General features: G+C 41.3%; 6 protein-coding genes across 7 annotated transcripts; 4 read left to right on the top strand and 2 right to left on the bottom strand.

Annotated features, from left to right (window-relative positions):
• The first annotated feature begins 3,131 nt into the window (after positions 1-3,131).
• LOC120721012 (aromatase) lies at positions 3,132-6,164 on the top strand. Its single transcript, XM_040011003.1, has 9 exons — positions 3,132-3,361; positions 3,456-3,606; positions 3,720-3,874; positions 3,987-4,151; positions 4,289-4,403; positions 4,480-4,591; positions 4,781-4,943; positions 5,214-5,455; positions 5,718-6,164. The coding sequence occupies exons 1-9, from the start codon at positions 3,205-3,207 to the stop codon at positions 5,976-5,978; spliced, it is 1,521 nt and encodes a 506-aa protein (XP_039866937.1). The 5' UTR covers positions 3,132-3,204; the 3' UTR covers positions 5,979-6,164.
• A 12,079-nt stretch (positions 6,165-18,243) lies between these two features.
• tnfaip8l3 (tumor necrosis factor, alpha-induced protein 8-like 3) lies at positions 18,244-38,313 on the top strand. The gene is made up of 2 exons (XM_040011254.1): positions 18,244-18,586; positions 37,205-38,313. The coding sequence occupies exons 1-2, from the start codon at positions 18,541-18,543 to the stop codon at positions 37,765-37,767; spliced, it is 609 nt and encodes a 202-aa protein (XP_039867188.1). The 5' UTR covers positions 18,244-18,540; the 3' UTR covers positions 37,768-38,313.
• Positions 38,314-47,080: 8,767 nt separating this feature from the next.
• On the top strand, positions 47,081-60,612 carry scg3 (secretogranin III). 2 transcript variants are annotated; one of them, XM_040011250.1, is made up of 12 exons: positions 47,081-47,494; positions 48,464-48,516; positions 48,653-48,695; positions 48,894-49,091; positions 50,220-50,362; positions 50,738-50,887; positions 50,969-51,182; positions 51,542-51,658; positions 54,687-54,770; positions 55,345-55,455; positions 57,429-57,518; positions 59,652-60,612. In XM_040011250.1, the coding sequence occupies exons 1-12, from the start codon at positions 47,389-47,391 to the stop codon at positions 59,768-59,770; spliced, it is 1,428 nt and encodes a 475-aa protein (XP_039867184.1). In that variant the 5' UTR covers positions 47,081-47,388; the 3' UTR covers positions 59,771-60,612. The 2 variants fall into 2 exon arrangements, with proteins under 2 accessions (XP_039867184.1, XP_039867185.1); XM_040011251.1 differs by having other exon boundaries at positions 48,894-49,079; positions 59,652-59,770.
• A 29-nt stretch (positions 60,613-60,641) lies between these two features.
• lysmd2 (LysM, putative peptidoglycan-binding, domain containing 2) lies at positions 60,642-68,204 on the bottom strand. Its single transcript, XM_040011253.1, has 3 exons — positions 67,729-68,204; positions 64,923-65,272; positions 60,642-62,107 (listed from the first exon to the last, which is right to left on the bottom strand). Exons 1-3 carry the CDS (start codon positions 67,972-67,974, stop codon positions 62,056-62,058), a joined length of 648 nt encoding a protein of 215 aa, XP_039867187.1. The 5' UTR covers positions 67,975-68,204; the 3' UTR covers positions 60,642-62,055.
• Positions 68,205-80,310: 12,106 nt separating this feature from the next.
• On the bottom strand, positions 80,311-97,102 carry tmod2 (tropomodulin 2). Its single transcript, XM_040011088.1, has 10 exons — positions 96,974-97,102; positions 91,501-91,720; positions 90,245-90,401; positions 84,722-84,844; positions 84,291-84,365; positions 84,074-84,204; positions 83,890-83,997; positions 83,666-83,809; positions 83,383-83,527; positions 80,311-82,804 (listed from the first exon to the last, which is right to left on the bottom strand). Exons 2-10 carry the CDS (start codon positions 91,624-91,626, stop codon positions 82,773-82,775), a joined length of 1,041 nt encoding a protein of 346 aa, XP_039867022.1. The 5' UTR covers positions 91,627-91,720; positions 96,974-97,102; the 3' UTR covers positions 80,311-82,772.
• A 2,421-nt stretch (positions 97,103-99,523) lies between these two features.
• Positions 99,524-109,292, top strand: leo1 (LEO1 homolog, Paf1/RNA polymerase II complex component). Its single transcript, XM_040011087.1, has 14 exons — positions 99,524-99,639; positions 100,901-101,052; positions 101,352-101,632; positions 101,839-102,047; positions 102,315-102,416; positions 102,526-102,620; positions 102,797-102,945; positions 103,054-103,138; positions 103,232-103,326; positions 103,426-103,560; positions 106,089-106,224; positions 108,409-108,601; positions 108,733-108,830; positions 109,023-109,292. The coding sequence occupies exons 1-14, from the start codon at positions 99,570-99,572 to the stop codon at positions 109,134-109,136; spliced, it is 1,914 nt and encodes a 637-aa protein (XP_039867021.1). The 5' UTR covers positions 99,524-99,569; the 3' UTR covers positions 109,137-109,292.
• The last annotated feature ends 11,260 nt before the right edge of the window (positions 109,293-120,552 follow it).

Here is a 120,552-nt window from a genome sequence, read left to right as displayed (position 1 = left end):
ACCACTATAGCTCCACTGAGTTCTCTCCTTTTTCCCACCTCCTGTATCCTTGAATTTCTCCCCCCGGCTCTCGTCCTTGTCACATCCTCACAGCTTCCATTCACCAGGCGCAACAATGGCCCATTTCCACAGCTTTGATTTAGAACTGAAAAATGACATTTAACTGGAAAGGTGACAATTCAGCAGAAAAGAAATTAAGGCATTTGAAGCTTTTCTCCCTGCAAAAGGTAGCTGGTACAGCCTGCTTTGGCTTAAACAAAGATGTGACTACCTTAATAGTGCTTTAATGAGTAAGTTAATTGGCATCTGTGGTGTTTTAGAGCACTGCTCACTTCATGTAGCTGACCTACATGCTCTTGCAGCCGCGTTAAAGCCCTTTTACACAAACACACACACATGGGTTCAGCATAGGAGGAGGTAGAGGAAGAAATCAACCAAGCAACATAGATTCAAGCCCTGAGCTCACCCTGTAGTGTGTGCACTGTGGTCTGAGGGTGTGGGTCACTGATGGCCAGTGGTTGGACAGCTTGAACTGCTCCAGCCAGACATGTACATATGAGTTTTTATAATAATTTTCTTTTCTTTTCTTTTCTTTTCTTTTCTTTTCTTTTCTTTTCTTTTCTTTTCTTTTCTTTTCTTTTCTTTTCTTTCCAGATATATTTTTTTTGCAAAGGCTTATCAATTATTTCATACTAAATCTATATTTTGACATTCCCACCTGTAGCCTTTTCTCCTTCCTAAGATGCAGCTGCTGGGAAAGCAGCTTTATCTCTGTTCTTCCCAGAGGTCCATGTTCGAATTCGGACTCCTGCCCAAGGACAGACAGATGGCCAGCCTTCCTGAAGACTTCATCCACCCTCCCACTTCTTCCTGCTCAGAAATTTAAAATTTATTAGGACTACTACAGAAATAAAAGTGAGGGATTACTTGTACTGCAGGTAAGTCCTCTCATAGTGTCAACAGAAAAGAATAAAGTGGAGTTCAGCGTGTAATGTCAAACAGTAAAGGCAACACTCTCTGTTGCATGTAGCTTGTAATGTGCAGCGGCGGAGCTGGTTGGGAAGGCAAGTTCAGCTTCACAGTGTTATCATATCTCATGACCAACTCTCCAGTGCTGCTTTAAATGTGAATCATGTGATAAATTCCCCAAGGTTGCTCGGGCAGCACAAAGCTGAGAGTCTGCTTTCTTTCGCTGCCGGTCAAAATCATCAGTCTCTCCTTCTGTTCTGTTAGTTTGAAAGTGAAACTTCACCCTCTTTAACTTCTGAGGTTTTACATCAGGACGTGATTAAAAATATATATATGATTTTAGCAGGCTATTTAAATATAACCTCAGAAGAACAACAACACGTGGTATACTTCAGCACACTCTTTTTTTAAAGCAGTGTTTGAGTTCATTGAGGGTTGAGGACATTTCTCTTTCAGGGAGACTGTTCTAGATGTGCCAGTGATCTTGCAGAGAGAACAGCCTTTCACCTGTGGACAAAACAACTACCCATACCTTTTCAGTCTATTTCTAATTGTACTGTCTTGAACTTTGATGTTTAAGATGCTAGCTGAGGTTTTCAGTTTTTCTGAGCGCTGCACAGTCTGAATTTGCTGGGACGTCCACTCCTGCAATGACTGTGGATGGTGATAAATTATAGGTTGTGTAAATTGTGTGTAACCCTTGTGCAGTATGTAAAGCATTAGAGCTGAAAGAGGGTGTACTTAATTTTTTATGTTTATCTAAATATGTGATGTAATAATATAATCCTACATATAACACATATTCTGACATTTCAAAAACCTTTTCAACAGCTCGTTTCTGAATAACTCCCTAAACATATACTAGTGATAAAGATGCGGTTGACCACAACTCAAAGCCCAGAGACGAGGTTACGCACACTTCTACTTTTTAGGAGAAACAAAGGGGGCTGTCGCCGCTTAATCATGCAGAACAATCTAGGTCTACGCCATCACACAGGGCATCGTTATCGAGGCAGGGGCACAGCACACAGTCAGTCATTTGAAGTGTGCGCATTCTTGGACTGGAGTGTGGGCGGTGAGTTTGCAGGGTTCTTTATGCAGAATGAGCCAAGGAAACAAAGGCAGGCACAAGAGCAGACAGCATGGGTTATGTTGAGGATTTTTAGAATTTATAATGCTCAGCGGAGAACTGAAAGTGGCTAAAAGTCACAGATAATGTCAATATTCACCGAGTTGTTCCATGTTTTTAGTTCACAGACCAGCTTTAATACTGATGACCTCTTTTTTTTCTCCACTTTGTTTTCTGGCGAGGAAAATTCTTCCACCAGTCTCTCCATTAGCTACAGCTATCCACTCTTTCTTCAAACTGTCTGGGGGCTGGAGATGAACAGATCAGTCTAGCTTTACTGTAGTACATAGAGCATATCATCTTCATTTATTCATCTGATAAACAAATAAACAAATACAATATGGTATCTGCATTTAACACTGGTATTATGTGTAACTTATTTCCTGGCTTCACTGGATCTGAGAGCAACGCCAAATAAATTAAAACACAGGAAGCCAGGATTAAATGGATAGCATTTTCCTATTTTTTAGACTTTACTGTAATATGATCACATGTGTGAGTACAATATGAATACATAGCAGCTCTGATTAAAACAAATAGCTCTGATTTTGAATGAAAGTGTATCACCTAAAATCCAAGTCAGCTTTTGAACATAAATCTAGAATCAATGTAATGAAGAATATAATTCAAATGCACTTACATATGTCAATATTAACATTTAATCCATTCCCTTGTCTCGCTTGTTTAGTAAAAACAGATGAAAAATGTGCATTTATTGAAAAGCTGATTTTTAATAGGCAGCTAGAGCAAATAACACTGATGTTCTCAAGTTCTCACAGGCAAAGCAACTTCTTTTAAAGTTTAAAGGAGGTGAAAACCTTCTCATCAACAAAATGCCAAATATGAGCTCACGCCAACATGCAACCGCTGAACTAGGTCCTGTAAACCCAAGGGCACAAGCACAAACCCAATCCCTCAAGGTTGCCACAGTATTGTTTACCTTTTTCCTGCAGTGTTGTGGCTTTTGCATTACCCTGACCTGGCACGTAACCAGCTCAGACCGCCTATAAAAAGGCAGATGTGAGCATTCGGACCCTTCAGGTCTGTGCAGGCTGCTCTACATCATCACCCTTCTCGTGGATCTGATCTCTACTTGTGAACAGGCGATGGGTCCTGTAGGCTTAGACGCCGTGGTGGCAGATCTGTCCGTGACCTCAAATGCCATCCAATCGCATGGAATATCAATGGCAACCAGAACGCTGATACTGCTCGTCTGTCTGCTGTTGGTTGCCTGGAGTCACACGGACAAGAAAATTGCGCCAGGTTGGTTCAGGTTGCTCTAATTAGGAGTTTGTTTGTTTTTACAACAGAATGTTGTGAGAGCTGAAATATATTTACTGCTTTTTTAATACAACAGGTCCTTCTTTCTGTTTGGGTTTGGGCCCACTTCTGTCATATCTGAGATTTATCTGGACTGGCATAGGCACAGCCAGCAACTACTACAATAACAAGTATGGAGACATTGTTAGAGTCTGGATCAACGGAGAAGAGACGCTCATACTAAGCAGGTTAGTTGCATTCAATCTGTCAGTGCTGATGCTACCAAACAAGCCAGTCAAGAAGTATAATGAAAAGCTGCAGTGTATTTTTTGCTATTGTTTTTTTTGTTTTTTTAAACCAGAGCTTCAGCAGTGCACCATGTGCTGAAGAACGGAAACTACAATTCACGTTTTGGGAGCATGCAGGGACTCAGCTGCATCGGCATGAACGAGAGAGGCATCATATTCAACAACAACGTAACTCTGTGGAAAAAGATACGCACCTATTTTGCTAAAGGTAAAACTGGAACTCTTTCATGAACTTCAAAACAAAGTCAGCTATTCAAATGTGATTTTTAAACAGCAAATATTTGTCTAAACTAAATCATAAAACCATCTCATGTTGTCAGCTCTGTCAGGCCCAAATTTGCAGCAGACGGTGGATGTTTGCGTCTCTTCCACAAAGGCTCACCTGGACCACCTGGACACCCTGGGACTCGTTGATGTCCTCAGTTTGATGCGCTGCACCGTGGTGGACATCTCTAACAGACTCTTCCTGGGCGTACCTCTCAATGGTGAATAGGATGCATGAATATGTTACTTGCGTTATCATGCAAGCTGTACATAAAGAATTTCTTGTCTCCAGAAGTGGATCAAAAAGATATGGGAACGATTTTAGCATGCTAATATATTTATGTTACCTTGCATCCAGAGAAAGAGCTGCTGCTGAAGATTCTAAAGTATTTTCACACATGGCAGGATGTGCTTATCAAACCTGACATCTACTTCAAGTTCGGCTGGATTCACCACAGGCACAAGACAGCAGCGTGAGTCGCTCAGTCTCATACATAAGCCCACCTTTAGTTTCATCTTTTTAAATATGTGTTATCTGTTATCTCACAGCCAGGAGTTACACGATGCCATTAAACATCTTGTAGATCAAAAGAGGAAAAATATGGAGCAGGCAGATAAGCTGGACGACATCAACTTCACGGCAGAGCTCATATTTGCACAAGTCAGTCTACGAAGTATTCTCCTTCTGCAAATATACTTTCATTTAAAGTCAAACCTTTCACTTGTGGTACTTGTGTTTTTTCATTTTCAAGCCGTCTCAGCAGTTCCTCTTTGCATGTGAAATGCTGGATTTCTTTTCCGCCTACCAAGTAAGGTCAGACAGCATATTTGCATTCAACTGTGTTTTCAGAACCACGGCGAGCTGTCTGCTGACGATGTGACGCAGTGCGTGCTGGAGATGGTGATCGCAGCTCCGGACACTCTGTCCCTCAGTGTCTTCTTCATGCTTCTGCTCCTCAAACAAAACCCGCACGTGGAGCTGCAGCTGCTACAGGAGATAGACGCTGTTGTGGGTAAGTGGCTGCAGCAGTTAAGAAAAAATGCAATTATAACTGATTTGCTGCACATCAAAGATACATTTTGACACTTGGCACTGTTTCACTCTACACTGACAGCTCTTACTATTACGCTTACACACCCCATTTAAAAGAATAAGTCCAACTATTTCACCAAAACCACAAAACCTGGCCACAATAACCTTCATTAACTCAGGAGTATTGCATTTCACTGCATTTGCTCCAGGCTGAAAAACTTGAATTCACAACAGTCTGTTGCTGCTACAGGTGAGAGACAGCTTCAGAACCAGGATCTTCACAAGCTGCAGGTGCTTGAGAGCTTCATCAATGAATCCTTGCGCTTCCACCCAGTGGTGGAATGCACCATGCGTCGAGCCCTGTCTGATGACATCATAGAAGGCTACAGGATACCGAAGGGCACAAACATCATTCTGAACACAGGCCGAATGCACCGCACCGAGTTTTTCCTCAAAGGCAATCAATTTAATCTGGAAAACTTTGAAAAAAATGTGAGTAGTGCTTTCATTGCTTTACTTTTTCTCCTGGTTAGAAAGAGGTGGAACTTGGTCGAAAAAGATGATGTCACACTTATTCGTTCTTGTCTGGCACTTGTTCCAGTTGCACCAGTCAGCAATTAGAAACACATCAATCAGAATCTTTCAGTCCAGCCTGATGAAGCCACACCCACACAGATCATCTGAGCTTCGTGTTCTTGAAAATACATCTTTCCTTTTACTTTTTTTCTCATCGGTCCTCTTGTTCTGCCTCCAGGTTCCTCGGCGCTACTTTCAGCCGTTCGGTTCAGGCCCTCGCTCGTGCATTGGCAAGCACATCGCCATGCTGATGATGAAATCCATTTTGGTGACACTGCTGTCTCAGTACTCTGTTTGTACTCACGAGGGCCCGACCCTGGACTGCCTCGCACAAACCAACAACCTTTCCCAGCAGCCTGTAGAGGCTGAACATCTCCACATGAGGTTCTTACCCAGGCAGAGAAGCAGCTGTCAAACCCTCCAAGACCCGAACCTTTAGCTGTACCTGTACTTTTGTATACTTAATTTGTATAATCTTATAACGACACAAAGCTAGCCTTTATATTTTGATATACGCAAAGATTGTATTTGTACTCAAACTGTATGCATGGTGTGAAATGTACATTTAAACCTGCTAACACTGAAATAAATGTAGATTATTGTGTCACAAATGTGTGTTGTCGTCTCATCATTTTGTCTGCATGTCATACATATTTAGTTCACAGTTTTTTGTTTTTGTATTTTTTTTATTTGACCCCACATTTTTCTCATTCTCCTTTTTTAAATATCTTGCACCTCAATTGAACTAATCACACGATTAATAATTTATTAAATGTGGTATAAATGTGCGTTTGTCATTTAAGAACACAGAAAATGAATAAAGGAGAATTTCAAATTTGTCCTTTTATTACAAAAAAACAAAAGCAAAAGCAAAGTCCAATGGAAGCAAAGGGGAATGTAAATACAAGTTATTACACAGAGAATAAGTAGAAGAAAGCGATGCATTCTCAGTCTACTCCAACTCTGAGAAGTAAGTTCATTTAAATTTTTATTGCACATGAAAAAAAAGCGAGAGAAAACCAGGCATTTTCCCAGAGTTCCTCTACACCCACACACTTTAATTCCAAACAATGACACAACAGCTAACTCCCCTACTGTTCTGTGCAAAAGTCTTCAACGAGTCTTTATTTCTTTAAAAATTATTTCTTCCAAAAAGCCAAATTTTTTGTAATTTTTAAAGTGCTCTTGAGGAATAGTTTTCCAGACCTTCTGAAAGTCTTTGAATGCTTTTCTTTGGACACTTCTTTTTCACTCATTGTTCTCTTTTCTTTTGTGAATCTCTGAAAAATGCCAACGATAATACAGTTTGACAGGCATGAAATAGTATTTTTGCACCAACAAGGTGATTCCCAAAGAGCTATAAGGAAAAGACTTGTAATATTTCAGCACGCTGTGTCAGGCTTGAAAAAAAAAAAAAACTATATACAGCAGATAAACAGTATCAGGAAGTCATGTCGTTACAAACAGTGCCATTTTATAATCCACAGACAACCAATGCAAGTCTGATAACACCAAAGTAACCAGATCTCTTTTGTCTAATTGCAAAACAAGCAAGAGATGATTCACTTACTCCAGTAAACGGTGCATTATGGTGCTTTTCAATAGATCTAACATGTGTGACTTTAAGATCTATAAGGCATCGTTAGTCTCGAGATTGTTCTGAGTGGGTGATAAAACTGCCCTTCGACAGCCACAGGAAGAAAAAAAAAGGCATCTCTTGTTGCAATTATGTAACACTAACATTGGTCAGGAGAGGGCGCAGTAACACCTAATACAGTGATTTGATCTTTATCTTCAGCGTCTAGTCTTTTCATTATGTTCAGTTGCTCTGCCTTTGGGCAAAAGTGTCTAATACATTTCATACTGAGATGCTTCAGCTTGTATTGCTTTGCTAGAAGCAATCAACAAACACGCTGAACAATCACTGTTCAATGTTTGAAAGAAAAAGGGCTGAGAAAGAAACTGTGTTCAAACAGGCAGTGTGTGCAGAGTTTCAGCTGCGCAGTGCAGTTTCTGCATGTCGACAGTCAGCTGTGTGTCAGTGATACAAGAGAGTGACACGATCAAAATAAGAGTATCTGTCTCAGCTTGACTGATGCGACCGCTTGGGGCCTTATGGTGCTGATCACAGTGAGATGGGAGGGTATTAAAGGAAGGGTAGCACGCACACAGCTGCTTGGTAGGCTAATCAGTACCTGCAACAAATCATTTCGGCACCTCTGCAAGAAGCAAAGTCACTGTCTGTGTGACTGTGTGTGTGTTTGTTACTGTAGAGAGACTGTGTCTTTCTCTCTGTAATATTGTTTTCACTGCGCGTGTGTGTGTGTGTGTGTGTGTGTGCATCACAGATCACAGGCTGTTCCTTGCAGGTGTCGTGGGATATAGCAAATGAATCATAATAGTCTCATCAACCCCAATCTCATTTCTGCCCTCGATCAGGATGGAAAACATTTTACATGCAGCCCAGACAGATCTTTATGAGATCTTGCAAATTTGCGAGGAAAAAATGTTTCGTCATAATAATCTCCATGACATCTGTGAGCTTAATAACATTAAGAAGAGCTAGAGAGAATTAAGTTATTAAGATGGATGTAAATGAGTGAATACTGACAAACATCAAGCTAAAAATACACTGAAGCTGCTGTTCTTGAGGTTTTTTCATATGCAACCTGCTGCTCATCTGTCAATTTTTTTTCACAGTTCAAAAACCCTTAAGGCGAGCCGTGTTTATCTATCTTAGATTTATGTTAAAAGAGAACAAAGCCTGAACAGACAGATTATCGAGCAGCATGCAACAATTTAAATTATAATTTAAAATAAAGATCTGTATACATTCAATTTCCAGCAGCTTTTGACAAATGTGTTAACAGCCAGTGTAAAGTAGCCTCAGGGGTGTAATGGTGTTTTAATTATCACATCCTCATGCACGGGCCTAGTTGAGTCATTGTACATCACCATCAGCAGGAACTGCAAAAACTTTTTTTATAGTACTGATAACTTTTAGAGAAATCCCCCCTCATTTTTTTTTCTTTAAGAAGTTATTAGAACTTTTATTTATAGGGTCTATTTTTTACTTCCTTCTTAAGGGTAGCTAGTCTTTAGAAATGAGAATTAGCTCTAAATTCATTCTCATTATACTTGCTTCCTTTAAGTGCCATCTTTGAGAAATACCATATTGCTTATCACTATTATGCAGATGATATCCAGCTCTATTTTGAGCTAAACGACGATCTTGCTCTGTCTCTGAATAGCCTCCGAGAATGCATGTCTGAGGCCAAGAAGTGGTTGTTGTCGAATTCTCTTATCCTTAATGAGAAGAAAACCGAGATTATGATTTTTGGTAGTAACGCCCTTCGTGCCAAACTCCGGGATGCCTTTGGTTTTCTTAGTTGTTCTCTCTCTGATACTGTCAGGAATCTGGGTGTCTTATTTGACAGCTCCTTTTCACTTGACAAACAAGTGTCTGCGGTTGTCAGATCTAGTTTTTACCAGCTTCGTCTTATCTCTAAGGCTAGGCGCTATATCCCGCATAAAGATCTCGAAAAGCTCATCCACGCCTTTGTAACGTCGAGGCTAGACTACTGTAATTCACTTTATTGTGGTCTCCACTCTTCCCTTTTACAGAGATTACAGACAGTTCAGAATGCTGCAGCACGCATTCTAACTAAAACCAGCAAGTTTGCCCACATTACTCCTGTCCTTGCCGATCTGCACTGGTTGCCTGTCAAATATCGTATTCAATTTAAAATTTTGTTGTTTACTTTTAAAATTACTAACAACACTGCACCCAGCTACCTTAAGGACCTTTTAAACCCTTATGCTCCTGCTAGGGCTTTAAGGTCATCGTCACAGTTACTGCTGGCTCAGCCCAGATCTCGACTTAAGACTAGAGGTGATCGATCGTTTGCTCTTGTCGCACCTGTGCTGTGGAACAATCTCCCGATTGGCATCCGGGCATCTGATTCTATTCATTCTTTTAAATCTCAGCTTAAAACATATCTTTTTAAACTTGCCTTCTCCACCTTTTAATTGCTGGTTTGTTTGTTTGTTTGTTTGGTTGCTGTGACCTATTGACCTCTTGTATTAATTCCCTCTTATCTTTCTATTGGTGTCTTTTATTATGGTGGTACAGCTTTTATCTTGCTATTACCATGTGCTGTAGTCATTCTTATTGGTAGCTTTTATCTATGAACATAACTCGTCATTTTTATTTATCCGTTATCAATGTTTGAACCTTTTATTGTTTTATGTAAAGCACTTTGGTATGCCCAAGGCTTTTAAATGTGCTCTATAAATAAAGATTGTTGTTGTTGTTGTAAAAAACTAAACAAAACAATAATTAAAGAAATCAGCTACTCTGTGTGTCAAAGGAAATGCAACGTGACTCTAAGTCATCAAAGTAAAATATCAAAAAACTGCAATAGCATGATCTTTGACATCTACACCCATCATAGCAGTGGAGCAGCTCAAGTAGGGTTACAGGAAAGTAAAAGTCAACAACCAAAGCAGATCTATGTTGTTATGGTTTTCTGGCTACTGTACTGGTGATGCTACAATCACAGTAGGAAAAACAGTGGTTGGAGACGACGACACGCCCAAAACTAACAGCGTGCTCTGAACTTGGGTTCTCGCTGCCTTTGAAATGTTACTTCAAAGGCGTGGACCCGGCCTGTCTCCACTCACTGTAAGTTGCTGTCAAAGCAACTGCAAAGAAACAGAGTCAGTCTGCTATAAGTTTGCATTTGGATGGGGTCAGGCTGGCAACTATGTGCAATCTGTAATAAAATGGTGATTCACTGTGATAAATCAGGGAAAATCACAAATCTGTTTCCTTTGATCGCAAATCTATTGCTGCGTATATACAAAAACACTGATATTAAACAGAAATTTGCTGCAGCCAGAACCTCGTAGATCTGAAAAAGATCAGAAATAGTGACGGTGTTGCTGCAGGACAGCAATTTTATACAGGAATATAAGCAGAATATGAGCAACCAACAGCGGAGTCAAGTTCTCTATTGCAGAGAGACACACTGTAGACATGTTACACTCATCAGCACACAGATTAACTATGATGTGTTGGCAATCTGTCTGCATTTATAAATTAGATGGCAATTATTTGCAAACCTTCACCAATCTGTCTGAGAGTGACTGCAGTCAGAGCAGGATTGTTCCACCAGGCAGCTTGTGCAATCCCCTTGTAATAGAAAGTGGTCGTCCAGAGGCCGAACAACTACCACAACTACTTGCTATTGGTCACTGAATGTGAAAAAATTCAGTGCAAACACCAGGGAACCTCTGCTTTTTCCTAGTCACAAAGAGGTTACTCAAGTGTGCTGAGCCATAATGATTCATTCATAAGTTTTTGGTGGCTTTTATTAGCACTAGACACTGTAGTCTATCAAACCTTTGCAGCTCCTAAGGTACTTACTGTAGTATACCAATGGCACAGTCTAAAATCTCCTTTTAAATTCAATGAACCTGAAATCATGATGTCCCCCATCTTGTTGGCTTGCTTGTAGTTGTTGCTATTCCAGCTACAGATGGGCTATGTCATGTTACTGACTGTGGAAGTATAATCTGAAAAAAGCACTAAGGGTGGAGCCAGTGAGTCCCCAAAACACTTTGGTTTGACAGGCCAGATGGGACAGAGATACAGAGATATATACTTCATGAATCCTTCATAGAAGTCTACACTACAACCCTTTGACACCAGAGATGAGCTTCCCAGAGACAAAGTCTAATTTATATATTTCTTAACAATTTAAATAAAGTTAGCTGATGAAAACCTCAGGGGGTGGTGGTGAGCAAACTCTTGGCCGATGGTGCTCCTAGAAAGGAATTCAACTGAATACATCACAGTTCCAAATGAATCATGCATCACTGAAGAGTCATCATCTCCAGACGTTGTCTATTCCAACACCAGACTTCTTAGCAATAACCAGAAATCTACAGCTAATAGCCAGAGATACTTGACTGTGAACCAAAGTGGCAGGCTGATCACACAAACAAACCAACTCTGCCATCTCTTAAGCAACAGTAAGCCCTGGAAAAAAAACCTAATGTGTACCATGAGTGTGGTTGCACGGTAACTATTAAGGCAATAATAGGAGAAAGTAATAAGAGAAAATGTGGCCCCAAAGCAGATGCCTGTTATACCACGCATCTGCTATATCAGTTTGTGATGGCTGTGTGTGTGTGTGTGTGTGTGTGTGTGTGTGTGTGTGTGTGTGTGTGTGTCCGTATGAGAAATATTTTTCAAGAAGAATTGAAAAATACTTGTGGTTTCAGATTGTGTCAGCACTGTCTGCTTGAAGCACAAAGATGATCCACAGTAATGTGTTTTGAGATTTTACACTTTGTAACTTTTTTGTGATTTCATTTAGGATGAAATCAGAGCACTTAAATGAAAACATGCATATCGCAAATCCACCACACTGGACTGTATTACACTTGGGCTAACTGTAATCTGATGTTCTTTCGCTTTAGGAAGTCCATGTTTCTTCATTTGTGGTTTTCATTTGTCACATGAGGTACATTTTCCATACCCATCTATTTATTTTAATTCTTCCATGACAGGTTTACAGAGGCAGACAGCCAGACAGCTTTAAAATAACTCTGACGCAACAGCCTAGCACCAACTTGAGACTGTCCTGCCTCGAGCTCTGATTGACCATCTGATTGATTACATATTATTTACTGCCAAGAAACGCACACACACACACACACATTATGTCTTGCTAAAATTTTCAAATGCCAGTGGCCATATTGTCTCTCCGTTTCAGTCCCCTGCTGGATTCATGTTTCATTAAAAGAGAGCCATGGTTGCCATGGAAACATCTACCAGAAAGGGTAAACTGGCAATGTACTCGTGTCTCTACATTGTCAGAATTCTGTCAATATGAACGGTACCTCCTACAGTCAGTTATGACACTGTTTAACATGATGCTCGGAGTAATTTGCCCTCGTGAGTGTTTCTCAGCCTTGCTGACACTGTGCTCATATGAGCAGTGTATTTCGGGCCTTTTGATAGTCACAGGAAAATTTGTGCAAAAGAGGATATGCAGTGCGACTCTCTTTGAAACAGGAGAGACTCTCTCTCGTCAGACTGGTCTGTCTGAAGAAGCCCAGACTGGGAGGCTTTCTGCCAGTAGAGGCACTGGATCAAAGGCAGACTCTCACTTCATGGCCTTTTCATGGAAGCCCATTTTGCAAAGTCAGCCCATTTGTTTCCCATTGAACATCAGAAGAGAGTGGTGGCACTCATCATTGAGGGAAGCTTTTCACCCTCTTCTTCTTCCTATTATTATTTTTGTATTCACCCCTCCCTTTCCTGCTTACTTTCTAAATAAGCCTGGAGATTTCAGAGTTCTGCAAAGTATGGCACCACAGCACGGTCTGTGTTAGCTCACTCGACAAAACCTAAAGCCCCAGTCAGAGATAAAGGATATCACGACGCTGGTTATCATCTCTCTTTGTTAAATCTGGCTTCAGGCTCTGAAAATGCTAATAGAAAAAGGGGAGTTTCACAGGTCATATGACTCTTCTTCTACACAAAATGATCCCCATGAGTGACGCTTACTTCAGAGATCTTATCAGATGATGATGATGATGATTAAAATTCAATATCTATATATAAGAACATAAGAAGTGCAACGCTGCAGAAAATCATTAATCTTGGTATTTATCACGCAGAGCAGTAAAACGATCATATTAATTCAAGTTAATGATTTAAAGCTGAATGCGCTCTCTGTTCTGCTGTTTATATGTCTCATTAAAAGTTACTGTCCCACAGCCTAAAGGAAACTTGGAAATATCTTCAGTTTGTTTGCAGAAAAAAGATCACAGTACACGTTCTGTGTTCTGGTGTAAAATATTTGAATCACCGTTTATACATTTTTCGCATGACCACAGTGCATTTATGTGGCAATGCAAGACAGTTTGTGCTTCATGCAGTGGTTTTTAGTAAGGTATGGCTAAACATTTACACATATGAATTTCCCCGGCAGACAATCTATAATGCACTTAAAGGAATTAATCAAAATGCGGTGATCCAGGCAATTTTGAGCGGAAACTCAAAACACAGCCTGCTCCAGAGTAGGTTATGTGTTCAGCAAGTTACCATGGTGATTTATCCAGGTAAAAAGAGAGACGGTTTTGTGATACAGGAAACTGACTTTAAAGGCTTTCACACACAAAGCACGATGCAAAAAAATGACATGAAATTCACATTTTTCCGGATGCAGACACTTAACGTATGTAAATACTTGACGCATTGCATTTTTGTGCAACATTCATCCTCAAAAAGAAAATTGTAAACAAAATTGTCGACACCAAGCCACGATAAGCTGGTGTTTCCAAACAAGAAGAAAGGGAGGAAACTGAGATTTCATGGTTTGATCCCACAGTTGAAGCTGTATCGCATCTGCTTTCATTCATATTTCAGGATGTCAGTGGGGCAGTTTGAGTGTTTGCTGGCAGAGTTGGAAATGCATCTGAGGAGTCAGGAAAATAATTTCAGACCCAGAGCAGTGTCTAGCTCTGTGTCTGGGGAAAAGCAGTGTTATTTTACTATTTACTTTTTGAGCTACATTGCACTTGTTGCCAAATACATTGGTCTGGTTGGTCAGATCTGTTTATTTGGAACTGAAAAATTGAGCTTAGATTGAAAAAATATTTGTCTGGCGAAATTATGCAGTCAGAGTGAACGGCTGAATTAAGAACAGGTGAGTCTGAAAAACATTTTAAAAGCATGAAATATTCACTAAGCCATTCATCTGGCTTTGTAGTACACCTCTGGTACCACTCATCTTTTATGTTAGCTTGGTTGGGTTTAGCTGCACAACGGCAGAATACAAAAATTTCAAAAACATTTTCATTGCCAAGCTTAACATTTTAGCATTTGTTGAATCTATGACCATGCACCTAATAGAATTTGTGGTACACTGAAGAAGACAAGTTAAAATGCATAATCAACAACTAATGTCATAACATGTAACAATGCCTGATCAAAATTCACTACTGTAAGCTAGCTTGCTAACATTGGTGTTGACCAGTGTTGGCACTGGTGCAAGAAAACTGGAAGGTTGATGGTATGAGGGGGCATTTAGCTCATGTCACACTTGTGTTTTATAAAAAGAAATACTGTGACAGAGAGGTGTACATCCTTAGCATCACTGTGTCCGTAAAACAAAGGTTGGCATAGCATGCAAAAAGCTAGCCAAAAAAAAGACTGAGCTAACCAGACACCAAGCAATGCACAGTCAAAAACATCCTATAATTCCGGTGTTTGTTATCTTAATCTGAATGTCTGCACATATCAGTTTCGGATTTATAAAATGATTCAAATTTACATTTAACATTTACATTTAAAGCATATTTGAAATAGTTTAAAAGCAGCAAAATGGAATAAAAACTGCAGGCTAGAAAACATATTCTCTAATATTCATATTCTGTCATCACAAAATTTTTAAAAAGTACAATTAGCTTGAACTGCTTATTACAGCAGTGTGTTTTTATCAAAACCAAACTGTGTGATTTCATTTTAATTATAGTTGTAAGAGTATGTCAGCTGCCTGTTTGGACAGGAATGGATCCCCAAGGCCGACACATAGCACCAACGCTGCCGTTACCATCAGCCCTCATTACACTAATAGTGTAAGTACAGAAGAATTAAGTTGTATCGCCAAGATTTCAACAATAAAATCTGTATAACTGTAGGGTCTTTACCTTACAATATAAAGCGCCTTTTGCCATTATTGTTGTGATTTGGTGCTGTATAAGTAAAACTGAATTAACAAAACCTTGCTTTAAATCTCAGAGCTTTACAGTACAGCTATTCTATTTGTTAAAACTTACCAAAATTACCTCTACTACTTTAAAAAATTAGACACTTTTGCACAGTTTTTACTGGAAATTTTGGATTAAGGTCTGCTTTTTTCCACACTCACAAGTCACAGGCTGGATAAACTTGCACTGTTTTGTTTCCTACAGGCAACTATAATTTTAGATATATGGATTACTTTGTTAGCTCTGTAAACAAAGTATCTTATCTACATACTATTAGAAGGTCCAAAAGCCCATTTAGTTTGTTTTTCCTGAAAATAAATTTGAATACTAACTTAGTAATGACGTGCATTTAAAATCGTTGCTAGAGTGCATTATCTCATATCAGTGGTTCGTTTGTCCTGTCCAAAGAAACTCAGATGAATTTATAGCAGCGTATAGTTATAATACTAAAATACCTAATAACTAGATGGCCCCACATTACCAAGATCAAATGTGTGCCAAAGCTGATGAGGTATTCAACATTCCTGAAGCTTAACCAGTGCACACATGCAAAGTCCAGAGAGACAGACCTGTGCTCCAGACTGATCTTTAATTTTTATGTTTTGGTTTCTTGTAAAAGCCAGTTCACTCCTGTAAGCAAGCAATGATAGTGCAGACTCTCTGTTATGCTTTTCAGTCTCAGGGCATGAGAATTGTATGTTTCTATTCACGCTCACACAGCCTACACAGACACTCTCCATTTCACATCGGGTCAAAGGAGTACATAGCTTCAAAGTAGTTCAGCTTGTTGTTGTTACCGGCATTATCTTTTTTCACTGGAATATTGCACAAGAGAGTTGCAATTGCTCTCACACACACACACAAATTCAAATGCACACAGGGTCAGAGATAATTGAGCCCTTGGCTTTGGAAAGACAGGCTTAATGCCATCTGGTGCCCAGAGTTCATGCTGAGAAACCGTGAGCTCCACACCTGGGAAACGCTAATGCCTGCAACTGTTGTCGGACCACCAACTGCACACCCACCTGCCTCCACACCAACCGCTTTAACTCATTTCACAAAAATTCATTCAAACATGAGGCCCACATTTTACACATTTAACATCAGTGGTCTGTCGGGTTTAGAGACACTTTGTTATCACGTGTATCTCAGATGAGGATTGTCTTTAGACGACTGTTTTATTTCCCGTTTTCAGCTGTGGAAAAAAAGAGTAAGATTAAGTAGTGGGAGGAAGTCATATCAAAACCAGCCCTGATGCTTTAAGAGAGAGAAAGTGCTGTAGTTTCCACTGCATCATTACCAAAAGAAGAATAAGAAAATAAAATAGAAAAAAAGACTTATTTTACAGTTAGGTACAGTAGGACATATGATTTTGTGTTTCCACCAAAATGCTCTAGATTCAGGGTACTAACACCACTTTCATGTTCAAGAGGGCCAGTTCAGTGACTTGGATTACCTTAGGCAGCACCTAGCATCTAGTTAGCAGCCTAGCTAGCACCCACAGGTCCCTAAATGTGGCCACAAACTTAACACAGCATAACTTTAAACTTTTAACCTATTTGATTTTTTCCTACCAGCCTGTGAACATGTTATCTCTGTGGTTAAGGTGGACATTGAAATATGGAAATCTACAGGGACTGACGTTTGGTGCCAACCTCCACTGGAAAAACGTCAATTTTCTGTACTTTGTGTTGGCATCCTATTTCAGCTCCACATGTTACAGAGCGGTGTACATCCTGGACAGGTTGCAGTCCATCACAGCAGTGACATTATATCACATGAGGACGGAGAGTGAACCAGTACAGAAACAAATCCACTGTCTTAAACACATTTCCAGAGATGATTTGTGGGACACCATGAAACCACAACAGTATGCCAAATTCCACTTTGTGGGTTGAAACTGCACAGAGTGCTGACATTTTACTTTTCTTTCAGTTTACTACAGGTTTGAAGCGTCCACCAGCTTTGCAAGCGTACAGCGAATGCTACTTTATAAAGATGGTATAACTATAAACTATTTTCAAGAAAGTTTACTTAAGTTTCTCGATCGAGTTCTTGTCTTTCAGCCTTCCACCGTCTATCTGAAGACAAATATGTGATCTGCTCTTCAAGTGTTATATTGCTGGAATGTTCATGCATTTCAAAGCAGGGAGCACTCTTTAGTGTGTTGCTCAAGGACACACCACAATCAGAACTTCAGAAATAGAGATCAGGAAGTTAAGATGAAAAAAATAAAAAGACAGATAAGGGCAATATGAAAAGAAAGCTGTGAATCCGATTTCTGTCAGAGTGCTTTCAAAAATAACAAGAGCATTGGGGAAAAAAAGCTCTCTGCAGCAAATTGAAAACCAAATAAATTACAGTAAGGAAAGGCGGCAAATAATATTATTCTTTTGATAATGATGGTGAAGTGATTGACACTGAAGTGTGAATCATTGTGGGATCCACAGAAAAATCAGCTTTCCTATTGCACAGAAATGATCCACAACTTTTCATGTCTAATGAGTCATTACCTGGTCTGTGACAGTCACAAACCAAAGCCAGTTTAGTTTTGTTGTTGTTTTTTACAACAGCCAGTAACAAGAGGTCATGGGATTTTTACTGCTGGAGATGAATTTCAAGTCGCCGTGAATGAGTCTCTCCCATTGCTCTGCTAAAACACAGGCAGCACTCTTACCCAGAGACAGAGAGAGGGAGGGAGAGAGGAAGAGCGAAAGAGGAAGAGACGGCACTTACAGCATACAGAAAGAGGTAGAGAAAGAGTTTGAGTGGAGAGAGCGTGAAGAGGCTGAGTGTGACAGCACCGAATGAGAGAAGGAAGAGGAGGAGGAGGGACCGAGCGGCAGGGAAAGGGTGGGAGACGCTGAGAGGGGGACGGACTCAGCGAGTGAGGGGAGGGAGCACCAGAGGAGGGGAAAGTAGATGAGAGGGAGAAGTAAAGAGGGAAACTGAGGGAGTCAGGAGAAGAGAGGAGACTAAAAGGAAAGGAGCGCAAAAAAAAGGAGGACAGATCAGCAAATAAGCCTAGTAGCATTCCTCTCACAGCTGCAGTGATCCAGGCTGGGAGGGGAACTTTAGCTCACTGGGAGAAATAATAAAAACCAACCAAGAATTTGTATATATTTTCTCTGAGCTAAGAAACCAGAAGCTACTGTAAAAAAGGAAAGGGAGCAAGAAGAGAGCTTCTGCAGCCTCCGAGTGTCCTGCAGGGAAAGATGGATTCAGATTCTGGAGAGCAGAGTGACGGAGACCTCTCTCCAGGTAAGGCCTCAAGACTCTTACAGGTCACCACAGCACTGGTTTCTGGCATGCCCTGCTAACTAGACTTTAAGCAGACCAATCCAGGAGGTCTACAAGCTCTTTCTTCCTTTGTGTTCCAGTAAATTTTCAGCATTTTCCAGCCTTTCTTTACTCTCAACTAAACACATTTAGTGCATCTCAATCCTCTCTGAACCATTTCTCTCATGCGCTCAGTCTGTTTCTAGCGATCAACAGCTTGCCTGTAAATCTGAACCCTTCTTTAGTGCACCCAAATGTAAGAATCGAGTACAGTATTTAAAGCTTTCAAAGATGTGTGACAGGCAAGCAGCCGTGAGCTCGAATGCATGTACAGTGATGCTGGTGGCTGGCAGAGGCTCCCTGAGTGCGTGGAGGAAAGCCGGCTCAGTCACCACCAGGAACAGGCAAGCTCCGACACGTGCAGCCAGTTTGTTCATCAACACGTCCAGCTACAGAGCGAGCCGGAGAGACCACAGACTCCCCGGACGCTGAAATCAGCTCCTTTTCCTCGTGAAGCTCGCTGCTGTTTGCTGGAAGTTAGAAGGAAAAAAAAAGATTTATGGTGTCAAAGTACAGGGCAAAGATTTATTGCACAGATGAGAGTTATACATTAAACACACAGGTAGAGGCACAAATGCTCCTTAAAGTGAACTCGCTTATTGGAGATTTCACAGCATCGCATGCACGTGGGCGACTGATTCTGTGGGAGAAAGGAGGGAGATGAAGCATCCTTGTGGAGATATGTTTGAGTTTAGACAGATTGAAATGTGTCTCCAGGAGGGGTTTCTTTGTTTCACAGCAGTGTCAGAATACAGGAACAGTCAAATAGCAGCGAATAAAAGTAAAACTCACGCTGATGCTTGAACTGACTTTATTGCTCTCCTATCGTGGTTTCCTAAAACTAGTACTACTAGTAGATCTGCTTTAGGTGTTGGAGGGTTTTATCGTTTAATGTTAGATAACGTTGATGGCGTGGGTGTTTGCAGTTTTATTTGAAGTCACAGAGCTCCGTGTGCCTTAATGATGCTCTGCTGAACTCTGGCCATCTGCCTGTCCATCTGGACCATTGTCTGTCTGTCCTCTCATCCATTTGCAAGTGGAGAGGAACCTCAGTGTGAGGGTTAGAGGACTTTATACATATAATGAGAAAGTGATGACATATTCATGTCATCTGCTGACTTCCATAAAAGTTTTTCATATGAAGCGATGCTTTGTGCGTCACAGTTAAGCCAAACCGTAAAGGAAGAGGCTTTATTTCTGTCACTTTGATGTGAAGTGGTCTACAGTGTTTTCCAGAGACTCCAGATAAAGCATCCTTCAGCATAACATAACCAGGTCTTTGTTATGTCATAGTAATAAAATCATATAGATTTATCGACCGGACACCAAAAAAACAAAACGTTGTTGCACATGTTGAATCTCCAGGGTGATGCGAGAGCTATATTTTTCCAAAGTCAAGAGAAAAGAAGAGCCTGACTCACACTCATAATGCATCGTGCTTTGTTGCTGTGCTGCAGTGCCTACTCTACCGTGGAAAAATCTGGTTTGGCTCACTTGATAAGGTCAGTGAAAGCTGAGATAACGTATTTGGGAAAACAGGAGTCTTTTGTAACTCTGTTGTACACAAACAAAACCCTTTTCCTTGGATATGTCAGTGAGGGATGTGTGATAAATCTACGCTTTACACATACACATGCATATTTTCAGCAGTGTAAATAGCGAGGTATTATGTTTCAGCTGGCCTTGACCTTTCAACCATCTCCTGTGCCCTTGGGCAGTTAATGGTTGAACTTTTTTTTTCCCAAGAGAGTGATGTTCTAAATTTCTGTGCTGCATTAATTTTACCTCAACGTGCCCTTTCCATGAGCAATTAGTGATAGTTTATTTTCTTCAGTGCCTCTCTGGGCTAACCCAAGAGAACTAGCCTGACATGACCTTGGCACAGGTCATGTCAGGATTGTGCATTCAAGTAATATCTGTGTGTGTTTCTAACATGCAAACTCATAAATAAAACCACATAAAGATAATATCATGACTGAACTATGAGTAGCTTTCTAGTAGTTTGAGCCATGGAAACACTGTTGGAAGGTGGCTGCTAGTAAACAGATAGACAGATAAGTTTGTTACTACCCCCAGGAGAGAGATGTTTGGTCACCTATCTATAAATCAAACTCAAAATAGTGGCCTTGTGATCCCATGTGTTTTGTGTTTTATATTTATGCCAGGAACAAGAAAATAGTGTACAGGAAGGAGAAAGGTGAGGAAAGCCTGCTAGTTAATTTAGGCAGCAGGACTCACCACAAACAGCACATGGTGAAGGTGTAGCTACCAGGGCTGTGTGTGCCTTTGCACACTGCTTACCCGAAAACGACGCTGCTGCTCCTGCTGCTTGGTGCCACCACAGTCACCGCTGCTGTCAGCATTTTAAAGAAACACCTCCACCTCAGCACCCACCTGTAGGTCCTTAGCTTTCCAAAGGCAGTAAAGCAGAAAACTACTCCAGCTGGAGGGGGGTGTAGCACACGCTACAATATGTAATTGACTGTAGCTGACTTAGATTTGGCTACGTCATTATATATCATCACTCTATGGAAGGTTAGCTGTGAAAAGGTGCTGTTTCTCTTTGTATTAGCTACTTACGCACAATATAATAGCATTCCTCAGCTTTCTTAATGATTCACTTTCCAATGTTGCACATTATCAGATGGGTTAGCCTAAGTTAGCAAAATTTAGAAAGCCTTAAATGATATTTGATATTTTACTTATAAGTGAAAAAATGCTTTAGACCTGCTGCTTAATGCTTTTACCATTCTTCCCAGTGATGGCGCCTCACGTCTTGAGCCTGAATCCCATTTTGTCTCCTTAAAGACTCAGTTTTTCCACCCCGATAAACTTGTATGTTTTTTAACCCGTACGTAGGGCATCCCACCTCAGCTTTTCGGCTCTTTTTTGCCAACTACATCTATAAATCTATGATTTCTGTGGGCTTAAATAATAATCTGTCTCCATGTTTTCTTATGGGAAGCAAGAAGATTTATGCAGCACATTTTTTGCGTTTACTCATAACACACTCCATGTGATAATTTATGGAAATATTTTAAATAAATAGGCTTAAACTTTTTTTTTTTCATTAAAAAAGTAAAAGTTTCACACTATTTAAAGTGTCGCAAAAACATTCTCGAAGATTTTCAGGACGCTTACATGAAGCAAATTTAAATAAGTTCTGCTGGGGAAGATATTTTCTAACATGGGAGAGTTAGGACAGAGCTTCATTACAAAAACTAATATTGTGCTTCATTGTGTTTTTCTGGCTTTGCTACAGCGTTCTGCACACAGAGCACACAGAGCTGTGCTGCAACGACTCTGAAAAAAGGCCATAAAAAACCCAGCTCAAACAGAAAGGATCATATTTTCTTACCCATAATCATCCAGTCATGCGCTGAGCATGCCTCTGACCATACCAATATCCACAAACTGATTCACCCAGTCATCCTGTCCCTCCTTTCTGTGGTGGAGCGGGGATGACCACACCTAATTATGAGTCAAAGCAAAGCTGACTGTCAGTACACCTGTTCTCCTGTGTATGTTGCACAATAGGTGCAAAATAGAGGCTAGAAATTTCACTAAACTGTAATGCTTCAGGGCTTTCAGACACTCCTGTTTTCCACTTCGAATTATTTTTTTATATATCACTATATTATATTAAATTACATTACTGTGGCATTATGTTTAGCTATTAACCACGTTCTGTTTTTGGATGATTTATCCTGGTGATGTGATTCTCTCTAACACCATAACTCCATCAGCCCTGTATAGATCTATTTCCAGACATTTGTGTTTACCTTCAAATTCACAGGAAAAGCAGACTTGTTGAAAAGGGGAGCTTTTTGGCTGTTGTAACAACAGCTGTGATATCCATAGGGGCGTGAGGGCCGTTTCTGTGCTCCTATTAAAAACACAAAACTGCAGATGCTGTCTGATGACACAACTGAAATGCGATCTTGGGCCAGTAGATTATCCCCACCATTCATTCACATGTTTGCACATCAACAAACCTGCTTTATTTTCTCTGTTAACCGCCACTATTCCAAGCTTCTACAAACACTTGAGCTATCTCCGACACATCAGAGCAGACCAGATGCACTCGGCAATGAGAGAAAGGCTTCTGCCTCATGATTGCCATGTTGGCAGACTGGCCACATGCTTTGCACATGTGAGCCAGCCCTGGATACACTGCAACACTCCCAAAGATACGCACAGGCATACTGAAAAAAAAAGCCTGCGCTCTTCTCGCTCATATCCTTGGTCTCCCAGCACATGCATCCCTAAACTCTGCATTTAATCTGGCCCACAGATGGAGAGTGCTCACTGCACTACACCCAGCCCTCTGTACACACGCACATACACACAAACACCCACACTCAAGACACCAGGAGCTGGTTCTGGAAAATTGTAACACGAACTGAGAGAAAAAAAAACACAGGAGCGAAGCCGTAAGTGGAAAAGACGACTCAGGAGAAAATAGTTTTTCCTACAACTGAAGCAAAAGACAAAAAAAAAAAAAACCTTTGGTCACTATCTGTGTGTGAGTGCACTTCCTCTGTATGCACATGCATGCATGCATGCACTGACACAATAATACCGTGGCATTTCACGGTGTTTGGAGGACATTTGGAAAGAGGATTGTCTCCCCACGGCTGAGCCATTACTGAAACACGGAGTCAGACCGCAGAGGCACTCTGACAGACATTCTGGTCAAAGGCCTCATAGACACACATTCATAAGGAGGAGATGGCTGTGGTTTCACAGGAGGGCCATTCGAAGCAAAGCAAACAGTCAGTAGTGGCGCCTGAAGTGAGAGACGATCTCTTTGGGGAGAGCAGTATGCATTAAATGAAGGCTGGACTGGTGTTTGAGAACCACTGAGCCTGTGCAGATGCCGCCTCTGTGAAGGAGTGTGTGTTGGTTTATTTTCTCACTCGTGTTGACCTAAAATCACAATCTCTGATAGAAAGTGTTCTTTAGCTTTACTTTGTGGTTACAAGAGTTTTCTACATTAGTTCCAATAGAACATGATGTCTGGGATTTTCTGACAAAAAAACTAACAAAAAAACCCAAAACTTAACATGCAGATGGTAAAAAGCTAAATACACTTTTCCTCTCTCTCCCACTCCAAAAAAAAAAAAAAAAAAAGATAGAAAACAATGTGGAGTGGGAGGCAATTACACACACAGCTTTTCACACTTAACTCTAGGAGAACTGAACAAACTGTGCTGATTATAGCATTATAGAGTTGTGGTAGGGAAAAGCACCCATGTTCATCATATTTCATAACAGTTTAGCAGTGTGTCATGTTGATCCTGCTTTCAGAAAACCTTTAAAAACTATTTCTAGTGAGATAGGAGACAGCCGCGCAGACAGAAGTAGCCCTGGCAGCTATGTTGTGGGCGTAGACATTTCATGAGCCTTAATGGTAGATAAAACTTTACTCTGTGTTATCCCTGGAGGCTGGGATTCGAATTAACTCATGGAATGATTCGGTTTAGGCTCGTAATAAGGAGTCGAAAGAAAAATGCAGTCAATAAAAGTCAGTTAGAAACATACGAATGTGAGAAAGAGAGGGAGCGTTGTGAGTCTGCGTGAACCACAGTTATTTCCTGGTCATTAGTTAGTGGTGTGTTGGCAGCCAGGACGGCAGAGGCCCTTTGGCTTCACACTAACGCGCGTCGTGCGCAGAGAGGGAGGGCCCGCAAGGTCAAAGCTCAAAGCATATGCAGTTTCATCACTTCAATCAAAGCAGGAGCAATCTGAAAACTTGATCTTAATATTCTTTGCTTGACTATTTATGACTCTGTAATAGTTTATTATTATTGATGCTTTATTTCATCTGTCCTCTGGCTGTCCTGGCAGTAGAATGTGTGTGAATATTAGATAGAAAGAGCATTAAAAAAAAATCCCCCCTGCGAAGGAGTGTTAATGGGTCAATGAGACAAGTTGTGTAAAGTGCTTTGAGTGCTCAGATAGAGTAGAAAAGCGCTACATAAGAACCAGTCCATTTACAAATTGTCTGAGTCAGTGTTCACAGCATGTCGAGCTGGTCATGTTTAAATCTTGGGCTTGCATTCGCTAAAGGCCGCTAATTGAAGTGCACAGCATACATCACAATTTTCCAAATTACAAACATCCCTGCGAGGTGACAAAATCAGTGAGGTCATCACATTTTACCAGCAAGTACAGGAAAAGCCTGTGAATAGAAGGATAATGGAGGCCTAGCAGAATTATGTAGTGTTTTTTTAATGGAAGAGAGAATAGCTGGGAGGGGGGGCTTCAGCACTGTATAAAGGCAGTGACAGACTGAGCTCCTCTGTGAGTGATTCGAAGCTCCTCATTTTTATTTTATTTTTTTTACGTGAACTCAAAGGGAGTAAACTAGTAAACAAACCAGGAGGCCAAAGTTCTGGGAAGGGGGGAATTTGGGTGGGCTGTCATGGTCTGGATGATTTTGCATGCGAGTATCTGTGTGTGCGCGCATCTTCTCGAGCACCCGTGTGTCCCTTTGTGAACGATGCCACGGCATGCTGAGACTTGGCCGAGGTCTATGAGAGGAGCGACTCACCCAGGGCCGGAAAACGCTTACTTCCTCGACACTGTAGATGCGCTGAGAAATGGAGAGAGGAGCAGATGAGAAAGACACAAGAGCTTCGTGTGTGTGTGTGTGTATGAGACAAAGACACTGCAGCCAGTGCTTAACACAGCTGTACATGGTAGAAGGTGGAAAAGAGAATGAGAGGGGGAGAGGTGTTGTTTCTTTTTTTGTTTAGCTTTTTTTGGTGTTGTGCGCGGCTATGTCTGACGTTAAGGGATTTTGACAGGAGTTAGGCAGTCAAACTGTGGACATATGATCTCACCTCTTTTTCTTCAACACCCCCACCTCCTCCTCCGTCCTTGCTTCCATCACTCCTCCACACTCCTTTATTTAAGTGACCTGACACATCTGCAGACGGTATAGATTGCTGCGACAGTCTATTTGTTTTTATTTTCTTCTTTCATCCGCAATAATTCAGAGCATTTCTCAAGCAAAGATAGTCAATTTTTCTCTCTTTTTACGACCATCTTTAGCTTAGACTGAAAGGCGTGAAAGGTGCATTCCTCTTTTTCTTGCCCTTTGATTCTGTAAAAGGCATAACTTCTTTATTTTAGACGGAAAATGGGAAACTGGGTAACAGAGAGGCTGAATACATCATACTCCCCTGTATTTTATTAGGCCTCAGCCCCACAGTCTATCATTATAGTTAACGCACAAGCCCGCACACACACATTTGTAGCCAGCTGTCGCTGTCAGATTATTCGGTGCACAGAAGCAAATTTGTCATTTCGTTGCGTAGAAATGTGGAGTCTTTTTCTCCATTCAGTCAACATCATCATAATGAGATTTGTCAGCTGGTGATGGTGGCAGAGTACTTTTCCACAGAGGCTCCCAGAGAAGGGAAGTGGAGAGGGGAGACAGCCTGCAGTTCCCATACCCAGCTAGCCAGATACCCAGTTCACTGTGGTCTGGTGCTTTACTGCAGTTAAACAATGGCACAAACATGGAAACCGTAGCTGGTGGAGAAATTTGCTTTGCAGCAGAGGAAAGGTCAAATGGTCGCAATCTCACAGGACCCCGCAGTCCACGCTGGGTCCTAACAGGATGTCTTGGATGCCACTTCTGATCCTCAGCGGACCAGGAGCTCCTTTGGTCTTCATAACAAGGAGTGACTGTGATGAAAGCCAAGGGCAGAGTAGAAGGTGGGGGTCAAATAGCTGCTATCTCTCACCCTCCCTCTTTTCCGCCACCCGTTTTTTTTTGTTTTTTTTTTGTGACAGGACATCAAGCGGCGCATTAATCAATCAGACATCTTCTGCAAATGCTTCATTTCGCCCAATCTCTTTGGTTCAGCTCTACAGGGACGTGGCCATTAAAACTAAGAGACAGAGAGAGACAAAGAAAGAGATGAAGAATGGAGCATTAAATAAGGCTGCGCGGCTGCCAAAGGCAATCTGTTCTTGTGTCCCTCATGAATCAGAGAGCCCTCCTAAGTGCTTTTCCCTGGACCCTTCATCACAGTGGACATTTAAACCAGTCTCAGGATAAACACACTTATAGTCTCAAACTCTGTTGCAAGCCTCTTCATTACAGCTACATTAACATCAGTCCACCCCCCCCCCCCCCCCCCCCTTTATTTAGAAATGGCCTTTAAAGCTTTTCCTGGTTGATATTCATCCATTATGCTGTGAGCAACGCTGAGTGAAACCATTTCTGAATAACGCACAGAGGACTCCTAACTTCAGAGGCCAATTAGCTTCTATTTTCCAGCTTCATTAAGAGCGTTTTTATGCCTCGTTTCTTTTTTTTTCATTCCACAATTTCCTTTGACTTAAAACTATTTGATTGCAAAGCCACCAAAGAAAAAGTCTGAGAATGGTTTATTTTTAAGCTCCTCAGAGCACAAAATAATTTGATAATGACCTCACCGATCTTATAGTTTCTGTATGCTCTGAAACAAACTATTGATCCAACCTGCTGTTCAGCCACACTGAAGGAAAAACGTGGAGTTTTTTTTTCTTTTTCTGTAGCTGTACAACTGAATATACAAAATGCTTTGGAGCACACACACTAAAAATATAATAATCATGCACATATGCAGCGTGACGTCAGCTGATTTTTCTTTTCTAACATAAATATATCACAAAGCAGCTGTGATTCAGCGGTTTCTGATTATTGATTATTTTCCTGCAGCACTTGAAATGTGATGAAATGAGATTCCTATTTCATCTCCCCACCCTTCCACACATATATTATATATATATATGTTAAGCCTGAGGCAGCAAGATCCCTTCCAATACAGAAGCCAGCACAGATCAGTGATAACAGACATGATATTTATTAGGTCAGAATTAGCATGACAAACATTAGCTTGCATGGAGGTGGGTCGGCAAAGAGGCTTGCAGGGGCAGAAGCAACTGTGTGAGCAGGCTAAAGCCAGTTTTTATAAAGTGCACCCCACGTGTTATCTGTTGAGCCATCAGATGAGCTGTTATGAGTCGCTGTACGGGGATACCAGGCTGAGCTTGATTCCATGACCTGCCTCGGCTAATGCTAAATGCTCAGATACTGGCTCACACTCATATGCTGTTATCTGCACTGAGAATATATGCTGATCGTCAAGTTGAGTCAAAATCAATCCATCAAAGGAAAGCACATAATAAGTGTGCCGTGGCATCAGACCATATATTTTTACTTTTGTTAATACAGGCTGACTGAATATATACTTTTTCTTTACACTTAACTGAAAATGCTTATCAGAAATCACACACTGCAGGCTATATTTATTAATATTGCAGGCTCGGTGAAAACAGTCACAGGATCAGTTTGTTTGCTTTCTTAGTCAGTTCTCCAATTTGTGATGTTTCCATCACATGCACTGACCTTTATCTCACTAGTACTCGTGTGTAACCTTTGTGGTGATGCAGTCACTTTTGTGCCTCGTATTATCCATAGCATCCATAAAAAGCGGAGACACGTAACATCTGCACAAAGCATTAACAAAGAGCAGCTTTTCATTTGTCTTGTTTGTCATATTTTTGCACAATGTTAGCAGTATTAAAAGCCTCGGGGGCATAAATCCGGACATATGTTTTGCCATTACGCTCATTAAAGCGTGAGCTGTAACCTACAGCATACCCTTCAGTTTCAGCCACACACACTACATTTATACTTTAAGCTCCATAACCCTACTTTGCACAAATGAAAGTCATTAAAGTATTAAAGCTGAGTTATTTATTAACCCTAAACTTCTGAATGCCACTCTACATCCTGAGCAGCTGTTAAAGGCACAGTGACCGACCTCTTTCAGCACCAGACTGCCCTTTGGAAACTGGCTCAGAGTCAGATTTTACATGTCATGAATAATGCACATCATTGTGCTTCACTCCACTGAATCGCACTGTTTTTCTCTCTGTGCAGAAATCATAGCTTTCTCAAGTTTTATCAGATGAGAAACAAACACATACATTGCAACAGACAGAGTGTGCAGGGGCGCTATGTTTGAGTCATCTTCTGAGGAGCGTTGTGGGAGTCCAAAAAACGCCTATGCAGAGACTTTTGCAGGTCCAGGGCGAGTGGAGGAGGAACATGAAATGACAAAAATTGGTTCCCATTCGACAACTCCTTCCTTATGTACAAAGGCATCGTGATGTGTCTTTATGCAGCCGTTATCTACACGGCAGTATATTAGTGCAACAGCGAGTCTGACAAACAGCAGCTCAACAAGTCAGAAGCCTCGAGACTGACAGTGGAAAATAAATATGTCCCTCCTCCAGCTCCTCTGTCGAGGTACCAGCTGGCACAGTCCACCGGCCTCTTGGGCTCGCTTAACATCAACCCTGTAGGCTATTAAAACCCCCTTTAAGATCACTGAATGACCCACTCCTTTGTTTTCCTAAAGCCTTGTAAATGCAGCCAGAGAGAGTCTCACTGCAAATCCTTATTGGGAACCAAAAGCAAACGAAAAGGCCAAGGCAAAAGAAGTGGAAGTCAAGCTGCCACCCTTGTTTACTTCTGCTGCGTGAGGAGCGTTCTCCCTGACATTTTCCTGGTATTGATACATCGTTGGTGCCTTTTTTGTGCTCCGAAATGGCATCGCTGATGGATGGCAGACTTTATTACCGAAGGCTTTCCCCAGATATTTTACAGCAGAAAGAAATGATGTAAATTTTTCCAGTGAAATTCATTTTATTTATGTGCATTTGTCACATAAATAGAAAATAGAAATCATATACAGCTACTATATATCATATATATGAATCATCATATATAGCACAGTAATGTGCAATTGGTCTTATAATGTGTCCAGGGAGCATATGAGTCGTTTAGATGTGGTAGCTAGGAATGTGTGTGTCAGTCTCTTTCCATCTAGCTGTAAAGCTATCATCACCCCAGTTAATTAGTGGTCAAAGTTGGTCTGCACATATACATCTTTTAGTTGTTACATTCCATTCCATTTTTATTTGTTGGCATTCAGAGTGCAGTCTATCAAATTTGGGCTTTTTTCCCCTTCTCAGTATTTTATATATGCTACGTAAACCCATTCTGTAGACAGTTTTTGTGATATTGGTCATAAAAAAATGCATCCACATTTTCATTCATCACATGTATCTTACTCCTGAAATCCAGACATCTTCCTATATCCTTTCTCAGATATTGGTTGATCCGATTACGTTTGGCACCATATGCCACTGATATTGCTTTGCTATTTGATTAACTTTGAATCTCACTGAACAGGCTTGATCTTTCCTGCAGGCACATATTTGAAGAGGAAAGTTTGAACACTTAGATTCTGCACAGTAACTCAGTTTCTCTGTGATTCTCATCATCCTTAAAAGGAGGCATCTAAATCCATAAAATACATCATCGTGTCATCCGTGCAAGGGCTAATTCTATGATCCCTGTTCCTTACAGCTACTCCCCTCAGCTCCCCGTCCTGGCAGATAGCTTGGGCCAGTGGTTTGATATAAATAGGACTAACAAAACATTCCCATCTCCTTCCCGTTTGTAACACATATCTCTGATAAGGAGCCACTTACCTTTACCTTTGCAATATGATCCTGATACATTGCTTTGATGCAACATTATATATTCAGTAAAACCAGATGTTTTATATAAAAAGAATCTCAATTAATTCTGACACTGGTCAGTAGCTGTCTTATAAAAAAAAGTCATATAAAGTAAAATATGACTTTGTGCAACTCCTGCAGAAGTCCATTTTTATATAACACAGGAGGCAAAAGGGTATTTACACTGTACTTCTGTTCTCCTTATAAAAGAAAATACCTGAAAAGGAAAATGTCTGGAAAATTATTGCACTTGCAGAGTGCCAAGAATGTCCTGGAAACCACTCATTTCAAAGAGGCATACAATACATAGCTGCTGGTGAATAGAAAATTGGTTGCAGATGGAAAGTCACCGTATACCAGGAGGTTTTTGGTGATGCTGTGAACAGGCAACAAGGAAGCTTTGCAGAGCTAAACTGTGTTTTTGTTTGCTTTGGACCTTTTTTGCATCTCAGAGCTAGGTTGTGTGTCAATAGTATTTACTGTTTGCAACAGGTGCTATACACACATTTATATAGTGCTTTTCCAGTGTTACTTACATACATACATATATATATATACATACACACACACACACACACACACACATACAGGACTTTATTCTATGTGATCTAATTGAAATTCATCTATTTCTCTGAACGTTTTTCATTCCTCTTCTTTTGCTTTTTTGTTGTCACATGTTCATCATATGCTGATATCCATCTTCACTGGAAATAATTTGTATGCTCACCCGTGTCTGTTGCATAAACACTAAGTCATGTGCTGTTAGTGTATCAGTGGCTAGCTGGCTTTAAAAAAGAAAAAAAAAACCTGCACCTGTGCTGAGAATGTGACCTGGTTTGTTGTCGTTAGTAACCGGGGATGCGCTTATCAAGTATTATGTTTCCTTGTGTGAGCGGGTCTGTGTGCCTGTATCACTCACGTTGTGGGTACATTACAGAGCCCTGCCTGCCTTTTAAGCACAAAAAGCAAGTACTCCGTGCATCAGTTATCGCAGTTTAGACCAAAGACGAAGTTAATGTTGGGGTTAGAAAAATAGTTTAGTAAGGCTAAGACCCCAAGGAAATGATTTTAGGTCATTATAATGTTTTTGGAAGAGGAAATAGAATTATTGTGTGTGTGTGAGTGTGCATGTAGTCACCTGACAGGATCAAGATCCTGAGTATTCAGGAACTCTGAATGTTTCAGACTAATAACACTCTAATGGCTGCACCAAATGACTCATAGCTCTCTGAAAACAGTCCAGACAATATAAAAAAAGCAAAACTACTAAGACAGCTCCACTTAGGAAGCCTTTTTTTAGAACAACCTCTTTCCCTTTAGGTCAGTTACATCTTCGATTATGTCTGTAAACAGGAAGTATTTCTTCAGATTGTCATGAAGCTTTTTTTCCTGGTCAAAGGACAGACACAAAATATACACGTACTGTATCCAGACTCACACAGAGCCGCCTCATATTTGTGTGTTCCACACTTCCGGATGTAAAGTGCCTCCAGTGTTGACTCGGTAAAGGCCAGCCAGCTATTGTCAGTCTTAGTTGCTGGCTCTGCTAATGGCTCATTCTTCTGATTAGTCTGGAACAAGACCAACACAAGCCTTTTTCATCCCCACCGCCTCACAGCTGGGTGTGCTACAGAAAATGTCCAGATTAGCAAATCTTGCATCCAGTGTTGAGCTTTAGCACGTTACACAAATAGAAGCAGCTCACTTTTCATCCAAAGAAAACATATATTTTCTTGGATTGTCAGCATTCAATGAGCAGTGATTCCCTTTAAAGTGGGACAGTTTAAAGAATGCAACAGCTGAAACAAAGTTGACTGCACATTTTTATAAGAATGCACTGTTCAGTATTAACCATCCTTTCACTATTGCTGACTCATTCCTAGTCTGTATAATGTCTGCTTATTATATCCTCACGCTGGAGCAGCATCTCAATCCATCACTCCAGCCTCCTTCATTTAAAAAGCTTCAGGGTCAGTATGGAGAGGAGGACTAACTCATGCTCATTATATATGGACATATCTGTTCACTAGACCCAGTGGCTCCATAGTGTGGTGGTTTAAACATGTGCTTAACAAGCAAAAGATTGCCCACTTGGTCCTGAGAGGATACACAGATCCCTTAGGTGTTGCACCAGGAAGGCGATCTGTCATAAAAATCTGCAGAATTAAATATTACAGCGCTACCTGCTGCAGTCACCTCTTCCTCGGACTGCCCGAAAGCAGCTAGCTGTTTGCAAGAGCCATGACATTTGCCCTTTTCAGGTTGTGAAACATAAGGCTACAGCTTCACTTCACACAGGGACCGTTAAACTGACAAATAAATATTTTTCCATCTCGGTTGCTTGATGTAAGTGTCTCTGGCTGCAATCAAAATAATTTCGTCCAGATGGATCTTTTTTTTTTTTTCACTCCAACACCTTGAGCAGGGCAGGTTTGGCCGGTCTCCATGATCCACAGTGGATGTATGTTCTGATGCAGTGCAGCTGAAACTGTTGACTCAGGCCTCTGAAAACACCAGGCGGAACAAAGAGAGACTGTCTAGTCAACAGCCGTGGCCAGAGAGCAGCAAGCACCTTACTAATCCTGATGTTAAAAGTAAACTTCACCAGCTCCCAAAACATGCTTATGTAACCCCTCTGATGGGCTTCTGCGACTGGCCCCGCGTTAGCGGTTTAGCTCCGCTCCCTGTTTGTGTTCAGCAGCAAATTCAGAGCAACCGCTTTGCTTAGTGAAAACTTTTACAGCAGAGAGTGATGCAAAGGAAATAATGAGCAGGTAGGAGAAGAAGTGCCAGTGCTGGAGAAAGTTAGCATGCAGTGTTTTTTTCTGGCCATGTCTCCTCTGACAGCTTGCACTATTCCTTAACTTATTCTGACACTGTGGTTCATGCATGTCACTCAGCACAGCCTCTGGGTGACAGGCTGTAAGTGTGTGTGTGTGTGTGTGAGAGAGAGAGAGAGAGAGAGAGAGGGAGAGAGAGAGAGAGAGAGGGAGAGAGAGAGAGAGAAGGAAAGCTTGGACTTCTCACTGTCTTCTTGTTCACTCCCATAATGATCCACCCTCACTTACTCTCTATGTGCTAAAATCTCCGGTCAGTATCTGAACCACCCACCTCCTTTACCAGCACTCTGACTCACACCTCAAGCGGCCTCATGTCCAGTCTTCTCAGTAATTTCCCCCCGCCCCTTCCACCACACTCCTTCATTTTTGCTTACATTCTTCATCACTCTGGGATGCGCAAACAGACTTGAGACAGGGGTCAAGGCGAGTGAGTCGATAGCCACCTGCTGTTGCTCAAAAAAGAGGCTCCAGGCTGCGTGTTGAGGAGTGGCAGGAGAATAATTAGTCTGCTTTTAGCTCTGCAGAGAAAAAAAAGAAAAGAAAAAAGAAAGTGAGAAAGTGTCCAGTCAATTCCAGCTCAATAAATCTTTTGGCATAATCACAGCAGATGTTTTTTTTTATTCTTGTTTGCATCTTTTTTTAAATTTAATTTAGAAATGGAGTCACTCGCACATACTGGTGGGATCCAAATCCAAGTCGCCCGCACTGCCATCGGTCTGACAAGGCCGGCTTTATGGAGCAAGCTGTCACCTTTATCAGTGTGCCAGGGTTTCAGAAATCTATCCAGTTGGGTTTCTGAATATCAGAGGCTCGCTGGAATAAAGAGCTGCTTCAGAGGAACAGGAAATGACTGTGACAAAGAGAGTCTGTTGATGAGAGGCACAGACACAGATCTGCCTAATCACAACCAGTCATATGTATATTATGGTGTGACTATTCAAATATCATGGAAACTATCGTGCAGCTGCTCAAATGTTTGTGTCCATGATACTCAGTTATTTCCTAGTTGGTTTCTTGGAAGTCTTTTAAGTGGGTTGTTTATGAAGTTGTTGGAGTTCTATTGTCGCTTGTCTGTGGCCTCTATGGTAAAGAGAGGGTAGATGGCCATCTTTAATAAATGGAAAATGTAGCAGCCCTTTTTTTTTGACAAGCAAATGTTTAGTAATTTTGCTCTGTACACACAGTGTGGTCCCACCACAAGCAAGGAAAACAACATACAGTACATTTATCAGTAGGAAAAGCTGTGAAACTTGTGAAAGCACAGTGAAAAGTCAAAAAATTTAATGTCCTGCTTTACAGGCCCATCCAACTGGTCTGATTGGAGTCCTCGCCTCTTCTGGCCCCCAGGCCTTATGTTTGACACCCCTGCTTTAACACCCATAAAGGAAAGCAGCTGTGATTTTTATGATAAGTGATTTTTTTAGGCTTGGTTTTACTCTCACCACACTCCTCTTTAGTTATAGTTTCAATACTGTAGTCCATCTTAGGTTAAAAGCTTAGGTAAACCTGCTGTTAGCTGTGCAGCACCAAACAGCAGGCAAACATACTGGAAAGCAACGTGGAGCATTTAGCTGCTAACAAGCCATGTGTTTCCCCGAGCAAATGGTAGGAAGCAAACGGCAATATTAAATTTGCTAAATTGCCAGAAACCAATCTTGACGTTGTCCCACAAACAACTGTTAGTTTACCAGCACCTCCATACTGTCAGGTTTATGTGGGGATAATTCATCAAAGCTATGTTCACAGCTTATTTATGCCACGCCAAACTGGACAAAAAAAGAAAAGAAAATCAGGACATATAAATCCATCATGAAATATTGCACGCTTCCAAAATCTGAAAGAGTAGGATATATGCCATGCGACTCACTTCCTCGGAAACCACAAGTGAAACGAGTGTTTTCATAGTAATTACAGTCAGGATGACACACTTATCCCTGTTCCCAGTAAAAATCTGCCTTCGTGCTGAACTGAACTCATAGAAATACCAGAAATATTGACACCTCGTGATTTAAATAGCACTGGGAACTTCTGTGTCCTCATGCTCACCCACCACACGTTTGTCAAATGCACAATAGGTCTCGCCCCCGCTCTTCTGAGGCTCTACAAAGAAGAGGTGAAAAGAGACATCAGATTTTTTTTTTTTTTAATGCGATGGGGGAAAGGACTGTTGACAAAGACATCTGCTGTTAAATGTCATGGTGGGCTAATTATATATACATGAAATGTCATTTAGCTGCAGACCAACACAGGAAATGTCACTTCTGTACATTCACATGAAATGCCACTGATTAGGTTTTCCCAATTGTTGCCCACCCCACCCCCACTTCCCCCAAATTCAAACACCTCCTTTGTATTGAAATAACAAACAACCGGATGATGTGACAATGCTGTGAATTCTAAACAGTCACATACAGGAGCTGTGTGCTTAAATAAAATTATAATGACAACTAAGCAGGTGTTCCTCTTCGAATATGGGCTCATCTGTTGCTCTGCGCTAAGCCCACTGGGCAATGGCACACTCATCCTCACTTTTTTTACCCTCTCTCTCCCACTCTGGACGTAGATGTGGAGGAGGGAGCGATTGACAACGTGCCCAGGGAACAGGGGGTGGGGTGGGGGGTAGTGAAGCCTCTTTGCTTGGCTTTAATCATAATAGGAGTTATCTGGTGTGTAATTTGAAGCTGGGTGGCACCTAAATAAAACCCCTTTCCATCCTCCCACTCCTCACATTCACACACAGACACGTGTTTGGCTGCTCGCATTGCTTCATGAGGACACAAGGAGCCTTTGATGTTCGCTCTGAGATAAACTGTGGCTGCAACGGGACGCAGACTAACAAATGTGATCAATCTGGACTTGTAAAAGGAAAGTGTGTGAAAAGGAATCTTATCTATCTTCAGCTGTTTGAAGTTTTCCAGGGAAGACAGTCATTCCTCCCATAGCCAGCCCGCTAAACCACTGCCAGCTCCAGGAAAGCCGCCGCCCTGCTGTAGAATGTAGATGCATCTCAATTTATCCCTCGTTCACTTCTTCAGACTGTCGTCTGTACCTTTTTTTTGCCCTTGAAACAAAATACAATCTTGTTTAGAAAAACAAAAACAAAAAACAGAGTCGTATATCTGAATAGACTGATTTATTCGACTTGACCTTTCATCCCAAGAGGAACTTTCAGCATTGCCATGTCATCATATCTACTCACATAAAACTGTTGCCAGTTTTCTTGTAACAAAAAAAGGAAAAATAAAACCTACGAAATTTCTGCAGTGTCATGTCATGAAACGAGCAACTTGCAAAAGCCCGCTCGTCCAGATGGATTTCAGCTGTTATGTACATGTAAGCATGTAAGAGTGTGTAAACAATGACTAATGTGTGCATCATTTATTTCTTTTATTTCTCTTTCATCTCCCACCTTCCCACCTGGTCATGGCAGATGACTCCCCCTCCCTTAGCCTAGTTCTCCTGGAGGTTTCTTCCTGTCAAAAGGGAGTTTTTCCTTCCCACTGTCGCACACTGCATCTTCATAAGAGGTCTTTTGATTTTCAGAATATTGATGTGTTGTGTTAAGGAATAAACATATATTCTTAGTGCTTATTTGCTGATTATATTGTTTTATGTATTTTAATAAGAGAGGACCAACTTTGAGTGTAAACTAGGCTGACAGGAAACTGCATTTGCAGAGGTGCAGACAGAAAGTGAAACTAAGCAGAGTGTTCGAAACTTAGAGTGTGTGACGTGCTGCAGAAGTATATAAACAACCATGCGGCTATTGCTGCTTTCAGACCCGAGCTTGTGTGTTCGTGTAAAATAAAGATAATTTTTTGAGTTAGACCACTTTGAGCCTTGAGTTTTTCTTGGCCGCCAAAAGAATACAAAGAACTGAATTTAATAGCTGTTATCCTATATTCTAAAGAGCTTTGAGTCGACTCTTGTTGTGATTTTGCGCAACAAATATTTCTCACCTCTGAAAGGTGCAGCACACATTAAAGTTTTTAACTCATTTGTAAACCTTCTTATTTTGGATTGGTCATCACGAAGTGCAATATATGCTGCAGATTAAACTCACATGTCTTTTCTTTTCTTCTCCTTTTCGTTTCTCTTCCTTCAGGGCAGGAGAGCTTCAACTCCCGTTCCCTGGCTCTGCAGGCCCAGAAGAAGATCCTGAGTAAGATGGCCACCATGGTGGTGGCTAACATGCTGACAGATGATACCAGCAGTGAGATCTTGGACGAGCTCTACAAGGCGAGTCGGGAGTTCACCAAGAGCAAGAAGGAGGCCCACAAGATCATCAAGGACGTCATCAAGATTGCTCTGAAGATTGGCATCTTATACCGTAACCACCAGTTCAGCCCGGATGAGCTGGACACAGTGGAGCGCTTCAAGAAGAAGATGAATCAGGCGGCCATGACGGCGGTGTCGTTCTACGAGGTGGAGTACACCTTTGACCGGAATATTCTGTCAGAGCTTCTGCTAGAGTGCAGGGACCTGCTTCACGCCTTGGTCGAGCAGCACCTGACCGCACGTTCACATGCCCGCATCGATCACGTTTTCAACCATTTTGCCCACGGGGAGTTCCTGGCCGAGCTGTACGGAGACGGAGAGGAGTACAGACTCTCTCTGAGGAAGATCTGCAATGGCATCAACAAACTGCTGGACGAAGGAACGCTTTAACCTCTTGCACTTGACCCCTTTCACCTCAAGCTCTTTCTCCCTTTGCTCCTTTGTATGTCCTTTTCACTTGACTGCCACATCCTCTTATTGCTCTCGTCTTCCTGTTTCTTCTGCACAGATTTCCACGGAGGTTGTTGTAACATCCTGCTGTTATGATTCAATGAGGGATTTTTTTTTTTTTGGACTGTCTTTACACTCAGTGGAATCCTTTCTGCACGCTAAGACAGCCTGTTTCACATTGTATGCATTTTACATCCTCTTTGTGTGCAAAAGTGTACTGTACCAATGGCCAAAAAAAAAACTTGCAGTAGGTATATTTGGATATGGAAGATAATCAGTTGTAGTAATCAGTCTTTCTATGTGTGGTTGCATGTGTGCGTGTATGAGAGGATGGCTGCGTGTGCTTGTATGGGATCCGCTTGAATAACGTTGTGTAGTGTTTGTACATAAGACCAATAATGACCTGGTATGTATTATGTATCTGTGTCAATCTTCTCAACAAGGGTGTAACACGTGTCCTTTATTAAAGATTTCTTTAAATCATTATTTTGCATTTTTTCCTGACAACAAAAGCTCCACGTGGGCTGGGAAAGCTTTTAGGAAACAAGAGTTTGTTCCCTCGTGTTGGCAGTCATAACGCTAATTTTCTCCCGTGACTCACGTCGTAGTCAACTGAAAAAGGAAAACAATGATTTGCTTAATTGCTAACCAGTTACTCTCTTTTAAACTAGAATAGCTTTTTTAAGGGGAAGTATATGGGGGGACTTTCTTGTCCATTTGACCCAGATGCATGCCAGACATAAATCTGCACATGTTTTGAAATGTCCAGAGAATTCAGTGATTTGTTATTTCTGGTTCATTAGCTGCCCTCTGCCTCTGTTCTGCTCCCCAGGCCAGGAAAACATATTACTGGTGGTTTGGTGTGACTCCAGCAGCGTAACTCTGGCAGCCAGTAGAGAAGAAGTCCAGTTTTATGTCTGTGTTCTCTTACAGAAAACACAGAACAAGGAGACCACCCACCCAATGTTCACCCGTCTGCACTCACTCTCAGTCAGATCCAGACTTCGAAATACTCATGCAGCTATTGTTACTGGATACTTAATTTCATGTCATTCACCATAAACTTCCATTACATCTATAAATCTTTGTTCTTCTAATTCCCGACCATTGCACAAAACCTCCAGCTGTTTCCAGATTCTTAAATCAAACAGTCTGGATATGAGACCGGGAAATAAAAGTGGACGCATAATTTATAATGTTGACTAGTTTGAATTAAAGAACTGCTACAGGAAAAAAAAAAAGACCGCACACACGTACGCGCACGTGCGCCTCTCCTCTACTTTTTTGTGGATTTCCTTCCATTGGCTCATAGAGGCCGATTTATAATAATCAGTCATCTCATGTAACTCTCTGTAACAGATTTTCGTTTTAATTCTCAAAATATCTAACTTGTCCTTTAACCTAATTCAAACTTTATCTTAAACTTTAAGTAGATCCTGTGGTCAAGACGGACCCGGCTGTAACTGGGTCAGTCTTGACTTTTGACTGACTTTCGGCCTCTTGTGTGGGTTAAGCTTTAAAAACATTGAATCTGACATTTCCCAGAATGCCACCAAAATGGTCTTTTCTTTGAACCCGAACCGCCTCCAATGAATTCATATAAACATCTAGCAAAAATGAAGTTTCTAATGCAGTCCCCAAACCCAGGGCAAAAAAAAAAAAAAAACCCTTGTAAAGTCATTTCTCAGACTTTGATAAAAACCTTCCAGAACCACAGACATACTACTAACTGCCTCAGAAGAGCACTTGTGTTAAATTATCTAATATGCAGAAGAACAGTAAATGTAAGCAAAACCTCAAAACTAATGAGATATTCTCTCGTTAGAAGGTTAGAAGTTCAAGAAGGACACACATACACAAAACAGAGGAGAAAACACAGAAAGCTCGGTGATGTAAAACGCCCTGCGGCTTAATGAACTTCCTGAGCGCCGTCTTCAAAGGATCAGAGGGTGAAGAAGAAGTCAGCAGCATTATGTCTTGTCAGCTGGTTATAAAGAGACCCCACAGCTGATAATTCCACTGGAAATTCACATTTTCGATCTCCACTGAAAAACATATGACCCTTCAAAATGTTTATGAGGAACGCGTACAGCACATGCAGTGACATTTCACCCACAATTACCTTCCATTAGCAGAGATTGCTTCAGGTTTTCGGTGCCTTTTTCTGTCCGCTCTTGTCGGTCCTCCCCAGCACTCCTGTGGATGGAAGGAAAGCGTAGACCTCTAGTGGTGAAATAACTTCTTACACATGTTAGTACTTTTGCTAAATGCGAGGGCTGCCAGTTACAAAAAGCAGTGCAGCTAATCATCTGTCAAAGCTTTTACTCAAATGGGACAAAGAAATCCCTATTTACACATGTCACAGATGGGAAAGGGAATTAAAAAATTATATTTGAGACATGCAACCAGTTGTTTGTCCCACATAACCACGGGGGGGGGTCTCTTAAAAATAAAAAAAAGAAAGACAGAAAGACAGAAAGAAAAGATAAATGAAGTGTTTCCCTGGCAGTCTGTCTGAAGGAGGCTGTAAATAGATGACATATCAAAAGCAGTGCCTCCGTGGATTGGATTGAGCTGAACTGACTTTGAAGTCTCAACAGTTTCCCCCTGGGTCTTACATGAGCAGAGACTTCATGTCTTTCCATCTATTTTGTTCTCCAGAGAATGCCTCTGTTCAGGCCCTCACAAAAGAGAGTCAGATGGCATTTGCAAACAGAGGAAAAAGACAAATAAATACCAGGTCAGCTTGCTCCTCAGCACCTCTTCTCCCCAAACACAGGCTCAAACAACGATGTCAGATCCGGCCTCTAGGCACAAACGTGCAACGCCAACTACTGGCTTTCTTAGAAATGCATTAATAAACAGCACGTTGAACGTACTCAAGAGGAATCTTTGATTCAAACCACAGACGGTTTAAAGGATGAATATTGCATGGGCTATAAGGCCTTTTGAGGCCCTGATAAACTGCGTCACATGATTTTACTTCTGTCAGAGTAGTTGGCTCAAGGATGCATTAGCAGCTAAACATTTGTGCCTGTAGTCCCAAGGCGAGGAGACGAAATTCTCAGAAAACTCTTTGAATTACGATGTTTTCTGAGAATTTCCCCACAGTGTTGAGAAATATAACAGTTATTTAAAACACATAGCTCATAACAACAAAAGGTGGGAAAACTATCAGGAGCAGAGAAGAGAACTAATAAGACCTTCACTCTTCATACGAAGTGGAGAAAATAGTGGATGACGTGCAGTTGGTGAGACCGTCAAAATAATGGTTTTGATGAATTTCTGCAGAGAGGCGCTCACATCTCCCTCACCCAGTGCAATAACACTGCAACGCTAAAAATGGAAGCGATCGCAGCAGTAAGATATTTGGCAATCGGAAAAATATCCTGTGGACTTTCTCATGAGCGGAGTGATTACACAACCAAATACATACCCTTTAACAGTCTCACATTGTCACGCACTTCACTCTACTTCCGCTGGAAGTGCACGCCTTGCACGCTTATAAAAAGAGGTATGTCATGCACCCAGGTCAGAGATGTGATATTTGTTTTTGTTTTGGGTCATTTTTACTTTGAACCTGTGTTTATTATTTCATGTTCCGTTTGGTTTTCAGTGTGTTTATTGTTTTCCATTTGATTTTCATGTTCCTTACTATCTTGAGACGTCAGTTCTTTGTTTCAGTTCCTGTTTGTTTCCGTTAGTTTTCTGGTTGGTGTTTGTTTTTTCCTGACCTTCTGTCAATGTCTTTCTGTGTCAAGGTTATGTATGTTAGGGTCTTGCCTCTAGTAGGAGCTTTGCTAGTTTTGCTAGTTTTAACTTTATCTGCCTTGCTGTCCTTGTGATTAGTTTAAGCTGTTTCTTGTTAATCAGGGGTTTCCAGTTTCCTACCTTTGTCACTATGTGTGTTAACCTCCCCCTAGTGTGTTCTCTGTTTCTCTTGAAGTGTTTGAATTTATTGTTTGTGTTGTTGTTTTGGACTTTGGAATATTAACTAATAAAAGGTCAGCCTATCAGTGAGTCTTGCACTTGACTCCTGCAACTTGCTACACCCTGCTACAGCCTATCAGCAAACTTCCTCAGCGTAGCTGGTGTGACTTGAATGCAGAACTATTTTCCACATTGATATCAAAGTACTACGTTTTTGAAGTATAGGACAAGACAGTAGCAGTGCCATGTGCTTTGAAGGACCACCGCACAAGATTAATGCTCCATCAGCCAGTCACAAATGTTAGGGAGAAATCCTCAGTTGTGTTCGTCAGCATAATAGGATGTTTCAGCCTTTTGGCCCATTACATGCTGATCAGACCTTGGTTTGTATCCCTGAAATCTCGGGGTCCTGCTGGGGTCTTTACTCCTCATCCACATCAGTTATCTACAGCACCCACCAGACACCAGAGATTTCCCCAGTTAGTTGTGCCTCCAGGTAAACCTGTCATGAGGGACGCTCATGTTGGAGGCAGTGAGGATGTCTCTAAGTGTAGCTGGGGTTGAACACAAGGGGCATGCGAAGCTACCAACATTACAACTGCACAGTAAAAAAAATGTAATCATAATCAATAGCATGTAAATAGATAACTGTGTTGGTAACCCCGAGCTTTCCTTTTTTAACCAAACAGCTGAAAGAATGAATGTGTCACAGGAGTTTCAGACCCTTTCTAGTTCAATGTTTCTCTGAGAATCACTTGTAAGTGAGGACTTCTTACTAGATTTATATTTTGGCTGTTTAAAAAACTCCCCGTGATTTTCCTCAGAATGTTTGTGAGCCGTGGTGGACTCGATCCACAGGACCCAAGAAGAAAGACACTCCGACTCTGTCACATTAGCGTTCATACATTTTAACCATTGTTTGTGGGTCCAAGATGTTGAGTGCAGTCCTGAATTGGGGGTAGGCCACATTGGAACTCACCTTAAACTTCTTTGCTATTTTAAATATTTATTAGACAGCAATATTTGGATCATAAAGTTATACTCCAAATTTAAAAACAAGGAAAATATTTCATTTTTAAACACTGATTTAAAAAATTGCATGATTTTAGGACTTTGCTACAGGTAATTCAGCAGAGGTTAGTTACTGGTTAGTTGAGATTAGTCACTGATCACAGTTTATAAGACCTGTAAGGCTTTCAGTGAACGACAAAACCATACTTTATATTTTCATAATGAAAAAATCAAAGTGAAAAGCTCATTTCAGGCTCATATGTTTCATAGCTCTGTTTAGCATGAATGGCAAAAAATAACATGAGTTGTGTTTTATTCAACAAACACACGATGGCAGCATATTCACTATACATCACTGAAGTAATGCAGTAAAAAGCTTTTGTATATACTTTTTATAATCATATGCGTTGTTCAAAACCAGAATCAGAATAAATGGTAAATGTCCTGTATTTAAGTCCATAGGGACTTTTTACTTAGTCCCTATGGACCCCAAAGCGCTTTACACTACATTCAGTCATCCACCCATTCACACACACATTCACACACTGGTGATGGCAGCTACATTGTAGCCACAGCTGCCCTGGGGCGCACTGACAGAGGATGCTTACAGCTGCTCCAAGAACATAAGATAGCAGAGAGTAATAAAATGTTCAACTATACTTGCATTGAGTCATCTTTACCAGTTGTACTCTAATTGTACATTTGGAGCTGAGTCAAGTACAGTTTCATTTTTTCCTTCTCTTCTTGGAATAATACGTCAGAAATATGGACATAGATATTTTTCCTACTAAATATTTTCCATAAATGGTTGAAAATATTTTGCATCACAAAATAAAATTTCTAATAAAAGTATTCAATCACTTTCTGTTTTGTCACAAAATCCCAATCAGTTTTTTTTCCCACATACAATTCACTTGTGCTTGTTGTATTTAAGCTTCTCCAACACAATTTGCATATTTTCACAGGTTTCTTTTAATTGGACAGAATGACCAGCTGGCACAGACTGACACTGTGATTTAAGGCTGGCTTTTGACCTGTCAGCCTCCACTCATCTGCATCATGCTCACAACTCACCGACCACAAAAGAACCTCAGCTATAGACAGAGACATCGTCCATTTCAAATAATGGAATTAAATCTTTCTAACGATGCCTCTAAAAACAAACTTCAGAGTCTTCATTACTAGATCGATGGAGACAAAAGATCTTCAGATCTTCAGGTCTCAGAGCTGATGGCAAGTTAGCAGAATTGGCAGTCATCAATGTGGTTCTGGTGTCTCACTACCAAAATAAGCAGAGTATACCTTTTTTTTTTTTTTAATAAAATCTGTCACTGTCCCTGTTTTTTGTGAAGCATCCACAAATACAGCAGAAAACATCTGGATCATGTGTACAATTGTCTTTTGTTCAAAAAACGTGCAAAATGAATAGTATTTCTGAATCAGTAACGAGTGCTGGGTTTCAGAATAGTTATGGGTTATGGGATTAAGGACGGTGGGTGTAATAAGAGCTACCACACACAAGGTGTCACTAGTGTACTACTTTTTTTGTCCATGCCAATTAACAGATAAAAGGATAAAAGGGTTTGTTGGGGTAAATCAAATATGGGGGATTGTAGAAAAAATTGACAAAGAAATAGCTGTTGTTACTTTCTTTTGCAGTTATGAGCAAAATAAAGTGATTGTTGTACATCCTCAATCTCTTCTTTTCATTGCTTAGATGATTAAATCATATTGACGGGGGGGGGGGGGGGGGGTCTGTTAGAGTGTAGCATACTGTATAATCTGGTGTTGGCAGCGCTCCTGTTCACAGACTGCTGAGGCAGCCAGAGGACAGGAAGTGCAGTCGTCCCACAGCAGGTGGCAAACATCCTATTTTGTACCGCAATGAGCACCGTGATGTAGCAGGGTCAGTGCTACAGCTTTAAAGCATCTGCACTGTGATGAATAAAAGTGATAAGAAAAACTAATAAGATGCCCTCAAATAGAAGACAGAGAACTAGAACTCACATTAAACTGCAATACAGTATAACAGCTGTGCTGCACAGGTTAATGGAGCACATCTTTGTTAGTCTCTGTAACTCTGTTTTTTCACCCAGCCCATACAATTCTATTCAGAAGTCTTGAGACACTCCTCAGTTTTTCATTATTTGCTTTTGTCAAGTGGTTAATATAGCAAATAGTTCTGTGGGCTTTCTAAAGGTCGTTCAAAGTTCTTCTTTGGACATTGGTTGCTTTGTTACTCATTTTCAGTCCGGTCCTTGTACCTGATCATTTTTTGTTTGGTTCCTTGGACTATTAGCTGAAAACTTGGCATTTCTCAATATAGTGTGCAGCGTGTCCTTGAACATTTTCAGTAAATTGGACAAGTGGAGGACAGAAGAGGAAGCAGCACACCGACATTTACAGTAATCAGTACCTGAAAGTCATGTCTTTAAGAGGAAAAGAAAGACCTGAAAAATACCCGAGAGATGCTTCATTTGATTCATCTACTATTTGCTAAAGCCTTGTCACAAATGATCTCTGTGGAAGGACAACAGGGAACAGACTCTTTTTTAACAATGATCCCAAACAAAGTGTCAATGCAGTAAAAGCATATCTTGATAAAAACACACAGTCACGAATTGGCCTCCCCAGAGCCCAGCCCTGAACATACAGTGTGGGATCATCCTGACAGATAACAGAACAAAAGGTACACACATCCAAAGAAGAGCTTTGAATGTCCTTCAAGTAGCCTGGAGAACTATTCCTGAAGACTACTTGAAGACATGACAAATAAACTTGTCTAAGACTTGTCTTCACAGTGTGTTGAAGAAAAAAGGTGGTCAAATGCTGACTTTTAAGCTTTTTTGAAGACTTGTACAAACTCTCAAATGCTGTAGTTCAATGTATGATTACATGTTTTAATAAACTATGACACCTATTACCTATTTTCCAAGAAAATTATAAAAACATATGTCTTTGCACAGTACAGTACATACTGTTTACTGTTAAAAATATTCCTCTCAGTTTAAGCCTAAGAAAATTAAATATTTTATGAACACAAACTAGATATTATGTTTACCTTTTGATAATGTTGGCAATAAATGAACACCTGCTTTTCCCAACAAACCAATATGTGAGAGGGAAAAAAAGAATATTGACCTATACCACATCATGTTGTATTTTTTTATATATAATTCAACGAAAAGCAAACAATTTTAACAACAGACAAACACATAAACCAGTAGCACCAAATATTAACAAGGAAGAGATCTCATAGGTTCCCTCCTAATGTCCTGTGAGGGGAGAAAGGCAGCTGTTTGCCAACCTAAAGAATAATATTGAAGCTTGTCAAACCAACAAACATGAATGATGTGACATGAAGAAAAATTGTCCAATTATTGACCGGGATGCACTTTAAGCTAAAGCCGGAGGATTAGCAGTGACAGGCCACATCATCCAGCTCATATGCTCCTAATGACTGTCTGGTTGCATCCACAGCCCGCTGCTTTCACACTGTGACATGTGAAATATGAGTGCGCTGCACACCGACAGCTTTCAGGATGGCATCTGATTTTTGGATGAACCATTTGAACTATTAAGTGCAAAACGAATGAAGTTTATCTCCTGCACTCATTTTTTTTCGCAAGAACTTTAAAATCCAAGTATTTCATTTTGTTATACCACTTCAAACCACCTGCTGGTTCCTTCATGAAACAAGCCTAAATCTAATTAGTGGCCAAAGGACAGCGGTCATAAAACGAGCCTGATGTGTGTGTGCACCCTTTGTTTATGTGCTCAAATGCCGTTTTAATAGCGGTTGCTATTGACAAGAAGAAGATCTACAACCATGACGCAGGTTGTGGATGACGCACGGAGTGGGCGGGGTCACCCCCCCCCCCCCCCTGCTCATGTGCTGCAAAAAAAATCATACTCAGCTTTACGGCTTTGCTTCGTCTTCTCTTCAGTTTTATGTGTTATCAATTAATTATCTGATCCTACATAAATATTCTTTACTTTCAGCGCAGTCTCGCGTGTTTTAGATGATTTTTCCCCACTAAAAGCGTCACTGCATGGTTGATGATCATAAACTCATCAAATATCCACACAGCAGAATCTTAACCTGTTCCCACGTTTTGCAGCAGTGTGTGTGAAACTATCGTCCTTGCTTCCACGCATTATTAATGGAGAACTTATAGGATATATAGGTGGACTTCACGTGCACATCAACACTTTTTACAGTGTTTAACTCCTCTTCCTCCCTCCCTCTCTCTCCCCCTCCTCCTCCTAAGTAAAGGCAGAAGGGGGCAGGTCTTGTTGTAGTGGGCTCTTTTACTGCCGTAGCAGGTGATGCTGTAGCTCACACGGGGCTTGGAGAGCCTCCCTGCTTATCTGGTTATAATTACAGAGACCGTGACCTGTTTTCAGCACCGCGGCTCGTCAACAGCTCCAGTGGAGAGACTTGACCAGCCCCAACCCCGCCCGGTACGTCAGGCAGAAGCGGGTTCCTCAGGGCGGCAGTTTCAGCACCATCGGCCGGCCGAAGCGCAGCGGAGCTGTCCACACATTCAGCACTTTTGTTGGGGAGGAGGAAACCGGACAGCAGGGACACCGAGGAGGGATAGACAAGTTATTATCACCATGGCGTCAAAACACGTTGGCCTTTTCGTCCTTTTCCAGCTTCTTGCCCTGAATGTAGTGAGCCAGACATCTGCCTTCCCCACACCTACACCAGCCTCAGCGGACGGTGAGTTGAAATCAATCGTGGAATTCTCTTCTCAGTCTGCGGGCTGGTGGAGCAGTGATTGCTTAGGGGATTTTATAAAATGCCACAAAGTAGTCCACAATGGAAGTCTTTATTTAAGCACATGGTTGTTGAAATGTTAAAAAAAAATAAATCCTACTAAGTTGATATTTCTGTGGGTTTTATACGTTTTAGAGCTCCAGGTTAAATTTAGTTTTAAATCTGTTGATTCATAAATCATAACAGCACAATAATGAGTATATAAATAAATAAAAAGCGGACTCCCTAAAGTTAAGGTCCAGCTCGGCAGTGCCTGACCGGTGGTGTTTTTAAAGGCGCCTGGCTCTAGGCCGCTTGTGGTCTATTTTCGCTGCATTTTAATCTTTTGTTTGATAATCCGATTAAGCTGTGCTTGTGCGGTGGCGAGTTAGGAGAGCAGGGACGCATGAAGGCTACGCATTTATTCAATAAAGTTAGTTTTTTTTAAATGAGACACGTTTAACTATCTTACTGGTTGTACTGATTGTTAGTTATCTATTGGTTTGTATTTTATTTTTAATTTTTTTCGTGTTGACCCCTGTACTGGGTGACTTTTCACTGTTCTGAGGAGACCTTTAAAAGGTCAAGAAGCCTTTTGTAACACAGTGACCTGTCCTTTGTTTTTCACCTTTTTTTCTCTTGTTACAGTTTTTTGGCTCTGAGATGAGCCTCATGGACAGCCAGGCTGCTTATTTGTAATATAGGACAAAGGGAGTATAACAAAATCTATGTGGGATTATAATTTAAGAATAGGATGAGCATCACTATAATATTAAATATATCTATTTTCTATACTGTTCATTTGAGCCTCCTGTACAAGTATTTCACAGCATTGATTTTATATTAACATTTCAAATCTGGCTCTGTTTGTCAGTAATAAAGTCTGGACAATCCAGCTGTTTAGTAACTGCATGCATTTTTTTCCTGGCACAGATAAAACTGTGTACAATAGACAGCTGACAGAAGAAAGACCTCTGCAAGAGCAGGTAAGCTCCTTTCTCCTCCAATATCCGGACAAATGAGCTTTATGGCCACTTGGCAAATAACCGGGGTATTAACCCGGCAAACATTATTAATCAGAGCTTATATCCTGAGTGGAAATTATTTTTTGAATTTCCTCAGATCGCAGAGGCGGACAGCGTGAAGGCTGCAGTACAGTCAGCTGGTAAGGGGAAACCTTATTGCCAATCAATTAATGACTTTATTTCCGCCTGCCGAGTGGAATCATGTTGCAGCACTTCCAGTAAAACAGAATTCATCCGTACTGAGAAGAAAAACTGCTGCAGCCACAGTAATGTAAGATGAGTTCATCTTTAGCGCTCACTTTTCTTTACCCCCCTTTTTTGTTTCCTCTGCCCGACAGAGTCAGAGCAGAACCACGATGACTTCACCATGCTCAAGTCGCTGGCTGAAGGCCCGAAATCAAAGGAGACCACCGAGGTGCCTGCCAAGAAGAAGGACGATCAGTACATTCCCGACGAGTCAGATTCCACCAAGAGCCGACGTCTCGCTGAGGACTATGACTCCACCAAGAACGGGATGGACTACGGCAAGTACCAGGGTACACGCTGTCATGATTTCATGCACTGTAACTTTGGCCCCTTTGCTACAGGCAGGCTTCACGCTGCGTGCTTCTGTCCTTTCGCTGGCAGGACAACGGGCAGGCGTTTTAAGGAAGAGCAGGCAGGATAAACACATGAGTGTGTGATGGGGATGAGCAGAGACAAGAGTCAGAGAGAGAACATGTGAATGCATGAAAGATTATCCTCTCCCTGACTGCGTTTGTGAACGCTGATGTTCAGCTACAGTGCTGGCTTCTTCTTTAATCTCTTCACAGGAAGCTGTGTGAACACATAGCCTGGCATGGTTGAATATTAGTGCGGTATCTCATCTCTGTCCCATGTAAATAATGCCTTTGTCATTGCTCTGGCTTTGACTTAAGACGTGATGTAAAATGCATTCATCCCCAGTTGCTGTCATTGCTCTTTTAATATTTGTAAATTTAGCCAAAACACATTTCTCAACATTTATATTTGGGGGGTTTTTTCTCTCTCACTGGACTTTATCAGATGTGCACACGTTTGGCTGCATGTAATTTTATCATCAGCATATGAGCTGTCTCTGAGGTGAGGTGACTCTGACACAAACCACTGAGCGCCGTCCTTTATTGATTTGTGCATAAAGTCCAACAATGACAAGTGGCTATATTTGGCAAGTGTGGTCTAGATTTCATTTCTCATTTTGCAGCGTGAAGCAAAAATAGGTTCCTGGTGTTTGAAGGCTAAATGCATCAGCGATGATTCAGTCAGGCCAGTGCAGGTACAAGCATCCTGTCGATGCTTATTTTTATTGTCTTTGGACTTTGAGAAGCAGCAGAGGATGTTATGTAAGAGAACAAGCTGTAAAAATTGCACATTTCGTGCTCAGTAATAGAGGCAGAGATATGGTGAATGTGAGGAGAGGGAAAACAACTTTTTACTAGCAAATCTAATAAAAGAGAGACTTGTTTCCGGGTCCAGGTTTGACATTTTATTGTGAAAATGAAAAAAGAAAAAGAGAAAAGTTGAATCAAAGTAAAGAAGTGAAGAAAGAAAAGGATCTTTAGTCGATGTAGTGCACACATTAAAGGAGCTAAAAAAGTGTCTCGAGAAAGCTACCAAACGATAACACGAGTGTCCTCTCCTTTCAGACGACCCAGAAAGCTTCCGCCAAATCGACGGCACCCCGCTGACGGCTGATGCCATTGTTCAGAAGATTGCGAATAAGATCTACGAGGAAGACGACAGGGGAGTGTTCGACAGGATCGTCTCCAAACTGCTCAAACTGGGGCTGGTAAGTTGTAAGCTTCCATCATTCAGTTCAGCACAGCACGCCGCATGGCATTTTCTCAGCGGGAGCCCTCTCTCTCTCTCTCTCTCTGTGCGCTCGCTGCTTCCTCATGGGTTAAGATTTAGAGACGTGTGAATTGTTCTGTGTTTGCACCATTTTGGCTGTGAATTGCTTTTTTTTGTTTGTTTGTTTGTTTGTTTGCTTTTTGCCAGTCAATAAAAACTTTTTCAGTCCTCCCTGAGACGGAGAGCTCAGTGATAGTGATCAATACGTGATATATGGAGTTTTATCACCAGTCCACCAGTATCTATCTTACAGTCCATTTCTTACTGCACACAATCATTCTCAGCCTGCCTCTTTCACTTTGCTGTCTTATAGATCACCGAAAATCAGGCAGATACTCTGGAGTACAAGGTGGCAGAGGCTCTCCAGGATCTCATCACCAAAAACGCCAAAAACAACGAGATTGAGGACGTTGACCAAGAAGCTAGAGGTGCTCAGGATGATGAGGATTCTGACACAAATGCGGTAAAACCTCCAAAAAAACGGTGAATGTAATGATAATAAGAATAAGGATGACAACAATAACAAAAAACAACACCCTTTCAGGACACATGGGAGCCACCCAGGAGGCGCTACGAGGAGGATGAGGATGAGGAGGATGATGAGATTGAAGACGAGGTGGACAGAGATGCGGAAGAAGATGGGGACAACGTCTGGGACAGGGATGCTGACGACGGCAATGAGGTGAGCCCTGAAGATGGGCTCCAGGACCTGCAGTACTTCCCAAACTTCTACCGTCTGCTTAAAAGTCTCAACTCAGGTACAAAAACAAATATGTCCACAAAGTCTCTGTGATGCGTTAGACCACACCCAAAAATATCTTTGTTACACTCATTTCCACCCCAAGATAGCAGTTCTTCAGATCGAGAACAGGGTTAGATTGTTAATCTTGGTGATGTTGTTTTCAGAGATCGAGGTGCAGCTTGTTTTGTTCACCACTTTTCCCTTTACAGATCTAGGAAGTGCAGATCAAACACACACACACACAAAACTAATTATTTATAATCCAATCATTATAACCCCTAGAGTCAAACACCATGTGGTCACATAAAGGCCACGGTAGGCAGTTACCATTATTAGACACCGGTTTGCGATTTGTCTTCTGCTCTGCTGTTGCAGAACAAGACACCCAGGAAAGAGAGACGCTGATCACGATCATGAAGACTCTGATTGACTTTGTCAAAATGATGGTGAAGTACGGCACCATCACGCCAGAGGAGGGAGTGTCCTATCTGGGTAAGACATAACATAATGCTAATGTTGTGTAATGGTTAGAGATTCTCAGCGATTTAATGGGAGGCAAAGGATTGTATAATAGATGGCAGAAGTCCTTGAAGATCCTGCTCTATTTGTGGTAAATAATATTATGTACATGCAGGACATCGTCATAATTCAGTAATGTTGATCTTGACAGATCATTTTTCATCTTGGTAATGGTAATGACAAAGTAGCACAAAGTCAATTTATTGGCTTTTTCCAGCTGCAATTCAAGGTCTTAATGTGGTTGGCATGTTGAGTGCTATAAAAAGTCCCATGGGGCTTCTAATGTGAGCTTGGACAACATCATTATTTGATCAGATCAGCAGCGCAGCACAGACACAGTGATGTTTTACTTTTTCTTCTTTCTTCTCTGTTTTCCTTCTGTTGGATTCAATCAGAGCTCTAATGCAGTTTTAACATTTGTCACGCTGATTGCAAACTCATGTTTGCATCTCTGCAGTGGCACCTGTGGATCACAGCTATCAGGTCGACTTTTAAAAACAATTCATTAACTTAAGCTTTGTTTAAAGAGCCATATGGTTTCCATTTCTATTCCTTTTTTTTAAATCATTTTTCCCAGTTTTTACTGGAAAGAGTTTCACTAAAGAGTTACTGAGTTATTTTATCAGCACACAAACAAACAGCAGAAACAAACTGGGCATTTGGCATTAACAGGTCATGGAAACTAACATGTTTTACCTAATAACTGTTGATCTGTTTGCCTTAAAAACATAATACAATTTTTTGTGTCTGTTAAAACTGTTGGATAAGAGTTGATTTCTAATTTTGACCATAATTTTGATGAAGATCTTCAAAAGCTATTGAGTGGATTTTAGTTTTTTGAAGCCTTTTTTTGTTGCAGTCACTTGAAATCATCGATAAAGCTGCCAAATCTAGATTACTGACCACCAATGTTTGAACTTGTTTTGCTTACATGTGTAGCTAACATGCGGATAAAAGGTGTAGGTTTCCACCGTTGCATTAACCAGCTGGACGTACATGCGCACATTTCTCTGTCTCCGAGTTACCTGAGCTTTCCCCCTGTGCTCTGTTTGCGTTCAGTCAAGCTAATGTTCGCTATCAGCCGACGCAGTGGAGCGTAAAGCCTGCAGAGACAGATTAGTGTCAAGGGCACCCTGTAAAATCAGACTGCTTGCTTTCTTTTTTTTAATGGACGTCCATCACATCACTGGCCAGTGGAAAAGTCAGGCACGTTTAAGGGACAGTTGTCATCTCTGTTTGACATTCAGTCATAGAAAGAGACAACGGAAATAAAATCTTCTTTCATGCATACTCAGGACCGAGTTCGACTTTAACGTCAGGTTCTATTCTTCAAGCTTCTAGAATTCTAACATATGTCTTTTTGTTGCTTTTTCTCTCAAAGCTTAAAGATATTTAAAACACAGTCCTTAGATCCTTAGGTCTGGGAGGGCTAACCTGTCGTATGTCGGTTATAAAAAGATGAATCAATTCTCCTTTGAGTGACCCCTGACAGCAGCTGGCCAGTGTTGTTTCTTACACAGAGGAAATGACCACTGCTGATGTCACTTACAAAAGCAAACAGCCATATACCACGAGAGCGGATGTGAGTTTCCTAGGCAACCCCTCTGGCTTTATAGCATAGGTTGCAATAAGATAATGGAAAAACAATACGTAAATGCCCCCCTCCCCCCCCATGCCCATCTGCCTGTGGCGCTCCAGTGAGTCACACAGGTACACGAGTGAATACACACAGCTGTCAATCTGCCAGCGGATGATGCAGGACTTGAGCTAGAAAGTAAGACGTGGGGGAGAGAGTGGGCGAGTAAGAAATGTTGTGTGCGTGTGCGTGCGAGCACAGAGGAGAGAGTAAAATAATGGGCTTCCACTGTGGCACAGGTGGGAGGAGGTGGAGTGAATACACAGAAAGTGCAGAGCAGAGTGAGATGGTTGAATAATAAAAAAGAAAAATGGAGGAAGGAGGCCGGAGCGAGCAAAGATGAAAGAGGAAATTGCAAAGCTCTACGATGTTCGGTGACAGCAAACAAACTGAACCTTTCTGTTTGTCTTACATCTTTATCGTCCTTCTGTCCTAATATCCACCATCAAAAACTCTTTTGCTCCTCCGCTCTCATATGTGGTCATATTTTATTCACCAAACTCTACCAATCCATAATTTTATTTTATTTTAATCCAGTATATATGACCTCTTTCAGACAGTGAGGTGCACTTTGGGAGTTTGAGTAAACATTTATTAACCAAAATAATACAACTCTGTGGGGAACTTAATTACGCTATGAGGGAACCATATCTGCAGACTTGTAATTATATCAGCTGTGTCTTCATAGAAAATAATCTTCACAGAATACATAAAAAAACACTTAAGAGTCCTTCTACCTGCTCATAAATGCACTGTAGGGATTAAATGCGTAAATAAACCTTTTAAATGCTAAATGAGGGGACTGTGAGGTACATCTGAGAACATCTGCTTCCTTTATTTTTGAACATGAGGTTCACCCCTTTGTTAATCCAGATAGGACTGGATGTCTCATTAAGCTGCATTACCTGGTTGTCTCATTCCATGTTTTCTAACACCTAAGTGAGACCATCATGACCATATATGCATACCTGGTCTATCCCCCCCCCCCCCCAAATAAATGCAGCCATTCTTTTTTAGTCTTTATGAGTGATTAAAAGAGAGGATAAATAGATTTAGCTCACTGTTAACTGCTTTGTACATAAATGATTTCTGTGAGGGCTCTTCTCATACTGCATGCATAAATAAATCAGTGGAAATAATAGTGGAAAACACAAGATTATGTTTATCCCTTTGTTGTACTCCCGAGACTTCTTTTCAGTAATTAGATGACACTCATTTAAATGATAATCAGGCTCTGAGTCGCACAGGAACAGTGCGGGTCACTCAAGCACTTAAGAGGCTTTCATTCACTGTGGAGCAGCAGCGTGACGCTGATGAAATCTAATATGAAATCTAAATTGTTTGTTGTGTTTTATACACCTGCAGAGAACCTGGATGCTATGATAGCCATGCAGACCAAGAACAAGCTGGGCAAACCTCTCCTGCCACCTGAGTTTACTGGACCAAACGGTAAACAGCTGCACAGACTATCCTCCAGACATGCCAGACATTAATGAAACTATCATTAACATATATTATTAACACATTAATAGTTTCAGTTCAGTTATTTTACTTTTTTTCCATCAGGAATGCCCTTCTGCTTAAGCTAACCGGCTAAAGGCAGGAATGCACTTCTGGCCATTAGCCAGTTAGCTTAGCTTAACACTAAAAACACCCCACTGTCTACACTAGAAGATTAAATCCACCTAGCAACACCCCAAAGCTCACCAGTGAGAACACTGCATCATGCTTAACATTTTCTAAATGTGGACCTGAAAACAGTAATTTAGATGGTTACATGCTACTTCTTGTGTGCTATTGAGCAGCGTCACTCATCTAGACATACAGCCTGCAGGACAATCCACCATTAAAATGTATTAATGTTTTACAATATCAAATCAGATTTTTTTAAAAGACTAAACAAAGTATACAATGTAAGTAATTTAACTAAACAATGAAGTTGTTCACCTGTAGCTTTAAGCATCGCTGTCAGCAACAGACCAGGATTTTTTTTAAGGATTCCTGTCCTGTTTCTTTGCTGTAGGGAAAAACCTGGATGAGGATGACAACACCAAAGCTGAAGCTGCCAAGATGCAGAAGGAATATGAGAACCTGAAAGATTCGACCAAGGAAGAGCAGCCATCAGCTGAGACCAGTCAGTCCACTACCTAATCATCTTTTTTTCTGTGATTTAAAAAGAAAAATCTAAAATAATTTGATACTATCTAACAGTTTTGCCCTTGCAAAGCAATAAGCTACGCTCCTGTAATTCTTTTCTTGCATTATTTTTTTAGGGTTTGTTTAGTGCCAAACATCGCAAGAGTCAAGAGTACATGAGTCACAAATATTACAAATCCCACAAGATTAGCTCTTTGAAGCAAATCATCCTTTCCTACCTGACTATTAGGCTGACTACAATTTCAGACATTTTGTTTTTCAGCAGAGCTGCCACTGAAATATACAGCGCTGTGTATTCGAGTCCCTGAACTAGGCCAGTCCAATAGCACTCAAAGGAAAGCTTGTCACAGCTGCCATTATTCTGTGTCCCTGTCTGCTGTGCTGTACCCACTCATCAATCTAATCCACGCACGTACGCACACACAAACAGGAGTGCATAAAGAGGAAAAACAAATGAATCACAGAGCAGGATTACCACCATGACATTTCAGCAGGAAATGAAGGAAATATGAAGTGCTGCCTACTAAACTCTGGTTTATCTGCATGTTAAAAGGCTGAGTTGCATAATATGATATTTACGGAACAAATTGGGTTAAAATCCAAATTTGATGTGTGATTCATCAAATCATTGCAAGTTTGCTGAAATATATAACTGTAACTGAGCTTTCTGTGTCAGAAAGTGAAACTATACATGTCTTTGATTGCAAGCAGTGAATGTTACAGAGAATAAAACAAATACATCATCATTATCTCAATGCAAACCAACACTTGAGGCCTGCTTTCAACCCTCGCTAAGGTCTGGCTTTTGACTCCAAGGGGAAAGATTACAACTGTCATTCAGTCCCGGGTCACGTGACTCTGGAATAGCCATTTATCAGGCCCAGCTCTGATAAGCTCTGAAAGAACACATCACACTTGGGTGGACATGCTAATTTCAGAACCCTTTTCCAGTGCAGTGCAGTAATGGCTGTTGAAGTTTCTGCAGCTGTTTGTCACATTGACCCAAAGATCAACCAGTTGAGTTTAGAAAAGAAGGAAAAGTAACCACTGCAACATTGTCACTAGTGCGGCTTTATACTATTTCCAAAACTTGTTTTCCTGCTGGTTTGTTCATGATGAATGAGGAAAACAATGGTTGTGTCACACACCTTTGATTTGTTTGCTTATCCTTCCTGTCTTTAGAATAGTAAAAACCATCACTTCAAAACAAATTAGCAATACTGGGGTTAGTAATCTAACCAAGCCCACACCTAAACCTGTGTGAAAAGGGGCTGACTTGTCTTATGATGACAGAGTATAGCAAATGATACTTAAAGGTCCAACAACCAGGTTGTTCAGCCTTTTCATTCTGAGATTTCCTCTGGTCTTCCAGTCCTCTTACTTTTACCCGATTTGTTTTCCTAACTTCTTTAGCGACTTTCTCCGATAACTAGATGAAAACACACTCACTGGTGTGGGACACGGTGCTGTAGATTTTGCAGGGGAAGTGCATCTGAATAACCCGAGTTATACAGCGCAAGAGGAGGCGTTCAGGGTGTGTGTGGGCATGAAAGAGAAGAAGCTTTATTTAGTAAGAACCAGTAAACTGTCAAAAGGATTTTGATTTTGGGGGGGAAACAGGCACCATTTCTACCATTTTTTTAAAGTGGGCATCTGATTTCAGCAGCAGTGCTTTATTGTGCTGCCAAGTTATTAAAGGAAAAATCTTGTGTTGTCAAAATCTGTGTTTCCATGGCTTCTGAAAGGAAAAAAGTAAAAATAAACAAAGTGCGCTTTTTGCTTTTGAAGAGTTTTGAGCTATAAATAATTGACATGCCAAAGACAGCACAGACTGATTCTTTGGTGAAAACAAAGCTTACCTGAGCTGAAATCTTTTGCATTTTGTAATATCTTAACGAACCGGTTCGTCGCCTGCCTTTCTCTTCATTTTCCCCTTTCCTCTAACTCCAGATCGGCCTGGCAAATCCGAGACTTATCTGGAGGCCATCAGGAAGAACATCGAGTGGCTGAAGAAACACAACAAAGAAGAGGGCAAAGATGGTGAGACGTGTCCTCACGTTCGACAATAGATGAGAAAAACTGGATACAGACCTCGTTCTCGTGTGTCTGCTTTTTGTGCAAAAGACACAAACATTTCCACGCTGAGTCCTGAACGGCTTTGTTGAGCACTACGAGCCAGAACTAGAAGCTGTCCTCTCCTTACTGAACAGCTGTAGATCACAGGTCTGAGGCGATGCGGCAAAGAAGAGGAAAAATTGAAGCCTCTTTTGTTCGCCTTGATTTGCATTTTCAAAGAGAGTGGGATACTAACATAGACGCTGCACTCCAGATCTCATGAATATGGATAACTGTAAATGAGTTGTCCTAATTGCCGTGATACAGCTGGCTTGTTCAGAGACAAAGGTCAGTTCATTTATTCCCTCCTACCTGTTCCTCATCATTGATGGCATCTTTGAAGAAGAAATATATTTAATGATACTGACCCTGCTCCACAACACTAAAATATCAGGCATCAGCATCTGTCTCGGGATTTTTGTGTAATGTTTGTATATTTTCAAATGTATTTCTTTCCCGGAACAATCGGTTTCCATAAAGAAAGTCTGCAGATCTGTGGAAACTGTGGAAGTTTCACACACTACAGTGCACTCGTCTAACAAGAGGAACCTGCTGTTGGGCTCTCCACAGAGTAAAATCGATGCCCAGTGGTGCTTAATTAAGCAGAGCAGAATGAAATGTTAATGAGTTCTCACTATTGAGGCCATCCGCCCAATGGCGATCATCTCAGTAGGAAATCCCAGACAAAAACAGCGAAAAAAGAAAAAAAGTAAACAGTTCCAGCTAAGTGAGATTTATATCTGTTGTGCTGGCAGGCTTGATCTAATCTGAGCTGATCAATAGTGAACCAGACAAACACGGGAATTAAAGAAAACAAAAAACAAAGTGTGACCCAGATTCTCGTGTGGATCTTAAACACGGAAGGGAAAGAGAAGAAAAGCAAGAGACTGACAGTGAGCTTAAAGCACTGAATAGCAGAGAGGAGCAAAGCAGCGGGGAAGTTTTGTCTGGAGCTCATCTCTGACCTTGCTCTATATAGGACACCTCATTAGCATTCAAGTGCGTGGAGGAGTTGTCTGGGACAACAGAGGGCCTCCCTGCCTGCCTGTCAGTGATCTGGACAGGAGACAGACTGATACTGGTGTAAGAAAGGACAAGTTCAGGCTGAACGCACAGAGGGTCAAAATGTGCCCGAGAATCACCCAATTTTCCCATACCGAGACACTCAGTAACTAAAACGACACACCGCCAGGCCCTATTTATCTAGCACAGCTTGTACCACTTCAAAACGCTCTCTAAAGTCCTCGTCTTCCTCGTCCTCTCTTCTTTCAGAGTGTTAGACAAAAAAACACCCTCATAGAAACAGAGAGTGTAAGATGGGCCATTTATTGTGCTCACTCTGCCAGAAGCACCCATTACAACAATCTCAGCAGACTCTGTGTGTGTTTACGCCTACGCACCACAGAGATTAGCCAGAAGAGCAGATGGACGTAGAGGCCGCATCCTGGTTTGGGCTCTTGGCTCCTCAGTGCCAAGATTGAGAGAAGTAGTGCTGTCTCTAATTACATCCTGCTAATCCTTCACGCACATCATGTCCGTCAAATCAACTGTATCTTCGAGCAGTTTAATAATTTGCTTCTGTTAGAAATGTTGTTAGGAAGATGCTTGGGAGTGACTGTGGGACTTGTTGGCTGTCCTCTAGCCTCCTGCAGCCACTTTACTCAGAGTCTGTTAGCACAGAGAGGGGTGCTGGTGTTGCGGCAGCTGTTTGCCTGCACTCATTTGTTACCATGATGGATAATACAGAGTTAGGCTGTGTTCAACTCTAAATATAGCCACAGCCATATGGTGCAGTTTCAAATCACAATTAGTTGTCTAGAGCATGGTGGAAAACAATGTCACAAAGTCTTTTAGTTAGCAGTTATTTAACTGGCAAGTGTGTTTCGCTCTGAGATCTTTTGACCTCATTTCATTTCGTGCATTTCGGCCTAAGACAAAAATGACCTTAATCCTCCTTGAACCCTGTTTGGGTGTGCCATCTTAAAAAGACAGCACTTCTAGAATGTCTGATCTTTCCTTTAACCTCACGATCTTCTCCTGTTTTCCTCATCTTTCCAGATTATGACCTGTCCAAGCTGAAGGATTTCATGGACCAGCAGGTTGATTCATACATCGAGAAGGGCATCATCGCCAAAGACGAAGGAGACACCATCAAGAGGATCTACAGCAGTCTGTAACACTATTGTCCATCCTGTAACCAGCCCGGCCTAAAAACCACACACACACACACACACACACCAGGGCTCAATCTGATATGAATAATGCTCAAAAAAGCCCAGATTACAACTTATTATTACCGAAGGCATGGTAACGTATAAATGTTGTATTCAAACCTACCTGCTTAGGGGAACTCCCGGAGATTCCTATATGTATTAAGAAATGGGAATTCATAACACTGTCAACACAATAAAAAAAAAAAAAAACTTAAATTATTCCTTCCAGCTACTGAACTGATTATATTTGCACGCCAAGATCAGAGTAATAATCACTAGAGCTAAGAGGAAAGTCACACTTGTCAGATTTTAGTGCTAGCTTTTACTCCAACCTGACTCCAATGGGACATGAATGTTTTGGGTATAATGCCGTAGTTTTGTCATAACTGTTTTCCACACAATTTTACAGCAAAACATGCATATATCAAGTTATTCTCATTGTATTTAACCTGTGTTAGCCTACATTTATTTTTCCCCCTCCAGTGTATGTGTAAGCTCCTAATGTACTCTCGCTTTTTACTTTACCAAAAATATATTTGTTGTGTATTTCAGTGCCCTATGTACGCCTGTTCTGTTGTAATCCCTCCAGAGCCCAATAGGGGGCGGTGTCTGATTCAATCAGTTCTCTCTGCATGTCTTTTGAGTTCAACATTTCTATCTCTGTAGAGGAAAAACAGATGAAGTATTTTTAAATGTAAATATTTGTGATTTTTTCCTAAAGTTGTAAAAGCAATTAAAACATTGCCTTTTCTTTACTCGACTGTGCTCGACTGTGATGAAGAAGCAGCACTGGAAGGGAACATCGAGAAAAAAAAAAACCCTCTTGATCTTAATATTTGCTTAAATATGCATTTATTCTGTCCAAATAAAACCCAATAGAACTTAAAAGCACAATAAAACAGTTGATACAGACAGTTCTCCACACATAAATAATGCAATCACACTCACAAAACAAAATAATAATAAGAGCGGTCCCATTTGTTCTCAAACAGGGCAAATGGAACTGCGTTCAAAGGCTTGAGTCCATCCGCCGCCTCCGTGTGGGGTGAGCTTGAACCGAGTAAACACTGATGAGGAAGGCCTGAATATACTTTCCGACGATCCTATTCTAGGAGGAGATTTAGAACATCAGAAGCGGTTAGCAAGTCTAACAAGCTAATCCTTCTGGCATTGCTTAGCGCCCTGTGTGTGTGTGTGTGTGTGTGTGTGTGTGTGTGTGTGTGTGTGTGTGTGAGATTGTATCTGAACATATGCAGCAGGTAGGTTCTGTACAGCAGCTTTGCAAGCATATCATATGTGGACGGGCACGTGTGCTCAGATGCTCCTCCAGATGAGATGTGAGCGACTTGGTGAAACTACAAAAAAAAAAAAAAAAAAAACAACCCTCAAACCTACTTCCAGGAGATGTGCCATGTAAAATGGAAATTTAAAAAAAATACACATACATATATTTAAACCCCAGATTTATCTAGACGTATCATGAACACAGCATGACGAATTTGAAAACATTATTGTTTTAACAAGAATAAATTATCGTTTATGAATTGGATGCCAAAATGCTGAGTCAGGCGCACGTCTCTCACTACAGTGTTATATCACCTCCTTTTCTTAACGGAACAGTCTGGAGCGTCTGTTGGGAGATTTGGTTTTTGTAATGTGTCACGAGCTTTCAGTGGGTGTTTAGCACCCAGACTCTCCAGAGCCACGCTGCTGGAACATGTGCAAAAAAGTGGTCTGGCCTTGTCTTGCTTAGACCTTCCCTGTATGGCAGCAGATCTATAGGAAGCTTGTTTCTGTCACAGTTTCTCAGATGCCTACCTTGAAATTTTGAAATGATTTTGAAATGATGACTTGTGGATTGAAAAACTTTTTTCCTCTGGCAAAAACAAGCTTCCATAGATATGAGCTTCTGGTAGTGGCGAGTCTAAATTAACTATAGGTAGGAGTGGGAACGGTTGCCCTGTGATAAAGTGGCAACATATCCAGGATGTGTGTTGCCTTTTGACCTATGACCACCAGGACAGGCTAAGTTAATATTTACATTTCACACAGCACAGCAGCAGTCTTGGAAATGGGCTTGTAATGTACATCATAAGAACTGCATTTCAATAAATAAAAAGGCAGAAATGACACTTGCTGAACGCGGTTCAGTAAACATGAAAAGGTAAAAAGAAAAAAGCAACGAGGCTGCGGTAGTGTTTGTGTGCGTGGGCAAGCGTGTCCGAGACTTTGGGTAAACAGATTGCTCTTTAGATCTCCTGGTATGATGTCGTGGGGGCCGCGTAATTCTCCTCGCTGCTCCTGCAAACAAGAGGAAATTTAAAAAAAACATGTTACAGCCTTTACCTCAATACGATTACAGACACATACTCTCTTTTACGCCTCACTCCTCTTCAGTGTAGGTAAGGATGTGAATATTGGACGAGGCTGACCAAGTCGCTGCCTTGTTCTCAATCACAGCTCAGAGCTCACATGTTCAGAAAAAGTGGGCCGATCAGTATAAAACATCAATGTCCTGAGATCCATCACAAGTGTTAACATTCGCTTTTACGACTACTGCAGCAACAGTGAAGCTGCTGAGAGTTTATTTAACTAGAGGCTGAAATATGAGAGGATGAACATCAAAAGAGGATGCAAAAAAGGTTTTATACCACAATTTTGAGGGTAAAAAGCGAAATGACCGCTAATGCGATGTGGCGGATTTCCTTCGACTTAGGATAAAAATCAATCTTTTAAACCACAAATAACTTACTCTCAGTGTAGTTTGGCTTTCAATAAACCCTCACAGAAACCTAACTGGTTCACCAGATTCCAGTTATGTTGTTATGTAGTTCAAATGTGTGGCGGCCATTAGATTACAGATTTCCTGAAAATATACATATAAACACACAAAGTTCTTAACAGATATATCACACCTCCATCTAATGTTAGGTTTATCCCACAGCTGTCCTACATTAAGAGTATCGGTAATTAAAAAAAACAACAAACATTTGTTTTTATTGACATTGTTTATGTTTATGTTTCTGTAATGGTTATTCCACCAGTATGCACCAATCAAATGTATGTATTTTTATTTCAAACCTCTGGAGCTATTGAGACCGTTCTAACATGAGCTGCCTAGTTTTGAAAATTTCAGCGAGGGTGTCTGTAATCTCTTGAATGTTACTAACCTTACCGAATAGCACCTGTAGTTGAAAATACACTGAAGAGGTGAATACTTTCATTAAAACATGACCCAGTTACAAACAACACCAAACCACAAACCTCTTTGTGAGACTTTTCTGTAGAAGCAATTTTATTTCCCTCTCACTGAAGCTACAATGTTAGCTAGAAGCCATGCAGACAGTAGAAGAAAAACAGTTCTTACAATTTTTGCCCTATTTTCTGAGAAACTGGATAATGTTTTGTTTTTTTTCTAAGAACTTTGACTCCTAAAAGGAGTGCCAGCTACTTCCATTATATTCAAGAGAAGGCAGACAGGTGGGACTACAGGACAGAGGGAAACATGCAAACATAATTTTACAGATTAATCTGTGCTGTATTCCTAACTTGTTGTAATATAATAGCCACGGGTGCACAAATGATAGAAGGTCTTCAGAAGGGAGAACTGGGCCCGTCATTGGTTTAGCTCAAGGGGGCTTGTGGTTCATTTCATCCCAGGCATTAAAGTCAAGCAGGCACGCTGCTCGTGTTTGCCCTAGCACTCTGTATAAACAAGGGAGTGCGCCTTTGTTTGCCTAAACACACTACAAGGCAGCCTTTTATGTGACTGAAGTCAGAAGCGGGACTAAACACAGAGCACAGATTTGACAAAGCCAGCAGGCGAACTCTGAAAGAGAAATTAAAAGCTGATGCATTTTGTAACACCAAAGCACAGATTTAGAGTTAAAAGCACAGATCTGTGCTTAAAAATAGATTCATAGGAAATGCATGAGCTGAATAGAGTGTGTAATAATGAAATGAGAGACACAATTTTGCACTGTAATGTATGTAGTAGGCAGTAAAGGTGGATATATATATATTATAGGAAGAGAACGCAGGAATGGTTATTTTTTCAAATGTAGTATCTACTTTGAGCTGTTCCCTTATTCACGAGGGGCTCAGTACATCGGGCAGATGCACACATTTAATTTGACAGATTTTGCTTTTTTCTTTTACACCGGATGCCCTTCATGACACAACTGCCCCCCAAAGGACACATATCTCCTCCAGGGATCGAACTGGGGGATCTTTTGCTTGTTGGGCGAATGTGTGAACCAAATATTGAAGTTAAATACTAGATAGCGGGAGCAATATGACTCACAGCGTGACTCAGTCCTCCGAAGTGATAGTACCAACAAAGCCCGTTTCTCTATGAACGCTGTACGCCAGGCACTTACTGCTGCTTCACTACTGAGCAGACGCGACCGGCTTCTCTGCCTCAGCACGCAGAGGTAGGACGTGCGAGGGCAAGTCAGATCTCACACTAAATACCTGACTAGTACTGCAGAACGGCAAAAACCTGTACTCCTAGCTTCGATCTTCTCTCTGTGAGAACATTTTAAAACGGCTTATTCATGCTGACTGGGATTTCTGACGAGCTCCCGCTGAGCTCAAAGAGAAGATGAGAGCGGTTCACTTCAGACGACGCTGCACTGTAAGCCGTTTCCGCAAATTCACTGCAGCCCTGAACTTTTCTGGACTGCGCCCATGTGAGAAAAGAGCAGGAAGCTGTCTGGAAAATTAAAAGCAAGTGTGCGAGCCCCTGCAGTGACATCTGTGTGGGGACACGTGAGGAGGTGAAACATTGGTCAATCGAGGTCAAAACACGCAAACATTATGCTGTTTTCTGTCTACTACGCTTGAAAAAAAATGACTTGGCATTTATGTCGTGTCATTGGTTGATACCAAACCAAGACACAGTATCAGTTTTTGCATCTGACCATGAGGCAAAGCTCAATCAGAACAAAGTCTGATTGGATGCAATGCTTAGAAGAAAGCACCAGTGTGAGAAGCAGCGGCCCAGAGGAAAAATCCTGAAATGAGCAATGGTGCTCACAAAAATAGTATGAAAGTGGTTACTTATCAGCACACATAAAAGAGGAAGCCGTTTGCTGGCTGTTGTTTAACACCTCACCTCACTTCTTCTTCTTCTTTCAGTCTGCGCGCAGCCTGCTTTGACTGTTTAATTTGCAAGTCCAGTCTGTGTAAGAAGTCTTTGGCTGACAGCTCCTCTGGCTGAGGCTGAGCAGGTCTGGAGTGCTCACGGGGCGGGGAAGGGGGCGGCGAGGGTCCCTCGATGTCCTGCGTGATAATACAAGGTGCGTCTGCCTCCTGGCAAGCCGTGTCACCATCCCCATCAGGAGACTCGAGAGACAGTCCATTAAATATGGAGCGCTTCTCTGACACCACGGGGATGTTGAGGCTGTTCCTCAGGAAGATGCAGTCATTGCTGAACAGCTTATTGGCTCTCTTGATCTGCTCCATCTGGAAGATGACAGCAAAAACAAAAAAAAAAAAAAAAAAGAAAGAAAGAAAAAGAAATGTTAAAACTCTATTTAATCAATTCTGATGAAATTCTCACTACACACTTATTTTGATGGCACCCCTGCCTCTCATCTGAAAAGAAAATCATCTTATATCTGCGTGTCTATATTTGGTAGCAGTATTTTAAATACAATCACTGACCACATGGTTAGTTATACCTTGCTGGTACCGGTTTGAATCGCCTTTTGCCTTCAGGACTGACTTAATTCTTCATGGCACTGAAAACATTCCTCAGAGATTTTGCTCCATATTGACTTTAAAGCGTAGCATCATACAGTTGCCATGGATTTATCGGCTGTACGTCAATAATGAGAATGCCCTGTTCCACCCCGTCAATATGATGTTCCGCTAGATTTGGATCTTGTGACTGTGGAGGCCATTTGAGTACAGGAAACTCACTGTCACGCTCAAGAAACCAATTTGAGATGACTTGAGCTTTGTGATCCTGCATAAAGCAGCGACAATACTCAGGTAGATGTGGCATTCAATCTGATGTACCGTCCACAACCACTGGAGACAAGAGGGACATAACCTTCTGTGTTGTTTATGATCAATTCTGACCCTGTCCACACATCTCAGCAGAAATCCAGACTATCTAAACTACAGCCAGGCGGTAGAGCCTGGCTGTAGTTTAGATAGGCGGTAAAGCAGGTCATCTACTGATTGGAAGGTTGGTGGTTCGATTCCTGGCTTCCCCTAGTCTGCATGCCAAATATCCTTGGGCAAGATATTAACCTCAAATTGCTCTCCGATGCATCCATCGGAGTATGAGTGTGTGTGAATGTTACTTAGAAAGCACTTAGAAAAAATGTGCTTGTGCAAATGGGTGTGAATGGGTGAATGCACAAGTTGTGCAAAGCGCTTTGAGTGCTCAGAAGAGTAGAAACGCGCTATATAAGAACCAGTCCATTTACCATTGTTTGAAATCTTCTTTCATCCTATTTTGATGACCCTGTGGAAACTGTAGGCTTTGTTTCTTGTTCTTAGTTGACAGGAGTGGACCCCAATGTGGTCTTCTTCTGCTGCTGTAGGCCATCTGCTTCAAGATTCAACATGATGTGCACTCAGGATGCTCTTCTGCTTCTTCTTGAATGTAACAAGCAGTTATTTGAGTTAATGTTTCCTTCCTATCAGCTCGAAGACGTCAGGCCATTCTCCTCTGATCTCTAGCAGCAACGAGGCATTTTCGCCCTGAGGATTGACTCTCGCTCTCTGTTTCTTATTCTTCATTCTCTGTAAACCCCAGAGTTGTGTGGGAAAATCCCAGTAGATCAGCGGTTTCTGAAATACTCACAGCTGCCCATCCTGAACCAGCAACCATGAAATGTTCAAAGTAACTTCTATCATTCTTCTTCCCCTTTCTGATGCTCAGCAAGTCATCGTGACCATGTCTATATGTCGCAATGCACAGAGTTGCTGCCATGTGAGTGGCTAATTACACACTTGCTATAACCAGCAGCTGATGTATCAAATGAAGTGGCTGATGAGTGTATATGGTATTTATTTATTTTACACAAAAGCCCAGTCTTTAAACTTAAATATATTAGTAATATATTAGAGGAACACTTTCACTCCCTAAAGTCACAGCAGTCTGAACATCAGTCAGTTCTGTCAGCAGCCCTTCAAACAAAGTAAAACTTGTGTTTTACATTTGGGAACCAGTGAAGTGACTGGCAGGGTATTTTTCGGCTGTTTCAGAGGTCATTTCGGGTAAAAATGAACAAGAAACAGGAAGTGGTTAACTCACGGCAGGTAAATATCCTGCATGTGTGTGTGTGTGTATTGTTTTTTATTAAGAGAATATAGCATTGCATGTGAAGCAGATTACTTATTCTAACCCTGGATAGGAATCATGCAGAGTCACTTCACAAACTGGGGACTTTTTGAGGAAACTTGAGATGTCGACACTCAGGTAGAGCCCATTTTTGACCAAGTGATCATCCTCACAGCATGCTTGTCAAACTTTTGCTCTCACCCATCTGAACTCAGAGTGGAAACTCTGAACCCTCGAAGCAAATATTTCACGCCTCTTTCAAATTGGAATAATTTTGCTGCATTTGGGGGGTCCTCAGTACTGCCTGACGTTTACATTAGGAGTAAAAGCGAAAGTAAAATATGGAAGTGAGCTTCTGTTCTCTCAAGGTGAACGGAAATAGTCCCCAGGTGTTCAGTCACAATCCATAGAGTTTACGGACAACTTTCTGGGCTCGGATTTCTTAGTGCGTGACTTTTAGTAGAATCAGAGAGTGGAAAGTAAGAGAAAATGCCTTCCCTTGTGTCCGTTTCAGTGTTTGCTCCTCTTATCTGTCAGTGTGGTGTGTTTAATGCAATCTCTAGTTCGGTCAAGGTAAACATCAACGCATACACTGCTATCTATGGCCGAGAAGCGACCTTACCGTGACACCGTATTTGAGCGCAATCCCTTGCAGAGTATCGCTGTCTGTAACCCGATGCTCTATGTATTTCTCCCCCAGGGAGGCCGTGACGCTGGCTGTGCTGCCGTACGAGCGGATCTTGGTCCGGGCCAGACTCTGGGACAGTTCACTCTCTGACTCGGAACCGGACCTGGACCGAGGGAAGATGGGCTGGGCAAATCGTCCTCCTCCATCCCGCATCGGCAGGACGGGCGAGAACTCCGCCATCTTCTCTTGAATAAATAAACAGCCCGTTAGCCTCTGTTTGTTTTAACGCTCCAGCTCCGTCGCTTCAGTGAACTAAATCGCTGATTTAGGCGGCGGAGAGAGTCCCATCCCGGGTCATATGGAGCATGCAACCCCGGGGAAAACAGGCATGTTTAAGGGGGCACTACCACACAGCCCTCTTTTGTCATTGATCCGCTACATTGACGTATGAACGTACAGAACGTGCAGGGGGAGACTATAACACAATTTCCGGTTACTGCACTTTCAAAATAAGTGAAGCAGAACCGATTTAGGGCACGGGCTTTATCTGTTCGCTGTTGGTGTGAAAATTACAAGCAATGACTGAAATATTTCTAAATAATAAGCTCACAAATAGGAGGAAACGAATTGACCAAAGTATCTTGTAATACAATGAGATAAAATTTAGATGTCCTATTTTGCCTGAAAGTGCTAATGTTTTCGTGGTCCTTCATTTCCTGTCCACAGACGTTATGTGAGAATTCCACTGGCAAAAAAGAGGAAGTTAGTAGTAGGCTATAATTTCCGTGGGATTTTTAAAAACATTACTGTAGACCTTTGGGCTTTTTTTGTTTTTTGTTTGTTTGGGGGTTTGTGTGTGTGTGTGTGTGTGTGTGTGTGTGTGTGTTGGGGGGGTTCTTCTTTGTTTTTCTACATTACAAATTATACTATAAGAAATAAAGGACTTTATAATAGTTTAAAAAAAACAAAAAAAAAAAAACAGAAAATATGTGTGAATCCACTTAAAGTGTTGCATTGTTTCAGGGTAAAAACCAGCAACTTTTATTGTGAATAGTGAAAAAAAGGAGCTTATCTGTTTTTAAACTGAGTACTAACAAGAAGATATCCACCACATTTGTTTTGTTTTGTTTTTCTAACTTGGTAAATGGGCAGACAGTGGGGTGATGTCTTTGCCATTAAAAATTAGGTCTTTGCCATTATTCGTAGTAGTGGTATTACTATTATTAAATGCAGACATGTTTGTCAATTTCACCACTAAAATTAGGCCAAAAGCAAAGAGCAGTGCTTTTATCTCATCTTTTAGCTTCGTCTTGTAGAGGCCCAGGATAAGAATCTAGGTTTTGGCCTTCTGGGGGGATGGTGCATTTTTTCCTTTGCTGAAACTATGTGGGTATGTGCTGTTTGCACTTCTGTTTGTCAGCAAGAGTGTGCAAGAACTACTAGAGCAAATTTCATGGAACTTGTCTGGAGGTAATGCATGAGGAAAGAGGAAAAACGAATTACATTACATTACAAATCAATTTCTGGAAACTGGAAAACATACAGCACTGGCTTTGGTGAAAGATGTGCTTTTAGTTAGCACAGACTGAGTTGTAATTGGCGGCATCAGTCATGCCCTGTACTAGAAAAAAAGACTGCACTAACTCACTTTTCTCATGTGTGTGTGGTGCATCAGGAGCAATGTTATTACAGTCAACTCAAAAACAGGAGTGGAGAGAAAAAACATTTGAATTAAAAGAAATACACTTTAGCAATAGAACTAAATGGACTATAACTGAAACAGCACTTACAAAACTAACTAAATGAAGCAAAAAATGTCTTTAGTTCTGGTCTCTAATCAGGTCATATTGCTCAAACCTGTCAACACATCCAGCACTAAGACTGAGATGTGCACATGACTGTGAATCATGCGCCTTCACAAACCTATTCTGAGCTTCTTTTTCTATACATATATGTCCCAAATTATATTAAAACACTAGAACTATAATATTACAGCTAATTAAAACTTAAGCGAACGAGTGAACCATCATGGAAAAAATCATGGAAAATCCAAACAATAATAAAGCTGATGTGCTGAACACCAATGAGGACTGGAACAATACTTTACACTGGGTGGGAACATTTGGCAGGTTTGTGTGACTACCAACCGCTCCATGTGACATCTGAGGAGGCTTCTGTGGGAGGGACATGGTTAACAGTCATATGACCGACCATCAATGATAGCAGCATATTTTCCATCATCGCTAGACAGCACGCGGTACAAAAGCATTCGAGGGATTTTCCCAGGCTTGGAAATAATCGGGTCTGCCAACAGAGGAGCTGGCTGTGTGTAGACAGAAATAAAACATTGCCATACTCCCTGCTATTCTGTTGATCTATGTTTTTGGAAACATGGAATGTAAATATGCCTATAAAGCACTCAGCTTCTGTTGTTTAAATGTGCTATAGGCTATAAATAAAATGAATTTGGCAATCAGCACAAAAACACTCAGATATTTTTCATAGTGCTTTTGAATATTTGAAGTATATTTTTTTCATTTCAGTAATAATAATAATAAATGTGTTACGATCCAATGTTGTCAGTGTTTTGTGTTAGGCGTGACTGTTATGTGTTTCCTGTTTTACTTTGAAGGTCTGTCTTATCTCAGTGTGTTCAGTTTAAGCTTCCTTGTCTCCTCAGTTCTGATTTGCCCCAGCTGTGTTTCCCTCCTGTTGTCCATTCCCTGATTGCTCCCTCTATGTATTTAAGCCCTGTGTTTCAGTTTGTCATTGGTTGTGATCTCTGCCTGTGTTGTAAATAGTTGGTTGTGTATATAGATATGTAAATAGTTGGTTGTGTATATAGATATGTAAATAGTTGGTTGTGTATATATATAGATGTAAATAGTTGGTTGTGTGTATATATAGATGTAAATAGTTGTCGATACTTTTTTAAACTCGGTAGCTGTAGGGTTGAGAAGCCACTTTTCTTTGGGAACCTTTTCTCCTGTTTTTGGTTAGGGAGGCAGGTAAGACACCTGTAATTTTCGTTTGGGGTTTTCTGTGAAGGTAAGCCAGCTGCATTTCATTTCTAGAGTTTTTGTTTGTTGTTTTGGCCATGCTCACCCTGATGCCTGCTACCTTTTGGGACTCAATAAACTGACTGGCTGTTGTGAAATCGGTGGTAGCTGTTTTTTGTTGGTTCGTCCTCCTTGAGAGCAGGGAGTGTGGGGGCATTTTTCCTTATTTTTATTTTCCTTATGTCGCACGCCGGTTCCCTGGGCTGGGGTGTAACAAATGTAACACAATTCAGTGTCAATTGCGCTGCATACTGAACTTAAAGGATATAAACAAAGGATCGATCCTGTACCAATATCAGCGTTGGTATCAATTAGCTTTAGTCATTTCTGGTGTTTGTACAACCACAGTGAGAGCTTGGCTGGCAGACTGGTCAGACAGGTATTATATCATGTTATAACAGGCTTAATGTCAAAATGTGGGTAAACAATTGTGTTGCTAGGCAACATGGTGTGCTGCAGTAGCAGTTTTTACATTAATTTCCATCAGGTCAAAAAGACATCCGTGGTGATTCAAAGGATGAATGGGCATAATTATTATTAATTTTTATCTCACACAGCCAATGATTCAGTGTTGGATGAATGAGGCCATAGGAAAAGTCATGAAATATGAAAATTTAGTCTAACAGAGTTACACTACAACCACCAAGGGGGTCAAATTAACCCAAAATGACCCATAGTGTTAAAGAACAGAATCTGACCCAAATGCTTTAGAGATGGGCGCATTTACATTCTAGATCTTCATAAAAACCCAGTTTTAATACACATGAAAAGCTGAAAGGTGTGTTTTTCTGTTTTATCTAATTACTGTGGAAAGTAAAAATCACAGGGATTTAGTGGTCATTAAAAATGTGTTCAGAATTTGCAAATTGATGATGATGATTCATTTCATAAGTCATGACACACTGCTGTCCCCTACATACGCTACCTTTTTATATTAAAAAAAGTATCAGTGTTGGTATCAGCAATACAGGTACTGATTTATTAATTGGTATAAAAATATGCAATATTGCAATCGGGATGACTCCTGGGTGAGGCCAGGGGCCCCAGTCGGTGCTGCATGCAAGTAAAATATGTCATTAGAAAGAGAATTAAACAGCCCAATAATGTGAAAGCCAATCTGTGGATGAACAGAAGTCTTCTCATTGTGCATTCATTCGCTGGAAGCCGGATGGAAAGTTTCACTGCATTCTGTCCCTGCTGTCTGTGCGCGCCGTGTGGCTCATGGTTATTAAGAATTCAGAGATGCAGTGAAATCTGTTGTTTGTCCTTTATCCAGTTTCCATTTTGGTTAGTTAGTTTTCACTTATTAGTTGATACATGAGTGCCAAAATTTAACTTTCAGGAACGGTTCTAGCTACATTTTGGTTTAGATGCAGATGCTATATGTTGCATTTCTATCAGGCCCGTCTTCTATGGAACAACTTTCCAGTTTGCATTCAAGAGACAGATGCCCTCTTTAGTCTTAAGATTAAGCTTAAAACTTTCCTTCTTGATGACGCTTATGGTTAGGGCTGGATCACGTGACCCTAAACCCTCCCTTAGTCCTGCTGCAATAGGCTACTTGGGGCTTCCCATTATGCACTTAGTGTCTGTTCTTTTCTTACTTCTTTTCACTCTCCATGTGTTTATACACTACTCTTTATTTAATCATTAGTTATCATTAATCTCTGGCTCTCGTCCACAGTCCTGTCTTTCTGTCTTTAGACTGCCATTTGGCTCATTGAATCTTTTCCCTTCATGACAGTATAAATATTTTCTTGTACTGCACTTTCCATGAAGTACTGCATGTATTGTCTAGACTACTGTCTGTCACACAAAATGCCCTAATAAAGTTTTACTGTACTTTCCACTGTTTGTTGCTTGCAGCTAAAAATAAAAGCTGGCAGTGGAAAGCATGGATGGTGTAAACATTATTAGCATATTAAGTAATTTCAAGCTGTTGCTGTGTATATGTTATCTAACACAAAGGGTGCCGGCGCTAATCTGGGATGCACAGGATGTGCCTCTGTAAAACCTAATTCACTGAGGAACAAATCCTGGGAAGCAACAAGTGGATCGACGATCTCCCGATGATTAATTTATTCAATTAGCTTCTCTTGGTTAGAGACGACGCTGAGGTAATCTCACGGGCTGACATTTTCTAATGGAAATCATGTCATTAAACTTGGAGTACAAAGAGAGAGTGGGAAGTAGGAGCTCGGGGCATCCATTATTCATGTTGCTGTCGTTATGAGATCACACTTTTTTATTAAACGGCTCGTTGTTCAGGTCATATTTGCGCCACATCTTTCTCTGAGCACAAGCATATAGGAGGGAGAGACGTTTTTATTGTTTTTAATGGTTGTTTTGTTGCGGAAGTAAAAATTAAAATTAAAATATACAATTAAAATATAACCCACCTTTTAATCTAAATTGAGCTCTCGGGATTTACTGAGAGGTCAAAATAGCAATAGCAGATTGACATTGCCTGGAATCGGATTGCATTACTTGCTTTGGGGCGGGGAGGGGGGGGGGGACAAAGCAAACAAAGGCGACTAGAAAAAGAGGATGACAACCAATAGCAGTGGGTCATCTGTCACATCTGTAACCATGACAACAATGTCTGTAGCCGCCTTACAATCTGAACCTTTCACAGCAACGTTACTCCTAAAGCGGTTTACCTGCAAGGAGGTTGGTGCCCCCACTACTTCCAGCACGTGGGTTCTAGTTTTAAGGTGGTGCGAGGGGCTGAAGTCAGTTTTACGTGTTAACTCATTAAGCCTGATACTGTCTCGCGTTTACCATCAAATGAAACGTTCCACAAAATACTGAGAACACGCTCCGCTTGAGACCCCTACAGGAGCACTTTGATGATACCCAAAGAAGTGCATTTACTCTGACCCCTACTGGACCATTTTAAATATTGCACCTACGCCAAGTGCCATATATTTTCAACCACCAGGGGGTGTAAGTTAGCCACAAGAGAAGCCTACGACTTTTTGAAACCAAAAAGGGCGTCTGTGACCTCTGAACCCCTGCATATACACCTCTAATTCACTCTGCATTTCTTAGTAGAGTCTTTTCGTTAATGAGATCTGTTTGGCTTGGTTTGATTTGATAATAAACAGGTTGTTTGGGAGGGTTTGGTGCCCCAAAAATCTCTAACAGACAGAGTGAAAGACAGTTTAACAACCACAGTTCAAGTAAAAATGATATAGCACTCACACTGAGAAACACAAATAGCCAGGAGGGTGTGTTCCTACATACAGTGTCTGCACCATAGCCCTCTCAAACCTTTATTACAAACGACCCACTGGTTTATGGCACTGCTTATGATTAGTTTTCCACCCTGAACAGGAATTGCACTGGCAGTCTCCCTCGGCAGATTGTTCCTCACATTATGAGGATGACATAACTTCTATTTTTAACATGAAAGAGAAGGAATCTAAAAGTACACTGTTGCTGTGGCTGCAAAGCTGACATTTATGACAGGATGCACTTTTTATTTTTCATTAGAGCTATTTTTACATAAGTGTTAGTAGAGATGTAAAAACATTCTCTCCAACATCTCTTACATAACCTGATCTGTCTGCTCCACCTGGAGATAAGACAAGATATGGTTTGTTTCTTGTCAAACACGTACTCGCACATGTTACTTATTTTGTCTCACTTAGTTCACAGACTTTTAGTTATTACATAATCATGTCAGGTATGAGCCCGTGTTGAAGGACAACATCAAAGCCCTCTTTGTTCTAGTAACATACAGTATCAACTCTTAACTTGCAATTAAGATTAAGAGGGCCTTTTAACCTGTTAGGAACTGAATATGGTGTACTCTAAAATAAACATATTATAGTGGTAGGTAGCACTTTATTCAGTGTACCTATCTACAATAAGTTTGAAGTTTGTGAATGCAGTACAAGTGCCTTTCCTGTTCTCTCCTCTCCTTTGTAATCTGCAGGCCTTTGTTTACTGACTGCATGAGGTCAGAATGGATAAGGACTTCTGAGAGCTTTGTTCTGGGCTCGCAGGGCTAATTACAGTTCTCATTCTGGTGGAAAATCAAATTGACAACTGCAGGTGAACACACCTGTTTAAAGAGCAAACAACAGAGTGTGTTTGTGAAAGATGAGGAAGTCTGAGGTTGAAAATATAAGCATGAAGTGAACACCACTGGTAACGTGCTATAATAGAGTGACATCCTTCAGTGTCCCGTGAAGAAGGTACGTGTACAGGCCTATCTTGAGTTTTCCAGTAAAAGAGAGGCTTGGGGAAAAGTGCTGTGGTCAGATTAAACCAAAATCAAGCTCTTCAGCATCAACTCCACCTGCCATGTTTGCAGGAAGAGTTAAGTATGACCAAAAGGGCATGGAGGTGGAAACAATATGCTTTGGGGCTGTTTTTCTGCTAAGCTTACAGAACAACTTCAGAAAAAATCTCCCTTTAAATCTTCGATGAGAACCTCCTTCCCTCAGCCAGAACACTGAAGATGAGTTCTGAATGGGTCTTCCAGAATGACAATGAGCCAAAACATACCGCCAATGCAAAACACGAGTGGCTAAAAAAGAAATGTGTTTTTATTTCTGTCTCCCTCAATTAAAATGAAACTATCATAAAAATCAAAGACTATTCATTTCTTTGAGTGAGCAAACTTACAAATTCAGGAGGAGGTCTAATAATTATTTCTCCCACTCTATATTTATATTCATTATAAGCTGCAAACTTTGCTTTATCAGGCTTTGTTAACCAATAATGAGTGTGACATGGAGTGATGCATACTGGAGTCAGATTTTGAACCAAGCTTGAGGTGACAGGTAACATCTGCTTTGGGGTTTTATGTTCATGGCTTGCCAGAAACGAATCCCTGTATTTGCTTGAAACTAAACGAAGGCGTTTTTCAAAGGCAGTACTCTCTGAACAGCCTGTGATAAAGACAGAGAACAGAAGCTGAGTTTTAGATGCTGTTTTTTCCACGTGCGGGGGCAGCACTTATTAATAGTTATGGTCTGAGGGAAGATTTTTACTGTACTTACATAAGAGCACAACTGTACAGTTTACTTTCAGATTCTGATTCTGGGTTTGAAATAAAGCCTTCTGCTTTGATTACTAGACATGCCGTAAACCTGCTTATTCCCTCTATCCTCACATAGTGGAAACACTTAAGTCATCCCCCCCCCCGGCCACACTTCACTGCCAGCAGTGCAGTTTTTTTCTGACAGCAGTTCACCGCAACACTCTGGCACAGGAAACTCAGAGAGGGATGGAGTCATGTACTAGCAGATTACATCATCTTTCGGGCATGTGCAAACAGTCTTAAAACTGGATCTTATTAAAGGGTGTATACCTCCACACCACCCAGAGTTCCTCCAAAACCAAAAGGCCCATCTGTCAGTCATTAAAAATACTCTTTGATCTTGAGATTTTGGCATGCCAGTTTTTAATCTGTGATTTAGTAGCAACACAGAGAGTTATGCAGTTTAGTAAATGTGGTATCCTTTTTTTGTGGTGATGGTGGGTGTGTGTGGGGGGGCTCTGTGATGTCAGGATATGTTTTGGTTGATCTGCCAGAGTTTAAATTACTGACTTAAGTAATTAGTTTGATGGCACATCTCAAAAATAGTTGCATGGGCTGCCCTGAAGACACTGGGCCAACCAGAGATGACTTGCTGACTTTGGTAATCCCCTGACCTTTTCTCTGGTGCCATAATCAGGTCAATTTTTCATGGTGCTGTACTTACAGACCACCGCATTTCACAAAAATTGTGTGGACTAAGATTCACTTGGACTCACTTGGTTAACAACAACAACAAAAAAGGTAGAAGTGACATCATAATGTTTTGAAATACACGCACACAATGTGGAGATTTAGTCTTATTTTGGAGGGCAATATCTTGGCCTCCAGTAATACTGTGAATAAACTTGGAGTTGTTATTCACCAGGATATGCCCTTCAATGCACATATTAAACAAATTTGTAGACCTGTCTTCATTCATTTGCACAATATCACTAAAATGAGAAACATCCGGTTACAGAGTGACGCTGAAAAACTAGTTCATGCATTTAGTACTTCTAGGCTGGACTACTGTAATTTTAAAACCAGGCAGAAGGCTTTTTATTAAAAGTTAAAATAATTAATTGTTGTCTGAAAATAATATTGACATGAAGGCTGTATGCATTTCCAGAAGCTGGAGCTGGCAACTTTTTTTCCCTCTTTGCCAAGGTCTTTAATCTTGAAAAGTGCATGACACACTGGCAGAGAGAAAAGACCATTGGTGAAAATATCAATTCTGGGGATCTGGAGCATGAAAAGTAGAATATCTAAACAACTGGTTTTTGAGCTAACCTCAAAAACCAGTATACTTTCTGGTGTTTTTCACCACTGGTTTGTACACACATACAGAAACATCCACTTCAAATTTGCCTACAGGATGATGCTGTGATACATTATATTGAGACATACGATTCTAATCTGATGTTACAGTCTTAGCAAATTCACACCAAATGAAATGAAGCACAAATTCAAAGTTTTCTATTTTATTTTATGGAATTTTTTTTTTTTTGTTGGTTGGCGTTGTTCCCTAACTTAAAATGTCCTGTTGTAATTGGACATTTTGAGTTAAGAAACAGTGCCAAACTACAACAACACTTCCCTCATGGTGCTTTATATTTTCAGGTCAAGACAATAATGCACAAAAGCTCCAAACCCCTATGAGCAAGCACTTTGGCGACAGTGGGAAGGAAAAACTCCCTTTAAAAAGAGGGAAACCTCTGGCAGAACCAGGCTCCAGGACGGGGTGACGATCTGCAGCGGCCAGTTGGTGATTAGGGAAGGAAGATGGTTTTAAAATTAAATTTAGGAATTAAATTTAGATGCCCAATTTAAATAAATATTTTAAGCCAGTTTAAGAGTTTTGTCACATAATCGCATGCACGTCTCAGTTTAATTTTAGCGTGCACATGAGAAAGCCCTAAAGATGACATCTTGGCTCTTTAGTTCGGCGTGTTTTTTGAAGGTTTTGACGATTACTTCGTCAACCACTGAGTTGTTTGACCTCATTAAGAGTACTGGAGAAGACCACCTTTTATGGAGTTCCTTGTATGCTGTTAGGCTGAGTTGTTCAATGTTCTCATTCAGTTCTTCATTTTGTAATTTCGAACAAAATTTTATGGGAAAGCCTCTGTATAATAAACTCAGATGTTCCTGGATGCCATGTCGCTGTCTCGTTTACTTCACCCCTAGCGTGCATTAACAGATCCTTAGTGAAATTTCTCACAACAACTACCTTGTACTCTTTTTGGTAATGCCAACAAGTTTGTGGTGAAGGTTGGGACAGTAATATTATCAAGCTGTTCCCTCAGATTAAAAATCAAATGTTTTTCTTTGCAGTTATGTGTTTTGCAAAGATCCTTGAGAATGGTCTTGTGTAGATTTATCAGCCATTTTGGGGATAGATCCAAATGTTTCTGCTCAATTTAAGACCAGATTTTTCTCAATCGGGTTGCCGTGTCTTCTGTCTCTGTCTTAGCCTCCGCTAATTCTTTTCTCTGCTCGTCCAGTTTGTTCTGCATTTCTTTTGTCATTCACCACTTTCTGCTCTTCCAGGACGTTCTTATTTTCTTCCTCCAGGACTTTTTTGTCCTCCTCCAGATTCTCTCTCTGTGTTTTCTCATTCCACAGAGTTTCTTTCAAAGAGGCCTCATGTTTCTGAAGCTTTGCGAGCTCGGCAGACAGACTGTCCTTCTCCTGTTTCAGGATCAGGATTTCACTGTCCCTCTGCTAAAGCTGCTCTTTAAGACGGTTCATCTCAAGGTCAAAGTTTCTGGTCTTTTCCTGATCTGAACAAGTCTGTTCCTCTTCGCGTGACACTGAGTTGTCAGTGAGTTCTCCAGCTTGGATCTCACACTGGTCCAGCTTAGTGTGCATCAGTGAAATTTGGGCCATAAGCTGTTTGATTTGCTGTCTGGCTGTCTTTACATCCTCTTTTAAAAGTTGATTTTCAGACACAGTGGTTAGGAAGGCTTTCCTAACCTGAATAAGGTCGTCCAGTGTACTCTTAGGCAGAGTGCACACAAATTGTGGTTTCTCGTGTTTCTGAAGCTGTGCAAGCTCAGCAGACAGACTGTTCTTCTCCTGTTTCAGGATCAGCAATTCGCTGTCCTTCTGCTGAAGCTGCTCTTTCAGGCGGTTCCTTCCTTCCTTACTCACTATACACCACTACGTAGTTATCATTCATATCTGACTCTCTTCCACAGTTTACACTATATTTTTTCATTCATAGTGCAACAAGGTAAATTTCTTTTATAATATTCATTTTATTTGAAAGATTACTTAATGGGGACTGTACACATTAATAAGCTATAATTTACATATTATCCAATGTTTTCCTTTTATGATGCAGTCCCAATTTGATATTTTAAAGTCCCAAAATATAGATCTGTAATGACAAAACTCTGAACATTTATACACATTTGGAACAATAATATAAAGGAAATACTGTAGATACTGACTATTGACAGAAAGTAAAGTAAAGATGAGGTAGTTTTGCTATAGAAGAGATGGTAAACAAAATAAATGAGAGATATTAACCTCCTAACACCAGAGCACTGATTTTGTATTCATTAATTCTGCTAAATCTTCAGCATCTGATAATACTTTATTTTTTCAAGAAAGTGATTAGTGCATTTTTACTACATGTCATAAAGATTTAGACATAAAGGGTAATGAGACTGAAATTGACTAGTCCTTTTACTAAGAGAAATTTAATATCACAGGATTGCATACCTGATCAAATTCTGATGACTAAGGTGAAATATAATCTCTATCTCCAAGTTGGTTGTTCGACACAAGGTTAGTTAACCTCCACCTTTGAGTTACCTCTTTTTTTTTTTTTAACAAATCTTCAGCGCTTGACAGAGAAACGGACTCTGAAATCTGTCAGATAAAATAAAGTCCAATTTAAATCATCTAAATGTTGTGAAATTCTTTCTGTCCAAGCTCTTTTTTTTCTTCAAATTTTTTATAAAATAAAATTTGACATAAAACTTGCACTTTTCTCCCGGTCATTGCAGCGGAATACTAATTAGGCTGTCGTGCTTCTGTTACCACTAGATGGTGTAAAAAAAGCACATATTAATGAGGACACTAATGAGACATTAATAATATATTTATTTTTTTTTGTGTGGTACTGTATCTTCCACCATCACTGGACCTCAGTTTGCTTCTTTCTCTCTTTATCTCCATGTCACCGTGTACCTTCCCCATGTGAGCCTCTCATTTTTGTTTTACTTTACTTCTCTCCCCTTTGGGTTTAATTAAATAGCTTAAAACAAATGCTAACCATTACTCTAATTTAGGTGATTTTTGTAAGATTGAGCGAGCCTGTGGAAGCACAGTATAAACAAGATGGCTGGAAGTCTGACCAAATGCAGACAGAAAATACAAGGCATCTAATATTCCAGCTTTCCTGAAATGTTGTGCAAATGTTTTGTAATTTATGCTGAGGAAAAAACAACAACAAAAAACCCCAGAACAGACAAATTATGTAAAAACATTTATTATTGAAGTTGTTTTATATTCAGCAGTGCGTTTTACCAGTCTTGTGGTTTTCTTATAATACAGAATCCTTGCATTAACACCTGGGTTTTGATTTAAGGTACAAAAAAAAAAAATCTCAGCAGTGACTTTTGTAGGTTCACGTGGTGCACACATAACATTATGTGTACGTGCACACTTTGAATTTGAGATGGCATTTTTTTATAATTAATATAGCTTTTATGAATCAGAGTATTATTAACAAGCTCAAGCAAGGAAGCAGTTTTCTCCTTTAGCAGAGTGTCCACCAGGAAGAAAGAAAAAAAACAGTAATGGAAAAAAGAAGCAGATATGCTCGTGGAAAAAGTGCATGGATATAAAAACAGTACAGCTCTTGTGAGGAATGTGAGGCTGATGAAAACATTTTTGGTCAACAGAAACATCATGTTCACAGGTGATGACTTCATGCCAGGATATTGTTCCTATTACACATAAACAGTATATACAAGTTTCAAGTAACTCCTGAATTAGTCCTGTTATACCCATCTCGAGCTAAAGAAAGTCTACTTGATGCGCGCACAGCGTGGTGTCATCTAATATTTCATAAGTGACATCTTACTGCTGAGAGCGTGGAAGTTTGAGTGGAAAGTTAAAAGTGAGATGTAGTTCAAAGAAACATTTCACGAGCAGTCGCAACCTGAGAAGTCAAAGTAGAAAGTTTTGTGCAAACCTTTTGCTAAACCTTCCTCGCACCTCATTGGACTGCTCGAAGAAGATGCCGCTGTGAACATCACACATTAAAAAAAAAAAAAAAAGTAAAACCGTTGTACGGCATGATGTAAATCTCTCTGTCACAAAGCCAAGCCTGAGCCAGTAACCATTATGTCTACTATCGATACTTTAAGCACTGCATGTGTTAGTCTTTGGCATGGTTAAGCATCAGTGAAACCAAGTATGTTAAGCAGACATCTGTAGGAGCAGGTCAAGGCCTTAATAGCCATGACTGGCAATAATATCACGGTCCATTTACAGCACAACCGCAGCTTTGCTTACTCCAAAATATCAAAACAGTTAGAACTTCCTGTCAAGAAAATAAAGTGATCACAAAAACTAGCAACAGAAACTGAACCGTATCAAAACAAGATCATAGAATAAAACAGTAAAGCAATATCGCACTGATAAAGTATACATTTTACACGAGGGGTGAGCCAACAGCTACTGCAGGGTGTTTCAAATCAAACCATAGACTGTACATGTAGATGGACACAGTGAAGAAAGAACCCTAAACGTGAATCCTTTTTAATGACCAGCAGGGGGCGACCCCTCTGTTTTCAAAAACATCTGATTATATAGAAGCCTATGAGGAAAATGACCCTACTGCCTACGGGAGCTGAAGTTTGTGGCCTCAATGGCTATGTTAACATCCTATTTAATAAAACACAATTTTTAATTTAGTAAATTTGCATCAAAAATGAATATAAAATAAGGATACAACTTAAGGTGGACCCTCCTTGTGACTAGCCAGTTTTCAGGTTTTAAAAAATATGAGACTGCATAAAACAATAGGTAATGTTGCAGTGGCTATATCCATCTTTGATATACAGTCTGAGTTGGGCTGACAGTACAGTACCAGCACTGGCTAAGAGACCTGGTGCACTTTTTGCACGCCTTGTTAGCCACTCCAACTCGGCAGTACTTCTGGCTTTACAAGGCAGCTCTAATAAACAACACCTGCTCATGTAAACTGTTGCCAAGCGCGCTGCACAACACTGCACAACACTGCACAACAGCCCTTGTTTTCACAATGCTAACATTCAGCTGTATAGTCAGGCATTCAGGTCAGCAGTCTGGTATTTATCTCCAAGCAATAACCACTGTGTCTCTAGCAGATTAGGCAAGCCTTGAATGACATCACTTCCTGAAGCTAAAGTCATCACTAAACTTCAGAGCTCTCTGTATCGCTCTGATGAGTGCTTAATCAATACAGGAATTCCACAAGACGCTTCAGCCTCAATAGCAAGCTATCAGGACACAAAGGTTACCGTTAGTTACTGTCTTTATAGAGCTGTTATTGATGTTGTTGTTGGTACTTGGTAATGTTGGTAGCTCACATAATTGTAGAATTGTAAAAACGGGAAACAAAGCAAGTAAAAAGTGGGGAAAGAATGTAAAGGCTCAAAAAAAAAGGGGGAGCAGCTGAAATGAATGACTAAAAACTAAGATTTACAGCTTCAATAACAACATAATAATAAACATATAAGTATGAACATGTGTACGGGAGAGGGCAATTCCAGTTATTTCCCTTCTTCTCAGATGTATGTTCAGGTTTAGCATGCCTTGCCCCGCAGTTTGGCACAAGACTAAAGTTTCCACACAGTGAGATGAGAAAGACCAGGGCATTGGCTGAAATTATTCCACACAATGAGATGAAAAACAGGATTGGCTGGGAGACGGGTGTCGTGGCGTCCCTACACATCCCCTTCCACTCGCCTCCTGCGAACTGGAGAGGAAAAGCACAATAAAACGAGAGGTGAAAGACTTCAAGAACACACGAATAAAACCAACTGTAAACATGCTACACAATCTTAACCCTACGCAGGCTTGTTAGTTCATCATGAAGACGCTGAGTGAGTCATCATGAGCTGTGTGGTTAAAATGTACACCTATTTATACAGTGTGTGTCAGCATGTGCAGAAAACAAGAAGTGAGATGTCGTCACTCTCAAAGCTGCATATCACGCAGTGTCAATGTTCACACGGTTAATATGGTGAACGCTCCATTCAAATACTGTGAAACTAATCTCCGTTATCACTGATGCACTGACACACGTGGGAGCCACACCCATGCATCACACCTGTGCTACCACGACTCTGTCTGGAGGAGGAGCTAAAAGAGAGAGCAGAGGTCGTCACTGCGGAGTGAGATATTGAACAGATGTTTCAACTATGTCATCACACTCCCATAAAACAGATGACTAGAGGAAGGCGGGGGAGGGGGGGGGAGCGGAAACGGCTCGCCTGACTTTTGCGAGTTTAAACAAATCTCAGAGTGTCGAGTCTGTGCGTGCTGCGTTCATACCCAGGTCGTTGTTCTTGGTGATAGCTGCGGCAGCTCTGGATCGGGGCCCTTGCTGGGTGAAGTGGTAGCCAAATTTCACTATGCTCTTGTTCTCTTCCAACATTTTAGCAATCTCCATTTCTACGGTAGTACCCAGCTGTTGTCTCTACAGTACGCACAAATAGATACAGTTCATTAGAGAAAATAATACAACAGCTTGTTCAGCTAAACCAAAATTACAGGTGTGAAATTTCCCCTTCCTCCTTTTCCATTACTGGAACTTCTGAGCTAATTGTTACTGTACCTGGTTGTCTATTTTGATCTCTGTGAGCATGTCATTGTCTCGCAATGCATCAACCAAAGCCTGCACTCCTGCCCCGGTGATGAAGTTGGACTCCAAATTCAAACTTCGCAATGTTTTGTTTTCCCGCAGCATGTCGCTGAACGCCTGGGAGGAAGAAGGCAAAGATGTGAGTGTGGAGTTCTCAGGTGTCTGCAAAAGCCACGAGAAGCATATCAACCACTCACCACAGCGACTGGGTCGTTACTCCGCGTGGCTGCCAGGCTGAACTTCTTGACGTGCGTGTTCTTCTCCATGGATTTGGCGAAGTCCTTCAGCGTGGGAATCGGAATGTTCTGGAAAAGCAGACAAAGACACTGCCATTGGTCCGGGGACTGACCAGCATATACATACACGCACGTTTCTACATACCTTAATGTTGTTGAGGTTGACCTCTGTTAAGGTGCTGTCATTGCTTTTCACCCTCTGCAGAGTGTCTTCTACGTTAGTGGGATTGGGAGGCTCATCGAACACTGGGTTCATCTTCTCCCCTTTTACCACATCTAAGACACAAACGCAAGTGTAGGTCAGCAGATTTTTCTCTTCCGAATAGTTGAGTTAACTGGGATAAATTACTTTTAATACTCACTGTTGTAACCCTCTTTACTTCCTGTTCCATCATATGTCTGACTACTGGTAACCAGTGTGTGAACACCCAGGATCGCTGCGAACGAAAGCAGACGGTATTTTCAGTGACTGAGGCGAAGACCACAGACCAGAACATACAGTACATGGATACATGTATGCATGTATGTTCTCCAGTGTGGACAAAAGTAACCAATTCTAAATGGCATAGCAGGCCACTGGTGTGATTTTGCTCAATGCCCTTTTTATTCCCCCCCATCAAGACACACAGTAAAGGAGTGAAAAGAGCTTGTGTTTTATTGTCCCAGCACAGACTGGGCCCAGAGAAAGTTCCCACCACTACAATACAGCCTTGTCTTCAATCACACCCACTTAAACACTTGTGTTTTTGAAGCCTTTCCACAAAGACTCTCTGAAGTATTTTCTCATTCTTACCTGCGAGATCACACAGCTCCGTATCCGTGGCACTGGAGAGCGCTTCCTCCAATTCTGGATCAAGGGTCGTGACCTCCTCCTTACGTGTTTCTATTGGCTTTTGCTTAGGAACAAACGCTTTACCTGTGGGCAAACAAAGAGAACACTTCAGTCAAATGTCAAAGGAGTCGAGTAAAAACAGATACTTTTCTATTTAAAAACAAAACAAACACATAACTGTTAATAAACCCCCTTAGACCTACTTACTTTTTACTTTAACATCAAGTTTTGGGACCATGGATGATGTATCACAGTCTCATTTTAGGCCATTTCTACACAATTCCTTGCAGCATATTAAGCTTCGTTTAAGAGCAACTAGTTACACTGACACTGACTGTCACTAAAGGATTTTAAATTGCGAATTACTTTTTAAACTGGTTACATTTCTTACAAGAGGTTAAGTGTGCACAAGACTCGCTCAACTTGGACCGGCATTGAGTGTCTGACAGTTACAGTATTGCCATGGTAACCCATCAGAGGGAAGAAACGGAAAGCACAAAGGAAGTCATGGAACAATGACTTGAGTCTAATCTAAACTGCACTGCTGGGGCAACCAAACACTTGCACTGGGCAGAGAGACCATCCAGTGGGTGCCATTTGTTGCCTCTCCATTTGCCCGTCTTCTTAAACAAAAACACCCCGGGAACAGCCCTTCATTTCCCCCCTCCCCCTCCTAAATCAGTCAAGCTGCTCAAATTGCTCAAACCGGTCCCTAGTGGGGTGCACTGGCACTTCCTGAAAGCCAACAAACATTAAATACAGTCATCAGGCAGCATCCTGTGCCAGTCCCTCTAGAGCGAAATTCAACTCGCCAGAAACAAGGAAAAGCCAGGGCCATAGAACGACGGATTTAAAACTGGATTTAAAAACTCAAAAGGCATTCACATGGACTGTACATAAAAGATGACGATAGTAATGTATACGTGCCTCAAAAAAACAAAGAAGGAAGAAGAAATCTTTGGCTCAAATCGATTCTCATTCAAAAAGCTTCTCCCATGAAATACTACATTCTATTAGTAACTTATCTAATACCGGTAGGTGTCAAAGGGAGGCATGTTTCTCCAATCAGGTTTCAATTGTAACTTAAAGCAGCAGGCACCGTCTTCGTGCACTAATCTGTTTTTGCATTGTTAAAAAAATCTCAACATCTACAAATGAGCAGTTTATCACTATCACCGTTTACAAATGAAAACTTTATTTACTAACTCAAAGTTAACATCACAGATACAGCAGGTAAGGTTAGGTCAACTGAAGCTGCAAACCCGTTTTTCCACCATCGCTGGCATTTACAGCAAACCGCAGGCTTTTGTTATCTCTTCCAAATGATTCTGATCTACATGTGGCTTTGCTCACCACATAACCAGGTAACAGTAACCAACACGGAGAGGTAATTACAGAACATGAGCAAAAACAGTACAAAACATGTATACCTACTAATAAATATAGGAAATCTTTGGACGTCTGTCCATCTGTTTTCAGCTATTCAATTCGCTCGTGTTATTTGGGTGCGTAAGGCTAACCCAGGTTACACATTGTACTAGTGTGTATTCAACCAGAATAATTAAACTAACTGAACTATTATCATGAGCAGTGAATTTGTAGCAATAGGCTTAGTTGACTTGCAGTATCACATCAGTATAGCTTTGTTACATGGACGCTTAAAGCCATATGCTTCAACTCTGAAAGCAATTCATGAGAAAAACTGAGCACTGTAAGCATGTGGAACACATCTGCTGTGTGTTTGTATTTTCCTTGGTGCAACAGTAACACCCTCCACTGTAACCTAAGCAAACAAAATGCTTATCAGGCTTCTATCGATCACACATCTTCGCTGCTCCACAGTGTAGCGCTTTACACTTTCGCCTAACAACTGAATAGTCCATGCTTCACTCCCAGGAGACGACACAAATAACTTTGGAGTTGCGTCAGGAAGGGCATCCGGTGTAAAAATCTGCCAAATCAAACGTGCGGAGCTCTACACTGTTACAGTTTTTCTCAAATGCTAAAACACAAAAGCCAACCCTCTAAACCAAATGACCAGTTGTCTAAACACATTTACTAAATCTAGCCATCATTTACCAATATCATAAAACACATGTCACATGAAGACACAATTCACAGAACACAATCCTCCGTTGTCATAAATCTAAACACATCTTTCCTTGCTAAAACACAAGCTGCAAAAGAACTCTGCTCATATTCTCAAATGAAAGCTCATGTGATGCAACATGCTTGCCACAGTCAGCAATATTTGAACACAATGACCTGGCGTCATTCATTACACACAACGACTCAAAATTGAAGACACCTGTTGCTAATGCTGTGACCACATGTATAAAAGCAAGTTGCAAGTTGCTTCAGTATGCTGAAGATTCCAAACAAACACAACGGATGAAGGCAGAGTCAGGGGAAGAGGAATTCGATGCAGAGGAGGGAGAAGAGCTGGCCCTGGAAGAAGAGGAGCAGGCCAACAAGGAAGAGGAGGAGGCCAACATGGGAGAGGAGAAGGTCCAGGGGGGAGAGCAAGACAACCTCGCGCCATCATTACGGACGAGATGCGAGCAACAGTCATTGACCATGTCATTGTCCATGGCATGACAATGGCTGAAGCAGGACTAAGAGTCCGTCCACACCTGAGTAGGTTCACCGTGGCCACCATTATCAGGGCATTCAGACAACACAACAGGTATTGAACTCTATTGCTTTCTTTGTCACAATACAGTTTTACAAACCTGTGAAAGTAGTCTATTTGTTTCAAATCAGTTGTGACTGTATTGTAACACATGTCAATTGACAACACATGTTTCTTTCTGTAGAGTTGAAAGAATGCCACATAGAGGTGGGAAGGTTGCCATATTTACAGCGGCACAAGAAACCCTCATTGTGGATATGGTTCGTGGGAACAACCTCATCAGACTCCGGGAGATCAGAGACAAAGTCATTGCCGATAATATCAACTTTGAGAGCATTGACGATGTCAGCTTGGCCACAATAGACCAAGTTCTCCGGCACCAAAAGACGCACTCTACGTTCCGAGTATGTGCAAGTAAGTATACATCCATGTTCACAGTACAGTTAGTGGACATACTGTGTTGCTCAGTGGCCTACATTACTTCTGGACAATTCTGTGCTACCTGATTGACTGTTGTTCTGAACACCTGTGCACTTTCACATTTTCACAGAGGATAATACAGTTGGACACGATGGCCAGACCTCATGAGTACCTCTTCCTGGATGAGGCTGGCTTCAACCTGCAGAAACAAAGGCAAAGAGGCCGTAACATCATTGGCCAAAGAGCCATCACTGAGGTCCCTGGCCAACGGGGGGGGTATACCTTTGTGCGGCCATGGGTTCGGAGGGGCTTGTCCACCGGCATGCTGTCCTTGGGTCTTACAACACCCAACGCCTCCTCACCTTTCTAGAGGAGCTAAAAGACATCCTCCTGGACCGCCAACAACACCATCCTGGGCCCGCACATCACATTTATGTGATCATTTGGGACAATGTCCGCTTCCACAGAACAAACCAAATCAGAGAGTGGTTCACCACCAACAGTGACCACTTTTTGAACGTGTCTGCCACCCTACTCCCCTTTCCTGAACCCTATAGAGGAGTTCTTCTCATCGTGGAGATGGAAGGTTTATGACAGACAACCATACACAAGAGAGAACCTCCTAAGGGCAATGGAGCTGGCCTGTGTTGACATCCCAGCAGAGGCCTTCCAAGGATGGATTTGCCATCCCAGGGCGTTTTTCCCGCGGTGCCTGGCAAGAGACAATATAGCCTGCGATGTGGATGAGGTGATGTGGCCACATGCAGCTCAGCAACATGATGCCGCACAGTGATTGTGGTGTGTGTGTGGTGTGAATAACGTAGATAAAAAAAACCTTCACACCCTGATCATGTTTTCAGGAGTACTGTTGTGTGCAATAGATTCTGTTTTTGCATTGAGTTGTGTTACAGTAGTGTACGTACATGCAGGATTTTCTATAGATTTATACTCTTCATATGAAACTCACAAATCTAAATGCCTAATCCTCTGCAGAGATCTACGACGATCCGTTACTGTATAGTTTCTAAAAATATGCATTGGCAGTTATGAAACAGAACCTTCTCACAAATTGAGCATTGTGTTTTCAATTGTTTTGCTGTAGTGTGTAATGATGTGTATAGTGTTTACATTTTTGAAAGCTTTGAGCTGCTCTTTTGGTGTGAAAGTTTGAGTTTTGCAGTGGGAAGGTGTGGTTGTGTTTATGTATCTTTAGAAAAGGATGTTGTGTTTAGACATTGGGGAACATAGTGGAAACGTTTGTGAAATGTGTTTTAGCATTTGAGAAAAACTGTAATAAGGGAGCAGCTAAAAGTAGCTTCATCGATCATACATCATCTGCTCGTTATCTACAGATGTCTTAGAGGAATAAACAACAGAAAAGATGGATAATGGAGAAGCGACAAAAACAACTACAACAAATTCAGCTGCGAGAGGGTTAAAAATGGTTACCATGGACTCACACTGGGTGTTTTTCTCAGAAATTATGTGAAGTTTGAAACTAGAGACATAAACACTCATGACCACATTAGTTATCAGCAGGGGGTGAGTCTAACAATGAAAAGAGAATCAGCTGCATTCCACAAAACCACAGTGATGTGAGTTTTCCATGTTGTCACTGCAAACACACACACACACGCACACGCTAATTTCCTAAGAGGCCATGGTAAGGTCAGTGGAAGACATCAGTCCATGTTTCCCCTCTGGTGAGGGAGTAGCTTTCAGATTCATATCTGTGGAGATCCCGACAAAAGGAACTGCTTCATCTCATAAAAACTTTCCTACTTTTCCCACTGAGGTTTCTACTCTACTCATTCGTCTGCATTTCTGGCTTTTTGCCACATAAAGAATTTCACCTTTTGTTTCCTCTAAGAGGTGGATAAGAGTGTCACAAGTATGTCACAAAACCCATCAGAACAAGTTTCACATGGAAAGATTAGGATATATCAGTCTGACATTAAACCCATACGGTTTGGCAGACAATCATACTACTATGCTGTGAGTTCAAGCACAGTACATACTATATAGAGTATACTATATACTATATACTATACTCTATGTAGTATACTTCAGGCCAACATGGTTCAAAAATATGTTTTCAGGCTTGCATATAAATAAACATATCTATTAAAAGCATCAATTAAAACATAGTTTCAAAATGTAAAATCCTTCCTCCCTTCTTTAGTATTAGCACACCCTCCCAACACTGCTCTATGCTGAGCAGACATGCTTATATGTAAGTGCAAGCATGTCTTAATAATATCTGCAAACACAGGTGAAGAGTAATTACTGCTAGGTCTGCAGGTGCACCCTGAAACTCCATCCCCTGAGTAATACAGCACTAACATGTAATAGCACCTTGTTGCCGGTGTTACTGGTGATTAGTTGGTCGCGCTGTCGAGAAAAAAGCAAAAAAAAAAAAAAAAACAACCCACCTTTTTTCTCTCCAGTGAAAGGCACTATATCGTCTCTGTCCTTATACTCCATGGCTTCCTTCTCCAGGTATTTGAGCAGACGTTCTCTGTCGAACGGTCCACTAGCTGTCTTAGACGTCTGGTCTTTTTGACGTAAACCCGCTGGGAGAAGAGCATTCTGGGAACAAGACATGGAGCCACATTAGAGCTTAAGACCTCAGTGCACTTATGCACCGTAATGAAGCCGCAGTACAACTCCTTGACCGGACTTTCATCAAATCCATTTAAGCAGGCTTTAAAAGCCTTTTCCACACATTGAAAAAGTTGCACAATCCAAGCTAAACAATATTTGGCACCATTTGTTAGAAAAAAGAACAAAAAACATTTCTGCTAGTGTATGCTCTGCATCTTCCGGCCTCTGTGTTAGTTGCCAGAAGCAGGAGTTTGACAGTCACATGAGAAATTAAAACATGAAATACAAGCTGCTCAAAAAGGAAGTAAAAGAATACTTTAAAACCAGTTGAACTTGATTAATCCAAAAATGCAGCTTGTGAATATTTTGTTGTGGGTGAATTAAAAAAAAAAAAAAAAAAAAAAAAAAAAAAAAAACTTGGCAGAGAGCAAACAAGGCTGTGTGTTAATCTATACACACAGCAACAAAACAAAATTCTGTGCTTCGTTTTGCATCCACACCAAATGAGATTTCATCTCTTTACCGACATGAGACCCAGAAATGATTATTTTCCCATTGCTGCTGACAGTTTCCTGTGGGCCCCGTGTGGTCGCCATGTAGGCCGATTTGCCTCACTGAATGGAAATTAAAGAAAACGTCCAGGGGCTTGGAGGGGATTTCATTACGCTGTACAGCTCTTCTCACAAAGACTTGGCAGCCTGAGCCGCTGCAGCTTTAAATTATTTTCCAAACCATAGAGCCTGGAGTGGGAGGTGACTGTCAGGGCACACGAGAAAAAAAACCACCATTACATGTGAATTAGTGAGGTTAAAGGCATTCCAGGGGGGAAATTTCCCAACCATTAACCTGTCACAACCAGGTCTACTTTTGCGCCATTTGGCACTACAACCACAACAAGAGACGTAAAGTTGGAAAAACGATTAGTCATTTAACAAATCTAATGACCCACTTGTGTGTGCATAGTGTTTTTTTTATTTTTATTTTGAGATAAGCCAATAAATCCCTTTCAATAAATCCTTTCTCTAAATGAACTTCCTCCCACTGAGGAGCCCTGGAGCTCCTCCAACCTGCATCGAGCCCTGACCTCAGGGTCCATCTCCTCGAGGGCCGTCTCCAGCTGTTTGAGCTCCTCTGCCGACAGTTTGTTGAGGATTTCATCTTCATCGAGATCCTTGTATTTATCCAGATCCTTCTTGTAGGACAACGCCATGGTACCAGCTATAGCTTGCTAAGCAACACCGAACACCAGACCGCAGCCACACTGCTCTTCTCAGGATTACTGCTCCAAACCAGGAAGACACTACCTGAAAACAAGCACACACACACACACACACACACAAATAAATTAGTGATGAGCGCTGGATGGTGCATACATTTCATTTTATTACGCTGACTGACACAAAAGACAATTTTAATTGCATGTCGTTAACTGAGATAAAGATTGTTTATCTTATTGCTGTGAACCAACACTTGATCACAGCTGGGCTGGATAATAAGGCCTTGGGATGATGTAATGATGGGTGAACACACACCCAACACACACAGAGCTGGAACAAAGAACTTTCTCAGGCTTGGACAAAACATCTGACCAATCCCATAAGGATCAACTACAGCTCTTTGCAAATGGAAATTTTGAGAAAGTTTATAAAACACTATCAAGACAGAAGAAGAAATAAAGGAAGCTTTTTCTAAATAAAAATGAGGAAATGCATGTGTCTCTTTGTCTTTTGGGACTGAAAGGCTGAGCATAACATTGCAGTTAAGTTTAAATAAAGCTCAGATAAGCGAAGGAGTTAGTGACTGAGTGTGTGTCCTTTCAAATAAAATCAAGAGGCAGTATCCTCTCCCACGCCACAGTCCGAACACAGAGCGACCTCGTGATTTTCCAAACTCCCTGCAGGACTCCACAGATGCTACTTCTCCAAATAATTGGTGTACACTTTTGGAAACACACTTAAACTTGTATTCTTTCAAAACAACTGATTTTTGTCACAATGAAAAGAAAAACAGTTGTGCCCCTCTTTTGCAAGAAAAACAACTGTGCATGTAAGTGTATATTTAGAACAGACATTCGTTCGTGGCTGCTCCAGTAGTGTACAAGCAAATAAACCAAGGAACCTCATTGCAGTTGTTACCTATAGATTAGTGCCACATCCATTATTAGATTCTGACCGGATTCTCAATTTTGTAATAAGAATTTATGACTGTCACTTTCCAAAAATATTACAGCAAACTCCTGGTAACCAGAAAATTTTTTGCAGTTGTACTGACCAACAGTCACCCTGATGTTGAATGCGCAACACACTCAACTGTACATGTTGCCCAGTGGGAGGCAACCTGCCTCCAGACAATCGCAGTCTGACTCAGACTGTAATCACTATCAGGCTGGTGAAGGTTTGCAAATAATTGCTCATGCAACCAATCTGAGTCAATCTGTGCCAGTGACACGACTCGTCTCTGATGCGTCTCTTTGCAATCGAAGACTCGACTCTCTGGTTGCTAGCTGTTTGCACTCTGATTCTTTTCTTAAACAAACATGAGGCTGCTGAGTTCCTTTGTGATTTTACTATTAAATTGCCACTCTGCAGTAACAATGTCACTACTTGTGGAGGAATTTCGGAATTTCTGCTTTCGAAGTTCTGGCTGGACTCTGGATGTAAGGACCAAATGTAAATTTTAATTACCAGCTAGCTGGCATTTAATTGCAGAATGACAACAGACTGTCTCCATCTTATTGCTATTATTATTGCCATCTTGATGCACCGAAGTCACCCTGGGGACAGCTGACTGTGAGTGGTCTCAGACCGGGTCCCCCTTCTTCAAAGTAACAATTTCAAAGGTAACACAGGATGTTTTCCAACCTCTGTTTTCCCTTGTGTAACTGAGCAAGTGCGTGCACATTCAAAGAAATGATTTAGTTGCCACAAAAAAAATTTGTAATAAACATTGTGATTCAAATGTTGCTGCTTTTGTATGTTTTAAGGATCAAACTAACACTTGGAGCCAAATCATTTACAGACACTGCCACGTCTTTTGTTTTAGAGCAATTTAGCCAAAAGTCAAGCCCACCAGAAATATTCATTTCATTTGTTTAACACAACAGATTTTGTTTTGTTTGAGAAAATTAAAGAATCTTCATTGAAATATTTTAAAATCTTTCATCTCCTCGTCACACTATTGATGAAGATTTAGTCAATGCAATGTGCTCCCAGTTGCTGTCTGGCTAATTTCTCCAATCAAGGGAATTCCCGAGAAGTCCAACAAGGCCGGTGTCTCTCACACCATTCAGTTCATTGTCTCAACAATCCAGGCTCTGTCCTCATCTAATTTTCCCCCCCCATCTCCTCCATTACTGTGCTACAGCTACACACATTTATTTCTGAAATGACTGCAATAGTCATTGCACGGGCATTCACAAGTGCGAGTTCCAGCAGATGAAGCTCAAATGTCTTCAATGATGACTGGAAAATCTAAGCTTACAAATGTAATCATCTACACTACACTGTTATCTTGTTCAATCCTATGCTAATCAATCCTATCACTGCTAACAGTAAGGTGGTGAAGTCGTCATGCAAGTTTATAAATTTCATTTTTACAAATTAAACACCTACGGAAGAAAATCCAAGAAACTGCATGAGAGGAAAACAGCACTGTTGTTGAACACAGTCAGCGCGCTAGACTGCAGCAGTAGTTTTACCTTTTAGATTTTGTGTCACAGGACAGAAAAAAAAATCCCATGCATCCAAATCATATGAAAATCACACTGCATGCTTCAAATACCACAACAGTCGCCTGGCCTGCGATCATGGAATGGCACTAGGATACGTTTCTTGTGACATCATCACAAGCTTTAGCTCATTCTGGAGGAGGAGGGTTATTGCGCATTTTTTATGATCAACACCGAGTGTGGGGGAAACAGGCATTTCTGTGGCTGGGAGTATAACCTGATTTTATGGCTTTGCAGATGTCTTTCCTTTTACTTGTTCTGGAATCCTAACACTATTTATCCAGCTTTCTCTCACTTTCCACTTCACTGACAGATTATTGAACACATCAGAAAAAAGACAGACAGAAAAGAAATGGAGCACGGAGACAGAGATAATGATAACAATAGGTTAGCTCAGGCCGAGCTGGAGACACTGGAAGGATCCATTAGTCCAATCTGACTGATTCCTTTCTCCTTCACCTCCTCGTCTGCTAATCCTTCAAGAGAACAACAGATGGCTCAAGGCCAACAACACTGCAAACCTGCCTGCATGCTACACTCGCCTGTCCACTCAGGCTACACACAGACCCATATAAATATAACAATGTAAATTCACCTGGAGGTCTCCCCCCCTGCAGCAGACATCTGCAAAGTTAAACTAAAGTTTTATTCTTGAGAATCTGTATCACTTCAACCAAAGTTTCATGGGAACTACCCTGTGCTCCAATTTTACAGCAAGAATAGTGACCCCATTCTTCAGGATATTAAGTAAGACAAATGGAGAGAGTACAATGTAAAATATCTGGTTCTACCTTTAGCATTATCTCAGTTTCAGGCCAAATGTGGGGCACTATCCTCTTTCCAAAAGTGACAGCGTCTGATATCTAATTGCGTACCTGCTGTGATATGTTATTAGACACCACCCCAGATATGCCTAGAGTAAATGCTATAACCTGATGGGAGCTACAAGAAAACATATTAAGTTCATCTCAGTCAAGCGTAATTCTTGCCACAATGGGTTTGATCTCAGCAGGCAGAAGCTGCACAAATAGTAATTTGCAGCCTAAAGATGAACAGGAAGCACTGACTGGTATTGCATTATTACAGAACACCACCCCAACTGCAGCACAAAAAGACTATAGTTAGAATGACCCAGCTATGCTACTCATGGGAAACAACTCTGTACTTCCACCTACTCTCCTCCAGTTTTACGCTCTGCTGTTCCTCTCTCCACCCTGCTGTTACTCACTTTGTGTGTGTGTGCCTGAAAGTGTTTGAAATGATAGAAAACACATGGAAAAAGACAGAGAGAGCAACAGAGGCTTGATCACGCTGATACTGAAATATGTTCATTACTATGCATATTAAAGTAAAAACAGCCATTGATATAGGAGTCAGGAAAAGGAGAAAAGTGTTTGAAATATGATACTGCCAGGGTAATAGTTTCATTTTTATTTAATAGCTAAAAAGCTAAGTCATAAAAACAAAACAAAACTTTCCACTCACACAATGTTTCCTAACAGCTCCTTTACAAAGCTGACAAGGGTGAGACAGGAAGTGGGGTGGTACTCTAACAACCATACATGATTTGTGTATTCCCTCTGACCTGCCCACACACTCCAGACACACCACATTATTATATAATGAGAACAGATTCAAGAAGTGGCCTAGCCTTCAGCTCACGGGGGCTAGAGTATGAATACAGGCTCAAGAAAACTCATCACTTCTTTGTAAAAACTAAAGCCACCATTCACTACCGTGGCTCAGAGCCAGGTTTCACCCTTCAGTGAAAGGTATGCGGGGTAAACAAAACCTATCTGAGAAGCCAGTTTATCTGCAATACTGCAGTGGTGGCAGTTCAAGAAAAAAAAGAAAAGTCAATTCAACAACCACCACAACATTATTATTTGGTTACAAAGCATGACTCTCAGATCCAGGAAGGAGGCCTCCTGCCCTGGGGCTTAAAGGGAAAAAACCACAAGTACCCAAGCTGACGTCTTGGGCCACACCCTTCATTCACCACTGAGTCCTGCTTGGTGAAACTACCATTGTGAACACACCAATAAACCCTCACGCTAAATCTTGAGCAAAGAATGTGTCAGAATACTTGCGATACAGGTAAAATGACTTTGCACTTTGATGACAAGAAGTACAAAGTCCTCCCTTAACCTCTAACAATGGTGTGAGCCATCCCACTAAAGGTATGTCCTTTAAAAAACAAAAAAAACAACTCTTGCCTCGGTCAAATAGAGAAACACGGGCACTATTCATACCGCGTTTCTAATTATTTGTCTGGCTAGCAGGGATGGGCAGCTCACTTTATATTGGACCTACAATCTGCATAGCATTAGCAATGCTCATACATACAGAAGAGAGAAGACCCGGGTTAATCTGCAGTTAGACCACATACCACACAGCACTACTAACATAATAAATATCAAATATGCTACTTTTGGTGAAAACTTAGCTGGTCTCATCTTCTGGAGACACAGCGGGCTACGGAACGGCGTTAGCTAACCCGTTCTTGACATGTTTATGATTACCACGCTGACAGCAGCCATAATGATTGTAATTATCACCGCCTAGCAAAATCCGCCACACTTCAGTTCAAGCCAGAACAAGCGGTTCATGGGGCACTTGCTCTGCTAACTTAGCTGCACGTATCGGACGGACACTACCATGGGAAACAGTCCGATGAAATGTAGAAGCTAACGCGCTAACCTTTGCAGTTCACTCAAGTTGCTAGCCGTTTAGCAGCCACAGTGAACATACTACAAATGACAGCAGGCAAGGCTATACGGTTGTTCATGATGAGTGATTTCCAACCTCAAACAGTCGCCGATTTCCTTACCTGATGGGACCTAGCTAGGGAATGTCCAAATAGCACCAGTCTTCCCAACGCGATGTCTTCTGTGCTTGACTCCTCACTCAGGGTAAGGGCGGTAACACAGGAAAGGGGAACCGAACAGTATATGAGTGACGTCTGGTTGAACGAATAGAATGGTAGTATCCCAAGCCTCAACCAATGGCACTAATAAACCCGCCCTTTCTCCTACAAGAGACCAATCATATGAAATATGGAGGAGGCAAACTGAAATAAAATAATAAATAGAGTAAAATAAAATAAAACCAAGTGACATAAAATTTCTCTATTTAAACAAAAATATATTTAAAAATGAAATAAAAAAAATAGGTATTATTATGACCAAATTTGGACAAGAATTGAAATGCACTGAGACGCTGAGATAAGCTTTGGATGATTGCCACTGCTAGTCATCATGATAATTAAATATGACGTCTTTACAATAACTGAGTAAACTCCACCATGTGTTGCAGACTTTAAGGGCATGTTCATTTAAGATGAAATTCTACTAGGCTGCATTTAGAATCATATTAGTATATTATACTTACTATTCTATATTTTATCATTTATTGTCACTGTTCCACTAATATTGGATTTTGATGCAAATCAAACTCTCTCTCTTTCTTTTATGCAAACACGGGCATTTGCACAAAGCTTACACTGTGTACCAGGGCTGGACTGGGACAAAAAATCAGCCCGGGCATTTTGACTAGAGACCGGCCCACCAGATATTATAGGAAAAGCCATAAAGCCTTTGAATGAAAAGTGTGGTGCTGTGGCTCCAGCAAACATCACCTGATACTAGAAAGTAATATTAAATAAATTCACAATAACAACAGCTTATCAAGCTTAAACGTGCTGCTGTTGTACAGCGGACACCCGCTGTTTTCCTCTGTCTTGCGCAAAGTGGGCGATAAACAAACAAGGGAGACGGGACTTGCGACAGAAAAGCCAATCAGCTTATCATTGATCAGTTTCATGATTGAAGTAGCAACAGGAGAGGGAGGGGGAGAGGGTGAGAGAAGAAGAGACAGCTGTGCAAAGATACAGAATAACTCCAACTTTGTCTTTGTCTGATTGTCTGGGCGTCATATAGCGGAGGCAAGTGATGTCCAGATAAACTACATCTATAGATGTAGTTTATCTGGACATAAGGACCCAAAGGAAGGAGGCAGCAGCAGGTCTCTCTCTTAAGCATGTATTTTCACTGAATGGTCTTTTCGGTCTGCCAGTGTGTCATGCACTTTTCATGATTAAAGACCTTAGCAAAGAAAAAAAAAGTTGCCGGCTCCAGCTCCTTCGTATCAATATTATTTTCAGACAGTTTCCCCACGGCTCCACCAATCAGCTCATCTGAATCTGGAGTTTACCTGCATACATCCCGTTCACTCTGTCAGTTTTTTCACACTTACTGCTGTTGAGGAAAAACTACACTAAAAGCCATACCTTGCTCAATTGTTTGTACCTTCTTGGCTCACATAAAACTGTACACGCAGTTTTATAAGATGCCTTGTCCGTAACACAAAAACTTCAGCAAAAGATGAGGGTGCTGAGACATGCCTCGGTTCCCTATTTCCTAAAGCTGTTAAGATAAACAGCTCAAGAATTTGAGCTGCACTGAGGCGCAGAGAGGAACATGACTTTTAATGCAATCAGTTTTTCTTCATTCATCAACACATGCCTGAGAGAGGGTTAACTGGTGTCAGAGCACTTGGCTGTCGTTATGATTTGCTCCAGTGGTGTCAGACATGAGCGCCTTCCTCTAAAAAACAAAACAATGCAGGGTGGAGCAGGTTTCACATGGATTTTTGCACAGATGTTATCTGAGAGGAAAATAAGCCTCACTGCTTTAGCATCTGGTAATAAACAAAGGTTAATAAAGGCTTACAGATGCTGTCAGGTGGCTCCCAGCACTGACACTGACACAATTCAACCAGTATAGCCAGAAGAAAAACGAAAGACAAACCAGCTGGTAAAATGCACATTCAAACTTAAGCCATAACTAAACACCACTGTAATATTCCTACCGGTGTTTTTGATGCATTCATGAATTCATCAGTCGTTTTAATATAGCTCTCCACAGCATCACAACGCCTGCTGTTATAAAGTGAACAATAGCGTCCAGTGTCACACAGCTGCTATTCCCACACACAAAGCCACATTATATGTGTGCCATTGCAGAATTTATTACAGGCAAAGGAAAGTAATTAAAAAAGACTACAGAACAAAGAAAGGAGACCATAAAACACTCCGATTAGCCAGGTTTAAATTTAACCAGACTTTGCTATCTATGTACACGTTTAAAATAAATTACACCCTTTCCTTCTGTTATATCACTGCCTACTTATATATATATATATATATGGGGAGAGAGGGGGGGGGGAGAGGGGAGAGACATAACGATGTTTTCATAAAAGTATACATAAACGAATATTCTTTGGTTAGAAGCTAAGCAGGTGTTGTTTCTCCCCCTGGCGGTTGACTAGATTTATTACATCACTTAAGCTCAGCTTGACCCGGATCCAAAATCCTTAAACCCAGTGATTATATCCTGTAGGTCACGTTTTACTACAGTTTGGAAGAAATGGCGGACATGGATGAATTGTTCGGGAGCGATGGGGACAGCGACAACGACCACGACCACGATCAGCGAGGTAATGTTGCCCGAAACTCGTGGCTTATATTGTTTAATCATCAGTTTGTGCATTTAGATGAGTGCCGCGTTGTGCGCAGCTGCGAAGCAGAGGTGAGCTTTAACGCGAGAGTGAGGTGTGGAACGTTTCGCGGATGTTCATTATATCGAGGCAGACGTTAATAATGTTAATGTGTTTTAAACGTTGGCTTTAATGGAAACCATCGTGGAGTTATTTTATCCTTCACCTAGTTTCACTTTTCTTTTTCTTTCTTATTTTCTTTTTCCTTTTTAAAAAAAAAAATCGGTTTTCAGTGTTTGGATTCACGTGATGTGTCTGAGACGGAGGGCCATGGCTTAAGTTGTTTTGTTGCTGTGGTGCAGGATGTGATCAGCGCTCATGTTTTTTTTTTAGCAGCACGACTGCAAATATACATTTTAAGATCTTAAAAAAAACTTAATTCCCTTATGTCAAAATTAGAATTGTCTTCACGCACAAACTGGTGCAGCACCCAAGTTCACCTACATAATCTTTAATTTCCACAGACTTGCTACTAAAATGATTTTTACAGAAAGAAGAACAGTACGAGAAAACCGTATGACACTGTGTATTTCAGTACTCACTGTTGATCCAGCCGTACATAAATAATATTGTGATTGCATCAGATAATCCCATACAAACAACTGTCAGATATAACAGTATTTATTCAAAAAGGTCTAAATATCCTCTATGGGTATTATTCAGAGACATAAATATATTATATGTCTGTATGAGACAAAGTGTGGAAAACCATCAAAGCATTTTGTTGTGTTGATGCTGAAATCATCTAAAAAGTCTACAAAAAGGAGCTCTTCATGCAGGATCAGTGTTGTTTACAGTGCTGCTGTGCACACAGGGATGTTTAAGGGATCCCACAGTTAAAGATGCATGATTCGTTTACTGATGTTAACAAACTGATATCATCTTTGCTTCTTTTTGTCCAAAAGTAGTTGATAATTGGAAGCTTTTTCTGGCATCACTCGTTTTTTTTCCATTGAAATATTGTGATTTTGCACCCCAAAGAGACTTAAGGTGGTTATAAATAAATAAATATTATTTCTTTTAAACAGGATTGCCCACAGCCCTGCTTTGTTTGAACAAAACACTGATATATGGAGAGTATGAGGATTTAAACAAGCTGAGCTTCACCTTTTTAGTCACACATTTGTGATGTGAGAGGAGTGAATAACATCTGTTTGGCACTACAAACTAGAATAAATCGGACTGCTTTATCTCTTTGCAGAGTCTGGCTCCGGCTCTGGTTCAGAGTCGGAGCAGGAGAGGCCTCGTTCTGTCAGCAACGCTTCAGGCAGCGGCAGTGACAGCGAGAGGGAGCGGGATGATGATGATGACGAGTACGAAGGCCAGGAGGCCGGCAAGCCCAGCATGAATAAGGTGCATTTTGCAGACATCGTTCAGACAGCCGCCTAATCAGTCGTTCAGCTGTGAATTTAGCCACTGAAAATACTGCTTCAACTTCCACAGTGACCTCAGAGAATTGTATTTCTTTTGTAATGTTAATCTTGCATTGACTTGAGTTAATAAACTTTCAACCTACCTCAAACCATCTAGTATGTTTATCCCACAATGAAGGTGTTCTGTGTCTGCAGTAGAAGGACTGAGGCGCGTGTGTGTCTGTGTGACGATACAGTCATGAGCTGCATCTAAACGTACTCGTGTCTTCTCCGTAACAGGAGCTGTTTGGAGACGACAGTGAGGATGAACAACACAGCGGAAGCGACAACCAGTCTGAGCGCTCGGGGAACCAGTCAGATGCCAGCATGCGCTCAGACCGCGGGGACAACGATCACTCCGACGCAGAGCAGCACAGCGGCTCGGACCGTGACCATCGAGATGAGGATGAAGACGAGGAGGATGGGGGTCACCGGTCGGACGGAGGAAGCCCGGCTGGCAGTGGGATGTCTGGCGGTGGGAGCCCTCGTTCTGACAGGGGCAGCGTTCGCTCAGACAGAAGGTACGACGTCTCACACAGGCTGCAGCTCACCGTGGTTTAACTGAGGTCGTTGATGGCACAGAGATCGGGATGCTAAAATATATCTTTTCCAGTTTGAGAAACGCCATCAGGTCTTTGATCTGTCATAAGGAAGTGGATGGGGGATTAAGTGACTTCCAGAGGAATAAAAATCAGAATATATGTTTACCGTGTTTGTTCTTATTCAGTATGCACAGCGATCCTGGGACTCCGCAGTCGGGCCCGGGCACACCTCACAGTGACGGCGAAGCTTCAGGGAGGGAGAACCAATCGGAAGATGAGAAGTGGGGCGGAGAAGCTAAGAGCGACCAGTCGGAGGACGAGGAGGAGAAACGCCACTACTCTGACGAAGAGGGAGAAAATTCTGATGATGAGGGACCGAGGAACAGGAAATCAGGTACAACCCCCAGGATCTGCCGCTGAGCCAGCCTCCAGGGTTAATCTTTTTACACAGTAAATTTCATGGATTGGGGCCATATGTGAACATTTTATCCCGAGCTTAAAACTCAGAGGTTAATATGAGATTAATTTTTCACACAGACTCTTTGCACGAGGCGATGAACTGTTTTCCTTTACTGTAAGATGTGCGTGGGTGTCCCGTGCCTCCACTATAAACGTGACATGTGGAAAATGATACATAAAATTTCTTGGTTTTGTTTTTCAGAGTCTGCAAAGGGAAGTGACAGCGAAGATGATTTCATAGGACGGAAACCCAAAGCGAAAGCCGCCTCCGATTCCGATTCAGACAGCGATGCTGAAACAAAAAGTAAGCCCTAACCTTACTGGGTCAACGTAGCAGCAACGATTTGTCTTTTGTTTCTGCTGCTGAATTTGATATTTTTATGGTACTGAAAGTTATCCGTACTCTTCCGCAGCAAAGAAGACCGCAGCAGATGACCTGTTCGGAGAAGCGGACGACATCTCTTCAGACAGCGATGCAGAGAAGCCCCCGACCCCGGGCCAGCCCCTGGTATGTGTCTGTTCTCTCACCCTCCGTTTCTTCTCTGCACTCATCACACTTTTAAACGAGATCCAAAATCCCCTTTTTCTCTAAGCCTCTCTGAGCTGATCCCTATTGTCATGGGTCACTGGATTATACAGTGTTTGTTCACTTGTTCGTGTGTGTGTGTGTGTGTGTGTGTCTAGGATGCAGAGGATGGTATGGAGGGGGAGCAGGCAGAAGAGGAGCCTGCGCCTGAAACTCGTATTGAAGTAGAGATCCCAAAAGTCAGCACTGACTTGGGATCTGACCTTTATTTTGTCAAGTTGCCCAATTTCCTGTCTGTGGAGCCCAGGTCAGAGCATGTGCAGTGTAGATAGATGGAAAAATTATTTTCACTTGATGATAAGATAATTAGATGTTTTTTGACGCTGTCTTTTCTTTTTCTTTTTTTCCCTTTTAGGCCGTTTGATCCTCAGTACTATGAGGATGAATTTGAGGATGAAGAAATGCTGGATGAAGAGGGGCGGACCAGGCTCAAACTGAAGGTCTGTGTAGGCTGGAAATGACGGATGACAGATTTTTTTGATTTTGATTTTTTTTTCCTACATCACCTGATGTTCATCATCTTCTCCCCACAGGTGGAGAACACAATCCGGTGGAGAGCGAAGAGAGACGAGGAGGGAAATGAAACCCGAGAGAGCAATGCGCGCATTGTCAAATGGTCCGACGGCAGGTGTGTGTTACGTCAGGCTGGATGCCGCGGGGTGCGACACTGCGATCAGGACATAACTCTGTACTTGGCACGCTTTTCAGTTTCCCATTCTTTCCACAGCATGTCCCTCCACCTGGGGAACGAAGTGTTCGATGTTTACAAAGCTCCACTCCAAGGAGACCACAATCACCTTTTCATCCGACAGGGCACCGGGCTGCAGGGACAGGCCGTGTTCAAAACCAAACTCACTTTCAGGTAATGCACTAACATGCCAGTGTGGCTTTGGTAACAGGCTGCTGTTTCCTTTTAGGCACAGACTGTGAGTTGCGAGGGAGACTCCTCCTCCGTCTGGCTCCCTGACAGTAGAATATGTTCTAAACAAACTCCGGGCTACCTCTGCAAACAACAACAACAACAGCAGCCACAATGGCACCCTTCATTCAGGCTCCATTTAGAAATGTACTGAATGCTTTAAGTCCCCGGATCACCTTGTGCAAGCTGCACAGGTTTCTCCCAGTAAGAACTGTTTAAGCTTCTTAGCGCCTTCTTGTGTCTTTCACCCCACATGGGTCTATGAGGGCAAACCTGCCTCAGTGTGCAACAGGCCTCCGTGTTCCCAAACAGGACATTATTACGGTTTGTTCCCTTGGAGCATTAACATTTGAGTTTTGATTAGGATTAGAACTGCTCAGCGTGCAGATGGTTACAATGCTTTTATTTTCCTTTTAAAAGCACCTTTAACTCTTTTAAAGCCAGAAAATTCACGTTTTTAAAAAAAAAAAAAAAAATGTGAGCACCTAAAGAACATACTGTATGACAAGACTTCTTCATTCACGAGGTCATGTGATACGACAGTGAACTTAAGGTTCCAGATAAATACATTTTCTTAAATAAGCCAAACAGACACATGACTCTGTCATTCACAGCTTCGAGTGATCTCAGCATCGTGAGTGATTTGTGTTAAATTTAATGTATTTTTAATAAATGCATAGATTATATTTGTGATGATATTTTCATAATAAGTCATCATTAAATGAGGGAGCTGAGGCCAGCGGTTAATGTTTGTATTGTAAGAACATTGGTGGGGATCTAATAACGTGAGACACTCGACAACAACAGATGTCTTTGGTGAAGTCAAACGAACACAGTGTGTTCTTTTAATCAAGCAGACATAATTGATGAATTTGTTACGTCATACCTGGCTTAGAATTGGGGGCTTTTTAATGCGCCAGCATTGTTTACATCCATGTACGCCTACTTAATGAGACCACATTTACACTCAACAGCCAGTTTGCTAGGTACATCTTGCTAGTACTGGATTAGACCTCCTTTTGCCATCAGAGCTACTTTAATTCTTTGTGGCAGAGATTCAACAAGGTGCTGGAAACATTCCTATGAGATTTTGGTCCATATTGACCTGACAGCTTGAGATGAGTTGAGCTTTGTGACATGGTGTGTTATGCTGCTGGAAGGAGCCATTAAAAGATGGGTACCCTATAGTGTTAATGGACTGGGCACGGTCAGCAGCAGTAGTAAATAGGCTTTGGTGTTGTGATGCACAGTTGGTACTCTATGGGGTACACGTGCGCCCAATCCCTTTACACCACCACCAGTAGCGCCTTGAACTTTTGATATAAGGCCAGATGGATCCATGCTTTCATGAATTTAATGCCAAATTCTGAACCTGCCATCTGAATGTCACAGGAGAAATCTGGACTCATCAGATCAGGCAGTGTTTTTGTCTTCTGTTGCTCAATTTTGGTGAACCCAGGTGAATTGTAGCCTCTGGTTTCTATTCTTAGCTCACAGGAGCGGCACCCAGCGTGGTCTTTTGCTGCTGTAGCTGCTGCTTACAGGTTTTTATGTGATATTCGTTCAAAGATGCTCTTCTGCATATTTTCTTTTTATAAACTTTCCCAGTAAACTCTGGAGATGGTTATGTGGGAAATATCCAGCAGATCAACACTTTGTGAAATAGTCAGGCAGCCCGTGTGGCACCAACAACCATATCACATTCAGAGTTCCCCTCAGATCACCTTTCTTACTCATTCTGATGCGCAGATTGAACTTCAGTAGGTCATCTTGACCATGCTCCGAGTTGCTGCCACGTGATTGGCTGATCATATATTTCTATTAGGGAACAGTCAAACAGGTGTACATAAGAAAATGGCGCATTTTTGTTTTGTTTTTTATTGTGTTTTATTTAATCCACACCTGCTCTCAGTGCTTGTTGCTGTGTAGCCGTGAATCATTGTGAACAGAGATTCCACAGCAGCAGAGTGGGAGTCTCTTTCTCATTAGCAAGACATCACAAAATAACATCAGAGGTTCTCAGTGCAACTTTTAATCTCTATATGGAGCTCATGGAAATGTGTGAAAGCACAGGGCAATATAAAGACCAGCATGTACCTAATGCTGCATGACCTAATAAAGATGACAGTTAGCTGTAAATTAGCTTGTGCTTTAGTTTCCTTCTGCATTACATTACTGGCAGGGATATGCTTAACATGCCCTGTGTGCAATGTGTTTGCCCAAGATAGAAATAAAGCGTACGATATTAAAAACTCCACAAGGTAGATCTAATGAGTGTGGGCTAAAACAGGTTTGGCAGTCGATACTGTGTTTTTCTTTCTGCCTGTTTGCAGCACAGAGGTGTGATCTATGTGTTAATAAAGAAGAAAAGGGAAAAAATGTGTGAAAACCTCCCACTCTTAAGAGATGCACTTTTATAAAGACGTACTTGGGAAATGTTATTATTCAGGTTGTTTTTTCTGCACTTCCAGACCCCACTCCACAGACAGCGCCACCCACAGGAAGATGACCCTGTCTCTGGCTGACCGCTGCTCAAAGACACAGAAGATCAGAATCCTTCCCATGGCTGGACGAGATCCCGAGTCCCATCGCAATGAAATGATCAAGGTAGCACGAGCCGTCCGGTGTGGGAATTATTTTGTTACCACAGAGACCGGAAGAGTGAGATGAGGTCAGCTGTTGACAGGCACCATGGCTGCTTACATAATAATATAACCTGACATGCTTACATAATGTGGTCACGCAGTGGCGAGTGAAATGGAAACCGAGTCGACCAGTCTAGAGTTCTGGTGGTGCGTTTACTGTCGGCTCGAGAAAGACTGCAGATTACATTGTTCTTCACTGTGCAGCATTAGCTTAAAATGGCTTTTAAAACATATAAACACACATTTGTCTCTTTTGTATTTTAAACACTCGTGTCCTGCATGATGACGTCTAATGTGCGTCAGTGGGGATTGTGCGAGTTTGAATAATTAACAATAGACGCCCAAATACTAGACATCAATTACGCTTCCCCCATTGTTTGTAGTCAGTACTCCCAGTTGGTGGTTCTTAAGTTATCATAATTACAGTTCAACAGCAACAAGGGTCAGTGCCTTTTTACAAGTGTATGCCAGTCTCACATTTCCACAGAATGTGGATTTCAGGTGTAATCTCAGTATACCTCATAGGTCATTCCCTCTGTTGTGCCTCTACTTTACTGGGTTTAGGTCTTTTCCAAACAGGCTGTTTCAGTACCAGCAGCTGAAATCAGGCTGCTTTACTTTTAAGAAAAAACATGACATCTGTTAGATGTGGTAGGAGCAGCTAAAATGTAGTAGATGTGGAAAAGGGTGGTAATTGGCGACCGAAAGCCTTAAGCTTGCACTAAAGTACAAAAAACACACCAGTAGCCCACAGCACAGTCTTTGTTTATAGGTTTTAAATGTCTTTTAAGTTTCCACAGTTTGTAATCGCCTCTGCAGTGTCATAATTCTGACACTGATCTAGCCTTTGGGCAGACAGTCAAAGCTAATCATAATGGGAGCTTCAGTAGCTGCGCAATGTGTAGATTTCTAGAGCAGTGGTGGGCAGAGGGGGCCACAGGTTGTCGTGTACCCACATTAACTGCCCACTCCTGCTCTAAAGACCATGGGGTGTTGAAGCTGTGGCTCTGGAGATCCATGCAGGAAAAATGGACAAGGAATACTTTGCTTTACCACCAACACTGCTGGCTTTAGTCAAAATCAAATTGAAACTTTATTTTATTTGCTTTCACTATTTTTTTTTAAAGATATTAGACTGTTATATTTTTTATTTACTATCAAAGTAGCCTCCTTTTGATTGGATTCAGGTAGGACTCAAAGTAAACAGCATTGCTTTTAGTTACCCAAGTCAAGCTTCTGTTTCAAAGTATGCTGAAACAAGCTAATGGATTTTTTTTTTTTCCTCTCTTTACAATTGTTTCATTGTTGGTAATAAAAATAAGAACATGATAAATGAATTTGATTAGATTAGAAAACACAGTATTATTGTAATGAAAATGCAAAGTTAAAGCACTAAATAATCATGATCGTGAAGAGTAGTCACATGTGGTAAAAGATTTGAAGTATTTAGATATATTAGTAATACTAATGGGCTAAGTTATACACAGTAGACAGTTTATTCTGTGAAAGCTGGGAAATTCTTTTGCCACCGCAAACATATGGCAGGTAGCTTAAATAAGTAGGAACATCAAGACTCAAATATGTTTTTTGAGGGTTCAAGAATTGCTTAAAAACGGCTCTTTTGATAGTAAGTTTGCTATAGACATATTGTAGATGCCTAATAATGTTCAGACTGAGTAAGCGTGTGTTCCTGTTTAAAGTTAAAGGTTATTGAAGCACATTTTTGACTAACTGGCACTAGCTGATTGTCAAACTTAAAATGGGCAGGAGGGCAAATGTTTTAGAAAGTAATTACCCTTTCTCTCGTTTGTCCTTACTCTGCCTGCAGTTGTCCTTTTATTGTAGGACAGCTAATTCTATTTATTCCAGTGAGGAATTGTCATGTTGTAGGAATAACAGAACAACAAGCAGGGTAAATGTACTTTAGAGCAAAAACGAATAATAGGCTCATTTCTTATTGTTTTTTCCAACAAGGCCAGCTTATTGCTTTAAAGGGAAATTAATTAGACTTTTCCCACACCTAACATAAAAAGCGACCTTTTTTCTCAGTGTGTTTGGGGAAAAACAATTAACAACTAAGCAGCTAGAAATTAAATGCCTTGAAATGATTTTTGTATAAACTCGCCACTCGGGTCTGTCTTGGCAGAAAGAGGAGGAGCGGCTGCGAGCCTCCATCCGCAGGGAGTCCCAGCAGAGGAGGATAAGGGAGAAGCAGCATCAGAGAGGCCTGAGCAGCAGCTACCTGGAGCCCGATCGCTATGACGACGAGGAAGAGGGCGAGGAGGCGATCAGCCTCGCAGCCATCAAGAGCAAGTATAAGGGTGGAAGTGGCCTGAGAGGTGAGGATGACTGCGTTTCACATTGACTGCTGTCGTTTTGTTTGTATAATTTTTTTCCTCGTATGTTGAGACGTGTTTGGGAGTTACAGAGGCCTGATGCACACGCTCTTCTCTTTCTGCCTCACGTACAGAGGAGCGAGCCAGGATCTACTCATCAGACAGTGATGAAGGTTCTGATGACGATAAAGCCCAGAGGCTGATGAAGGCTAAGAAGTTGGACAGTGACGAGGTAGGTGCAGTGATGTGGTTGACAGACAGGGGGCGGTGTGAGGCAGGACACCGTGTAGAAAAAAAAAGCCAACTTTTCTCATTATCCTTTGTAACTAAGCAGGACAGCAAAAGCTAGACTCTTCAGAGCAGGAAAGCTTTTCTGCACTCACTGTTGAAGTGTAACTGAACGCTGTATGTACTCCTGTCACAGGAGGGCGAGGGATCGGGCAAGAGAAAGGCAGAAGATGACGAGGAAACGGGCACCAAAAAGGCAAAGAAGTATGTCATCAGCGACGAAGAAGACGAGGAAGACGACGACGAATAATTCATCTTCCCTTATCATTCCACTGTATTATCAGTGCTCAGCCCACATGGCATATAAACAGCCATATTTTTTGTATATTTTCTTATGACCTGTGTGTGGGTGGCTGTGTCTGTGTGTTTGCTTGTTTATGTTGTGTACAGAAGAGGTGAGAAATAATAAAAAAATAAAAAAACAAAAAACGGTTGTTTTATGTAACCAAAGCTTCTCGAGGCCTCTTCATCTTTTTAACACCATGAATCATATATATATGAATCACGCTGTTGCGATGTTATGAAACAAACTGTTACGTTTCGAGGGGAGGCTGTTAATGGCATAATTGCTGTGGGCTGCCGAAAGATTAAGTTAATGGCATAGAAGCCGCATCTGCCATTTCTGTTCCTCTCCCTCATGTACACACATAATTGACCAGTGTTTTCAGTGCGCTGGTTTAGAGGTGGTGGGGTTTTTTGGTTTTGTTTTGGGTTTTTTGCAGTTCGTGTGAATGTTTCAGGAAAGAACCGGGGAGTGGAGTGTTGTCAGAGGAGGAGACGATGCCAAAACCCACTTGATAGAAGACACGAGATTAGAGGATTTGGGGTTTGAGACAAAGGAGCTGTAGTTCTGTGGGAGAAGATCCCCCCCCCTCAATAACCTGCCTGCAGAGGAAGGAGTAGGAATATCTACTTCTTCCTGTACAAGCAGCTGTAGGAAGTCCCAAGCTTTCACTGGCACCCCCTCTGATTTTTCTAACCCATGCCATTGCTACACCTCTGCTAAACATCCAGCCCTTATAGGGCCTGCTAATAGATACCTTTTTAAATTGTCAACCATAGATCGGTGCCATTATTATTGCCAAATCGTCACCGTTTCAACTGTCAGGACACCAAGGGTTTTAGAAGATGTAAAATCTCACAGGAAACCTGCAGACTTGAATTGTATAGTCATATAAACAAAGAAAACATTTTAAATCTCATATTAAAATGAGATATGACAGCCTGCCTGCAGCTAAATGCTGTAAAAGAAACACTAATTAGTGTTACTATTAGCAAGCTAACCTGGCTTATTATTCTCCAAACTGCATAAACAACCTGTTTGCTTCACTGAGCAATGTGCAGGTTGAGACCAACACAGGCAGCTGCAGCCACTATAACAGTGAAGCATCACTTCAGTTGATTCATGACTGAACCTCTTGAAACATTTACGGCATTTTAGGGTTTTTTTTCTTACATAATTATTTGGCAAATTATATATTTACCAATGTACTACTAGAGCCTATCTATGATATCCAAGCGGTTTAACTTATTATATACGTTTTTGTATATATAAAAGGGAAGCATTGCTTTTGCAAAAACTGTATCCTCAAAAAAACTCGTAATGTCAAACAAATGAAGTCAACACCAAGTGACAATGAGCTGGCACTGATCGTTCTAATCATGAATAGGAAGAAACAGGTTCTGGGTTAATCCCATTCTCATAAGCAGTCAGCAGCAGGAAGAATTTTATGGTTTGATCCAGCAGTTGAAGCTGTACCTTCATACATATTTAAGGATGTCAGTGGGGCAGTTTGAGCTCCATAAATGTACCTTGTTGTGGACTAGACACTGCTGTGTGAGTCAGATCCACCCCTCACTCATCACATCTGGTTTCAAAATATCAAGATGGTGACAGCGAAAAGGGTCAACTCAACTCTAAAGACCCTTATACGTTAGCACCTGCTTGGGTTGATATTACCTGGTACCAAGTTCTTTTTCAGAACCTTCTCTGCCGGGATTCAGACCGATTCAAAAAGACGTCAGCAGACTGCATACCAACGATTGGCTGGTCAGAGGGGTCACTCGATGAGTCATGAGAGCATCTCCTTCACGAAAATCGCAACCCGGCAACGAGGGAAATGGCTACAAAAGACACCGCTGTGGTCCTCGAGTAACTACAAGCCACAGACGGAGCAGCAGGTATATCGTCTCCTCGACACTCACTCATACTCGCGCTCTCTTTCTCTTACACACACACTATAAGAAGATTGTTGATTTATGTATCTGTGCTTTTTCTTTTTTTGTGTATGTTCCAGGTGCTGTATGTTTGTTTGGGAGTTTCCTTTGTCTCTTACAGGTGCACCAGTTGGTGATACATTGTGCATTGGTATTTGTTTTTATCCCCCCACCACCACTTCTTTTTTTGTCTCTTGCCTGTCTTGCCTTAGACATTGCCATACTATTCCACATATGATGCAATATCTGAAATGACACAAAAACAAATGAATAAACGAACAGATGAAAGATGAACGAGAAGAGCCTATAGAGACTCTCCATAGCTGTTCTAGCAAAGGCATAATGTGTTCAGCACCACGATGCAGCATTTGCAATCAGAATTGTGATCTGAAGGATTGCAAACGCTGCCAGACAAGACAGACAAAACAAAACAAAACCAAAAGTCAATATTAAATAAAAAAATAGAAACTGTTTTGGAAAATACAAAACTAATTCTGGTGCCAAATGTCAGCCAGTAGCATTAGTGGGATCACCAGTATGAAAATATTAATCTTAGGCTTACAGTCTTTTCAAATTCATCAACTTGATAAGTTTTAAAACATTTTTTTTTCTGTATACTCAAATATGTCACTCTGTCAGATATGCTGATTTGGTATAGTCTAACAGGTTTTATTTCAAAATGCACTTCTTTTTAGGCTCCTACTATCAATCTATTTTTAAAAAATCTTCATTAAAAACACACCCTCAAGATGAACTTCATGTGCTGCTATTGGCTAATTCATTGGGTAATTCAAGTCCTGAAGCTTTACCAGGACCTTTACTAGGAAAGGGTTCAGTCCAGTCCAGTTGGTACGTCAGTCCTCCAGCTGTTAGAAAACAAATGAGGCTGACTGAGGTAATGTGACTTGATCCCTTTTGAGCTACACAGTAAGAGGAGAATGTAGGGAACAACAATCCTGGTAACTGATTCAACTTCATCAGCCAGAATGACGCAGAGTGTCGCACACACAAGCACACAAACTGGGTTCCCAGAGATAGATAACAGCCCTGGAAAGTGACCTCTTGCCCAGCTCCATCCAGACAGAACTGGCTGTAGCCAACAAGCCTATACAAAACTGGTAAAACACGAAGTGATTAAGTAAGAGTTGCATAAAATGGGTGCATTCTCTCTCTTGACAACGGCCCCTCTGTGCTGCACACACACACACATACTTTTGATGTATCCAGAGACTACTGTCATTACAAGAGAACATATCAAAGACCTCTTGAACACTGTTCACATGGTACAGGCTTATGTGCGAGAGGGGGACGGCAGTGTTTAAAGAGCTATGGATATTTTTATGCACCTAAACCACTCATTGCTGTGGGCGACAGCAATGAGTGATGGAAGAGCGTTAACATTTTCCATTTCATTTACTCAGAAGAGGCCTGTGAGCGCGCAGATGTTTGTACATACGTGTTTTTGCACACAACAATGGCGTGCAGAAACAGTAGCCTTTAGTATACCACATACTAGTCTATGCATGGTACTGCCATGAATGTTTAATGCTGCTTCATGCAAATGTTGTGTGTCTTTGTTGCCTTTAAGGAGAAGATGTCGCCAGTTGTGGTGCGCTGCGTTATCTCAGACTGCAGTAGGTTATGTAAACCCAATTTCACACAGTAAGGAGTGGGGGAGTGAGGGAGGCACTGCTACACAGTCAGCACTGACTGAATAGGGGTGAGGCAGAGAGGAGAGGACTGCAGCATTTTACCCTCTTTTTTCTTGTTTTCTTCTCTCTCTTTTTCTGTATCACCTCTGATGTTTCTTATAGCAATCTGCCTGCTGCTCAGCCTGTACCTGGAATCTGTAACATCACATATTCTGTGCTTGTGGCAGACCAGCGCAGAGAGGGTAAAGACTTGCAACTGCACAGCAAAACACAAGTCACCTTGGAGGTTGTAATTTGGGGCTAAATTGTGCACCGTTCTGCCAACTAGGACCAAGAGAAGGCAGTGGCTAGGTCGGTATTATGCTAGGTGCTGCTCTAAGTAAACAATGACGTGTTTCCATGTGTCTGAATCAGAGACAGTATAAAACACGGGTGAAGCTTCTGGGTCTGAAAAGTGAAGCCACTGTGCAAGTGCCTTAAACCTGTACTCTATCTGTAGGCTGCTGAGTAACCATAGCTGTGGGTACAAACAGACCTCCAGTCTGTGGGAGAATGATATTTCCTGATGGGTTTATGGGCTTACAGGCTCTGTTTTTAAAATCTTGGTCAAACTGTTTCAAAATGGGGGCTGATCTGTGATTGGCAATTCTTCAACCTTGTCAAATCCAGCTATTTGCAACCAAGACAGTGATAGTGGGAGCATTGATCTCAAGGCTCGAGAGCAGGACTTCTGAAACCATTGGATGACATTACTGTTAATACTGTCTGTGGTCTGATAACACTGATTTCCAAGGGGAGCCTTCAGTGTGGCCCATACAAAGAGCCACACTGAAGGCTCTGTGTATGGGTGCAGCAGGTCAGACAGGTACTGAAGAGAAGAAGGATCTCGCAAGTAATGCGTGACTTAAACGAGAGCCAGTGGAGATTTATGAGGGTGGGGGTGATATGTTCTCAGAGCTAGTGGGTGTTAGAAGCCTGGTGGCTGAGTTCTGTCCTGGGCTTTGGTGGAAATCCAAAACACGACCCCATTGTAATGATCCATCCAGGTGGAGACAAAGGCATGGATAAGGGTCTCTGCTGCAGAGTCAGTGAGTGATGGACAAAGTTGAGAGATGTTCATTAGGTGGAAAAAAAGCTAGTAGAGATTTGATCTGACCAATGGAGAGCATATACATGGTGTACAGAAGAGTTCCAAGCGAAAAACCTTGAGCATACTGAGTTAATAGGAGCAAAGGTGGACCAAGCGCCTCCCATGGTGGCAAAGTGTATTCTGAAAAGAGCGTACAGTAACAGTGAGGCCAAGATAGTTGGCTTAATAACAGAAAGAAGGAGATTGTGAACACAAGCAGGTTACAAGACGATTAGCATGCCTCATCTTGTGGCATGCTCATAAGGATACAAGACACATCGTGGCTCTGGGACATCCCCGGGGTGAGACCAGGACATGTTAGTGAGATTATGTTTCTCAGCTGGCTTGGGTACGCCTAAATGTTCCCTTGGATGAGCTGGAGGAGGTGGCTGGGGAGAGAGAGGTGTGAGCTCTGTAAAGCAGCGGTCCCCAACCCCCGGGCCACGGACCGGTACCGGTCCATAAGTCGTCTGGTACCGGGCCGTGAGAGTTGATGCTCGTGTATGAAATGTATTGTTTTCAGGGTTTTTATCGGGTTTTAGCGTTATTTTGTTATCGTTAACTCGGTTTTCCTGGGTCTTTTCACGTATGTTATGAATAAATCTTCTTTTTTTCGGTACCGGTACTAGTTTTATTTTGTTGTATTTATCCGTGACACCTTAAAGGCCGGTCTGTGAAAATATTGTCGGGCATAAATCGGTCCGTGGCGCAAAAAAGGTTGGGGACCGCTGCTGTAAAGCACTTTGTAACAGATACATTTTACTTTTTTACTTTTGTGTGTAGGTTGCTGGACCCCTGACCTAAACCTGGATAAGCAAAAGAAAATAGATGGATGGACAGACGGATGGATGGACTCTAGGCCCCTTAATACCAACTCAGCATCATGTAAATGTTGGACCCAACCTTATTATTGTTATCCAGCTATTTATGTCCACAGGGTACCCATCTTGTGATGACTGCTTCTGGTGGGATAACGCACTATGTCACAAACTTAAATAATCTCAAACTGGTTTCATCACAGGAAGTTCCTTGACACCAAACAGCTTCCATAGTCACTGCACAGAGTAGTAGAGCACTTTTGTAATCTGGTGGAATGGGAGATTCTCGTCACTGATCTGCAGCAACTGCGTGAAACTGTCATGTCAAGATGGACGAACATTTCTGAGGAATGTTTCAGGCACTTTCTTGAAACTCTGTTGAATCTGTGAATTTGTTCTGAAGGAAGAACCTTCTACTGCAAACATGATACTAGCGAGATATTATTAATGAAATAGCTGCTGAGTGTACAGCCCTGTGTTCCTTCATGTCTTTGAGTGTCTGTTGTTTTCCCCTGTCTCTATTTACGCATGTTTGTTTTTTAGTTGTTGTTTTTTTCTTGTATTTTGTTGTTGAATTTGAAGGTTTGTTCTGTGTTTTTTTTTCATCTTTCCATCTGTTTGCTATTTATTCCTGATGTTTACTATTTATGTTTTATTCTGGCAAGTTAGTGTGGTTGACCTACAATTTCATTGTACATGTACAATAACAATAAAGGGCTATTCTATTCTATCTTTCTCCAAGGCTTGCATTTGGGTTTTCTATATCACCAGAACCTCATGAAATAATTGGTCACTAAGGTTACACGGCTTGGTTATAGTCTATGATTTGTCCCACACAGTAGTAGTAGCTATTTCCAGGGCTGAATAATAAAGCCAACATGGATGTGAAAAAAAACACAGTTCATTCAGTGGCCAATTGAAGCTGCCTCCCATAGACTCTCAAGTTTAATAAAATAAAATGTGTTCCTTCAAAATAAAACAAAATAAAATAAAATAACAACAGCAGAGTCTGGTTCAGACCCTGCCTTTTTTTGCTGGAGGGGGGCTCACATCAGCATATTTGAACCATTTGAACCTGTGTTGTTTGGTGTTGTTGCCTTTTCACACCAATTCGCAGGGATTGATACCTGTCTCATGTATACAGTCTATGGCTGCAGCCTGATAACTCATCTGGTCACTTAAGATACCAAAAACCAACAAGGCAGTGGACACAATTCTAAAATTAATGCTTCAAACTGTGGAGACCATAACACAAGTAGGTAGCATCACTTTTGTTTTGTTGGTACGGATCGGGCTATAAGTAACAGTTTTAGTCTCTGAAGAATGTGGTGGTTATCCATTCAACTATTTTCTTAACTGTTTATCCACTTCGTGGTCACAGGGGTTTGGACACTATCCTAGCTGTCACAGGACCAAAGGCAGGTTACACCCTGGACTGATCGCTAGTCCATCACTGGGCTAACACTGAGCCAAATTGTTTTCAGAGAATACACATTTTAGAAGACTCAATAATCGGAATAAGTCTGTGTAGTGAAAAGCCTTTTTTTTCTGCCGTTTGTTGACTTACTTCAATAACAGTTCAACTCTGTCCACTCTGATTGTATTTCATAGCTCGGTGCCCTTTTCCCCTGTCTCAGTATGTCCCCTCCCCCTGCTGGTGCTTATATAAGAGGCTAATAAATAAAATAGAAATACAATACCCTACCCTCACTACAGGATCCTCAAACACTCACAAACACTCACACATGACACTGGCCCAGAGACCGCTGCAGGGGTCTTAACACTAACATTTCCCTTATGCACAAGCAGGTGTGTGTTATTCACACACACACACAAACACAACTGTAACAATCCCGTATCATCTGGGTTCTTTTTTTCTTCTTCTGACCTTAACGATTTGGGTCAGCCTGTTCTGTCGAAAGATCGTGATTTAATCTGTAAACAACGGGTTACCTTCAACTGTGAGCTGCTGCGTATGCAGATTACACTTGAGCTTTTCCAAATGAAAAAAAAAAACAGAGAAAACTTAAGAAAAGCAAGGTGACCCTTTGTGTTACAGATTCTCTTCAGTCAGAGTCACTTTTCTCCCTCATTAAACACAAAAAGTAGTGCACCATCGATAAATGCACCAGTGTCCCGAGTAGCTCTCTCCCTACTGCTGTCTGGCATGGATAGGTGTTAGTGTTCATACAAGCAAAGCATGGTTAACAACAGGTTTAGCTGCAAAGATCTGACCTGTGTGTTTCATACAGACAAGTACAGATGTACAGTAGTCATACACATGCTTATAACATGGGCTGCTCACAGTGATTTAAACTATATACTAAGTTTTGTAACAGAACTTCATACCACTAATCACTTCATCATCTTTGGAACTATCTTTTAGGCAACATCTGGGCAGAACATCTGGGCCATAGCCCAAAACGGGAAACCACCAAACCAAGCTAAACGTTTTTTATTGTAGCTACAAATACTGCAGATATAACTAACTAAAACATCACACAATTGCTGCTCACGCATTTGCTCATGTATATTAACATCCTATGATGTGGTTGTGTATAGAAAATGCATTTTGAGCAAAATTGAGACATTGAACACTTTTTGACATTTGAGCTACATTTTTCTGATGAGTAACTGTTTCATTTAAGTCCTAAACGTCCGCATTTTTAAATGTAGGTAGTTTTATCAAGTAAACATGAGTTCAGCTATCATCTTTGGTTGTTTCATATGCGAGAAAGAGTTAGCATTGGATGTGTGATTATCAGCTGACATGTAGACACAAATGGGTCAAATTCATATAGAAAATACAGTATTGTGCAAAAAACAAACAAACCAAAGTTTTAAAGGGTACAATGAAAAACTAAGTACCCACTTATTGCTTCCATAGAAATATACCAGGCCAGTAGCATGTGAAATACATCTGAAAAACCACAGGACTTCTGGTACAATGTTTTTTGCACACATGAGAACAAAGTGGAAAAATGTTTCACCACAATGCGCAGCACTATATTTGGCAAAAACAAACACAGCACAATCACTTCACACCAACTTTCAAGCACAGTGTTGGAGGGCTGATGATCTGGGTTTCTTTTGCAGCCACATGACCTGGCCACCTGCTGTCATTTAAACCACAATGAACTCCTCTGTGTACCAAAGTATTCTGGAGTTGAAGGTGAAGCCATCTGTCTGACAGCTAAAGCTTTGCTCATGCAACAGGACAATGGTCCCAAGAAAAACAGCAAATCTACAACAGAATGACTGAAAAATAAAAGAGTCAAGGTGTTACAGCAGCCTAGTCCAGACCTCGACCTACTTGAAATACTCTGGCAGGACTGTGCATAAGCGAATGCCTGAAAACCTCAATGAACTGAAGCAACGCAGTAAAGAGGAGTTGTCCAAAATTCCTCCTCAATGTGAAAGATGGACAAAGTAATGCAGTAGATGTTTACTCCAAGCCCATCAGCAGATCATACATTTAAGCGGATAAAATAGAAAAGACTTAAAGCTAATGAAAGAATGCATGTCTTGCCCACCAGGGAGAACGAGAGGAAAATTAAGAGAGAGAGAGCTTAGGTATGTTATGGAAGAGAGTGGAGGAAGGGAGAAAGGTGCTGAGGTCAGGTGTGGGCAGAGAGCTCGCCCAGTCTCCCCAGCCTGCAGTATTTCAGAGCCCGCTGCGACTCACTGCACAGTACATTCTGCCCCTGACCTTCAGTTATCTAACCACCCTGACAGCACCAAGCCAAGCCAAGCAAACTCTCTGTCTTTCTCTCTTCCCTCTTGACTCATCCGTTGTCTACCCTCTATCTTACCGCCATGATTTTGATAAGCTGAAGCATGCCGAGTGGGATGACAGATGCCTAATGTACCATCTCTACATTTGCACACACTAGTTGATTGGTTATCTTAGTCTAGTATAATCTGAATTGCCTAGTAACCAGTTTCATTTTACTTTTAAGTTTGGAAGAACAAAAGTTTTGATGAAACTTTTTTTTCCTGCAGCTGAACCACCCACAGATTTTCATAACTGTCATAGTAACAGATATTTAGAGTCCCTGAAGAGATCTGAAATACTTACTTTGTCACACACTGTGTCATGCATTCGATAGCTTTAAATTAATGTCACAATAACGCGATGTCCTCAATCCTGTGACACAACGCTGTAGCTTTAAAGCATCAGAGAAAACGATGTCAGCAGCACGCAGCACCAAGGGTAATATTTAGATTCCACTTTGGACACTTTAATATAAATGTCTGCTTTGATTGGTTGGTGACTGATGGTCTGGTCTTTGTTATCTTTATCGTTACTGGACTGCTGTTATGAAATCACCCCACAGTGAACTTCAGAGAGAAGTAAGATGAGCAATGAGCTTGCTTCTGCTGAGTGAGACTTTTTGTCTGTCCAAAACAGCCTCCCCGATAGAGCGGGAATTATTAAATCAGGTTGTGATTCTAGGTATCACTCTTAGGACCTGACCTCTGCGTCAGCCGTCAGAACGCTCTAACCTCTCCGTTCCTCCGTGTCATTCCCTCATTTTATCATCCGGGATTTCCAGGAACTTCTTAAAAAAACACTCTTACCCTCGTAACCCGTATCAGACTCTCCCAGCCTTTGTTTGAGCGGGTAAATAAACTGGCAGGAAGAGCAGAGATCACATGTGTGCCAAATAGATGCGTCCACTTGTCCATCCGCCCTTTTTTCCATGACTGCAAATCATTATCACCATGGATACTTCCACAAATAGAGCATCAGTTGAATAAGAGCACCCAGTGCATTACGGAGAAGCCAAACACACACACACACACACATACTCGCACACACACACACGCACACACACACACACACACACACACACAAAACAGCACATGCATGACTTTAGAAAATGCTGAGTTACAGTTATTTCCCAACCCTTATCCTTTTATCCAAAACATAAAACCTTAAATGTTTATTTACATCAAGGTGGCTTGTTTGTAATTCATATAAGGAGGGCACACTTTTGACTGTTTTAATACCTGGACTACACATATTTATCATACCTTCCGTTAGGAGACAATGATCTATCCTGCTGGGTAGCCCCTTTTAAGGGCCCCTTTACATATTCAGTCTGACCTACTTTTATTCCCCTCAGCTGTGACACAGCGGATAAGTGTGGACACAAGTACATAGCTGGGTGGCTGAAGTGGACAAACTGGGTTAAAATTGAGGTGGAAAAAATAAAAGAACTTCAAAAGATAATTGGACCAATAACATCAGGATGGTGTTTGTTGGAGTAATGCACTGTCATTCTAGTAATACAGAATGAAATGAGACTGTTTCCCTTGTTTGAGTACTGCAGTCAATTTGAAAGAAAATGAATCTAATGGTCCTGGAGTCCTTCATTCTGCACTTTCACCCGTTAATCTTAATTGTTTCCATGAAGATAGCAACAGGTCTAAAGATCCTAATCAGTGTCGATGCCAGTTTGTTCCGTAACAGCAGGAGGCTGACCTGCATATGGCTGCAGGGAGCGCAGCCTGTGGTAAAGCTTTAATCAGTTAAGAGGATTGATCTGTGAGGTTACATACCTTTGTGAAGGGATTTTCTCTTTCACCATCATATTAGTGCTCTCGGGTCATTACAACAGGACTCACACATACATACAAGTTCATGAAATCTACATTTTAGCATCATGTTAAAAAGATAGATTTTTGTAGAAGACACATCTCAAATAGTTTCATGAAATCTGGACATGTGGATCTTTGCTGGTTTGCACAACAGCAACAAAACGGCACAATATCTTCATTAACATGTTAATAGAATTTTAAAAAGAAGCACTGATTATAGTGTACGCCATTTATGGGGCATGAAAG

The sequence above is a fragment of the Simochromis diagramma genome, unplaced genomic scaffold (assembly GCF_900408965.1).
Source record: "Simochromis diagramma unplaced genomic scaffold, fSimDia1.1 OVJJ01000603.1, whole genome shotgun sequence".
NCBI classification, from domain to species: Eukaryota; Metazoa; Chordata; class Actinopteri; order Cichliformes; family Cichlidae; genus Simochromis; species Simochromis diagramma.
This window is presented reverse-complemented; position numbering and strand designations above follow the sequence as displayed.

Bases quoted from the DNA above. Each gene is read 5' to 3' on its own strand.
- LOC120721012 (XM_040011003.1), top strand. From the start codon at position 3,205: ATGGGTCCTGTAGGCTTAGACGCCGTGGTGGCAGATCTGTCCGTGACC. The intron at 3,362-3,455 runs GTTGGTTCAGGT...TTAATACAACAG, and splicing joins GGACAAGAAAATTGCGCCAG to GTCCTTCTTTCTGTTTGGGT. The intron at 4,944-5,213 runs GTAAGTGGCTGC...TTGCTGCTACAG, and splicing joins GGAGATAGACGCTGTTGTGG to GTGAGAGACAGCTTCAGAAC.
- tnfaip8l3 (XM_040011254.1), top strand. From the start codon at position 18,541: ATGGATTCAGATTCTGGAGAGCAGAGTGACGGAGACCTCTCTCCAG. The intron at 18,587-37,204 runs GTAAGGCCTCAA...CTCTTCCTTCAG, and splicing joins TGACGGAGACCTCTCTCCAG to GGCAGGAGAGCTTCAACTCC.
- scg3 (XM_040011250.1), top strand. From the start codon at position 47,389: ATGGCGTCAAAACACGTTGGCCTTTTCGTCCTTTTCCAGCTTCTTGCC. The intron at 47,495-48,463 runs GTGAGTTGAAAT...TTCCTGGCACAG, and splicing joins TACACCAGCCTCAGCGGACG to ATAAAACTGTGTACAATAGA. The intron at 55,456-57,428 runs GTCAGTCCACTA...CTCTAACTCCAG, and splicing joins GCAGCCATCAGCTGAGACCA to ATCGGCCTGGCAAATCCGAG.
- lysmd2 (XM_040011253.1), bottom strand. From the start codon at position 67,974: ATGGCGGAGTTCTCGCCCGTCCTGCCGATGCGGGATGGAGGAGGACGA. The intron at 65,273-67,728 runs GTAAGGTCGCTT...GTCATCTTCCAG, and splicing joins CGCTCAAATACGGTGTCACG to ATGGAGCAGATCAAGAGAGC. The intron at 62,108-64,922 runs GTGAGGTGTTAA...TCTTGTTTGCAG, and splicing joins AAAGAAGAAGAAGAAGTGAG to GAGCAGCGAGGAGAATTACG.
- tmod2 (XM_040011088.1), bottom strand. From the start codon at position 91,626: ATGGCGTTGTCCTACAAGAAGGATCTGGATAAATACAAGGATCTCGAT. The intron at 84,366-84,721 runs GTAAGAATGAGA...TTTCGTTCGCAG, and splicing joins GGAGCTGTGTGATCTCGCAG to CGATCCTGGGTGTTCACACA. The intron at 83,998-84,073 runs GTATGTAGAAAC...CTGCTTTTCCAG, and splicing joins TCAACCTCAACAACATTAAG to AACATTCCGATTCCCACGCT.
- leo1 (XM_040011087.1), top strand. From the start codon at position 99,570: ATGGCGGACATGGATGAATTGTTCGGGAGCGATGGGGACAGCGACAAC. The intron at 106,225-108,408 runs GTAGCACGAGCC...CTGTCTTGGCAG, and splicing joins ATCGCAATGAAATGATCAAG to AAAGAGGAGGAGCGGCTGCG. The intron at 108,831-109,022 runs GTAGGTGCAGTG...CTCCTGTCACAG, and splicing joins AGAAGTTGGACAGTGACGAG to GAGGGCGAGGGATCGGGCAA.